This window comes from Vulpes vulpes, chromosome 9 (assembly GCF_048418805.1).
Source record: "Vulpes vulpes isolate BD-2025 chromosome 9, VulVul3, whole genome shotgun sequence".
In the NCBI taxonomy this organism is placed as follows: domain Eukaryota; kingdom Metazoa; phylum Chordata; class Mammalia; order Carnivora; family Canidae; genus Vulpes; species Vulpes vulpes.
In genome coordinates, this window is record NC_132788.1 from 57,440,220 (window position 1) to 57,583,936 (window position 143,717).

A 143,717-nucleotide genomic window follows, 5' to 3' on the forward strand; every position below is an offset into this window, starting at 1 on the left:
AGGGAGAAAAACCACGAGAGACTCATAACTATAGGAGACAAACTGAGGGTTCCTGGGGAGGAAGTATAGGGTAATTGGGTGATGAGCAAAGGAGGGCACATGGTGTGATGAGCGCTGGGTGTTGTACACAACCAATACATCTGCATCTGAAGGGTTCTTTGGCGCGAGGGTGTGATTAAAAATTAAATTTTATTTATAATTATGAGGCTATTAAAATTATCTATTTCATATTGCATGAGTTTTGATAGTTTTTGGTTTTTGAGGAATTGATTGTTTTCAACTAAGTTGTCAAATCTATGTGTATAATTCTACGAATATTCCCTTGTTATTCTTTTGAAAGAATGTTTGAAAAAATAATGGTCACATCCTTCCCACATTTGATGTAAGATATGATTATACATATTTAAGAAGTTCAACAAGCTCCAAGTATAATAAATACAAACATCTCCACAGTGAGATGCATTATACTCAAATGTAAATAAGCCCAAAATGAGAGAATCTAGAAAATAGCAAGAGAGAAGCAACTCATCACATACAAGGGATTTTCAATAAGATTAACAGTCATTTCTCTGATACTCTACATAGAAAACCCAAAAGACTCCACCCCAAGATTGCTAGAACTCATACAGAAATTTGGCAGTGTGGCAGGATACAAAATTAATGCCCAGAAATCAGTGGCATTTCTATACACTAACAATGAGACTGAAGAAAGAGAAATTAAGGAGTCGATCCCATTTACAACTGCACCCAAAAGCATAAGATACCTAGGAATAAACCTAACCAAAGAGGTAAAGGATCTATACCCTAAACACTACACAACACTTCTGAAAGAAATTGAGGAAGACACAAAGAGATGGAAAAATATTCCATGCTCATGGATTGGAAGAATTAATATTATGAAAATGTCAATGTTACCCAGGGCAATTTACACATTTAATACAATCCCTATCAAAATACTATGGACTTTCTTCAGAGAGTTGGAACAAGTAATCTTAAGATTTGTGTGGAATCAGAAAAGACCCCAAATAGCCAGGGGAATATTAAAAAGAAAACCATATCTGGGGGCATCACAATGCCAGATTTCAGGTTGTACTACAAAGCTGTGGTCATCAAGACAGTGTGGTACTGGCACAAAAACAGACACATAGATCAGTGGAACAGAATAGAAAATCCAGAAGTGGACCCTCAACTTTATGGTCAACTAATATTCAACAAAGGAGGAAAGACCATCCATGGAAGAAAGACAGTCTCTTCAATAAATGGTGCTGGGAAAATTGGACATCCACATGCAGAAGAATGAAACTGAACCACTCTCTTACACCATACACAAAGATAAACTCAAAATGGATGAAAGATCTAAATGTGAGACAAGATTCCATCAAAATCCTAGAGGAGAACACAGGCAACACCCTTTTTGAACTTGGCCACAGTAACTTCTTGCAAAATACATCCATGAAGGCAAGAGAAACAAAAGCAAAAATGAACTATTGGGACTTCATCAACATAAGAAGCTTTTGCACAGCAAAAGAAACAGTCAACAAAACTAAAAGACAACCTACAGAATGGGAGAAGAGATTTGCAAATGACGTATCAGATAAAGGGCTAGTATCCAAGATCTATAAAGAGCTTATTAAACTCCACAGCAAAGAAACAAACAATCCAATCATGAAATGGGCAAAAGACAGGAACAGAAATCTCACAACAGAAGACAGACATGGCCAACACGCACATGAGAAAATGCTCCGCATCACTTGCCATCAGGGAAATACAAATCAAAACCACAGTGAGATACACCTCACACCAGTGAGAATGGGGAAAATTAACAAGGCAGGAAACCAAAAATGTTGGAGAGGATGCAGAGAAAGGGGAACCCTCTTGCACTGTTGGTGGGAATGTGAACTGGTGCAGCCACTCTGGAAAACTGTGTGGAGGTTCCTCAAAGCGTTAAAAATAGACCTGCCCTACGACCCAGCAATTGCACTGCTGGGGATTGACCCCAAAGATACAGATGCAATGAAAGGCCGGGACACCTGCACCCCGATGTTTATAGCAGCAATGGCCACAATAGCCACACTGTGGAAGGAGCCTCGGTGTCCATCGAAAGATGAATGGATAAAGAAGATGTGGTCTATGTATACAATGGAATATTACTCAGCCATTAGAAACGACAAATACCCACCATTTACTTCAACATGGATGGAACTGGAGGGTATTATGCTGAGTGAAATAAGTCAATTGGAGAAGGACAAACATTATATGGTCTCATTCATTTGGGGAATATAAAAAATAGTGAAAGGGAATAAAGGGGAAAGGAGAAAAAATGAATGGGAAATATCAGAAAGGGAAACAGAACATGAGAGACTCCTAACTCTGGGAAACGAACTAGGGGTGGTGGAAGGGGAGGTGGGCGGATGGTGGGGGTGACTGGGTGACGGGCACTGAGGGGGGCACTTGACGGGATGAGCACTGGGTGTTATTCTATATGTTGGCAAATTGAACACTAATAAAAAATAAATTTATAAATTAAAAAAAAGATTAACAGTCATTTCTCATTGAAAATTTAAAAAATACCTTATGACTACTTAAAGGGAGCAAGAAACAAGGGTCAACCAAGAAATCTGTATCCTGTAAGCCACTCTTCAAAATGAAGACATTTGCAGATAAACAAAAATTGAGGAACTCTATTACTAATAGATTCACACCATAAGAAATGCTAAAGGGAGCCCTTCTATCTGAAACAAAAATACACTACATAATATCTCAAAGCCATTATGAACAAATAGAGACCTCCAATAAAAGTGATACATAGGGCAGCCCGGTGGCCCAGTGGTTTAGCCATCTTCAGCCCAGGGTGTGATCCTGGAGACCCTGGATGAGTCCCATGTCAGGCTCTCTGCATGGTGCCTGCTTCTCCCTCTGCCTGTGTGTCTGTCTCTCTCTCTCTGTGTCTCTATGAATAAATAAATAAATAATCTTTAAAAAAAAGTGATACATAAATATAAAAGCAAGTATTGCATATTTTGTCTTTTTATCTTCTACATGGCTTAAAGGTCAAATGCATAAAGATTCTCTCCCTCTACCCCTCCCCCCACTTGTCATCTTTCTTTTTCTCTCTCCCTCTCCCTCTCCCTCTCTCTCTCAATTAATAAATAGTAAATAAATAAATAAACAAACAAATAAATAAACGTTTTTTTTAAAAAAACAGTTCAAAGATACGTGAAGTAAACATTAACAGGAATGAAGGGACAGACATAATTTTACAATAAGAATTGGAAACTTTAATACGGCATTTTCAATAATGGATAAAACTTCAAGTTGATAAGAAAACCAAGGACTTGCTTTTAGGGGGTGGCACAGAGGTTTGGCGCCTGCCTTTGGCCGAGGGCACGATCCTGGAGACCCGGGATCGAGTCCCACGTCAGGCTCTCTGTGTGGAGCCTGCTTCTCCCTCTGCCTGTGTCTCTGCCTCTCTCTCTCTGTAACTATCATAAATAAATAAATTTAAAACAAAACAAAAAAAAGAAAACCAAGGACTTGAATAACACTAAAAACCACCTAGACGGGGCGCCTGGGTGGCTCAACGGTTGAGAGTCTGCCTTCGGTTCAGGTCATGATCCCAGGATCTGGGATCCAGTCCCACATCAGGCTCCAGGGAGGAGCCTACTTCTCCTTCTGCCTATGTCTCTGCTTCTCTCTCTCTGTGTGTCTCTCATGAATAAATAAATAATTCTTTTAAAAAAAACCAACTAGGTGTAACAGAAGACATACATGCAGTGCTCTACTCAACAACAGCAGATTATACATTCTTCTCAAGTATACATGGAAGATTCTCCAGCATGTATGAGACTCAATAAATTTTAAGAGATTAAAAATCATACAAAGTATCATCGTTTACTATAATGGAATGAAGCCGGAAATCGGTAACAGAAGGAAAACTAGAAAATTAACAAACGTGTGGAAATTAAACAAATTCTTAAATTGCCAGTGGGTCAAAGAAGAAATCACAAGGGATATTAGAAAATACTTTTAGGTGAATGAAAATGAAAAGACAAGAAAAAAAACTTATGGAATGTACAGAAAGCAGTGCACAGAAGGACATTTGCAGGTTTAAAAGACTACATTTAAAGGAAGATAGATCAAGGGGCCCCTGGGTGGCTCAGTAGGTTAAGCATCTGCCTTTGGCTCAGGTCATGATCCCAGGATCCTGGGATAAAGCCCCACATCAGGCTCTACAAATTCCTTCTGTGTCAGTACCCACAGAACTGTAAAACAGAGTGAACTTAATGGACTTTAAGTTAATAATGATAATTAATATTGGTTCATGGATTGTAACAAAGGTACCATGCTAATGCAAGATATAAATATTTGGGAAACATCATCCCAAATGATGTTTAGGGGATGTGTAGGGGGCAGGGGCAGGTATATGATAACTCTGTACTATCTGCTCAATTTTTCTCTAAGCCTAAGACTGTTTTAAAAAAAAAAAAAGACATCTCTGATGAAAATAGATGCAGGACTCCTGGGTGGCTCAGTGGTTGAGTGTCTGCTTGCAGCTCAGGGTGTGATCTCGGCTCCGGAGATTGAGTCCCACATTGGGCTCCCTGCATGGAGCCTGCTTCTCCCTCTGCCTGTGTCTCTGCCTCTCTCTCTGTGTCTCTCATGAATCTTAAAAAAGGACAAAAAGAGATGCAAGAATCCCCAACAAAATATTAGCAAGCCAAATTCCACAATATATTAAAAGAATCATACACCATGATCAAGTAGGATTTCTTCCAGGGATGCAAGATTAGTCAATATCTACAATCAAACAATATGATGTATCACATTAAAAAATGAAAATCATATGCTCATCTCAATAGATGCTTAAAAAGCATTTGACAAAATTCAACATCCATTTATGATAAAAAAAAAAACTCTCGATGAAATGTGCATTTATAGGGAATGTACCTCAATATAATAAAGGTCATATATGACAAGTTCACAACTAACATCACACTTAATGGTGAAAAGCTGAAAGCTTTCCAAGATCAGGAAAAAGACAAGGGTGCTCTCTCTCACCACCTTCATTCAACATAGTACCATAAATCCTAGCCCTGTGGCTAGGCAACAAAAAGAAAAGCATCCAAATTGGGAAAGAAGTAAAACTGTTCCTACTTGCAGATGATAGAAAAAACTATTAAAACTATTAACGATTTCAGTAAAGTTTCAGGACACAAAATCCTGCAACACAATCCTATTGTATTTCTATGCACTAATAATGAATTATCAGAAAGAAAAATTAAGAAAACAATCTCATTTATAATTGCATTAAAAATAAATTTAACCAAGAGGTAAAAGACTTGTACACTGAAAACTATAAGACATTGATGAAAGAAACTGAAGCAGACAGAAATAAATGGAAAGATATCCTGTGCTCGTGGATTGTAAGAATTAATATTGTGAAAATGTTCATACACCCAAAGCAATCTAAGACTCAATGCAATCTCTATTAAGATTCTAATGCTATTTTTTTCACAGAAATAGAACAAATGGTATAAAATTTGTATGGAGCCATGAATACCACAAATAACCAAAGCTAATTCTTTCATTAGGGATTGCTAAGTGGTTACTAGATGACACTGATTTTTAAGAGCTTTCTCTTAATAGCAATGTCTGGTTATCCTGAAGTACATTTCGCTCTGAAAAGATAAAATAAATGTATAATGTTTTCCTTTAACTACTAATTTTAAGTATAAAGGCTTGCTATTATATTCACATGTAATTATGGCCAATTAATTTCCTTATTTTCATGCCTTTTGTGGAAATTATTTCAATATGGACTTGGGAAAATATATATGTTTTTTTTTAAGAGATTCTTTTTTTTTTAATTTTTATTTATTTATGATAGTCACAGAGAGAGAGAGAGAGGCAGAGACACAGGCAGAGGGAGAAGCAGGCTCCATGCACCGGGAGCCCGACGTGGGATTCGATCCCGGCTCTCCAGGATCGCGCCCTGGGCGAAAGGCAGGCGCCAAACCGCTGCGCCACCCAGGGATCCCGAAAATATATATGTTGATTCAATAAACTATCGTCATTTTTCCTTAGGATACTTAAATTTCTCTAAATTGGGAAGTCTTGGTTTTTCAGATTTGGAAAATCTGGATGAAAGAGGAAGTCAGAGAAGAGGAGGAGGCTTCTAAGCATGGTATGGAAGAAGGGACTCTAAATTCTGACTTTCACTACATTGTAACCAGGATGCAGATATTTATTTCTAACATGCGACAGAACTCTGAATGTTCATAGCATTCTTATTTAATGAATCTTGGCTTAGATGATTGGTTTTCCTTGAAGAAAAAGACTCATGCAACAGAAATATTTTTTAAAAGCCCACAGTTCCTACACTTACATTCATTTCTAGGACTTAAAATTTTTCACATCATGTTTTGGTAATTCACAGACTCAAAGATACACCCAAAATACTAAAAATTCTGTTTAATATAATCTTATTTTTTGTGTTAATTTCAAATGGAATGCATAAATGTATTTACATGAAATTGACATTGCATTCTTTTAAAATGTTCTTCGTCAGAATGACTTAGTCTTTTTTCTCACTACAACACAGATTATTTTTAAAATTAGGCACACTTTATGCTTTTTAAAACATAGGGAGGGATGCCTGGGTGATTCAGTGGTTAAGCATTGGCCTTGGGGTCACGTCATGATCCTGGGGTCCTGGGATCGAGTTTCACATCAGGATCCCCACAAGGAGCCTGCTTCTCCCTCTGCTTGTGTCTCTGCCTTTCTCTCTGTGTATCTCTCATGAATAAATAAATAAAATATTTAAAAAACATTATAGGGATATAAAGAGATACTAAAATAGAATAAATTTAAATGTGTGATAAGACAAAACATGGAATTGTTCATGGTTTGGTATAGTAATACTATTATGGATAACTACAAGGGCCCATTTATCTGGCTACAATTTATATCTTATGTTAGAGAACATTTTTCTTTGATATCTGACATATGTCTAGAATTGTCATCTTATCCCAGCTGACTCTATTAACTTTAGTTATTCTTTCCTAATTTATAATCATGTAGGAGAGGATCTAGAATTTAATTCCAGATATTTGAAAATAATTTGTTTTATTGTATTAAATTTACTGAACCCCTCTAGAACTAAGACAAAAAATTTCCTTGTTGTAGTTTCACTAAGTTTTCTGTCATAAATAAGAAGGTCATAATAATTTAGAGAAAAATACAGTTGACCCTTGAACAACACAGGTTTGAACTGCATGGGCCCACCTGTATGCGGATTTTGTACAGTACAGTGTTGTAAGTGTACTTTCTCTTCCTTATGATTTTCTTAACAACATTATCTTTCCTCTAGCTTATTTTATTGTAAGAATATGGCACATAAAACATACAACATACAAAATATGTGCTAATGGACTGTTTATATTATCAGTCAACCATAGGCTATTAATAGTTAAGTTTTGGGGGGAGTCAAAAGTTAGACATGGATTTTTAACAGTGTTGGAGAAGGCTGCCCCTAACCCCTGTGTTGTTCAAGGGTCAACTGCATTTTATCTTTTTATCAATAATATTTCATCTTCCAAAGGATTTTTCACTGCTCCTTCATCCCAAATTTCAAATGATGATCTCATTGAGAACTTTCTTCCTCAAATAATCACCAGATTTTAATCCAGTTACCAAATTATCACAGATTTTGAATTTGGGGTGTTATAAGCAAATTAAGCATATTCTCCAGTAGTTGATTATGAAAGAGAAGAAAATGATAATGGAAGTTACTGTGGCTGAGTTCAAAAAGGGTGTTGCCTGTGTTCTCTTCTAGGATTGTGATGGATTCTTGTCTCAAATTTAGATCTTTCAACCATTTTGAGTTTACCTTTGTATGGTGTAAGAGAATGGCTTAGTTTCATTCTTCTGCATGTGGATGTCCAATTTTCCCAGCACCATTTATTGAAGAGACTGTCTTTCTTCCAGCAGATAGTCTTTCCTCCTTTATTGAATATTAGTTGACCATAAAGTTCAGGGTCCACTTCTGGGTTCTCTATTCTGTTCCATTAATCTATGTGTCTGTTTTTGTGCCAGTACCACACTGTCGTGATGAGCACAGCTTTGTAGTACAACCTGAAATCTGGCATTGTGATGCCCCCAGCTATGGTTTTCTTTTTTAAAATCCCCCTGGCTATTTGGGGTCTTTTCTGATTCCACACAAATCTTAAGATTACTTGTTCCAACTCTCTGAAGAAAGCCCATGGCATTTTGATAGGGATTGCATTAAATGTGTAAATTGCCCTGGGTAACATTGACATTTTCACAATATTAATTCTTCCAATCCATGAGCATGGAATATTTTTCCATCTTTTTGTGTCTTCCTCAATTTCTTTCAGAAGTGTTGTGTAGTGTTTAGGGTATAGATCCTTTACCTCTTTGGTTAGGTTTATTCCTAGGTATCTTATGCTTTTGGGTGCAGTTGTAAATGGGATCGACTCCTTAATTTCTCTTTCTTCAGTCTCATTGTTAGTGTATAGAAATGCCACTGATTTCTGGGCATTGATTTTGTATCCTGCCATGCTACCAAATTTCTGTATGAGTTCTAGCAATCTTGGGGTGGAGTCTTTTGGGTTTTCTATGTAGAGTATCATGTCATCGGCAAAGAGGGAGAGTTTGACTTCTCCTTTGCCAATTTGAATGCCTTTAATGTCTTTTTGTTGTCTGATTGCTGAGGCGAGGACTTCCAGTACTATGTTGAATAGCAGTGGTGAGAGTGGACATTCCTGTCTTGTTCCTAATCTTAGGGGAAAGGCTCCCAGTGCTTCCCCATTGAGAATGATATTTGCTGTGGGCTTTTCATAGATGGCTTTTAAGATGTTGAGGAATGTTCCCTCTATCCCTACACTCTGAAGAGTTGCACTGTTGGGGATTTACCCCAAGGATACAGATGCAATGAAAGGCCGGGACACCTGCACCCCAATGTTTATAGCAGCAATGTCCACAATAGCCAAACTGTGGAAGGAGCCTCGGTGTCCATCGAAAGATGAATGGATAAAGAAGATGTGGTCTATGTATACAATGGAATATTACTCAGCCATTAGAAACAACAAATACCCACCATTTACTTCAACATGGATGGAACTGGAGGGTATTATGCTGAGTGAAATAAGTCAATTGGAGAAGGACAAACATTATATGGTCTCATTCATTTGGGGAATATAAATAATAGTGAAAGGGAATATAAGGGAAGGGAGAAGAAATGTGTGGGAAATATCAGAAAGGGAGACAGAACATGAGAGACTCCTAACTCTGGGAAACGAACTAGGGATGGTGGAAGGGGAGGATGGCATGGGGTGGGGGTGACTGGGTGAAGGGCACTGAGGGGGGCACTTGATGGGATGAGCACTGGGTGTTATTCTGTATGTTGGTAAATTGAACACCAATAAAAAATAAATTTATTAGGGATCCCTGGGTGGCGCAGCGGTTTGGCACCTGCCTTTGGCCCAGGGCACGATCCTGGAGACCCGGGATCGAATCCCACGTCAGGCTCCCAGTGCATGGAGCCTGCTTCTCCCTCTGCCTGTGTCTCTGCCTCTTTCTCTCTCTTCTGTGACTATCATAAATAAATAAAAAAAAATTTAAAATAAAAAAATAAAAATAAAAATAAATTTATTATTAAAAAAATAAAATGATAATGGCTTCATCATAATGGAGGCTCTTCTCTTCCTGCATCCCAAATTTCTAATGATGTCATTTCAGGAACAGGACAGACTTATTGAAGGAGAGTCAAAGGCATGGATGGGTTCATACTACTGAGAATATAACTAACTTTCAGGGCGTGAGTAAATACAGTGTAGAAACAACTTAGGTGAAGAATGTCAGAAAGTCCTGTGTCATTCACATAGTGGCCAAGTACGGACCCATGCTGTTCCTCTGGGGGAGGGTCTCGCTATGCTTTTGTCATTTTCTGGCCAGTCCCAGGAAAGTAGTCTCACAACCACAGAGAAGTTTGCAGTTTATAGCAAAACAGAGCAAAAATCTGGTATCAAGACCTGCTGTTCTCAGCTGGCTTCCCCACTCCTACACCTGAGAGTAATGCAGCACTTAGTCACCACTGGTTCTTCCTGCAACCCAGAAGATCCTCAGACCCCCTGTCACTCTTGGGATTCCACCCCACTTTGTCACCTGAGCATCTTTAAGTTCCCCCACAGTGGTAGACTTCTAAAAGTTCAGATTTTGCACCCTGCTGCTTACTTTGTGGTAGCCCCCTAAAGCAGACTCCTTCCCGCTGCCTTACCCACAGCTATATCTCCCCCAGAAAACGCTCTATACATCTGACCTTCCTAAAGGTGGCCACGTTTCTATTGTATGCCTGCAGTCTTTGTTCTCTAGAGCTCTGATTGATTTCCTGGGTGTTTGAATTATTTGATAATTAGCTGTGTTCAAGGGATGAGACAAGCTCAGGGTCCCCCTACTCCTCTGCCATCTTACCCACCAGCATCTGGATTATAGATTTTAAATACTTGGTCTTCCTAGAAATTGACCCCTTCATTCCCTGGTTTTGAGAATGTGTGTGTAACCTATTCCCTTCCACTATTTGTGGAATAAATACATTTGAGATACAAAAGAATTGGCAGGCCGTGTGATGGAAGTTCCACTTTGTTCTTTGCTACAAAAACATCTCCAGGCTTGATGTTTGGGCTTCTAGCTAAATTTAGCATTGTATTTGTGACAGAGCTCCGCCTGTTTTCCCATCTCCTAATTCTGCAGTACCATATTCTGACCTCCTACTTCTTCACAGAATACATATCAGTGCCTTGGGGTAGTAAATTCCAGTAGCAAGGAAGACTATTTGCTCCACCTTTCATCAGAGTCAGCATCATTTGTTTAACCCAAATCTCTCTCTCCTTAATACAAAAATATATTCCATAGGAGAGTTTGACAGTCAAGAAAAGATTCACACTTCGTAAAGATATAGGCATTCTTCTCCCCCTAGTCACATGGCATTGGTATATTCCAGAGGGGATATTTGGCCTCCCTTTACTGTGCCAGTTGTTTCTCTGTATTTCTCTGTGTTTTTGGCATTAATTTCATGAGCATTATGTCAAGGGCAATGACTCCTATTACCTCTGGCTTCTATTAGAAATACATATTGATAAAATTATGGGGCGCCGGGGAGGCTCAATAAGTTAAGTGTCCACCTTTGCTTTGACTCAGGTCATGATCTCGGGGTTCTGGAATCCAGCTCCACATAGGCTCCCTGCTCAGCGAGGAGACTGCTTCTCCCTCTCCCTCTACCCCTTCCCCCTCTGCTTGTGCTCTCTCATTATAAATAAATAAATAAATAAATAAATAAATAAATAAATAAATTTTTAAAAGTATATTAATATAATTAGATGGTTATAATAGATTTTTAGAATCACTTATTCCATCGTTCTTACTATTCACCTGGAGATTCTGAGGGGAGATATGACTATATATATATATATATATAGATTATATATACATACACATATTATATGTATATGCAACTCTCAAGCCAAAGTTAAGTGGTAATAAATAGTAAATCAATTGTTAGCAATCCTATATGCTCCATATATGTCATGCATTTGCTAAATGCTTTTCATATATTTACTGATGCATTCCTCCAACAACGCTACAATGAAAGTACTATTATTATCCTCCTTTTACTCATGATAACTGAGACAAAATCAGTTAAGAGAGTAGACAATGCTCACCTAGATAGTGGAATCTGGATTTAAACAAAGGCTATCTTGATCTAGGTTACAAACTACTAAATCCTTCATAATTTTGCACTTCAATAAATAAACGGTGAGAATGGTCCTGCTGGGATTGCTTACCTGGAAGATTCTTATTTCCCCTTGTCCAAAATTTACATCAAAAGGCTTTAGTGAATATTTGTTAGTAAGCATCAGTGTTCCAGATGCTGTGGATCCAAAGACAAAAAAGTCAGAACCTCTGATCTTGGGGAATTTGCAGGGGAGATAGAAAAGTAAACAAGAGCTACCATTAAATAGGGTAATGTATGCTTTATTATTTTTTATTTTGTATATTTTTTATTGGAGTTCGTTTTGCCAACATATAGTGTAACACCCAGTGCTCATCCCATCAAGCCTATTGTACCTATTACTCTCTTTTAATATGTGCTTTAATGAAACGCCAGGACACCTGCACCCCGATGTTTATAGCAGCAATGTCCACAATAGCCAAACTGTGGAAGGAGCCTCGGTGTCCATCAAAAGATGATGGATAAAGACGAATACAATAGATAAATACATTGTATTCTATGTATACAATGGAATATTACTCAGCCATTAGAAACGACAAATACCCAGCATTTGCTTTGACGTGGATGGAACTGGAGGGTATCATGCTGAGTGAAATAAGCCAACCGGAGAAGGACAAACATTATATGGTCTCATTCATTTGGGGAATATAAATAATAATGAAAGGGAATAGAGGGGAAGGGAGAAGAAATGGGTAGGAAATAGCAGAAAGGGAGACAGAACATAAAGACTCCTAACTCTGGGAAACAAACTAGGGGTGGTGGAAGGGGAGGAGGATGGGGGGTGGGGGTGACTGGGTGATGGGCACGGAGGGGGGCACTTGACGGGATGAGCACTGGGTGTTATTCTGTATGTTGGCAAATTGAACACCAATAAAAAATAAATTTATTATTAAAAAAATAAAAAAATAATATGTGCTTTAAAAGAGAGTAATAGGTATGATAGGCTCATGGAGAAGGGTGTGTGATGTTAGTGCCACCATGAGGTGAAGGGAAGATACACAAAAATTATTTCCTTGAAGGCATGAGTATTTGAGTTGAAATTCAAATGCTGAATAAAGGCAAGTCGTATTTACATAGAATTATTGTGGTTAAAGTGATGATTCTAGAGATGAAAAGGGTGATGTGATGATTCATAGACTGAATGAAAACACCACTGCTATCAGAATTTCTTATTTTTCTTTCCAAAAATAATGTTGTTTGCTTTCTCATTCACATGAAGATGAACAAATGTTCCAGTTATGTTGCCATAAAAAAAAAAATGTCTTTTACCCTCAAGCTGGTATAGGGATCTCAGAAAACACCTTACTTATTTTCCTCCACATTTTAGTTTTCCTTGTGAGACCCAAGCTCAAGCTCACGGACCTGACCATTACCCACTTAGCTATAATCCATATAATGATGCTCTTCACCATGGGGTTCTTGGTGTCTGCAGACATTTGGAGACACAGGGTATCCAGTGACTTCAAATGTAAAGTTATTGTCCTCCTTAACAAGGTACTAAGGGGACTCTCTATTTGTACTACATGCTTGTTGAGTGTGCTTCAGGCTACCAGCAGCCCCGCAGCCCTGGGCGGCTAAATTCAAACTTAAATCCCATCCTGTGTTTATCTCTCTTCTTATGGGTCCTGACATATCCATCTGTAGCAACCTGTTCCTCTGTACTTTGGCCACATCCATTGAGACCCAGGCTAGTCTTTGGTTCCTCGCTGAGCACTGTTCCTTTTTGCCCATAATCTATATCCACAGGGACTTCTTTTTCACACTGAAGGCATTTAGAGATGTCTTCTTCATGGGTCTTATGGTCCTGTCAAGGGGATACACGATAATTCTCTTGTGCAGACATAAACAGCAGTCAGAGCATCTTCACAGCAAAAGTCTCCTTCCAAAAAGCTCCCCGGAAAAAAAGGGCTACTCAGACAATTCTGCTGCTGATAAGTTGTTTTGTGATCATATATTGTGTGGACTTCATCATTTCATTTTCCACGGGCATGACATAGACAAATGACCCAATCCTGGTATGTATCCGGATGCTCATGGTCAATGGCCATGACACAGTCCCTTGGTGCTAATCAGTGCTGAGAAACAAATAATAAAAATTATGCAAACCATGTGGGGGAGAAAAGGTCAGGGTTTAACAAAACAGCAATAGAAATATCTTAAGAAAAAATGTTTCCACTCTCATTAGAACAATCTTATGTTTCACAGAATTTTCTCTCTGAAAAAAATTGATTAAACATGGGGTTATAAATTTTCTGTTGTAACATGGTAATCTTAATATATATGGCTAAAAAGTAAATTGTAGATAATTTGGGCAGTCTTTTTTTTTAAAGATTTTATTTATTTATCCATGAGAAACACACACACACAGAGAGAGAGAGAGAGAGAGAGAGAGAGAGAGGCAGAGACACAGGCAGAGGGAGACGCAGTCTCCCTATTCAAAGAGCCTGACACAGGACTCGATCCCAGGGCTCCAGGATCACACCCTGGGTGGAAGGCAGGCACTAAACTGCTGAGCCACCCAGGGATCCCCTGGGCAGTCTTTTTTTCAGAATTATGTTGTCTTTATGAAAATTCTTTTTAGGAAAAAATAGTTTCTTTATCTTTATCTTTTAAGGAAAATTCCTTCCACTCTTGGTGGTTTTAATTTCTTGTATTAAAGTATCCCATATTTTCACTAAAATTTGTCTACATGTGGATATCCTTACTACATTTATATTGTTATGTGTGTCTTATCAAGGCTCAATCAATGTACTTCCTGAGAAGTTTTATATCTTTATCACCTCAAATACTTGTTTTCCTTTTCCTCACTATTTGTGAAGTTCCAATTCAGTGTGTTAAAACTTATTATTTTTTCTCTATTCCTTAATCTTTTTCATATTTTCCACCTCTATTTCTATGAACTACATCCTGAATAACCTCTTTAGTCTAATATTCTAGTTCACTAATTCTCTCTTCAACTGTGTTTAAACAGCTATTTCACATATCCATTACTAGTATATTATATTTATTTTATTTTTTTGTTCCTAAGAGTTAGTTTCATTTGTTGTTTTTTAATCCACCTGGTAGTATTTTAAAATTATGTATTTTCTTCATATTTCATTATTTTTTGTATGTTTGTATGTCTTTAAGCATTTAAAAATGTCTCACTCAAAAAAAATAAAAAATAAAAAATAAATAAAAATGTCTCACTCTACCTAATAACCAATACCTGATATCCATGGAAATATAATTCCACTCTAGTTTTTGAGGGATATTCTCAGCAATTTAAAATTATGGTTTCATATTTGGCAAATATTAATTCATAGGGAAACCCAACATACTAGTTGAGCCGTATTTATGCAGAGAGGATTTGAATTTTCTCCCTCCTCATATATGGCACAGAGGAATTTTCAGATTAATCTTTTGTTTTGATTTTTCTGGACTCTATACACATGGGGATAAATTTGAACTCTAAGCCAATATGAAAGCAAGATTTTGTTCCCCAAAAGAAGCCAACAAAGTGGCAGAATAATTTCATTGTTAAATTCCTTTATCAGATTTTCCTAGCTCACATTTTTGCTAAAGACTTCAATCCTTATAAACACAGGCTTTGTGTAGGAGTCCTCATCCCTCCTTTCTGCCTTATGTGGATTCATGACATTGTCTCCTGTCTGTGTATAACTGTTAAGATCCACATTTCCAGGTTCGGTAAATAACTCCAGAGGAGCCCCAGCTTCTCAGTTTTGGATCCCTCTTCATGTTTAACCCCCTGAGGATTTCCCACACTATTTTGTAAACTATTATGCATTTTTAAAGGTTGCTTTACACATGGCTTATAACACATTAGTGATGGAAAGTTCTTCCGTGTTTCTAGTCTGTTATAGTACCAGAATAACCACTACTTGTATATGAAAGAAAAACCTTTTAGACGAACTATATAATACTTTTTAGGCCATAGTGTCTCATGAGAAATACAAATTTTGTGATGTCCTTACAAATGCTTCAAAAAAAAGTTCCAAGGGTCTGTTTCCATTTTTACCTCTTAATTTGAGAAATAGTATGTTAAATTATTAATTATTATTATTTTAAACAGAATTAACCCTATTAAAACCACTTCTCAGCTTATAAAAAAAATGGGAGTCTATTCATATATTTGAAGCCCCTGTGCATCTTTCTCTAAATGCATTGAACCAAAACAACAAAAAATAAAAAGCTTCTCCCAAATGAATTGCTATCTTCATTATTATAATTATTTTCCTTTTCATTATTTTATTGTTGCCATATATGTCAATGAATATATCATTAAGATATGTAGTTTCTTTCACAGATTATTATATATGTAGATAATTCTTGATAAAGTCACAATAGTTTATTTTTGCTTTTGTTTCCCTTGCCTCAGGAGATATGTCTAGTACAAAGTTGCTGTGGCCAAGGTCAGAGGTTGCTCCCTGTGTTCTCCTCTAGGATTTCTTGTTTCACATTTAGGTCTTTCATCTATTTTGAATTTATTTTTGAGTATGATATAAGAAAGTGGTCCAAGTTCATTCTTTTTTTGTATGCTGCTGTCCAGTTTTCCCAACACCTTTTGTTGGAGAGACTGTCTTTTTCCATTGGATATTCTTTCCTGCTTTGTCAAAGATTAATTAACTATACAGTTGTGGGTCCATTTCTGGGTTTTCTATTCTGTTCCACTGATGTATATATCTGGTTTTGCCAGTACCATACTGTTTTGATCACTAGAGCTTTGTAATATAGCTTGAAGTCCAGAATGATGATGCTTCCAGCTTTGCTTTCTTTTTCAAAATTGCTGTAGAAATTCTATATTCATTCCTGGTGACTTGGTTCCTATGCTAAGCCTTGTGTTTTGAGAATATCCTTGATGCAGGAAGCTGTAGTTCATCAGCATTTCCATGGAATGGCATCACAAGAATATAACGAAATGTCTTTATCCAATCTTCTGGACTATGTGCAAGGCTCCTCTGAATATTACTCTGGGTGTTTCCTGGTCACATGTATAATATTTTCTCTAGGGTGCATTCCATTGAGACAATTTGCTTATTCCTAAATTATGTCTGTGTTCATTTGCATTAGTTTATACTAAAGTGCTTTCCAAGTGGTTCTATAAATTTACCTCCTATATCTGCAAGTGTGTAAGAGTTTTCATTCTAGCCAACACTATGATCAAAGTTTTAAAATTTCTCCAATCTGGTGAGTTTGAAATTATATCTTATTTTATTTTTGATTTTGTACTTCCTTAATAATGAGGATAAATATATTTTCAAATTCACATTAAACATTCTTGTTTCTTTTTCTCTGAATAGCCTGTTCATATGTTTTGCCCATTTTCCCACTGGGCTGTTTGTAGTTTTATTATTAGGAGTCCATTTGATATTCTGTTATCAATCATTTGCCAATTACATACACTACAAATATCTTCTCCTAGCTTGCAGCTTGTGTTTTACCCTGTTCATGGTATCTTTTTCCTTTTTTTAAAATTTTTATTTATTTATGATAGTCACACAGAGAGAGAGAGAGAGGCAGAGACATAGGCAGAGGGAGAAGCAGGCTCCATGCACCGGGGGCCTGACGTGGGATTCGATCCCGGGTCTCCAGGATCGCGCCCTGGGCCAAAGGCAGGCGCCAAACCGCTGCGCCACCCAGGGATCCCCCTAGTCAGTTTCTATAACTGACCCTTAGGCCATTTGCTTTTTCTCTTCCTGCACTTTAAATTCCCACTCTTACATTTTAAATTCACCAGTAAAAATGAACCCATGAAACCCTAGGCCCCACCCTCAACTCTGATAAAAGCAGAACCCTAGGCCTGCTTACTCCCTCTCTGACCTTCTCTCCCACTTTCCCCCCAACTTCACTGTGTGGCACATTATAATTTCAGGTTCCCTAAGTAATAAGCTTTTTGAAAAATTTTTCCAGTTTCCTGATGGTTACTGATGCAGGAGATCTTGCAAACATATAAGAAACATAAGGGCTGGTCCAGCCACAACTGTGGTTATTGATAAGATGCACTGAGCACCAAACAGCCCTACTATCTTCCTAATGCCCAATTTTGAGGAACTATGTGCTTTTTCTGCCCTCTCTGGCTGATAAGAGGAAAAAGTCTTTCTACTTACATCACACTAACAAGTGATTTCGACAAGTACAATTCTGGGCCTGTATCAGATCCTGAAAGTTATATGTGAAATTATCTAATGCATGTGACTTTTCTTTGGTTCTTCCTGGTGAATGAAAAGGCTTTTATTTTTATTTTTTAAAGATTTTATTTATTTATTCATAGAGACACACACACAGAGAGGCAGAGATACAAGCAGAGGGAGAAGCAGGCTCCACACAGAGAGCCTGACATGGGACTCGATCCAGGGTCTCCAGGATCACGCCCTGGGCTGCAGGTGGCGCTAAACCGCTGCACCACCGGGGCTGCCCAAGGCTTTTATTTTTATATAAGGGCTCCTTTCTAGTAGTTTGGGCTACTAAAATGTTATTATCTTAATAACATTTATGGGTTACCAAAATGTTAATATTTATAGTCATAGAAATTACTGAGAACAGAAACAATGCAAGCAGAACAATATTCTGCTAAGAAGCATGACTGATAAGCTGCACCAGCCTGCATCACAAAATAAGAAAACAGACAGAAAACACTGCATGTGTGGGTAGCTGGTGCCAATCACTGTGATTCTGAGTCACGGCTTCCATCTTACTTTCACTTGCTCTCACAGAAACTGCCTGCCATGTTATGAGCTGCCCTAAGCAGGGGCCTACATGGCCAGGAATTGAGGGAGGACTCTGGCAGACAGGCAGTGAGGAACTGAAGCCCTCAGCCCAACCACCCACAAGCAACCGAATTTTGCCCCAAACTACCTGAGTGATTTTGGAGGTCTGTCAAGCCTTGAGATGATCACAACCCTGCCTGACACCTCAATCACAGCCTCATGAGACTGAGCCATGGGACCCAGGTAAGCTGTGCCCAGACCCCTGACCAACAGAAGCTGTGAGATAATAAATGTTTGTTTCAAGCTGCTAAGTTTTAAAGTAATTTTTTACATGGCAATAGGTAACTAATACACCAGGGACAAATGAGGTATTGCTACATCCTGGCCTAAATTTGTCCTGCAGTTGCCTTGGGCTAGTTATCTAACCTCCAAGGGCTGCAGGTCCTTATCTTCAAGATGGGAAGAGCCTTCCCCACCTCACAAATTAACAGCAGTATCTGTATGAAGGATCTGCTCATTGCCAAACCAGCTGGCTTGCTAGGAATTCAACACAGAAAATTTTAACAGACTCAAACCAGCTTACCAGTATCTTCAAGGAAGAATTTCAGGGAGATTTCCATATTTCTATTTCCTTATCAAAAACATTTTTATTTTATTTTTTTTTTAATTTTTATTTATTTATGATAGTCACAGAGAGAGAGAGAGGCAGAGACATAGGCAGAGGGAGAAGCAGGCTCCATGTACCGGGAGCCCGATGTGGGATTCGATCCCGGGTCTCCAGGATCGCACCCTGGGCCAAAGGCAGGGGCCAAACCTCTGCGCCACCCAGGGATCCCCTCAAAAACATTTTTAATTAGTAAAAACAAAGGACACATTCAACATCAGGTAAAAATCATGTTTTCCTTTAATTGACTCTTTAATTCACACCGCTTCTCTTAGCTGCTACTTTGGTAACAATTAGGTCCCCACCTCTCAAGAACATTGCATCTGAACAGGCTGACACAGAACCAGTGTGAACACAGGCCCCAAACCAGGGCTTTTGGAATAACACAAACAGCAAAACCAGCCTTTCTCTTCACTCAGAAAGGGTTTATGAGTCAGAGGGTCTAAAGCTCCAATTTCCAAACACAGAAAACATGGGAGCTCAACGTAAAAATTAAAACCAAAATGTATCAGAAATGAAATATAGTACCTCCTCATATACTCAAGGTCAAGATGGTTCTTGAGAAATAAGTATCTGAGCATCTGGCCTCTTGTATTAGGAATGGCCCCAGTCCAGCATTTTTAAAGGAAGATGGTTTTGTTTCTATTTCATTTCCCAAAGGGGTATAAAAATCTACTAAAAGGGATATAATCAATCAGAATAAATCAGCTCACTCACAAGACACTCTCAGATAATGATTTTTGGTTGCTGAGTATAGTCAGCACATTATTTTCAAAGTGGCAAAATTCAGGGTAATCTGAGAATTCAAAAGTGACAGCTACATTTGCTGATAGGTTTATGTGAGACACACATACATTTTTTCCAGTGTATATGTCAAAGGACCAAGATCCCTGATCATCAATATAAGTTATTTTGTACATTATATAGTGCACAGAACAACAGAGGGAAAGACACTTTCTCGGAGAATGACCAAAAGGCATTTTGCAAAAGGTTCTTATCACTCTGAAGCAGTAGGACTGGAGCCCAGTGCCTTGTGGCCTTTATTAGCTTGACCCCTCCTCTTCTTTGGTTGTAGTGGCCTCAGTGGCAGCTGTCTCTTCTAAACGTTCTGCTGGCTTCTTCTCCTCTTCCTCCTCTTCGTCCTCCTGGGGATAGAGGTCGGGATATTTCTGCATGCATTCCTGCATGGCCCGGAACTGGTCTACACAGTCTGACCCCTTGACATCCTCTGTGCTATAGTGGAAGCAGGAAAAGGCTGACTTGAACTGTTCCCCACAGGGGCCACTGGCCATTCCCCCAAGGCACGGGCAGTTCCAGTTAATGTCTCCATTTGGCAGGATCAATCCTAGAACAGGAAGATGGGCAAGGAAAAGGTGAGACAGGCTCTTAAAGGTCTCTGAAAAAGCAAAACCAAGTCCAGTACTCAAAAGCTACTCGGGAGGTACAGAACAGTAGGAACTGCTGCCTGGTACACCCTTCCCTGTGAATCTACAATTCAATTTGGATTGGGTTCAAATGCTTGGTGCAAATGCAGCATCCTTTGGCTTGGCTGGAGAGAAGCCATCATTGGCAACTTTCTCCATGCACTATATATTCTCAGTAGCCTCCCAGTGCAATGGCTGTGGCTGTGCTCCAGAGCTAAACACTGGAAACCATTTAATCCAAAGAACAAGCCATCATTGGGTTGGTTAACAAGAAGCCTTTTCAAAGCCCCAACACTTTGAGCTAGGTATTGATCTTCTTTTGTTCTCTGCTCTGCTCCCGTTCAAATGATCAGGACCAGACCACCCCGTCAAGCCCCTCTGGCTCTACAACCATCCTCAGAAGCTCAGCTCAGTGTGAGGACTGGCAAAGAGGAGTCTAAGCCTTCTGCACCAACAGGAAGATGTCCAAGACATGTTGTGTAAGGACAAAGCTGGTGGCATACCAGATGATGTGGTTCTAGTCTCATAACAGTGAAAATCTAGAGGGATGTTAACCATATGAACCAAACTGCTAAACAGCACATGTGTATCAGGGTGGGGTGCACCTACAGACTGACTATCAGTTGCAATATTCTATAGGCCCCCCTACGTTTGAATTCTACCCTTTCTTGTCTTTGAACCTTATTCACATCTAAATAGTATTTCCTGGGGGCACCCCAGGTGGCTCAGCGGTTTAGCGCCTCCCTTCAGCCCAGGGCGTAATCCTGGAGACCTGGGATGGAGTCCCACGTCGGGCTCCCTGCATGGAGCCTGCTTCTCCCCCTGCCTATGTCTCTCTCTGTGTGTGTGTGTCTCTCATGCATAAATAACTGAAATCTTAAAAAAAAAAAAAGTATTTCCTGGTTTTCCAAAATGCTTTCAAGATGATGGCTTCATTTCCTTTTGTAATAGACAGGGAAATAGGATTCATATAGAAGTTTCTTACCTGCTTTTACAGGACCGAGGGCACTCTGTTAAGACTCTAAAATGCCCGGTGAAATTACACAGTTTTTCACTCCAACCAAGTACTAAGGCATGGCACTCTGAGTTAGTGTCCAAAGTCCTTGGCCTAAGCTGAACCCTGCCTCTTCATTCTAGCTCAGAAAACTTCAATGATCAACAGATCTGCGGCTGCAGTTCCTTACTTATAAAATGGGCTAACAGTGGGCATCTCAGTGGGTAGCACATCCCCAGCAGGCAATTCACCACTAGACCATCAGCAGCTGCAGGGCATGTACTCAAGTACCAAACTACCTGTGGTAAAACACAGTCTTTTTGACAACCTTCTTCAATATGTACTACAAATCACAGTTTGCACATGAAATTTTTGTCGTGCAATGGAGTCTAGTCAGGACTACAGCCAGGGCCCAAAGGATTCCCAGAGCCCAAGCTATCTCCCCCACATCTTACCACCTCTCCCTACGCAGGCCAGCATGGTACAGGTACATCTGTACACCTCAGAGATATTATGGGTTAGGTCACAGACACCACAATAAAGCCAGTATCACATAAAGCATATCAAATTACTTTCTTGGTTTCCTGGTGCATAGGAAAGCTATGTTTGTACCACAGTGTAGTGTATTCAGTGCATAATAGCATTATGTCTAAAAAACACTGTACATACATTAAATGAAAATACTTTATTGCTAAAGAATGCTAACCATAATCTGAGCTTTCAACGAATTGTAAATTTTTGCTCGTGGAAGTCTTGCCTGGATGTTGATGGCTGCTGACTGATCAGGGTGGTAGTTGCGGCAATTTCTTAAAATAAGACGACAATGAAATTTGCTGCATCGACGAACTCTTCCTTTCATGTAGCATGTGATGCTGTTTGATAGCATTTTACCCCCCAGCAGAACTTCTTTCAAACTGAAATCAATCTGCTTTATCAACTATTCTAAGTCTTTAGTTGTCATTTCAACCATCTACATAGCATCTCCACCAGATGTGGACACCTAAAGAAACCACTTTCTTTGTTAATCAGAAGCAACTTTTCACCTGATAAAGTTTCTTTTTTTTAAATTGAAATATAATGAACATACAGTGCTATATTTCTTTTCAGGTGTACAATATATATAATTCTATACCCTTCTCAATGTCATCAGGGTAAGTATACTCTTAATCCCTTTCACCTGTTTCACTCCATCCCCAGAAATCATCAGTTAAAGCATGATCATGAGATCGAAGCAGTTCAGTCATGCCTTCAGGCTCTACTTTTTTTTTTTAAGATTTTATTTATTTGAGAGAGAGAGTGTGAGAGAGAGCATGAGCAGGGGGGAGGGGTAGAGGGAGAAGCAGATTCCCTGCTGAGCAGGGAGCCTAATGTGGGACTCGATCCTGGGACTCTAGGACCATGACCTGAGCTGAAGGCATGGACTGAGCTCCCAGATTCCACTTCTAATCTCCAGTTCTCTTGCTATTTCCTCCACATCTGCAGTTACTTCTTCCCCTGAAGTGCTGAACCTCTTAAAGTCCTCCATGAGGCTTGGAATCTGCTTCTTCCAAGTTCCTGTTCATGTTGATATTTTGACCTCTTCCCATGCATGAATGACCAATGTTCTTAATGGCATCTAGGATGGTGAATCCTTTCCAAAAAGATTGACTTCGATTGATTTCACCCAGATCCATCAGAGGAATCACTATCTATGGCCCCTATAGCCTTATGAAATGTATTTCTTAAAACAGTAAGACTTGAAATCATGACTCTTTGACCCCTGGGCTGCAGAATGGATGTTGTGGTAGCAGGCATGAAAACAACATTCATCTTGTACATCTCCACCAATGTTCTTAGGTGACCAGGTGCATTGTCAGTGAGAAGTAATATTTTAAAAGGAATCTTTTTTTTCTGAGCAGTAAGTCTTAATACTGGGCTTAAAATTTTCAGCAAGCCACGTTGTAATAAAAGTCCTGTCATCCAGGGTTTGTTGTTCTATTTATAGAGCACAGGCAGAGGATTTTTAGCATAATTCTTAAGGGCCCTGGGATTTTTGGAATAGTGAGCACTGGCTTCAACTTCAAGTCTGCATTAGTCCCTAATAAGAGTGCCCATCCTTTGAAGCTTTGTTTTTTTTTTTTTTTCCTTTGAAGCTTTGAAGCCAGGCACTGACTTCTCTTCTGTAGCTATGAAAGCCCCAGATGGCATCTTCTTCCAACAGAAGGCTGTTTCATCTACGTTGAAAATCTGTTTAGTGAAGCCACCTTCATTAATGATCTCAGCTAGATCTTCTGGATGACTTGCTGCAGCTTCTGTATCAGCACCTGCTGCTTCACTTTGCACTTACATGTTACAGAGACGGTTTCTTCCTTAACCCTCAACAACCACCTCTGCTAGCTTCACATTTCTCTTCTGCAGCTTGCTCACCTGTCTCAGTCTTCATGGAATTAAAGAGTTAGGGCCTTGCCTCCATTAGGCTCTGGCTTAACAGAATGTTGTGGCTGGTGTGATCCTCCCTCCAGACCACTAAAACCTTCTTCCTATCAGCAATGAGGCTGTTTCACTTTCTTATCATGTGTTCACTGGAGTAGCACTTTTAATTTCTTTCACAAACTTTTCCTTTGCATTCAAGACTTGACTAACTGGTATAAGAGGCCGAACTTTCGGTCTATCCTGACTCCTGACATGCCTTCCTCACTAAGCTCAATCACTTCTAACTTTTGATGTGATGTGGCAAGCTGCACAACCTCCCCTCTCAAACACTTAGAGGCCACTATCGGTTATTAAGTGGCCTAATAATACTGCCATGTCAGGGAATGGGGAGACCCGAGGAGAGGGAGAGACAAGGAAGAGCCAGTTGGTAGAAAAGTCAGAACATATATTGATTAAATCATAACATTAATTGATTAAATTCCCCATCTTACACGGTTTGTGGCACCCAGAACTGCAATAGATCATCAATCACAGTTAGTCCATGGCTGGGAAGGACACCTGAGAGCCCAACATTGGCCAGGACAAAATGGGAAAGGAATTTTGGGCATTCTCCCCAGGAAGGGTCTGTGGGTCCCCAGGAGGCCTGTGTCACTTACCATGCTCTTCATACGGATCGTTGGGATCATCAGCCACCAGCTCTGCATTGCTCGGAGTTTCATGGTCCTCTTTGGTCACAAATATGATTCGATCCTTCCCTAGTATTTGGAGAATAGAGAAAGAAACATCTCACTCAAGAGCAGCCAAGCTGCCCCAAACCCAAAAAAAAAAAGCCACACAAACCAAGTTTTAAGACTGTCCTATGCAAAACCCCAAAGCGAGGGGACCATCAAACTGCCCTCCCTGAGCTGCATCACTGAGTCTGTATGATGGTCTAGCAGCCACTTCTACTCCGTGCCTGCAACCAAAACAGTAAATCCACCAGGTCATGGTGAGGAAGAAGATGCCATATGCACCCTCCAGGGAGGAGATGAAATGCCTGATCTAATGAAACGCAGCTGCTTCTAGTCCACAGATTTGATTACTCTGGTGCAACAACTTTTTCCCTCTTCCCATCAAGAAAGGGGCAGTCCCATCTCAGAACGCCCATGGCATTCCAACTGTCCCCATTATGTCCCATCAACCCATGAAGGCCGCATCAACCTATCGTGTCTCCTATCCTCCCCAGGCCCAGCAGGGAGCTGCAAGCTTGCCAGCCTTCAGACAACTCTAATGGAATGAAGATGACTTGTGAGGGCCTTCGCAGTACCTGCCACTGGGCACCCCACCCTGCTCCACTAGGGCTCGAATGAATGTGGGTGGAAGGTTTGGGAAAAATGTATGCAGGGAAAGACTTGTCTCTAGCCCCCCATGGGCTTACCCACACCATTCAGAATGCACACAAAGTCTGAAGAGAGAGAGCTTTGACAAGAGGAGACAGCAGTGATGTGGGTGACCGGCCAGCATCCCCTCGCAGCCCACTTGGCTGATGTAGTCACTGAAGTGTGTCCAAGAAGGTGCCGGGTGGGAGATTATAACCGGCCTCTGAAAGGCCCAGGACACAGGTAGCCCCACAATTAAGCACCCACAAGACTCCCTCTGGCCTCTTGGCCCCTAATCATGGCCAAAAAGAAGGGGTCACTATGGTGGAGAATGCTGTGGCCATTCCCCACGACCCATGAGGCCTGGGGCTGTTTCCCAACTCGTGGAATGACTGGGGGAGGAGAGATCATTTCATGAAGTGCTGATGTTAGCCACTTCTATGACAATCTGCAGTCTGTTATTTTTTAGAACAATCACCAAACCTAAACATAACAGGCTGAGCGGCAGGGTCAGCAGGAGGCCCTGCAAGGAGTAGCATCGCGAAGCCAGCGCTTCATGTGAACCCTGTGAACCGATCAGGCCAGAGCCCCCGGCCCTATGTGCCTGGCTGCTAGGGGGTCCTGAGCCTCCTGAGTGGTGGGAGCCAACTGCATGCTGTGTGAGGAGTGTCTCCTCATGGGAGGCTTTGTGGGCACAGGAACGGGAATCAGTGTTGACTGAACTGGGATGGGTGTGATCCATGGCTTTTTATACATCAGAAAACCAGCCCGGAGTGGTTACTCAAAATCAACCAGCCGGCAATGGCAAGGCAGGAACCCTCCGGCTCTCTCCCCTGCACCTTACAGCTGTCCACATTACTTTACCTTCCTAGAGCCAGTGGCCATCAGCTAACTACACAGCAGGAATCTGATATTCCTGTTGTGGTTGGGAGCACTTTGTCTTCAGCACCCTACACACTCTGCATGTCATCAGTTTTCCCTGTAGTCCCTGGAGGGCAGACTGGGGCCAGCATGTCAGCTAGCTCCTGCCGTCCCATCACTAGCCTGAGAGGAGCCAAGAGGAGCCCCATTTTATAGGGGTGAGCCTAAGGCCCTAGGAAATAATGTGCCTGAGCTCGCACCAGTCTGGAATTTGAACCCAGCTCTGTGTGTCTCCAAAGGCCATGCTGTGGGGATCCTTTACCTAGGCCCACCATGTCCCCTACCTCAAGACACACAAGCATAAAAACAACAGGTGACACAGGGTCCTGAACATGATTCAGACACTGTCCTGAAAGCTTTGTGTGTTTAGGGCAGGAATAAATGTTTTGTACAATAAAGCCCCAAGAAGCTTAGAATCAAGAGAATGTTTGCTGAGTGAATAAATGGGAGCTTTCTTCTAGGCTACTGGGTGCTCACCTGGGGAAAGGCAAGGACAAATTCAGTGACCCTATGACTACCCATTCTCATCCAAGAGATGTGGGACAACGGGACCTCATCTGGAATGGGATGGGAGACACCTGGCATTTAAGACTTCTCCAGGTCTCATCCAAACTGGCTGTTGGACAAGGCCTTTGTCAGTGGCCCAGAGTGATAGCTACAATGGGGGCAGATGCTGGGCCTGCAGAAGCATGGCTCTCAGAGCTGCTGGCATTTTCTCTCAGTATTGCAGCTGCTTTCCCTTCACATTTAGAAAAGTTCAGTCACATGTTTGTTAAGAGAGACCAAGGAAAAAGATGTGGGTCCACTCCACCGCACTGGGCTGGAATATTTAGGGAACAGGCGTGGGGAAAGTACTGGAGCTAAAGCCAGAGCCACACTTCCAGAGACAACTGTTCAGGGGACAGAGGGAAGGCACCCTTCTATGCCTCCACAGGGTCTCCCTCACAGGGTAACAGACAGTTAAGGATGGCCAACCCTTGGCACACTTGGCAACTGGGCCTCCAGCCCACCCGTGGTGCTGCCGTCCCATGAGCAGCTCCTGCCTGCGTGTCACATGGGAGCTCTCCCTCCATGCGCTCAGCTGCAGTCCTGTCCCTGACTGTGAACTCCTAGGATGGGTGCCTCAACTCCTCTACCCAGCCAAGGCCACACAACTGGGGAGTGCACGAGAGGAAGCAAGGGCCTGTCCACCTGCTGCTCGTGTGAGAGCACCATAGGGCCCCCGTGGGTCTTTGACTGATGTTTGGTGGCCTGTCGGCATTGTCATCACACAAGCAAAATGAGCTTCATCTGGAAATCCTTCAGATTCTAAGAGCCTCAAGAGCAAAGTACTGGGTCTTGCTGCTCCTCACCTCCTCCACCAGTCTTTTTACTTAGTGGATGTTTATTTAAACATTTTAAATAAAGTTGCAGTTTATGGATACCTTTAGTTGATTATGGTGGCTTCACCTAAGTCTTACAGGCTTCACGGACAGAAATGAAGTGTGGGGAGAATGGGCCCGCTGAGCTCTGTCTGGCAGAAAAAGCAAGGATTCTGGGGATCCCTTGATGGCTCAGTGGTTTAGTGCCTGCCTTCGGCCCAGGGCGCGGTCCTGGAGTCCCAGGATCGAGTCTCACATGGGGCTCCCTGCATGGAGCCTGCTTCTCTCTCTGCCTATGTCTCTGCCTCTCTTTCTCTGTGTCTCTCATGAATAAATAAATAAAATCTTAAAAAAAAAAAAAGAAAGGAAGAAAAAGTAAGGATTCTGAGCCTCGCTGAGCAGCACTTTTCCTACCCTGGATGGATCTCTTGGTCTGTTCGGGCTGCTAAACCAAAATACCACCACTGAGGTAGTTTATAAACAGAAAGTTATTGCTCACAGCTTTGGAGTCTGCAAGTCTAAAATCAAGGCCCCAGCCTGGTCACCTTCTGACAAGGGCCCCTTCCTGGGTCACAGCAGCTGCCTTCTTGTTGTGTCCTCACAGGGTGGAAGGGGCTAGAGGTCTCTCCAGAGCCTCTTTTATGAGGGTATTCATCCCATATATGAAAGCTCCATCCTCAGTCCCTAAGCACCTCTCAAAGGCCCCACCTACTATCACCCTTGGAGGTCTGAATTTCAACCTATGAAATTGGGGGGACACATTCATACCCTAAAACTGGGGGAAAGAAGGTCCCCCAGGTGATCTATGGTTTCTGGGCAGGGATTTATCTTTGCATCCCTAATCCTGGTATCCAGATGGTGCTGTTTGTTACATGGACAAATAATAAGGGCTAGAAACCATCTGTAGAAAGAACAGAAGCACAGCTCTGAGCCTGAGACAGAAGCCCAGTTTTGGGAGGTCTGGCTCAGTGGCATCAATACCACAGAGCTTTAGGCCTGGGGTTCAAATCTGGACGTAAGCACATAACAGGCTGTGATCTCAAGCACCTTCTTATGGCCTCAGGAAACAGGTCCCCCAGCAGCTCATCCTCTTCCTCCCATGGTCAGGGCAAGAACCACAAGACTTTGCTTAAACAAAAGAGGTGAAGTGAGTTTCTGCTCTCACCTGAAATTCCACTCAAAAGACAGTAATTTTTTAAATGGCATTAAATGACAAGGATAGAATGGCCACAAAAAGAGATAATCACAGACTAGAAAGGTCAGTAAAGTTTGAGAAGTGGGCAAGCTGAGTGCAGAGTGCTCTCTGATCTAACAAAGCTGAGCCCAAAGTCACATGGAGGGGAAGTCAGCTAGAAGAAAATCCATTGTCACCCCTGGACCCTGGTAAGGGTCAGGAATCAGGGGCCGAAGTGCCCACTCTGAAAGCAGGACTTAAGGGTAAGGCTGAAAATAGGAAGACTGGGATCCCTGGGTGGCGCAGCGGTTTGGTGCCTGCCTTTGGCCCAGGGCGCGATCCTGGAGACCCGGGATCGAATCCCACATCGGGCTCCCGGTGCATGGGGCCTGCTTCTCCCTCTGCCTGTGTCTCTGCCTCTCTCTCTCTCTCTCTCTGTGACTATCATAAATAAATAAAAATTAAAAAGAAAATAAATGTTTAAAAAAAAAAAAAGAAAAGAAAATAGGAAGACTGATTGAACAGCTAGATACCAAGACACCTCCAATTCAGTAGTTTTTTCCATCCTTGACTCCTTTCTCTCAACCTCCATCTTCCAATCTGGTTGGCACTCTACTTTCAAATACAGGCAGAAAAATCTGCATCCCTCACCTCTAAGAGGCCATCTCCCACCAATTACTCTCTCCATCCCCATGCCCGCTTGCTTTTACTAGACACATAGGTGCACACCCACCTCTAGGCCTGGGCCTAGGCTGTCCTCACTTCTGGAAGCACTCTCCAGATATCTTCACAACCACTCTCTCCCTGCCTTCATACCTCCTGCTCACATGCCGCCTTCTCTGACTGCTCTCCATCTCCCTTGGCCTGGTTTTTTCCTCCAGTGCTTTTCCTCACCTGATGTTTTACCATATATTTGCTTACCCCTGTCACCCCTATGGAAGTGTCAGCTCTTCCTGGGCATGGATTTGTCTATTCCATTCACTGAAGTATCCCCAGAGCTTAGAACAGTGCCCAGAACATGGTGGGTAATCAAAATGTGTCAAACAAATAAATGTAGAACGGAGAAACCAAACTGAAGACCTCAGCAAAGAACAGGAAGACAGAATCATTACTACCATTCAGTAGATTACAGCAAAACAACCTTGGATGGGTGGTCTCATTGCTCCCAGAAAGGGGAACGGAATACACAGAATCTTTACATGTCAAAATCTTCAGCAGATCCAACCCGGAAAGAGTGCCCATCTCTTCCCCAATGCTAAGAAGCAGATCATGTCATCTGTGCTCACCAGCACCTGCTCAGAGGCTGGCACATCACCGGGGCTCAATAAATGTTTGCTGAGGAACTGGAGAAAGCAGACAGCAACAGAAAAGAGGAAACAAAAAGAAGGACTGGTGTAGCACTGATACAGAAAAGTGTGGGTGGTCTCAGGCCAGGGAGAAAGGCTGAGTCCACACTATGGAACACCTTGGATGCCAAAACTTTTGACCCGAAAGCTGGAGGGTGGGGGGGACCCTTGAAGTAAATTTGCACAGGCAAGTGACTGATTCAGAACTCAGAATGAAGAGCCAGCTGTGGGAAGAGCTGAAGGACAGAGGTATCAGGCAAAGTACAACCAAGATGCAAGTGTGGCTCAGCAATGATGGGGTAGTTAGAAAGCAGGCTGGAGAGGCACCTGGGTGGTTCAGGCGGTTAAGCTTCTGCCTTGGCTCAGGTCATGATCCCGGGGTCCTGGGATGGAGACCATGCATTGGGCTTCCTGCTTAGTGGGGAATCTGCCTCTCCCTCTCCATCTGCCGTTCCCCCTGCTTGTGCTCTCTCCCCCTCTCAAATAAATAAATAAAATCTTAAAAGAAATCAATCAACCAACCAGTCAGGCTGGAGCCATATAAGGTAGGGGCTTTCAATTCTCATCCCCAAATTAGAGACAGATCTTTGACCCAGAAAAAGATAAAGATCCATGTTTTGGTGGCAGATGGAAACTACCTTTCCTTCCCAAAAAAACCTGACTCCTAGATATCCTTACAGGCAAGGAGAGATCTTATTCGTCTGCATAGCCACATTATATCTAAAAAGCTCAAAATTATTTGCTAAATGAAGTAAATCAGAAACCCAGAGGGAAAAAAAAAAAGAAAAAAAAACAAGAAACCCAGAGAAAGAAAATTTAAAAAAAAAAGAGGTCTACTAACAAAGTGGTAAGGGCAGAGAGAACTTTTGTTCATGGCACCACTATTTATCCCTAAAAATAGTACTCAGGAGAGACATCAGTGAGTATTAGAAAATCATAGTATTATGGCTTTATGACCCCAGAAAGGAGTGGGTCCAAAAGCAGAATGAGGTACTGGGGAAAAAGCTTGACATTTTAGACTGAGCTGTTCTAACAGGATGTATGAAAGACCTTGGGTAGGTCATCTCCTCTGGTCTTCAGATCCCCGAAACAAACTAAGGGAACCAGACTGACTATTCACCAAAGAATTTCTGGGTGAGTTCCAACTCTCTGGGTAGCTTTACTTTCTCATGTGTCCACCATCCCTATCAACAGGCACAGACAAGATGCCCGTGAGTGATCTAAATGAATGAAGACCAACTTCTCATCTTACAAGACTGGAAACTGGGGCCTGGTTAGATGGCAGCTCAGGGACAGAAAGCTAGTTAGTGGCGGTGTGTGGGGAGGCCCTGGGACTCCTGGGTTCTTCAGCAGAGGTAGGAACAGATGAAGGAAAGTGGAGAGAGGTGGGAAGAGATGGGCACTTTGCTGGAGAAGTGGAGGTGGTGGTGGAGGTGGAGGTGGAGGAGGAGGTGGAGCTGGAGGTGGAGGTGGAGGTGGTGGAGGTGGTGGTGGAAGTGGAGGTGGAGGTGGTGGAAGTGGAGGAGGTGGTGGTGGAAGTGGAGGTGGAGGTGGTGGAGGTGGTGGAGGTGGTGGAGGAGGTGGAGGAGGTGGAGGAGGAGGTGGTGGAGGTGGAGGTGGTGGAGGTGGAGGTGGAGGAGGAGGTGGTGGAGGTGGAGGTGGAGGTGGAGGTGGAGGTGGTGGTGGTGCTGTTCCAGCTGAGAGCTCCTGGAATCCCAGAGGAACGAGACTGGGCGGTGATCAGACTGCGGAAGCTCGAACCCCAGCTCCAGGACCGACGGGGTCCGGTGCCTCAGGCGTAGCCGGCGCCCGGTCAATGCACCCGTGGGTGGCACTTTTAGCACTCCTGTACAGCGCGTGCGAAGGAAAACGCGCGACGTGTGGTTAAAAGCGGTAGTAAAAACAATAAATCCCCAATTACAAGCCAGAGGAAGCGGCTCAGCACTTCCCGTGCCCCCCCCAGTTTACAATGCTCCCACGTGCCGATCCTACTGAGGTCCGGGTTCGAGGCTCGGAGTGACCTTGGACCAGCCTCATTCCTCCCGGTCTCCGTTCTCTCATTTGCAAGGCGGAGGTGGCGGCCCCACCGCCAGGCCCTCCCAAGGGTCCCGAAGAGGGGGCCCCGGGCCGCGCCTGGAGCCGCCCGCGCCCGCAACGGGGTCGCGGGACGCCGGGGCCTGCACGGCCGCGGGGGGGGGGGGGGGGGGGGGGCAGCCCCGCATGTCCCCTGCAGGCCCTCGTAGGCCGGTCTCCATGGCAGCCCGACCTCCCTACCTTCCTGCCGGCAGTAGGCCATGGCTGCAGCCCCGGGGCTCAGACCTGGCGGCGGTAGCGGTGGCGGCGGCACAGGCGGCAGCGGGCTCACGCGGTGACCTCTTCTTAGGCAGGGCGGGCGGCTCCGAGGCCCACGCGGACCCGCCCCCTCCAGGCCTGCCCGCCGCGCGCCTGCCTCCGCGCCCTCCCAGCCCCAGCCCGGCCCCTCTCAGCTGGGAACTACATTCCCCAGGGATCCGCGCGCGGCTCGGGGCTCTCCGAGGCAGTAGGAACTACATATCCCTTAATGACTTGCGGTGCGCAGGCGCATCAGTGAGGTCCGCGGCGCGTTGCAGCGTGGTGGCTACGGCGCCTGCCCCGGAACTACATATTCCAGGAGGCCTTGCGGCGCGCTGGAGCAGGAGGGCGGTGGCCCGCGGGGCGGTGACTGCTGCGCGTCCTCCCTGATTCTGGGGTTCACGCGAATTTTCGCAGCTCTCGAGCAGGCCGGAGGCCGCCGGGCTCTGCCCGCAGGCGGCCAGCCCCTTCCGTAGCCGAGCAGAGCGAGGGCGAGCGCCCAGCCGGGTCGCACGATGGCCGCGAACGTGAGTGTCTCCTGGTCCGCCGGACCCCACCCAGGCTTCCCCGCTCCTCGTAGCGGCCGCCTGGGTCCGACTTGCCGGCCTGACGCTCGTCGGCGCGCCCGGCCCCGGCGCCCCCTGCGCGGCCCTGTCGCGGCTGTCCGGGCCGCGCGTTTGCGGGGCGGGGGTCTCAGGAGGTCGGCGGGGGCCGGCGTCGGGGTCTGCGCGCGAGGCGCTCTCCCGCGGCCGCTGCTGTCGCTCTCGGCGCCCGCCCGGGCCCTTGCGCTCCTCCTGCAGGGGCTGCGAGAGCCGGCGCGGCCTCCGAGGAGCCAGGGAAGCCGGTACCGCGCGGGTGGGGCCGCACCTGCGGACGGACTGCAGGGTGCGGGCGGCGGGGATGCCGCAGGAGGGTGCGGGCGGGAGTGCGCGCGAGGGCCGGGAGCCAGCGCACCCACGGCCCGGCCCGCGCGTCCTCGGCTGTTTGGCTAGAGGGGCCCTGGCCGACGGTGGTTCCCTCGGAGGCCTGCTGGCCGTGTCTCCCGCAGCCAGCCTGCCTCGGGGACTTAGCGATTTCCGCCCAGCATTCATTCAACAAACCGAGCAGCGCCTCCCAGCAGGGTGCTGGGTGTGGGAAGGCTGGTGACTCACACTCCCCTCCTCTGTGAAAGTGCTTCTGGAGCCAGCGCTGGTGCCCTGCCAGCCCCAGGACACTCCCTCCCTCCTGCTTTGCTGGAGTGTCCTAGCCACTGTCCCCTGGCCTGTTACACCCTCTTTCCAGCCTCTCTCATGTCCCCGAGGGTCCTCCCTGCCCTCCACGCCCCTGGAGAGGCAGGGTTAGTGTCACCCACAGCCCTAGTACGCTCCACCTCAGCCAGAGTTGTCTGGGAGACCTAGAAGTCATGAATGCTGCGCCTAGGAAAGCCTCGGGGGTGGCCCAAGACCCAGGGGCTGCCAGGGGAGAGGACAGTCAGGAGACCAGCCTGCCCCCAGAGCTAGACCCCTGTCTGCCCTCATACAATATTTTAGAGATTGAGCATTTGCCCACTAGGCAGGCACTTGCCTGGGGTCTCACAGCCTGCGTGGCCAGCTACTGCATGGGAAGATGCTGAAGAGAGCAGGCCCTGGAGTCAGGCCGACCTGGGGGCAAATCCAGTTTCTTCCTCTGAGAAGCTGTGTGGCCTTAATCACTCTGGGCGGGTGTTTCTTCGTGGGACCTGTTAGTGTGAAGTTTAAGGGAGTCAGCCTGTGACTAGCACAGTGCCTGGTGCAGAGAGGGTGCTTACTTAATGCATGAAAAAAAAAAAAAAACATCTAGGTTCACAGTCTGCCGCAGATGGCCCTGGTGAGCAGAGACTCTCTTGGGTGTACTGCACCTGACCTTTGCCAAGGAATGTGTATGAATGTGGGTATCTTCTGCAGCCAAACCTTTGTTGAGTCATCCAGGGGCTGGCTGCACGTTTGCAGGAGCCACCAGGCCTGGTGAGGAAGAAAGATCTGAAGGTGGTGGGGTGGTGCAAGGAGGTGGCATGATTTCTTCATCGATGTAACAACAAAACTGCCCTGTGACAGAGGTTCTGTGAACCATCTCCATTTTATAAGTGAGCAAATAGGATCAGAAGGTTAGATAGCAAGTAATACAGGGTAATTTTCAGGGCCTGTGTGTAACCTCTGTTCCATCACTCATTGCTCTTGCTCAGGAGCCTAGAGTGCTCACTGAGGACAAGCATATGTATTCAGCACATATCAAGGAGCCAACATCAAGATAAGGGGCTCATAGGTGGCCTTGAAGGGGGAGAAGAGAGGCACTGGAGGGTGGCCCTCAGGCTAGGGAAATAGAGTGGGTAGTGAGCTGTGGGTGGAGGAAATCTCTATGATCCTCATCCCAAGACCATCCATGTCTACTGGATTTTGTTTTGGAATGTGGGCTGAGTGTGCCATGTCAGTGCCCACCTTGCCTGAGCTGCACCCTCCTGTGCCTCTCTTTCTTCCCTTCAAGGTCTTCCATGAGCCGCTGTCCTTGATGTGGCTCCTAGATGTATGCTGAGGGGAGGCCCAGAGTTCTGGAAGTCATGCCCTCTGGCTTCCCAGTTGGGGGCTGCACTGCTAAAAGCAGGATGGACTCCCTTTCCTGACACTCTCTGCTGCTGGCTCCCAGCATTCAGCTCTCCTTATAGCCCAAGAAGTGAGGAATGTGGCTTGGAGCACAGTGGTAGAAGAGTGGCCTCTGGTCTGTCCAGATATGAAACCTAATTCTCCCTCTTAGAGGCTGGGTGATCTGGGCTGGTGACTTAACTGATAAGCCTTGGTTTTCTCAGCTCGGAAATGGGATAGCGATAGCTTGCCAGTGACTGGCCTGTGATAGACTGGCGTGGTGCCTTCGTCATCATTATGATGGTGGATGGCCACCTACCTGCCTGCAGTGAACTGCTCTATTAACGTTTCCCAATGGAATTGGAAGTTAAACCATTTCTGAGTGTAATGAACATCTGGTCCCTGTGGGCCTGGGCTGGAGCACTGGGGGACAGACAGTCAGAGATTATGGCATCAGCCTTATTTGGGCAGAGGCTGACCTGAATCTCTCCTCTGGTCCCCTGTGCCAGGTGCTTGGCTCACTCCAAGTGCGCATCTCAGAACCACTGTCCACCTTTGTGACTTCTGTCAGCTTACCCCCAGCCGTGGCACCAGTCTCGGGTGCCCGTTACAGAGAAAGCTGGGAGCATTCCCACCAGCTAGCACCTGTACATTCCATCTTGTGTCCTAGGCACTGAGCTGCCTGATAATTAAGTCCTTTGGTTCTCACCACAACCCTGTGTACTGGATTTTCATCCCATTTTACTGCTGAGGAGATGGAGGGCATAAGAGGGATAATTGCTCACCCAAGGTCTCATAGCCTGAATACAGACCCAGCACTCTGGCTCCAGGATCCCTTGACGATGATACTCAGTCAGCAGTGGACACACCTCAAACCATGCTTCTGTTATCAGCTGGATAAAACCTGACCCACTGACTCTGGAGATTGAGGCCTACCACAAACCCACCTGGATGTGTCTGGCTGCCCTCATCTCCTTCCACCCTGTGCATCCCCAAACCCAGCCAGAGCTCTGCTCCCAGAACCACTTCCTGCTTCCTCACCATTGCTCAAACAGTTCCCCCTCCGAGGGATGCTTTACGCCAGGGTCTGCCTCTGAGACCCCAATCAAACGCCCCCTCCTCTGGGGAGCCTGCTGAGATCCCCAGCTGGAAGGGGTCACCCATTCAGCCCTGGATCTGCTCCTCACCAAACGCTCAGCATCGCCTAGTACCGTGCATGCCTGCAGCTCACTGGCCCTGCAGCCTATCTTCCCTTCCCTCACTCCTAGAAGACCCAGCACGGCCCTTGGGAAGCTGAGCCACCGTGTGTTGAATTGAATGAATAACACATGCCTAGTCACGGCTTTGTAAAATGGTTTGACAGTTTCATAAAAACACACCTCTTCCCTCTGATTCAGCAATCTCACCCCCTCTGTGGGTATTCCTTACCTAGTACCCAAGGAAATGAAAGCCCTATGTCTTCACAGAAACTTCTCTAAAAACGTTCATAGAAGCATTGTTCATGATAGCTAAGAACTGGAAGTAACCAAAATACCCACCCACTGGTGAATGAGTTGACAAACGTGGTATACTCAGAGGTGGAGCGCTACTCGGCCACATACCCGAGTGAGCTACTGATACACACCACAGGGTAGATGACCCTCCTCAGAATCTGGACAGAAAGAGTTTGTGGTGTGTGATGGCCCCATTTGTTCCATGAGAGGCCAACTCATCTATAATGATACAAATTCAAATCGTTGTTAACACTAGGGAGTGGGAGAGGAGAGTATTGGCAGGAAAGAGGCACAAAGTAACTTTCTGAGATGATAGGAACAATCCCTATCTTGATCTGGATGCTGGTCAAATGGAGTAAGTATTTGTCAAAGCCTATCAAACCAGATGCTTAATATCTGCATTTTTACTGTATGTAATCGAAACTCGAACAGTATAAACAAATAGCAAAATTCAGTTTATTTTTTAAAAAACTAATTTTCGTTTTGATTTTTTTTTTTAAATACTCTTTTTCTCAGTATTCCAGTACAAGTAACAGGAGAGAACATGTCAAAACTACGACCAAGCCCCAGCCAGGCTTCTTGGAGCGGCTCAGCGAGACCTCGGGTGGGATGTTTGTGGGGCTCATGACCTTCCTGCTCTCCTTCTACCTAATTTTCACCAATGAGGTAAAATGTCTAGTATCCCTCTGTGCAGAGTGAGGGTCCCTGGAGGATAGTCTTCCTAGCAAAGGGTGTGAATCCAGAGGTTGGATGTGGCCTAGATTTTACAACAGGTGGGATGGAGGAGGACAGTGATGGTGCTGAATTAATCAGAATCTCGTGTGACTAATCTCATAACTACTTAAGTAGGAAGATGAATGGATCAGTTCACAGGCCTGAAATCCTAAGGTAGGACTAGCTTCAGGCATGGCTGGATCCAGGTGCTCATGTTGAGTCACTAGGAATCTCCATTTTTCCATCTTTTGCCTCTGCTTCTCTGTTGTGGGCTTTTCTTTGATAGCCCACATGGTGGTTCTTCCTTTGTGGTGGTAAAGGTGGCTCAGCAACTCCAGGGTCACATGTAACCAGCTTAGCAGCCCCATCTCTTTCAAAATCAGTATAGCAAAAGTTGCAGAGAGAGGTCTCAGTGTCCTGGCTTGTCTCAGTCCTCTCTCTGAACTGATATTTGTGGACAGTGGACCCCTGTTTGATTGGCTCGGCCTAAGTCACATGATACAGAGCCCCCCCCCCCCCCCCCCCCAGTATAAACTACAAGAACTGAGAAGAAGGCAGGCAAGAGGGTGGAGGAAGACAGGGAGGGAGCACACAGCAGACAAAAGCACCAGCTGCTCCCAGCATGGGGTAGTGTTGAGAATTAGAGGGTGTGGGGTGGGTGGTGCAGCAGGAAGAGAGCTGCCTGGTAAAGCAGGAGCTTTGGCTCTAGTTCCAACCATGCCACTTGCTAGGCCTCAGTTTTCCAACTGTAAAATGGGGAGATAAGTCCTCATGCTTCCTGAGGCCCTCTCCTGCCAAGATACATTGCAGTGAGCACAACTGTGCTGAACCACACCTGAGTTGAAATCCTCACTCCCTTTTGCTCCTAGGGCCGCGCACTGAAGACAGCAACCTCCCTGGCCGAGGGGCTCTCGCTTGTTGTGTCCCCCGACAGCATCCATAGTGTGGCCCCGGAGAATGAGGGGAGGCTAGTGCACATCATCGGGGCCCTGCGGACGTCCAAGGTAGGTGTGGTGAAGGTTGCTGGCCCCACCGGACGCTCAGGGTACGTTGCTAGATGTTGTCTGGTTGAGGATTTTTGAGCGCCTGGGCTCTGGCGAGGGACACATGGGTGTGACTCCCGGCTGCACCACTCAGCAGCCACGTGGACCGATTGCTCCCGCATCTCAGCACCTTCATAAAATGCAAAGGATAACTGTAACAACTCGGGGGTGGGGACAGCTTTGAAGAGTCCATGGGATTAGATAGCTAATCTCCTTGCACGGTCCTGGGCACAGGGCAGGGGCCTTACAAGTGGGTGCTTCAGTGATGATGATAAGCCTGTGTGGCTGGTGTACGGCTGAAAGGTACTCTGGTTATCAGACCTCCTGTTTGAGCTCTAAATACACTGTCATTGGCACCATACCATTGGGCCGTGCAGCCCGAGCAGGACCGGGAGGCTCATGGTCCCGGGCATTGGGTGTCAAGGACTTAGGACAGGCAGCCTTACCTGATCTTCCTGCCCAAAGCAGCCATGGTGGCCTTCATTCTCTCCTTGTCCGCTGTAACCTCTTTCCTATCTAGTCCCACTTTCTCTGGCATCTTGGGCTCACGTGAGTCTTGTCCTGTATTTTATTTTTTTTTCTCTGTTTGATTCTCTCCGAAGCTCTTGTCTGATCCAAACTATGGGGTCCACCTCCCGGCTGTGAAGCTGCGGCGGCACGTAGAGATGTACCAGTGGGTAGAAACAGAGGAGTCCAGGTGAGGCCCCGAGGAGTGAACAGTCCATCAGGGATAAAGAAAGTGCAGGTGGCAGGATACGTTGCAGGTGGCTTTTTGTTTTGACACTTCCAAAGTTTAAAGTATGAAATCTTCCACTCAGAGAAATGTCAAATTATCCCAAAGTTCTTAGTCAATGATCTTTTGTGTAGAGGTGGCAGGAATCTAATGCAAGTGGCTCAAAGAAGGGAGGATGCTGCTTGTGGTAGAAAGTCACCCAGGGATGGGCAGGCTCGAGACATGCCTGGATCCAGGCTGCAAACGGTGCTTTCCTCTGTGTGGGCTCCATGGTCTCTCCCATGCCAGAGCAGAGGTGGCCCCGGGTTCCATCCTGTCTGTTCCGACACAAGCTGTCATTAGGCAAGGGTCACTTAGAGCTGAGCGGCCTGGACTGTGAGTAAGGGATAGGGGGGTGGCTCAGGGAACCAGGGCATCTGGAGAGGGGCTCCAGGGAACTGTGCTAGAGCACAGGGTGAAGCCAGGTTTCTGAGCCCAGAGGGTAGTCAAGTGGAGGCACATTTTAGCTCAGGATGAGAAAGTTCTTTTCTCCAGCGTGGGCCTCCAAAGGACGGAGCTGGCTGTGTGGCTGGGAGTGAGTACCTGGTCTCTGGGCTGCTGTAGACAAGGTCAGCTCCATTTGGGGATTTTGACCTGGCAGCCCCGTGTTGCTTCCAGCTGGAGATACTCAGAGACAGGAATGCCTCAGGGGTGATAGGCTGACTCTGGGGCTGCCTGTGCTTTCCCTGCAGGGAGTACACGGAAGACGGGCAGGTGAAGACAGAGACAAGGTATTCCTACAGTGAGTACCACCCCCACCCCCTGCACACACGTGGTCTCTGCCCTTAGCCAAGGCTGACAGCAGTAGGGAAGGCATGGAACCAGGCATTGGGAGCCCTGGGTGCCCATCCTGGGAGTCCTGCTCTTCCATCTGTCCAGTGAGGCTCTAGGAGCCACCCCTTCCGCCCTGGAGTGGCCACGGGCTTAGATAAAAGGACACAGAGCCAGTGGCCCTCAGACATATGGCCACTCTTACTATGGTTTCCATGTTATTCCCTCTCCCTGTCACAGACACTGAATGGAGGTCAGAAATCGTCAACAGCAGAAACTTCGACCGAGAGATCGGCCACAAGAACCCCAGGTGAGAGCTGGGTGCCCAGGCCTGAGCATAGTCTTGCCTGCCAGTGGCAGGCCCCCAGCCCCAGCTTCCCCATCTGAGTGATAGCGTGGAGCTGCTTCTGCCTCATGAGTTGATGAAAGTCGGGGACATGGTTCTGAGGCCGGCTCCTGCGCTGGGCACCAGGCACATGGAGGCGAGAGCTGACTTCCTGAGACCACACAGGCTCCCCTCAAGTCGTGAATGTGAGGCCTGGACTGAGTGCCTGAAGGGATTTGCACATCCAGTGCCAGGGAAGCATTTTGTTACCGGCTGTGGGAGTGGGAAGACAATCAGAGGGACTTTCAGGAGGCCATGGATTTGATGTAGGCCTTTGTAGGATGTTGGCAGAGGGCAGTTAGCTCAGAGACATGGGGGTGGTGAGATGGGCTTAGTGGTGGAGCCATGGGAGGGGCTTTGATTCTGCACCGTGGCTGGCACGGGAGCTCCCTGTGGCTGGGGAGGGCTTGGGAGGGTCTAAAGTCCATCTGACAATGGGTGGCTGGGGAGGGGAAGGCCGGTAGGGGCCCTAGGTGAGAAGGTATGAAGCTCTGGGAGACAGGAAGAGGGTGCTCCACCCAGGCGAGGGGGACAGGAGCCTCCAGGGGCAGGTCTGGTAAACACAAGATGTCCCCAGTGCCTGGGCTGGTCTGGACTGGCAGGAGCGCCTGGGTGGGAACCCTGCCTGGCACAACCCAGAGACCCAGAGGGCTCCTGGCCAGTACCCTGCTCTGCCAATAGCTCCTTCTGCCCCACAGCGCAATGGCGGTGGAGTCCTTCACGGCAACAGCCCCCTTCGTGCAGATTGGCAGGTTCTTCCTCTCAGCAGGTGAGTCTCTGGCCCCTTCAGATGACCCAGCAGCACCCAGAGGCCATGTGCTTCTACTTGGCCGCCTCGCAGGAGCTGGGGTCCCCGCTGCCCCGGGTGTGGGATCGGCCTGCGCTTTCCCGGCATCATACGTTGGGCTGGGGGCCAGAGGAAAGGCAGGTAGGTCCCCGGGAGGTGGGAGACTTGTGTAGAGCAGCACCATCCCAGCCAGGTTCCCCTGAACGCGGTTTCTTCCAAGTACTGCTGGTGCCTCGTCTGACCAGACAGAGCTGAGAGCCCTTCCTAAGCGGTCCCAGAGCCAGCTGTAGAGACAAGGCTGCCCCCCACGGGCTCCACCTCTGAGCCCCATCCAGCGCGCAGCAGTTCACAGCAGGCCCCTCCGAGTGACTCCAGACAGAGGCTTTCCAGGGACAAGGCAGCACTGCCGGCCACAGTGACTCCTGGGGTGGGAGAGAAAACACAGGCCCCAAATAGCCAGGGTAGGGAGGAGGGGTGGAGGCCCAGTGCAGTCAGGGCAAGGGAGGAGAGGTCGGGCCCTAGGGCCTGGCTCGTGTGGCTGTGTGGCTGCCGTGCTGCTGGCTGCTGTGCCTGGCAGCCCTGGCCTCAAGTGTCATGCAAGCAGCAGGGGAGCCAGGCTCAGACAGGGGCTCAGGCTTTTCTCAAAGCCGCAGCCAGGGAGGCTTTCTAGAGGGGGCAGCAGTAGGGAAGGAGGGATTGGAGATCCCCGCACTCCCCTTGGGAAGGAGGTCAGGCTGTGGGGTGTGCAGATGGTAGGGAGGTTGTTTGCACACCAGTGTTGTAACCGCTGCACACTCCTCAGGCCTCATCGACAAAGTAGACAACTTCAGACCGCTGAGCCTGGCCAAGCTGGATGATCCGCACGTGGACATCATTCGCAGGGGAGACTATTTCTACCACAGCGAAAACCCCAAGTACCCAGAGGTACGCAGGGCTTTGGGCTGTTCACGTAGCAGAGATCAGGACCTTGGAGTGCCCCTCCCCCCGTCTCCCTGCCCCACAACATAGAGGAAGCACATTCCTGTTTGGGACTCGGATTCGGTTCAGTTTAATCCACCTGGCCAAATGAAATTGGAGGGGGGCACCTGGGCCACGGTGTGGAGGCGGGAGAGCAGTGTGAGCCTTGGGGTTCGGCGGTGCTGGGGACATGGGCCCAGGCTGGCTGCCCCGGGCCTCACTCAGCCCCCCGCTCTTCACTCCCAGGTCGGAGACGTGCGCGTGTCCTTTTCCTACGCGGGGCTGAGCGGCGACGACCCGGACCTGGGCCCGGCTCATGTGGTAACCGGCTTCCCCCGCGCGGACCCAGGCAGAGCCACCTCACCTCCCGCTGTGCACGGGGCCCTGAGCGCATGGGACCCTTCCTGTGTGCGTGCACTCCCGCGGGCACACGGCGGGCGTGCCTTTGAGCGGCCTCAGCCCTATGTGCACCACAGCTATCCATGGACACCCGTGGGCCCCAGGATAAGGGGCCTTTCTCCTGCTGCTTTAGAGGGCCCTCCTGGGAGAGTTCCTCCAATCACACACTCCTTTTCTCCCTCCAGCCCCCAGGCTTTGCTCTGTAAATACTTGGTCTCCAGTCTGTGACCCTGTCACATGTCATATGCAGTTTCACCCCTGGCCCCGGCCCTGACACAGGCTTCTGTGCCAGGTCCTCCCTGGAGTTGTGAGTGGGCTGGATCTCCTCACTCTCCTTGCGGGCACATGGTGCGAGGGCTGCCGGGGCCTGGCAGCCTGATCCCCTCAGCTCTAACCCTGAGGTCTCTGACCAGGTCACTGTGATTGCCCGGCAACGGGGTGACCAGCTGGTCCCCTACTCCACCAAGTCGGGAGACACCTTGCTTCTCCTGCACCACGGGGACTTCTCGGCAGAGGTGAGCTGCTGCTGCCCATCTGTGTGATGGAGGGGCAGGCGTCTCCCCCTTCCCTCACCCCTCCCGTGGTTATTCAGCAAGCGCCCCCACTGGGGGCACAGCCAGCACACTGAATAGGGGAGAAGGTGGCAGGAGTACGTCTCCCCATGTGTGCAGCAGACCATGCATGGCACGGAGGACAGAAGGGGGGACACAGCAGACCCCTATTTCTCCAGCTTCCCGTTTCCTGGGGGGAGGGGACTTGCCAGGAGAACCAAGGAGTGAAGATGCCTTGCACTGAGTGTTGTGAAACGGAGGTGGGAGATGGACTCTGGGGAAGCCTCTCCCAGTGACAGTTTTGCTGGGTTACAAGTGACGAGAAAGGGGTCAGAGCCAGCAGCATTGGGGTCAGGCAGGAACAGGAGCAGCAGCTGTCACCCAGAGAGGACATGGGCCTGGGAGGCCCCCGTGACAGGTGGGGGCCTCTTTCCGAGCATTGGGGACCATGCAGGGATCAGAGCAGCTGAACCTGGCACTGGAAGGAGGGCTGGCACTGTTCCCCATCTGTAAACACCTTCTTTGTGCAGATGGTGACTAGTTCAGTTGCAGCCCTTAAAAGCTAGCCTCTCGTTTCTAGGCAAAACCCGTGTCTTTAAGTTCCACATTGTTGACCGCACAGCACAGCGGTCAACAGTGGGAAGTTCTGTTTCTGCCTGAAGGGCTGCGGGACTCTTCAACCCATAAAGTGGGCAGGGTTGGGATGGGGGGGGCCTCCTGACCCTGGTGTTAGGCGCTCAGCTGCCATCCTTCCCACCCCAGCCCCAGCCCCAGCCGGAGATGGGGCTCACCTTCCCCCTTATCCAGCCAGGACCAGGGTGTGGCAGGCAGCTCAAGCCGGTTACCAGCCTCAGGGTGGGGTTGCCACCTCCCAGTTGGGCAAGCTTGAGTCATCCTTTCCATCGGTGACTCTCTGGGAGTTGCTAAAATTAGGAGGCCCCGTTCAGGCCTCCTCTCCCTCCTGCAGCTCTGGCCCCTCCCCACACTTACCTCCTGCAGGTGGAGGCCCAGGTCTCAGAGCTGTCCCCCAGAGAGGCGTGCTCCCAGGAGGGAAGGCTCAGACCGTGCTGACCACCCAGGGCCTCTGGTGCAGGGTCTGGCATCTCTGCCAAGCAGGGAGAGAAGGCCCTGAGCTAAGGAGGTGGCGAGGGCCCTGCAAGTCAGGACGCCCAGATTCCAGTCCCAGAGGGAGGAGGGTTCAGTGTAGACAAGTGTGGACACTGGGGTGGCCCCAACTCAAGCCCCGCGCTGCCTTCCTCGGGCTATAGGGCCTTGAGCCAGCTGTTTATCCTTTTGGATGAGAAGAATTATGATTACCTGATTTGGTTGTTGTCAAGATTATTTGTTCATTTATTCAGAGTCTCAGTGTCCTTACCTGTAAACTGGAGGTAAGTGTGTCAAGCTTGTGAAGTTAGTTTGAGGACTAAGAAAGGCAGTACTTGTAAAGCACTGAGGACAGCAACTGATAGATGGCAGGCAGTAAGTGGTGGTATTGTTATTGTCCTAGGAAATGACAAGGGGACTCTAAAGAAATGGCATTAAGGCTGACACCAGAAGAATGTCAGTGGGCAAACTTGACTGTGGGTAAACTTGTTCCAGGTGGAGCAAGCACATGTGCAAAGGCCCCAGGGCAGGAGGACACTTGACCTGGTCCCCAGACAGGCAGCAGGGCCTAGGGGGTGGTAGAAGCAGGGAGGCCAGTAGGGAGGAGGCTCCTGCAGTGGTCCTGCTGGGAGAGGGTGACAGCGTGAGAGATCTGAGGAAACGTGGACACAGCATTCGCAGGACTTGCTGGGACCAGATGGGAGGTGGGCCCTGCAGGGAGGAGCAAGCCAAGTGTGACACCCCTGTTTTGGCTTGTGCAGGTGGTAAGTGGCTGTGGCGTTCACTGAGGTGGACATGACAGAGGGGAAAGGTTGGGAAGGAGGCTGCAGGGTCCTGTCAGATGGCACATGGGCAGCAGAATGCCCAGGGCTGCAGCTGGAAACCAGGGGCCCTGGCAGGGAAGCGCCAAGGAAGTGGATGGGGCTTGCAGGGAGGGCGGAGAGCAGCCAGAGGGGGTGCAGCTGTGGGCCCTGAGAAGTGGGGTGGGTGGGGGTAGTGGGGAAGCAGAGAGCGAGGGAAGGGTGTTGGGGGGTGAAGCAGCACACGGGACGCCCTCGTCCCCCAGGAGGGAGGAGGGCCCAGTTCATCCCAGATGAGGCAGTGGGCTAAGGACTCCGTGCTTGCCCCAGAGGCCCCTTCTGCCCCGGCCTGTGCTGTGCGCGACCGGCAGACACTTAGGCCAAGGTAGGGGATGTGCCCTCCCCTCCCCTGGTCTGCTCAGAAACAGCCAGTGGCTCCTGAGTTGTGGAATAGACCCCTCGGCACCTGCCCTGCCAAGGGGGAGGCCGGTGGCCCCTCAGAGACACAAGACCTGACACCCCTCCCCCACCTCATCCCACAGGAGGTGTTTCATAGAGAACGAAAGAGCAACTCCCTGAAGACATGGGGCCTGCGGGCGGCTGGCTGGCTGGCCATGTTTATGGGCCTCAACCTCATGACCCGGATCGTCTATACCCTGGGTAGGTGTGCAGAGACAGGTGGGGGGACCTTGCTCACCCTCATGCAGCCCGTGTGCCACCTCTGTGCCTCTCACCACCAGTGGGCCTTCTGGCTGCAGTGCTCCTCAGGGCGGAAACCAGGCATTTTGCTGGGGCTGTGTCCCACCCGCAACACTGAGATGAACAGCCTGAGGAAGGTAGACGGGGCTTCCAGGGAGGGGGATCAGCTCCTGGGGGGCTGGCGTAGCCCCTGTGATCTGTCCCCAGCCCACCTGCTCATTCCTTTAGCCCTTCATTCCACAAGTGAGCGGGCGAGGAGACGAGCCAGGCTTTGCAGCGAGCCAGACCTGAAGTCTGCACATCAGAGCTCTGGGGCGGAGTTTTGTGAATGTTTGGCAACTAGGAACCCCCCCTCGCCCCCCCCCCCAAAAAAACCATAACACTTCCCTCCTCACCTGAAGACCTGGGCTAGATTTGGGGCAGCCAGCACGTCGGAGCGCACGGCAGAGTGCTGGGCTGCTCATGGGGCCAGACTCAGTTGCTAGGTCCCCATGTGGCAGAAGGCTGAGGCCCCAGGTGACGGAGTCCGAGCTCACGCTGTTGAGCTGGGAGATGGTGCTCCCCAGGGGACTTGCGGCAAACCTTACCCCAGTGTGTTCCTACCCAGATGATCCCATCCAGCCCACACTGGGCCCCAGCAGAAACCTCTCCCCCAGTTACCCTCTCTAGCTGGCAAGAGGCCTGGCCACAGTCCCTCCCAGGCTAGGAGGGGAAAGGACACTGTCCCCCCTACCACCACAGCTGGCATCTTGCACACCATTTGGGAGAGATCAGAATCCAATCAGAATCCCCCAACTTCCCTTTGCACTGAGCCCCTCACGGTTGTGTGACCCCAGGCAGGCCATTTCCCCACTCGGAGCCTCCTTCCCCCACCGTCAAAGGACCCTGTGATTCTCCCCTCATCTGGAATGCTGATGCTCCAGACACGGCAGAGGTCAGGGCCTGGAGGGGCTAGAAGTGCAGGTGGAGGGCCTGGGGGAAGCTACAGAGCAGAAGCATTCCTTTGCTCTTGTTTGGTCCCTATGGACTTAGCACCTGCTGTGTGCACCATACTGCTGGAGGCCCTAGGGTGAGCAGTGAGCAGGACAGACAAGGTTCCTGTCCTCTCAAGGCTCAGAACCATAGCTAAGAGCTCAGGCTCTGGGCTCAGTCTTGGGTTTAGATCCTGGCTCTGGCACCTTCTAGCTGTAGGATGCTGGACAAGTTGAACTCCCTGGGCCTCGGTGACCTTGTTGGTAAAATGTGGGTAAGAACTGTACCTGCGTCCCTGGGCAGGCAGGAGGATTTGGGGAGATGATCCACAGACTTGAACAGACCAAGATGAGCCAGGAGGTGGCCTGCAGGGTCCTGGAGTCACGACAGGGCAGCAGGCCTTGCTCTGCAAACCCAGTGGCAATAGACCCCCAGGGCCTCCTGGAACCAAGTGAAGATTCCCCCCACAGACAGACGTCAGCTTCAGAATGCCAACCTGGAGGGGTCGACAGGCCAAGGACAGCTTAAGTCCAGGTGGATTAGCTGTATCCCAGACTTTCCCATGTTGGGCCAGCGGCCAGGGAGATCCTTGACCGGGAAGGGGGGGCAGCTTAGGCTAATTTGTTTCCCTCAGCCCTGCACAGAGCTGGGCACAGAGATAATTGGTAATGACTTGAATTAGAATTAACAGACTCCTCCAGGAATGGCTGAGGCACCCAAATAGGCACCCGTAGAAGGTTCTGTGCAGTCCCCTTTGTGCGTGTGCAGCAAACAGAATCTGCCACCATCATGGGCACATGTCTTCTCTTGGCCTCAGACTGACAGCCACATTCATAGTTGAGAGGTTACCAGGCATTTCCTCCTGCCTGCTCCCCTGGAGCGGTGCGTGGGTTGAGTTGTGCACCCCTCCTCTGGACCCGCCAGCTCTCACAGGAGGTTGTCTGCCTCCCACCACCACCCCTGTCCTGTCCTCACTGGGCATCAGGGACCCTTCCCCATCTGTAGACAGGAAGGATCCGCTCACCTCCTATGACATAGAGCATGGTGGCCTCGGAAACCTCATGGCTTTTCTCTTCCTCACAGTGGACTGGTTCCCCGTCTTCCGAGACCTGGTCGACATCGGCCTGAAAGCCTTTGCCTTCTGCGTGGCCACCTCACTGACCTTGCTGACTGTGGCTGCTGGCTGGCTCTTCTATCGGCCCCTGTGCGCCCTCTTCATCAGCTGCCTGGCCCTGGTGCCCATCATCATTGCTCGGACACGGGTGCCAGCCAAAAAGCTGGAGTGAAACAGGCCCTGGCCCCCGCCCAATACCCACATGGTCCTCAGGATCCAGCTCCCCCAGCCTCGCCCTCCCCTGCCCCTCACCCAAGCATGAGTCCACGACGGTGCTGCTCTGCTCCTCAAGGGGTCAGACTTGGCAGTGTGCATGGACGTCAGGTTTGGTGTTCAGCAGTTCATGTCTTCTTGCCTGTGGGCAACTCTGGTGAGCAGAAGGCGTTCTCCTTGCTTCCTCCTCTCTTGGGACTGTGCGTGGCCAGCTCACATGTTTGCTTAGCTGATGTCTGTAGACAGTGAGGTGGTGACACTACACAGACCTACCTACTGCCTTAGCACTCACTGCCCCTCATCCTTGGAGACAGGCACCAGGGCTCCAGCACGGCCACCTCCTGCTCCATGGTCCCGCAGGGCCAGCCTCATCAGGCACCTCCAAGCCGTGCTGGAGTGCCCGTCACACTGGCCTGCACCCCCTAACCCGGGTGCCACACACCCAGCCTGGGCATAGAATCTGCCTTGGTACTTAGAAACACCACTTGTGTCGTGGCGAGGAAAATTGGACGTCTGTTGGGCTTTACATGTTATCTTATGGTTTGGCCAGAAACTTCAAGGGTAGGATTTCCAAAGGTCCTGTTTGTTGTTTTCCTTTGTTACATACTTCCATGTATGTAACATATTCTCCTACCTGAAGAGGGATTTATTGCAAATCAGATTTAAAGAAACAAAACACTGCTTGAATGATGAGCAGTTCAGACTGTTACAGAAAAACTTTTAATCCATCTGTTGAAGTCGATTCAGGCTTGGAGGGTGTTAAACAGGAGTGTGACTCAGTGGTTTCACTTGGGGCCGTCTGCTTGGGGCCAGTGGGAGGCTTGAGGATACTTTTGAAGCCGGTGTCAGCCAAGGGATTACACTCAGGGAGGAGATGGGAGTTTGTATGAGGTGGAGGAGGCATTTGCTTTCATCCTCTGGCATCAGAAACTATTGATTTACTTGAAGATTAATTTTTTAGTCAGCCATTAAAGGAAAAGGCTGGAAGCTTTCTGATCCTAAGTGGGCTCCCTCGTAGTGACCCCCACCAACCCAAATCAGGAGTCGGAGGCCTGAGGCTTGTGTAGCTCTCAGGCCTCATTCCTTTCATGGCGGGGGTGGGGCTGGTGCCTGCCTCTGAGTGGCTTCTGTCACGCCCTGCGTCCACAGCTTCACTCCTACATACCATCTGCCCACACTGCACTCCGTTCGTCTCACACTCGATGAAAGATCAAGTATGTTGTCACCTTGATGGTTTCAAAGATCCTTCGTATACCCTTTATCTTGTTCCTTGGACTTGTTCTGCCTGGCTGGGAGTGGTGGCTTTAGCAAATTAGTTGGTGGTTGAGTAAGTGATTGGAACTCCTCAAACAAGCAGCCTCACAATCTGTTAGCCTGGGAGGTCTGTGATGTGACTGGAGACTGAAAACAGCCAGTCCCAGAGATGACTTGTCTGGATTTAAGAACTGAAATAGTATTCACTACTGCTTATTACACAGCAGTTGTCACTGAATCTCTCCACTCTTAAAGGATGCTTCTGGAAAACAGAACAACTAGGTAGTAGCTAAATACAAAATCTATGGGATTTGGTCTGTGTGACTTTTTCTAGTACAGATTTTAAGTTACTACGAATTTCAGTAGTGTTCTTCAAGAGCAAAGTCATGTTAAGAAATATTTGAAATCTTTGGGAAATCATGAAATTTGTATTATCTTTGTATTTTTTATAAAAATTCAAAATAAATTTCAAAATAGCTTTTATAAGACCTTGTCGTTACTTTTTTTGAAATTTTCTCTTAAATAATTAAGCCATAGAACTAATTTAAGAACTGGGTGAACTTTTAGAACTCCGTTCTAAGTAGGTTTCAATTTTTCTTAAATGGGCAACTTGATATTTTTAGCACTTAGGAGCCTTGCCTACCAAAGTCCTTTGTTTTGGATTGATTTAAAGGACTCAGACCTCCACCAGCTTCAGAACACATCAGAAGAGGTGGCTGGAACCAGAGTGACACTGTCTAATGGGCTCCCCCAAGGCTTTCTGTTGGCACAGACCCGAGCTCCAGCCCCAGGCCTGCTATGGCCTGGCGGTGCAATGGTGGCGAGCCTATCATCTCTTGGTCTCAGCTTCTCATCTAGAAAACGGCAGCAATGCCTTTCTCCCTATGGCACTGTGGTGAGGGCTCAGTGAGCTAAAGGCCATGAGGTGCCTGACATGTGCCACATTAGCTCTTCACTTTTTGCCTTGTGTTCTGAAGCAATGGGCAGCTGCTGGTTGTCCACTCTGGAGCTAACACTGTGTGCTTTTTGTGACAAGATTTGAAGTAGGTGATTTCCCAAAACCACCTATTTCTCAAATCTGAGGTTCAGTTCCACAATGCTTCCGAGGAATGGACATCTCCCCAGATAACCGGTGGCTTACCTCTAGGAGAGGGGGGGCTGTGGTGCCGGAAGCAGGAGGCTCTGCGGTTTCCAAGGCAACCTCTGTTTGTTTCTCACCAGTCCTCCAGCCAGACTCTTGCTACAGATGAGTCACACCGCAAGTGTTTTGTTTGTTTCCCTTGGATAGAACTAGCTCAAATTTTTAATGGCTTCCGTCAAAGGTTAAAGAACATCTTCCCTTGCTAACACAGAAAGAAAAAGTTCCCTGTGTGGAATGATGAGTTCCCGGTCTACCTGAGAACAAAAACCTGGTCTTTAGTCTTAACATGTGGACAGATCACCCCATCATGCAGGTGTTCTTAGCCGGCAGCAAATCTGGAAGAAAATGCAAAGCTATGTCTTTTTAGATAAAGGTTTTATTTTTTCTCAAAATGTTACAAAAGTTATTTCTCCTGAATATCGGCAATGCATAGAGCGTTTATAAACTTATCCAGCAATGAATAAAATCTAGTTTAACACTGATCCACTCTGACCAACAGTTCTTTAACTCTCAGTGTTCCTCCTTTTCTTTCCTGATTTTAGTTCTTTGTTCCATCTTCTGCCACCCTGAAGTGTTACCCTGAAAAGTAGACCCCAACATTGTAATGGAAGGTGTCCATACTTAGCACCTACCCGCTCTCCTACACCACAAGGAGGCAGCCTAAGGCAGTATTAGTAAACCCGGCTGAGGACAAAATGAATGGGCTGTGGGAAAAGGGTCCCAAGTCTGCAAGAGGCAAAAGCACGAGAGTCTGACAGATGAAGAATTCACCTGCAGTTTCTAAATCACCCAGTGGTTTCTGTAAGAGAACTAACTCAGGTTTCCCAAGAGGGGCTGAGTGCTGTGTAGGCTGCAGGGGAGTCTCCTGCGAAGGGCTCCGTAGCTCAAACCAAAGGGGCATGAGACAGCTCTGAAAGCCCTACTCTGGGTACATATGACAAAGCCTGGGCCAGACCAGACCCATGGCACCACCTCAGCGTCACCCCTCTGTCCCCGGGCCCTCATGGGCAGCGCATGCTGCTTCTGTGCTTTCTTAGAGGAGATGCCGCTGCCACCACCTGGGCCTGCGTGGCAAGAGTTTGATGGGTAGCCACCCCCATCACAGCTTCTCAAATGGGAACAGGTGGGAGGCCGCTGCCTTCTTTTCCCTTTTGGTCTTCTTAGAGCACTTTGGCTTCTGCTCTTCTTCAGCCTCTCGGTTTTGGGGCCAGGAGGCCGCCAGGATCCTGGATGCTTCTGCTTGAGAGCTAGTCCCCTCCTCTTCATCAGAAGAGAGTCCACCACCTGCATGTGCTTGGGGAGCTCCTGTACCACTCTGGAGAGAGGGGGACAATGGAGGGGAAGGGCAGGCCTCAACCAGATGGAAGGGAGCAATCGGGGCAGCAAAGCCCCCAGCAACAGCCCTTCCTGGAGTCAGTAACTCAGGGAAGGCAGGGCACCGTGTGGGGCTGGGGGAGAGCTTTCCTCACACTGGGGCCTCTTCCAAGCAGGTACTAGATATCTTGCTCTGGGCTCAGTGCTGCCAAATGCAAAGATGTTTATGCAGGAAACTGCTCTCAAGGAGCATACAACCAAATCTAGGAGATCGCCAGGCCGGGGCTTTGCACATATTACCTCACTTCCGCACAAAAGTGCACCAATGTCTTCAACTGCACAGACCACCTCTCAGTGCCAAATGCTCGGGGGGGGGGGGGGGGGGGGGGCTCCCTGACCGTGGGGCCAGCAGGGTTGGAGAGTGAGAAATGGAGGGTTTGGATGCAGAAGGTGAAAGCACATGAGTGGATGGAGTCAACACAAAGCCTGGTAAAGGTCACCAAAGGGATGTGAGGGAGAAGCATGACAAAAATATTTTTTAAAGGCAACCTGCAGCATGTGGGGTTGGAGATAGGGAGAAAGCAGGTGTGGTTATAGCTATAACCAGCGCACATCTCTGCGTCTGCCCAATGCTGACTTCACCACAGAACTGTGCGGAGGGGCCTCTGCCCCTATGGGAGCCCTATAAGGGCTGCCCATCAACTTTGCACCTGCGCCCACAGGCTGGCCCAGGCCAGCAGGTGCCATGAGACGGGAATTGAATGAGCAACCCCAGGATGGGAGGATGGCCACAGGGAGCAGTGCAAGGCTATGGGTGGCGGGTCAAACTGAGAAACGCGGGACAAGGCTCATCCCTCCCTGGATGGGTTTAGCCCCAGATCAGACCCATGGCAGGTACACTGTGGTGTCAAAACATAAGCCATTTACGGGCAGACTCTGGGGCCGCGGTTCTGAGACCCCCTCTCCTGCCTGGGCTTCTTTCCAAGCAAGCCCCACTGACCTCGTCCCCGTAACGAAGCTTCAGCCTCTCCCTGATGAGCAGTCCCCTGGCCAGCAGCTTCCAGTTCCCTAGGGCCCGCTTCTCTCTTTTCTGCAGGCAACATGAAATGGATCACAAAATGTTAGGTACCTCCATTTTCAGGAAAAATGTAAAGATGGAACCTTTGAACATATAAAGGTGCAAAAGAAGACTTTTTAGTTAAGAAAGTTTCTCAACTATGCCAAGGTCATTTTACAATGACTGTCATTTATAAAGTGATGCACATAAAAGGCAGCAAGTCCGAAGCCTCTTTTTAGCTGTTAGCGACTTATACCATCTTCAAGGAGGAGGCCACACAGACTTGGGACCATGGGCAATTCCTTTCAGCAGAGGCAGGTGTGTGCCACAGGTGCAGCAGCCCCCAGAGCCAGGATCCAGGGACACAGTGGCCAGAGATGGTGGGCTCTGAGGTGCAGACAGGACCCTGTTTATCAGGGGCTAGCTCCACAGGGTGCCTTCCACAAAGTCCGAGAGCTGGAAATAGCTCTGGAGCACACGGCCTCTCCTTTTAACCACTCTGCAAGTGCAGTACCTGCCCCACCTGGGGGCTTGTGTGCCCCTGCCAATCTGCTTTTGCACGCACCTCAGCCCACACCCACACCCACCCTGGCCAGACTGCTCACCTCCTTCTCCCTCTTTTCAATGAGTGCCTGCTCATTTTCCCAGGCGGCCAGGAGCACGTCTTTGTATTCCTCGCAGACAATGTACCCATCAGTTCTGTAAGGATGCAACACGGATGGTCTTACCTGATCCTGCTGCCTGCTCTGGCCTCTCCCCTCTCCGTTGCGGAGGCCAGCAGGTGGCTCCTAAGCGCCCAGAGCCCTGATGGATTCCCTGCATCAGCCGTCCATAATCCCAGCCACAGCTACTGACAGACGCCACCCATGCAGAAGGCAGGCCTGTGGACTCCGACACCTTGTCTTCTTCCCCAGGCCTGCCTAAGGGAGCTGGGATAAGGGCTGCCCAACCCCACAGGAGGACAGAAGCCACCTGACCAGGAAGCATGCTGACACTGCTGGCTCACCCGTCACCACCCCCAGGAAATGGTTTTCACCTAGCATCACTAGCATGCTGTTTCATTAGTTCTGATGCCCTAGCATGGAGGCAGAGTAAAAGTGTGAAGGTAAAAGGTAAAGTGTTAAGGTTGACTTTGCAAATCCAGAGTAAAACCCAGATCATGGCCTCAGCCCCCACATCGACTTCTTGCCCCTTCTCCAGGATGTCTCACCCCACCTCCAGCCCCCAGGAAGGCCCCTCACGCACATGGGATGGGAGTAGCCTTTATGGAAGTCGAAGCCAGTGATGGCCTGCACACAGTCAATGTCCAGCTTACGGGCCACGCGGTGCAGGTTGGGCAGGTTCAGTTGGACACAGCCGACAGGCATCATGCTGGGCAGGAAGAGGTACACATTCCCAAATTCATTCCGGGGGACCTGCAGGGAGTGGCATACTGGGTCTAGACGGCTGCAGGATGAAGCAGGCTGGTCCTGACCCCACCAGGCGCTGCTGCCCTTACCTTGCCGTCCACAGCCACGGGTGGCTGGTACTCCTCTGTCTGCCACTTGCCAAACAGGCCCAGGTCATTTTGGTCCTGCAGCTGGGGCTCGGCGAGGCGGGCTTTCCGGGCCCGGTTGGAATAGCCCTTCACCATCTAGGCCAGAGGGAACAGCCAGTTTTCAAAAAGACTCCCACTTCCTAAGCACTTACTGTGTACTGGGCACTATGCTGAGTGCTTTACAACTGTGGCCTCATTTAACTGCCACAATGAACCCAAGACAATGTGCTTCTTATCCCCTGTACAACTCCTAGTACCACCAGCAACTCAAGTACTGCTACCACTAGCCAACCCCTCAGAGTGCTCCCTGCCCTAGGCACTGTGCCCAGAGCTTCTGTGTGTTAACTCAGATAACTTGTCAACAAACCCAGCAGGTAGGTTCTAACACTGTCTCCACTGGACAGATGAGCAGCCTGGGAGGTGTAAACCATCTCCTACGGCATGGTCCTGAGGACCAAAGTCATGCTTTTACTGGCCATACCATGTCCTACACTTTCATCACTGATAGGGTAACTGGGACTCAGAGATGAAGTCACTTAAGTCCCATGGCCAGGTAAATGACAAGGCCAGGATTTAAATTAGTAACCACCCGGGTCATGCACCCTGGAAGGCACTGACACTTTGGAACCCCTCAGACATTCCCTGGTGATGTCTAACAGCCACAATTGTCACTGAGGAGGACTAGCAAGCAGGCTTCGTAACTGCTACAAAGAGGAGTGGTCTGGGTGGGGCAGAAGATGGGCACTGGGCACACCAGCTGCCTGGAGGGTAGGGGTTAACAGGCTTCTCGTAAGGGATCACATACAGCCTCTATTCTATAACTTTTAAAAAACGTAAAATTTCTTGCATGATCTGAAAGATCCAACTTCCAAATTCCTCATTAAAGTAAGACATATTTATATGCTTTTCTCTTCCTCCAGTCTTTCTCAAGCCAGAAAGGTCTACCCAGGATGCCTTTCCTGGGTGTGCACTCAGCAGCCCTTTGTGCCCATGCCTCTGCCCCCAGCGCGCCCCCCAGTGGTTACCTTGTAGGGCACTTCTCCCAGCCTCACCACACGGGCTTGTTTCAGCCAGGTATCCCGGGAATGCAAGGTGTGCACACAATCCCTGTGGGGGCCAACAGGAGGAGACACATGGCAAAGTTCACAGCTGGCTGAAGGGGCACCAAGTGCATGGATGTACACCTTACACCACCTCCCAGAAGGGCCTCCCAGAAGGCTCAGCCCTTGATTCTCTCCTCAAGCCCTGCTCCTGAGGGAACCGTGGGACCTGCCTTCCCTGCTGAGCCAGGGAGCACTCATCTCTTCCTCAGTTTGCAGCCTGAACTCTGACCAGAGAGCAGGGTTCAGTGAGCAAGGGCACCAATTTCCCTTCCAGTGTGGCCCTCCAGCACCTGCCCCATCTGAGGCTGATTTTCAGCACAGTACTGTGCGCATGGGGTGCGTGCCTCCTCTGTGCCACAGCCTAGCAGGGTGATCATGCACAAGGCACTTTCCCTTCCTGACCCTCAGCATTGTCCTCTATTGAGGGATAATGAGCTGGGTCCTCTCTGCTTTGCCAGGCTGTGGGAGGACCACTTTCCAGGCACCGGAGCAGTGCTGCTCTGCCCACAGCATCCCTGTCCAGGCAGGGACCTCCACCCGTACTCCCTCAGCAGGCTGCACAGCTCTGATTGCCCAAAGGAGCAATTATGTCCTGGTCATGGTCTTCACACAGGAGAGGAGGGGCAGGTGGACACTGTCTGGACACGACAAGCAGAACAGCAGGGAAGTGGACACAGCCCTGTCAGAATAAATCTCAGCTTCTATCCACTTCGCACCTGTTAGGATGGCTATTATCAAAAAACCAGAAAATATGTGTTGGTGAGGGTGTGGAAAAATTGGAATCCTTGTACTCTGCTGGTAGGACTGCAAAACAATGCAGCCATTGTGGCATATAGTAGGTTGGATCTTCAAAAAGTAAACGCAGAATTATCATATGATCCAGCAGTTCTACTTCTGGGCATATACCCAACAGAAATGAAAGCAGAATCTCAGATATTTATACACCCATGTTCACAGAAGCATTATTCACAGCGGTCAAAAGAGGAAGCTACACAGGTGGCCATCCACAAACACCGGTCACAACACGACAAATACTGTTTAATCTCACTTTTATGGGGTCCCTAAAAGAGTTGAATGCAGAAGACACAGAGCAGCATGGTGACTGCCAAGGGCTGGGGGAGGGATGGGGAGTTACTTTTTGATGGGGACAAAGGTTCATTTTGGGAAGATGAAAAACTTTTGGAGACAGCTGATGGGTTGGTTGTACAGTATGATCAACATACCTAACACCACTGAGCGGTATGCTTACAGATGGTTAAGTGGTAGACTTTATGTTACTACCCAACAAAAACTGTCTACCTCTAATGCTTTCTCCTAGGACTGACATGGTGGTCCCTATGGAGGGCTGCTCTTTCTTTCCACCAGACCGGCTGCCCCTCAACCATCTGAGGAAGCCTCTGCCTTATGACTGCTACCTGGGCGGCCTCTACCCAGGCAGCTGGGCACGGGGAGCCTCTGAGGCCTCAGACTGTCCGTAACTGAGGCCCTGACCAGCACGACGCTTCCTGACATGGAACACAAGGCCCTGCCACAGCCCCTGCACAGAGGGTGTAGGGTGAGTCCATGCAGGACGTCCCCACTAAGAGGACTCATATCACCTACCCAAGTGATTGCCTTGTTTTCTCTTTCTTCTCCAATTTATTAAAAACATCTACTCTATTTTTTGGCCTTTCATTCCAATGTTTCAAAAAATCACTTCTTTTAGTTCTTTCTTTCTGTGGTTTTCTATCTTAAAAGTTCTGCTTCTAGGAGAACTGGTTGGCTTAGTTGGTTGAGCATCTGCCTTCAGTGCAGGTCATGATCCCGAGGTCTTGGGACCAAGCCCTACATCAAGCCCCACATCAAGTTCCCCCCTGAACAGGGAGACTGCTTCATCCTCCCTCTCTGCCCCTCCCCCTGCTCGTGCTCTCTCTTTCAAATAAAATCTTAAAAAGAAAGTTCTTCTTCTTTATTTTTCCCCCTCACCCTAAACTGACATTATTAAAATATTTTGTTTTAGGGGCAAGTAGGTGGTACAATCAGTTAAGCATCTCTTGATCTCAGAATCCTGAGATGGAGCTGGGCGTTGGGCTTTGTGCTCGGACAGGGAATCTGCTTGCAACTCTTTCCCTCTGCTCCACCTGTTCACATGCCCACATTCTCTAAATAAATAAATAAAACCTTAAAAAATTTTGTTTTAATTTTGTATATATTTTACATTCTTTTTCTAACTCTTATTCCCTTCCCCAGTTCTTTGGAATTTTTTTTTTTTTTTTAGTGTGGACAAAATATCCACAAAATATATCATCTTAACCATTTCTAAGTGTGCAATTCAGAAGCATTAAGTGTATTCACACTAAGTAACCGTCCCCATCATCTACCTCCAGAACTTCTCCATCTTCCCAAACAGAAGCTCCGTCGCCATTAAAACATCAATCACTTTAATTTTCCTGATCATATCTTGTATTCCCTCCTTTTGTGTATTTGTAACTTACGTATTAGGGGTGTATTTTTTATTGCCCCATGTAAACTTTGTTGTACTTTTAATTCTTCCCCCATAACTTTTTTGTACCTGGTCTTTTTTAAAAGATTTTATTTATCTATTCATGAAAGACCCAGAGAGGGGCAGAGACTTAGGCAGGAGAAGCAGGCTCCCTGTGGGGAGCCTGATATGGAACTCAATCCCAGGATCCCAGGATCATGACTTGAGCCAAAGGCAGACACTCAACCAAAGACCCAGGTGCTCCACATCTGCTGGTCTTTTAATCCTTGTTGTTTTCATCTTCAAGCTATAATACCTTCTACACACACACCACACAGGATGGCAGGCACACACCATAAAGCTCATCACATTTGACTAAAGGGCTGACGTAAGCAGCCCCTTGCCCCAGAAGGTTGCCAGTCCTGGGCCATCGGGAAGCCCACAAAGCCACTGGGCAGCCTCACGCACCTGGAGTAGACAGCTTCTCCACGACAGTACCCAAGGATGGCAGCTGTTTCAGGGTAGATGGCCTCGTATTTCAGGAGATGCCTCTTCAGGGCATACAGAGGGTGGTTCTTGTATGTGCCAATGACCGTAGGCAAAGGTTGGCCCAGGTGTTTTGCCTGGAACTGCAAAGGCCAGAGAGACCATGCTGAGCATGGTTGGAAGAGGAGGTGAGGTCTGAGGCAGGCGACCCCTACACCACCATGTCAGGAAACAGTGGAGCAGGTTTCATGAGCAACAATGACCATAACATTGCGTCTGCCGTATGGTACTAAGTAGGTTTTAGACACACTGAAAGCTACAGGAGCATAGAATCCTGTGGCTTGTGGCAACTCTGAAGAGTTACCTAACCTAGTCGTTCTCAGTGCTCAGACACCCTGACCAGCCCTGGCAGGTCACTGCCCACTCTAGTCCTCAGGGAAGACATGCAGCTTTCTTCTGGAAGAGGCCTCACCTCTCAGTGAGGCCATTGCTCTGCAACTTGGATCTAGCTGATCCTGGTCTCCCAGGAAACTCAAACGGGCACCATGTAACTCTTCATTTGCATCATGTAACTCTTCTGAGTCCACTGTCCCTAATACTTGTCTCAGCAGTTCTCTACGGATTCGGATTTCTCAGTGGGCAATTCCACTGTGGAATTCACATCCTGTTCACCAAGTTCTCCTGACCTTCCCCTGGCAGCTCTTCCAATACCCCCAGAAAATTAGCAAGCACTGGCCAGGTGAGGTGGCAGGGGGCGGAGCATGAACAGCCTCCACTGCCAATACTTTTGTTAGTCAATTTTGACACCATCTGCATGATCCCCACTCACCCTGTCACTTCTAAGTAAAATGGACCAGGAACACTCCTGGAGGAGATTCTCAATGCAGAATGAACTGCCCCACCACAGGGAATGCTGAAAAAACCCAAGCTTCACCTGTCCTCACAAAGTGGGACTAATTCGTTGTTGAATCCGGGCAAATGCCGAGCTCCACTGAACACGACTGTCAGGCACACGGAGCATGGGTCGGGGTGGGGGTGGGGGTGGGGGGTGGTGTCCCAGACACAAAGTACTGCTGTAGCAGCCTGCTTTCCAGGATACCTTCCCCAATCCCTTTCTTTCCAGATGACTCTTCTAGATCCAGGAAGGGATGTCTGTGTGTGTGCTTCTGTGAGTGTGCACGCAGGGGTGGGGTAGGGATACAGATGACCATTGCATTAATGACTTTTTCTTTCTTCCACTCAGTGCAATTTATGTGACTGCATAAAGTATTTAAAGTTCCAAATTTACAACTAGGAAACAACCTAAAAGTATACTGTATATAGCTTCGAAGCCAGATAGACATGGGTTCAAATACCAGGGCAGTTAATCTCTCAGGCCTCCATTTTTAACTGGCAAATTAAGACAACAGTCATCCCAGGTTTATAGTGCTGTGATAATTACATAAGATCACACAGAAAGATGCCCTCACACAGGGCCAGGCATATACAAGGTGTGCCAAGATGGGCCTTCAAGCCCATGGCAGCCGAGGCCTTACCTCTGAATCTTCCTTCTTCTCCCTCTCCACCAACAGGCTCTGGTATGGTCTCAAGGTCTCAGCCCACCACTTGGCATCAACCCGGCACTTGCGGGTCGCAGTCATCCAGGCTGGGTCGTACCTCTGGGTGACATCCCGGACCGAGCCATCACCGTCGATGCCCACCACGTAGGTCATGGGCTTGGTAGCATACTTGTAACAGGCCAGAGCCTGGCCCACCACACCATGCACACAGTCCACACACACCCACTTTTCCTCCTGCTCACAGAACACCTCTAGCCACTGGTCTACACCAGATGCTTTCCTTCTTTCTGCCCCCTCACCATCACTGGAGATTTTCTTGCCTTGCTTACTCTTACTGCTTGAAGAGCTTGTGGATGCTGCTGGAAAACCGGGATGCTTAGAGGGTCTTCCACTTTGGGTCCTGGAGTCAGTCCTGGACCCTACCTTTGTCCTCTGGGGGCCTGGGGCTCTTCTCTGCCTGGGAAGGACAGGTTCAGAATCCTCATCAGATGAATGATGTGCTTCCCCACTGGAAAGCTCGAAGTCAGAGCCACTGCTGCCTTTGTCACTTGCGCTCTCTTCTTTATAAGACACCCTGGAGGCCACCTGCCGCTCCCGGCCATACCGACGTCTCTGGGTTTCCTCCTCTTGTCCTCCTGCCTTGCGCTCTTCTTCCCCACTAGAGGAGGGCTCTCTCCGTCTCTTCCCAACTGCAGCTGCCTTGCCCTTCTTCCCTTTGGCACTTGTACTGCCACGGCTTTTAGAAGATGTGTCCTCTTGTCTGGTTCCTTTGCTGGTCTTAGGTTTGGTTTGGCCTTCTGCAACTGGGCTGGAAGTTTCCAAGGAGCTGCCAGGATCCTCTGCAGATCTCTCCGTGGTAGCTTTCTTTCCCTTAAACAATAGGAAATTTATCATGGTATGATAGAAAGCCTATAATCTGCCAGGGCTAAGTCACTGGCTACAGAACCAGCATCCACAGATGTCAGAGAGGGTCAGCTGGCAATCCTTTAGAAATATAAGAATGTATTCACGAAAATCTATAGCATCTTAGATAAGTCACAGTGTAACTCTTTCCACTCTAGAGATTGGCCCAAGAAAAGAGCACCAGAAACAGACAAGCCTGGGTTTCAACTCCAGTTCTGCTTCAAATTCATTAGGTGGTTTCAATTATACATTTACTTTACATTTTCTTAAATATTTATTATGTATATATAAACCTCTGAGTCTTAGTTTCCTCAGCAATAATACCCACCTTGCACACAATGTGTCTTGTGAACAAATATCAATACACTTAATAAACTTGCTTCATTAATAGAATGAAATCCACTTCTGGACCACTAAGTTTCAGAGTGCTAAGCCTCCTGCTTAGATGATGGCAGAACCCAGAGTCCTTCACCCACTACTACTCCACATGGCCAAGGAGGAGGAGGATGCGGCCATTCTGCTGTCATACAGCACTAAACCATGGGGGACCCGGGACCTCTCTCCAGACCAGGTTTAGGCTGCTGGAGGCCCACAGGTGTCCTGTCTTCCCAACACAGGGTTGAGCATGACAGGCTCCCAGGGGCCCACACTCCATGAATATCAGCCCTTAAAAATAGTTTAATGACCAATTTTTTTTTGTTGGAAGTCTGATAATTTCTCCCTCCCCACCAAGCCAACCGCTGTCCATGAGAACCCCACCTTTGCTGTAGGTAGCTTCAGAGGAAGTGGCTGCAAAGACAGCACCAGTCGGGTCGGGAGCTGCAGGGCCCGCAGGATCAATAAAAATATCTGCAGTGAAAAAGAATGACACATTTATCCTAAGGAAAAAACTGAGGATTTCACTAATTCCATGTTGTTTGTCATGGTAGTTTTTTCTAACAGAGAAAAGTTAGAAAGGACCAAACAATAGGAGCCCAGAACCCTGCATACTATTAAAAATGATGCCAAAGAGATTTATCTTTAGAGAAAAAAAAAAGAGAAGATGTTTGCTACATGGTAAAGGAAAAGAGAAGTTTGGTTTTTAGTGTGTAATGTTAATTTTTGTTAAAAAAAAAAAAAAAAGTATATAAACATATACGTGTATTTGGAAAAGGACCTGTTTTGGGGTTATAGGTGTTCACAGGTAATTTTTTTTTTTTTCAGCTTACCTAACTCTTGTATTCAACAGGTGTTTGTACTTGTGGTTAAATAAAAAATAAACGAAAGACCACTTTGAGAAGAAAAAGTAGAAAACATCACCACCAGATCTCCAAAGTCTATTCCGTTTACCATTTTCCCCACAAGGCTTTCTCCTGGAGGCTGCAGTTCTAAAAATTCTGTTAACCTGTAAGGAGTGGAGCCTCCTCAGGGGAACAAATGTCCAAAACAGGGACAGTGATAAAGCACATGATCAAGATCTTCCCATGCAGACCTCAGAGTCTCAGGAATTACTGCAATGCCCAAACAAGAGCGCAAGAAACAAGAGGGCAGGTTTTCTGCAAAACACCATGCTCTATCAAAAAAAATAATAATAATTAATTTTGCCTATTTCTTCTGGAGTTGAAAGCAGCAGGGGATGAAAAAACATCAAAGAAGCCCAAATTGAGGGACACTCTACAAAATTCCTAAGCAGTATACTGAAAAGTGTCAAGATAGGAAGGACGAGGAAAAACCCAGAAACTGCCAGACTGAAAGAGTTGAAGGAGTCATGATGGCTAAACAAAATTAGAAGTAACTCATGTCAACAGCCAACTGATTTTTAACAATGGTGCAAAGGCCATGCAATCCCCACTGAAAAACTGGTCTCTCCAACCAGTAGTGAAGATAACGACAACAAACAGCTGGAAGAATAGTCTCCTCAACATAGGGTGCCAGGACAACAGGATATCCTCATGCAAAAAGGATAGAGTTGAATATCGACCTCATGTCATATATAAACATTCACTCAAAATGGATGAAAGACCTACCAGTAAGAACTAAAACTGTAAAACTCTTAGAAGGAAACATACGGAAGATATGCTTCATGACCTTAGATTTGGCAATGAATTCTTAGATGAGACACCAAAAGTATAAGGAATAAAAGAAAAATAGAAAAAGCAGGCTTTACCAAAAGTAAAACTTGTGTGCATCAACAGACTTTCTCCAGAAAGGGAAAAGACAACCTCTGCAATAGGAGAAAATATGTGCACATCTGACAGGGGTGTAGCATCTAAAATATAGAAAGAATTCTCACAACTAAATAACAAAAAGATAAAGAAACCAATTAAAAAATGGGGATACGGGCAGCCCAGGTGGCTTAGCAGTTTAGTGCCACCTTCAGCTCAGGGTGTGATCCCTGAGTCCCGGGACTGAGTCCCACGTTGGGCTCCCTGGGTAAAGCCTGCTTTTCCCTCTGCCTGTGTCTCTGCCTCTCTCTCTCTCTCTCTGTGTCTCTCATGAATAAATAAATAAAATCTTTTAAAATAAAATAAAATAAAAAATTAAAAATGGGGATAGGATTTGAATAGGCATTTCTCCGAAGAAGAAATGGTCAATATGCACACAAGCACGATAACCATCATGAGCCACTAGGGAAATGTAAATCAAAGCCACCATGAACTACCACTTCATATCTATTAGGATGGCTGTAAGAAAAAAAAAAAAGGAAAACACAGTGTTAGTGAAGATCTGGAAAAACTGGAGCCCATGTCCATTGCTGGTGGGAATGTAAAATGGTACAGTTGCTGTGGAAAAGTCTGACAACTCTTCAAAAAGTTACACATAAAATGACTTAGCACTCCACTCCTGGGCATATACCCAAAAGAACTGAAAACAAGTACTCAAATAAATACACGTACACATATTTATGGGAGTACTCTTTACAACAGCCAACAGGTGGAAAGAACCAAAATGTCCATCAACTAATGGATGCAAATTGTGGTTTATCCCTACAACAGACCATAAAAGGGAACAAAGTGCTCACATGCTACAACATGGTTGTATCTTGAAAACACTACGCTAAATGAAAGAAGCCAGACACAAAAGATCACATATGATACTTCGTCCTCATGAAACATCCAGAATACATGAATCCACAGGGACAGAACGCAGACTGGTGGGTGCCGGGTGCTTGAGGGAGCGGAGGATGGAGTGGAATGGGCAGTAACTATTTAATGGGCACATGGTATCCTTTTAGGGTGGGTAAAATATTTTGGAAATACACACAGGAACAAAGTTTAGAGGATAACACTCAACTATCAGTGCTTTTCTCTGGGTGGTAGTATTATGGCAAAATTACTGGCCATGTCAGGTCTCTTAGACTTTTCAGAAAGAGGTAAGGGTGCCAATCATCTGGGCTTTTCAGGGCCAAGAAGTCTGGTCTCTTTCCCTAAACAAATAGAAAAGCTGGGTCTCAGATAGGAGTATATATAATTAATAAGAATCTTTCAGGGATACAGCTATATTTCTACCTCTATTTCTGGTAGACAGTACTCTCCCCACTGCCCAGCTGCCGGCCAGTGTCCCTTCTCAAATTAGAAGGTAAGGATATACGCTTTCTGATGACTTTCAGCAGTCAATGTTCAAAAAAGCATTTCCCTGGGACCTCTGAACATAATTTTTGAATAGTTAATGGAAACAATTCTAGAGCACCTGACCAAAAATTAAGTGCTTAATACTCCAGGACACCAACCAGTAGAAACAATGCAGGCTTTCCACCCACATACTGGTCCTGGACCTGACTCCAGTGCTTACCAGCGGAATGACCCTACGAAAGTTCTTTGGCCTCTCTGAGCATCAGAACCTATTTTTTATTTTATGAGGACTGAATAAAGAAGAACACATAGAACACTGGAATGGTATCTTGCACTTGACTGCCATGGTCATTACCTACTAAAAAATAGTGCTGCCAGGGGGAATCACTTACATGGACCAACTCTTCATCATCTCGAGCAGAGTAAATAGCAAACCTCCTTTCCAACGTAGTCTGTAGGCCATCTTGCTCGTTGGTTGAGAGGTCTGCATTAACTGTAAATGTACCAACAAACCTGGAGAGAAACCAGGTGTTCCCTCAGGGCAAAGAGGAATGCCCATTATTCTTTCACAGCCAAGAAAATCAGAAGGGAGAGTCTTGGAAGGGAATAGTGAGCCTCACCACCTCTGCTCTAATCTTCCCAAGTCTGTGTGGCTGACCCCGGCTCACCACTGAAGATCCCCGCAGACTTCACATCCCTAGGAGCCTTCCAGACCCCAGCTGCTACGTGCACTTACAGTCCCCAGCAGACCCTTTCCTAAGCACTCCTCATGCTACCCTGATAATCTGGGGCGGAGCTGTCTCCCGGCCAATCTGGGAGGTCTTCCAGGGCAGAGATCGTGCCTGACGTTTCTCTATCCGCAATGCTGTGCCCAAGGCCCGACATATAGGATCCCCTCAGGGAAGGTCTGTGTAATTGACATGCCCCCAGCCTCTGAGAGTCGTTAAGTCCTACAGTAGGGCTCTGCAGGAGGGGCCAGAGGACCATACCATTTCACCAGGTTTGACAGGTAGCCGGCATCCACGTCTTGAGGTGGCACTCTGGTAAAGCGAGTTGGGACAATAGACAGGCCGATAGCAAGCAGATCTGGCTGGTTGCAGATGTTACTTCGATAGAAACCATTCGCCAGCAGGCACAACAGGTGAACCTGGGAAGAAGGGGAAGATGGTAGGCCAAGAACTAGAGGAGTTTTTGCTGCCAAACTGAGAGACATTTTATGGGCAGGAATTATTTGCTGTTATTTCAACACACAAGGAAGTAAAAATCCCAATGTTACCCATTTCCTAAGACTTTGTCTTTCACCCTATCTTCTCCCGAGATATAACCCTCAAAGATACAACCAAATCTCAAAATTGCAGAACACAAACTTTTTTTTTCTAAGAGGACTTGTCTTTTAGATACATGCTGCAGACTTATGGATGACAGTCTACAATGTCTGAGATTTGCTCCAAAAAGATTGGGAGGAAAAGTAAGTAGGGGGAGAGAAGGGAGATGTGCAAACGCCAGTGATCGTCCAAGCTGGGGGAGGGTGCGGGTTCACCAGACCACTCTCCACCCTTCCCAGGGTGCCAGAACCCAGCCTCCTCCTCTCCAGACCCAACGGCCATCCCCCCACATGAGCTCCAACCACTCTCCAACCTCCAGAGATGGTCACGTGACTCCCCCTCCACCCCATCTTCTCCAACTTTACATCCTTTTCCCTTCAAAACAGTCTGCCTTCCTCCCTACCTATGGCCTCTCCATTTCAGTCAACAGCTCTGCTCTTCTTGCCTCATCTTGGAGTCAAATGAATTCTTCCCTTCCTCTCATTTCTACCGAGAGGTACAAGCAGCTATGTCAGGTGTTCCTCAAGGGCTCAGGGAGGCAGGTATCTCATCTCCTCATTGTCCTGTGCTCATCTCACCTCCAGGTTTCTGCGGCTGCTGCAGACACCATCTCTTTCCCTGCCTGCCAACTCTACCCACTCTGGCTGCCCACTGCCAGTCAGAGGGACATCAAAGTGCCCTTCCCTCACTTAGCACAGGCCTCTACCACACATCCCTCCAAGACGCAGACACACAGCTCGTCCTGCCATGCCCTCTGAAGTAAGCGAGGGTAGCCTCCCCACCACCAATCCCTGTTGGACTTTGTTGTAAATAAAGCCACCTTCCTCAGCCACTAGACCCACACTGATCCTTTTCCTGGTCCTGAGTCTTGAATTTCCTGTTTTGAAATCTGTCTTGTTCCATATGGGAGATCAGACGCTCCCTAATGGCAGGAAATGAGTTTTATATGAGTCTCTATCCCCACAAGGCCAAGTACCCTGCAAGGTCCATAATACAGTTCGGTAACTACCGGATGAAGTCAAAGCCGTGGTCTCTTCAGTGGAGATGGGAACTGAGGTTATGAAACAGGTGGAAGAAGAGATGGAGGGAGTGCACCACACCACCCTTCCTCGACAGTGAGGACACTATCCCCTCGCCCCCCTGCCCTTACCTTGTGGGTGTCCTCACGGACTTCTTTACTGAAACGTTTCATCATCCTCCGGAGATAGGTCTCAAACTCCACTTTTATCCTTTCGCTGCAAGGCATATTGAAAAAATCAGGAGAATGAAGAGAATGAAGTGGGAGACTGACACCTGACCCCAGCTTCCAATTACCTTCTTTCATGTGTAACAGCTCGGGAATCACTATCCTTGTTCTCCTGCACAGGGCCAATCTGCAAGCTGGCTATTCTCTGCAGACTTTTCTGGTCCTTCTCACCTGAACACGGTGGCTTGGGACATTCTCTACCCATCATGCCTCACGGACATGCTTTGAAGTGCACATCCGCCAAGGAGTCTTGCCTGCCTGTCTGACCTCTCAATTCCTGATTCCCTCCTTAGCACCAGTACTTTTGGGTTAAACTGGCACACATTCACTGGTATGCGCTGTTCTGCTGTAAAATCTCTTCCATGCCTGTGTCCCATGCACCTGTAAGAAAACTTGATGCTTCCTGAATGACTTCTATCAACTCCTTCGTTCATGTCTAATAACATGCCCATCAAAGAGTGGTACTCTTTAGCCAATTAACCACCAGACATTGTGTTCCACATTCCCAAGCCACCAGAAGTGGCAGTGGTCCTGGGATGGAATGGGGGCTCCCTCCCATAGTGGGGCACTGCCTCAAATCGTGCAGTGTGACATAGTGCAAAAGCAGGAGTGTCGAGTTGGCAGGAGAGAATTTAGATCTTGGCTCATCCACTTCCTGGCTGAGTGACTCCTGAAATGTTATTTAATTTCTCTGAGCCTCCAGGTCCTCATTCACACACTAAAGTTTATGTAAGATAATGGAAAACTTGCAGAGCCCTCAGCACTTAACAGATACCCAATAGGTAAGAGTTTCCTCTTCCTATGTCCTCCCCTGCCAGAGAACAAACCAAGATTCTCGTTCAAGTCCAAAAAGTGAACCCAGGACTCTCACTGAAGGCTCCTGACCACTTTGATACTCAGCCCTAGTCTCCTCCGTGTTTCTCAAAAGCTTTCATTAAGTAGCAGCCCTTGCTGATTATTTGTGACTGGAATCTAGAGACAAGTGCCTAATCTTACCTTCTTTCTCTTGCTTTCGCCTGCTGGGGTGTTTCAATCTCTATCTCCACTGGTTTCACAGGCAGAACAGATTTAGAGAAGGCTGCATTCTCTCCCACATCACCTGGCACAGGCTCACCAAGTTCTAGTGATAATAATAATTTTTATTTAAAGATTTTATTTATTCAAGAGAGACACAGAGAGAGAGGCAGAGACATAGGCAGAGGGAGGATCAGGCTCCCTGCAGGGAGCCTAATGCAGAACTCGATCCCAGGACCCCAGGAACACAACCTGAGTCAAAGATGGATGCTCAACCACTGAGCCACCCAAGTGCCCCAATAATAATAATTTTTAAAAATCATGGGTGCCTGTGTGGCTCAGTCAGTTAAGCATCTGTCTTTTGATATTGGTTTGGGTTATGGTCTCAGGTCTTAGGATTGAGCCCCACATTGGGCTCTGCACTCAGTGGGGAGTCTGCCTGGGAGTCTCTCTCTCCCTCTCCCCTTCCCCTCCCCCCTAAAATAAATAAATCTTTAAAAAAAAATAAATGAAATTTTAAAATCAGTAATAATGGGGATCCCTGGGTGGCGCAGCGGTTTGGCGCCTGCCTTTGGCCCAGGGCGCAATCCTGGAGACCCGGGATCGAATCCCACATCGGGCTCCCGGTGCATGGAGCCTGCTTCTTCCTCTGCCTATGTCTCTGCCTCTCTCTCTCTCTCTCTCTCTCTCTCTCTCTCTGTGACTATCATAAATAAATAAAAAAAACTTTAAAAAAAAAAAAATCAGTAATAATAGGGGCACCTGGGTGACTCAGTTGGTCAAATGTCTAACTCTTGGTTTTGGCTCAGGTCATGATCTCAGGGTTGTGGGATCAAGCCCCACATCAGGCTCTGTGCTCAGCATGGAGTCGGCTTGAGATTCTCTCTCCCTCTCCTTGTCCACACACACACATGTGCACACACTCTCTCTCAAAATATATAAAATCTTTAAAAAAAAATAGTAATAATTATTACATTAGCTTTCAAATTAAACAAAATGGAGGTTCTGATGGGATGGAGTTAGGAACAGATCCAAGGTAGAAGACCCATATTCATACCATGCTTTGAGTACCTCAAAAATGTCACAGACTAAGCTGTTTTACCTTTCTTATCTAACTTGAATAGCAACCCAGAGAAACAGCCCTTAGAGCAGGAAACTGAGGCACAGGGATATTGAACTGAGTTAGATCCAGACCTCTGGTATCAAGGAGCTGATGCTCATGAGTGTTTTAGTAGAGACTTAGGCTTTCTCCAAGAAAAAAAAAAAAAAGCCAAATAAGAACAATTTCCTATTCTCTGTATTACTACAATAACACGTATCATAATTAGCTTTGTATACAGGCATGACTCAGGGGCCTTCCAGCCCCAATCACAAACTTATAATAAGGAACACATCTTTTTTTTAATCTCTTTACCTTCTATATCACTTGTAAAGCATAGTTAAAATAAACTGAATTCAGAGCTGGATTTGTGAACTTCGTAAGCAAAGACCCTTTTAAAGAGTCTCTGGGCCCAGAAGCAGTGACACCCCATTGGCAATGAACACACCTAATGTCAAGATCTGGTTTACTACATACCAGTCCTTACTAAAATGAGCCAGGGATTTCTGGAGAAACAAAAGCTGTTACACATCTAGAGCAAGAAGAGTATAGGGTGGACCTGTAACACCTTGTGCCAGAAAACCAGAATGTTCTCAAAAACAAATGAGACCATGTCAAATAGTAGGGTAGTTGGCTTAAAGGGGCTCCCACTGGGACAACTTGAAGATCAGAAAGCATAGTGATAATAACTGATAACATGTGAATTTTTAAATATCTTTAAGTGATACTCAAAATAAATACAATTCTTAAAAGAGAGAGCTCTTCTTTACACATCAAAGTCAACTGATAAATGCATATGAGATGAGAGAATTGGTATATTCCATTCTGGAATGCTCAATGTAATAATCTCTGATTCAGTAAAGATCCATGCATAATAAAAACCATTAAGTAAAAAGTTGTTTAGAATAAATAAGATGTTCACACAGAATCAGAGTACCACCTAAGAAGGTTAATTACAGCGGGAAAACATGCCTTTATATTGTCACAATCTGGCAGTACCACATGACGTGCTCAAACTTAGCAACACTAGTAGAGCAACCTGATGTGAGGTGCCTCTTAATGGATGCAGTATAAAGTACAAAGCTGTGAAGTATTCTTGCCCCAAAAGTTTAGGGGCACCTGGGTGATTCAGTCGGTTAAGTGGCTATTGGCTCAGGTCATGAGGTCGTGATCCCAGGGTTCTGGGATCAAGCCCTGTTTTGGGTTCCCTGCTCATCAGGAAACCTGCTTCCCCCCTCTCCAACGCTTGTGCTCTCCTGCTCCCTCTCTCAAATAAATAAATAAAATCTTAAACAAAAAAAAAAGTTTAACCTAAGTTCAATCAAATTTGAACTTACGGTTTGTAAGAAACCAGGGGATACTAAAACATCCTCAGATGCCTGTTTATCAGACAAAACTAGAGTATGAGACATCCTACAAAGGAAAAGGCCAAAACTTCAAAAACAGCAGTGCTACAAAAAGCAAAAAAAGATGCTGGATGGGGTGCACTGTTCTAGACTATAGGAGACTAAAGAGGTGTAACACACTTTGATTAGATCCTGGATTAGAAACAAACAGCTATGAAGCATATTTTTGTAACAATTAGAGACTTTTCATTTTTTTTAAGTGTGAAAATATCATGCAGGAGAAGGTCTTATTCTCAGGAAATGCATGAAAAGTGCCAGGATGTCTGCCATCTTACTTTCACACTGTGCACAATGTGTATTTGAAGAAAGATACATTCACTATGGCAAATGTTAAAATTACTGAATCTAGGTGAAGAGTCACTGTGCTACATTTTAAATTGGTTTGTAGGTTTTCAAAATCAAAAGCTGGGATGAAGTCAAGCTAGACAGAAGGAATCAGAGATGATAACATTAGCTGCCATTTACTGTAAGTACAGGATGCTTTAGGCAGATTACATGGCAAACCTTTCCCCCCCACTATAATCCTGGTAGGCTACCCTGTGAACAGCTCACGGTGAGCCTTCAGCGCTTACTGTTGTGCTTACTGTTATTGTGAAATAACAGCTCTGACAGGTGGATTTTCTTGTTCACAGCTATACAAATACTAAGAGGGGGCTCTGAACCCAAATCTCACTACTCTTAAAACCTGTGTGCTTCCTACGAAATGATGCTGCCTCCATCTCATGATCTAACCACTGACAGCCAAAAGGGGAAGAAAATATACACCCTTCTTTGGTAACCTGGTCATGAATTTTTCCTTGCATGGAAAGCAAGTCCCTACCACAACCTTATTTGGTGGTACTTAGTTTCAAAAGGAAACAAGATTGCAACTTAGTGACATGACTCCCAGCGGACTCAAATGGAAAAACAGGATCACACAGCTCTTGTACCTTCTACCTCTTCCCATTCGTCTTCACTCTCTTCCTCATCATCTCCTTCACAGCTGCCTTTGTCCACAGCAGCCTCTCTCTGTGAAGGGTGTGCCTTCTTCCGAACACTGGCGAAGTCCCTGTGTAAAGATGATAGCAGGGAAGGTGAAGAAGGCTCACACGTCCTAGTGCATTCAAGCTAAGTGGAATTCTAAGGACTCCTTCTTCAACTGAGAACCTATGGCAATTATTTAAAGATAATATGTGAGCTCTGAGCCTCATTCCCTCCATCACTGGAGCGTCTCAAGGGCTCAAGACATGCTCTGATCATCAGTCTGACACTACACGTGCCTTTAACAGAAGGAAGGCAATGAACCCACAGCCTAGAGCTGTGTGAGGGAAAACACAGCTGTGTCTGGAAGTGTGGTACAGGAAAACTTAGAAGAAACCATAATAACATGAGTTTCAGAAGTAAAAGCTGTGGGGTGCCTGGATGGCCAGTGGTTGAGCATCTGCCTTTGGCTCGGGGCATGATCCCAGGGTCCTGGGACCAAGTCCCACGTCGGGCTCCCTACAGGGAGCCTGCTTCTTCCTCTGCCTGTGTCTCTGCCTCTCTGTGTCTCTCATGAATAAATAAAATCTTAAAAAAAAAAAAAAAGTAAAAGCTATGAAATCTATGTGTATACACAAGCAGGTAGACACCACAGTGAAAAGGGAATCTGGGGCCTGGCTGGCTCAGTGGGTTAAGTGCTTGCCTTCAGCTCAGGTCATAATCCCGGGGTCCTGGGATGGAGCCCTGCATCAGGCTCCCTGCTCAGCAGGGAGTCTGCTTCTCCTTCTCCCTCTGTGCTTGCTCTCTCTCAAATAAATAAAATAAAACCTTTATAAAGAAAAAAAAAAGTAGAAGGAATTCACATTTGCCGATGGTCACATGACTATTTCCTCCCACCTCCATGATGTAAGTAGACAGAAGCTGGTAGAAATTTAACCTTACAGTATGTGGGGATGTGTCCATACACGAGTACATCACAAATAATACCAAAAGTACTGATACCTAGCTAGTTAAGTAGGTCATTACACAGATAAACAGCTAGCTGAATATTGGCTGAAGATGAAGTGGTTACTGATATGTAATCTATTTTTGCTATTTCATATGCAAAATGTGTTTAGAGCAGTTACTTTAAGCTTCTGTGAGGTCTGATGTGTATTCTCAGTGAGACCATCACCTAAAATTTCAGCTCAGACAAGTAAAATCCTGTCTTTAGCTCTAAAAATACACGCACTCCCCTTCAGCAGACCACTTTCAGCACCACAGAAACAAAAATTTCTCCTTAGGATAAATGTAGTGGAAATGTCCACGGCTACAGGTTTGTCTGCAAGTCGACTCTCAATGGAGAGTAAAGGGAGGGCCGCAGAGCTTTAAGTAGCAGAATCCTGGTCTATGTGTGTGGATTTCTCTGGAGAAAGAACTCAACTGGTAGGGAGGAGCAACTGGGCAGGAGGAAGCTCTGAGGTATGCATTCTCAGGAAAATAAAGGAAAAGAGATGACCTGAGTGCAAAATTTCCACGCTTCCTCATGTTCCTGCATACTGCTGCCCCCTCCTGGGCTCCTTTCCTCTGTGAGGACTGCAGAAAAGCCCGGACTAAGATGGCAGATTGGTTTCTGAAGGCACTACTACCTCTTTGTTCTTCCTTTCTTGACCACTCCCGCACACACAACCTTCCTAGGAGATGGACGATCAAGTGTTCACTCAGCTCATATTCACTGTTCACCCTGTATTACTATGCATGTTCATTCAACTGCAAAAATCCTTGTTTCGTTTCTGCCAAATAAAAGGCCCTGCCCTAGATGCCACAGGGCATACAAAAATGAACCAGGCATGGTTCCAGGCCTCAGACAGCTTGCAGGGCAGTAAGCAGGGGGCGTGGCAAGATACAAGTAAGTGCAAGAACTCAGAGGAGGCAAAGGGGAAAGATCAATGAAGGCTGTCAAGTGGATGGACGGTGATCCACATCTTCAAGGTGGAAGAAAGCATTCCAAGTAGAAGAAAGAATGAGCACAACTCATTCTTGATGTGGCCCGTATTAGCATGTGGCAAGTGAGTGACCAGAAGTCTAGCCTGGGGGGAGCAGAGTGAACCTGAGGAGAGCAGTCCAAAAGAAAGCTGGAACGGCCAGCCAACAGTTTATGTTTGTGGTACCTTTGTGCAGTAGAAAGAGCACTGGACCAGGAGTCAGAAGGCCTAAATCTCAACTGGTTTTTGCCACCATCTTGCTGTGTAACCACAAACAAATCACTTTCTGCAAGCTGTCACGATCATCTGAAAAGTTTGGGAGGTAAACTGTAAAACAGCTGACCTTTGAATAATGTGGGGTTGGGGCACCAACCGCTTGCACAGTCAAAATTCCGCACAGAACTTTCGAATCCCCAAAACTGCTAACTACTACTAGGCTACTATTGATTGGAAGCCATACCAGTAACATACAGGCGATTAACACATATTTTATATACTATATGTATTATATACCGCATCCTTACAATAAAGTAAGCAAGAGAAATGGATGTTATTTTTAAAAATCACAAGAAAAACTATACCTACAGTGCTTACTGTATTTATCCAAAAAAAAAAAAAAAAATCCACATATAAGTGGACCTATGCAGTGCAAACCTGGTTATTCAAGGGGCTACTTTAATTGCTAAGAAGAATCTTACTAGTGGTCTGAGCTCCAGCTGGAAGAGTTTAAAGACCCCATCTTTAGCACAGACCACAGTGAGGAGAAAGAGCAGGTGTTAGGACTCACTTCCCTGAGGGCAGCAATCCAGACCTGGCTGGAAGCTTGTCAGCCATCTCACCTGAACTCCTCCCCGTCGCTGAGGGCTTCATCCTTCACAATTTTGGGGTTTTCAGATTTAACAGACACCTTGGCCACTTTCATTTTGGCTGGACTGTGGGCAGGGCCCCCAGGACCACTGCAGCCTCTCTTCCGCTTTGCTCGTGAGACTTTGGAGAGAAGGCTCCTCTTTAGAGGTTTCTCATCTTCTGAGATATCTAGATGACCACACAGAACACAAGATTAAGTGACACAAGAAAGGTGGAGGCAGTGTGCTTTCACGGGCAGGTGATGAAAAGCCCCCTTCTGTCACCTCCCTCCAGATCACATCCCCATGACCGGGTCACTGTCCCCATTTGTTCAACAACTAGCTTATAGCCTCCTCATGTCTCTAACCCAGTTTACACCCTGTGCTCACAGTAAAAACCGGCTTCTTTTATCAGTGTCGTATTCTACTCCTCCTGGGATTACACAGACTGCCACATGACTCCAGTAAAATCTAGCTTCCAAATCTCAAATTTCAGCTAATAGCCGGGAAGGAAAAATACATCAATCTGCTAATTAACACCCTGCTTATTTATTACCCGCTGAGACTAGTTATTTTAGGAATAACCCACTATTAAGTGAAATGTTGAGTTCATAAGCATGTCCAAGTTTTCCACAACCTTACTACTACTAATCCATGTTTCTGCCATCTTTCAAAACCAAACCTTGCTCAAAACATACTTCACGAAACCTTTCCATTCTAACCCAAAAAAGTATACTTTTGGGGTTATCTCAGCAAGTTTAGGGTTGGAATAAGACAGTAGTAATTTCAAAATACCTTTATTTTCTTAGAATAATTATTCTTGGTTTTTGTTAAAGGGAAATTTTTAAAGTGCACAAGCTGCTGGCTTTAGTTAAATTAGGGCATCTGAAGATATGGTCTGTTCCTTGGAAGGTTAATAAATCAATTAACAGCAGGGGAAGGTATCTTCTATTTTGCAAATATATCCATAAGAATAATCCTGAATCTAAAATAACGCATCTTCCTTTGCCTTTGCATGACTCTGCTTCAGTTAATTTTGGAAAAACAAAAATACTTTAGATTTTAAGGTTCCAAAAGGAACAGCAGTATTAACCTAATATGAGATTGATTCCTTTCTTTTTTTTTCATTCATTCATTCATTCATTCATTCATTTTAAAGATTTTATTCACTTACTCATTAGAGACACAGAAAAAGCAGAGACACAGGCAGAGGGAGAAGCAGGCTCCCCACAAGGACCCTGAAGCAGGACTCAATCCCAGGACCATGCCATGAGCCGAAGGCAGGCGCTCAACCACTGAGCCACCCAGGCGTCCCTGATTCCTTTCATTTATGGTTTGTCCTACTAACTATGGATAAATACTTATATTCCCCATGAATATACTTTTGCATGGAGAAACGCTCTCCCTTTTGATCTAAATAAAATAAAAATTTTAATAAATTTCTCATAATAGAGGGACATTTGTTCTAACACTAGTTAAAATCACTGATTTAGTTAAGTTTCCTTAGAATATTTTACAAAATGTATGCATCCTCATGTTTTAAACATTTTAATGGAAACACAAAAAATTTCAAAATTCTTTAGAATCTGGAGACACTTATTCCAAGGCCAGATGCTGCCTACGGGTTTATGACTTGACAGATTGAGTAGGATGGCCTTGAAATCAGGATTTTTGGGTTACTTTTAACGCTTTTTAGCCTTCTATGAATAGATGTGAAACAAAGACATGTAACACTTCATTTTTGCTAATCTAAAAACACAGGTGGGAGGATACTTCAAAAGCACCGTGTCTTCCTCACCAAACTTATTTGGTTGGTTCAAAAGGACAACCGTGTATTTTTGTGCTATGAAGAGAGGGTTAGAAGAGTTAAAAGGGGGATAAGAATGGAAACAAAAAAATTTCCATAGTATCATTTTCATACAGTAATTCCCCATCATCTGTGGTTTCAGTTACCTGTGGTCAACTGGTATGTGGAAGCAGGTAATCCTCCTTCTGACAAACTCCTGAATGTCAACAGTAGCCTAAGGCTATGTCACAAAGCCTAAATCATTCACCTCAACACTAGGCATTTTATCACCTCACATCACCATTAGAATTAGAAGGCTGAGTACAGAACAGAAACATATTTTGAGAAAGTGAACATATTCATTCATTTTACTACAGTATATTGCTTTAACTGTTCTATTTTACTGTTGTCGTCATTAATCTCTCATTGTGCCTAATTTATCAATTAAACTTTATCATAGATATGTATATAGAAAAAAGAAAAAAAAAAAAAGAAAAAAGGCATAGTACATGTGGGATTCAGTACTACTTGCATTTCAGACATCCACTGAGGGTGGGGGAGGTCTTGGAATGTATCCCTGAGGATAAGGAGGAGGCCACTGCAATACCCTCAAATTTTAAAAATCTGAATGCCCAACCATGACATAATCATTATGTATACATACTGGAATATAATTCAGTCATCTTTTAAGACAAAGGAAAGTGACATATGATAAAACGCTAAGCATGCAACATTGTTTTTACTGTAGGATTTCTACTTAGAAAAACAAACTAGAATTAAATAAAACATTATTTCTGGATAGTAGAAATATAGGTTACTTTTTTAAAATTATTATTATTCTTTACTTTTTTGGTTACCAGAGAATCCAGAGGCTATTTTCTAGGTCTCTCCAAGATCTAGAGCCACCTAAACAGTCTCCTTATGCTCAATATGATAATTTCAGAAGGGTAGGAATTATCACTTTGGACTGCTTGGCCTTCTACTGAGATTTTAAAATACCTGCTTAAAATGGCCAGTGGCATCTCATAGCAATTAGAATAAAATACAAACTCCTTAACTTGGTCTCCAAACTAATAGTCCTGCCTACCTTTCCCACCTTAATTCCTACCATTCTCCCCTCACTCACTGAGGCCAGCCAACCTGCCAAGCTCATTTCATTTCTCCCTAAGTCTTCAAACGTAATGATTCCTCTGCTTAGAACTCTTCCCTCAGAACCTCCTTTGAATAGCTCCTTCAGGGATCCCTGGGTGGCGCAGCGGTTTAGCGCCTGCCTTTGGCCCAGGGCGCGATCCTGGAGATCCGGGATCGAATCCCACGTTGGGCTCCCGGTGCATGGAGCCTGCTTCTCCCTCTGCCTGTGTCTCTGCCTCTCTCTCTCTCTCTCTCTCTCTCTCTCTCTCGACTATCATAAATAAAAAAAAAAAAAATAAAGGTATGAGTTTGTGATACTTAAAAAAAAATGAATAGCTCCTTCAGGACATTCAGTTATTCGTTCAAAATATCACCTCCTTAAAAAGGCCTTGACCACCAATTCTGACTTAGCCACTTCTTCCCCACCCCCACGTCAGTGTTTCTACCTCTTTTACTCTTTTCATAAAACCCTCATCACTGTGTGAATTTACTTAACGTATTATTGTCTTATCCTACCAACCCCTCCCCACAGACATCATGAGAGCAGGGACCTTGACTGTCCTGTTCACTACTAGAATTTTAGCACCTAGAACAGTCCCTGGAAATAGCAGGTGCTCAGTAAATACTGGCTGAAGGAATGAATGATTCATTTCAATGAAAGCATTAACACAAAGAAGAAACATGAGGAAATTAGAGATGCCCTAACAGAAACAAGGAAATAATGTAGAAAACTGTTTTCTTTGTCCCAAAATGCTGAATGCAGCCAAGTGTCACCTTCTTTAGCATGCACAGAGGTGCTGTCAGAAACAACACTGAGAGTCACTGAATCAGTGTCAACTGTAGCCCAAACCACAACCAGATTTTTCCTCCCTCCAACCACAAGAAAGATTGTAACTCTTCCTGGGAAGCTCCTTGGGAACTTACTGGTAGCTCCTGTAGCTGAGTTTGAGTGAAGCCTGAGTAAGTTTGCATCCTTACCTACACCTAGGGTGAACTGCTATTGGCTAGCCCATCTGGTTACCTGACATGGACCATGGCAGGAGCAGTTATCTCACTGAAAATTCACAACCACCCTGAAAAACAGTATTATGTTTCAGAGATGATGTTCAGAGAGGCTAAATTATTTGTGCAAGATAATTTATGCAACTGCATATTAACAGCTAAGTATTGAAGCTGCACCAACCTGGCATCCACATAAAGTGTTCAGCTACAAGGAATGGTACCCAGGCAGGTGGAATTTCCCATCAGATTACAACTATTAATTTTTGAACTGCCACATATTCAGAATACATTCCTTCTGACTGAAATAAAAGCCCCTTTCACAGCCAGTTGCTGAAATGTTACTCACTGTTAAAGTCGCAGATCAGACGTAACTCCTTCAGAGAGCACTTCCCAATCTCTCCAAACTTGATTATTCCTTCAAAAGCCACAAAGCCTGCTACCTTCTTCCAAGATATTACACTCTGTCTTGAATATTTTTTGTAAATGTCAACACTATGGCACTCTATGCTCCTCCAAGTAATCTCTATCTCCCCCGTCATCTAACTCGTGCAGGTACTTGTGTGGTACATATCAAAAAATGTTATGTGAATGAATAAATGAATAAAATGCAACTTTATAAAAGGAATAAAATGGAGCATCAATTGTGGGGCAAATCACCTTCTCAGTTTAAAAAGGACTTCCATCTAACTATTTACTAATGGATGATGAACTTATATAGATAATCACAGGACTATTGAATTTAGTGTCATAGGAGCCGTTGCTGGTTACCTTATCTATCCAGATTATTTTAGAAGCCCAGAAATCCCTTCTACAGCATGCATAATGCAATTATTTAAAATATTTATTCAGCACTGAATTAAATGCAAGAAAGGAGAAAACAATATAGGACCTAACAAAAAATAAAAAACATTTTCATAAACTTAAATCGTGGGAAGATAGGCCATCAAAAAAAGAAGCAAATTAACAAGATCATTACATAATATGACAGAGGCTGGCTGTGAGGGCCTGTGATAAGGAGTACCTGGCAAAGAACACCTTACATAAGGCACTCAAGGTGCTGGGAATTCTGAAGGAACAGACGAAATCTGCTACCCTAGAGCCATTGAAGAAGGAAGATCAAAGGCAAAAGCTCAAGGTAACAAATAACATGGCATGTTTAGGGAACAGAAAGGAAGCCAACAAGGGAGGCATCTGGCAAAGAAAGGAGTCCTAAGAGACAACAAGAGAAGTAGCAGCAGCCAAATCATGTAAGGTCTTGCAGGCCACGGTGAGGAATTCGGATTTTAGGCCAAGAGCAATGGGAAGCAACAGGTCTGAATTAGGAACACGGCACGATCTGATTTTTTTTTTTTTTTTAAATCACATGTGGGGCTGGGTGGGGAAACCATTGCAGGGGGATAAAGTAGGGAGACCAGTAAAGAGGCACCTGCAACGGTTCGACTGAATAGGGACGGGGACCATGGAAATAAAGACAGCGCCGAGGTCCAACTGCTTGAAGCTGCCGACGGACTGGACGTGTACGCGTCGGGCAAAGGAGGGCTTTACCCTAACAAGGTGGGAGGAGGGCGCACTCACTGGATGGGAAAAGGCGAGGGAAGGAGCAGGTTAAGAGGGGAAACTCAAGAGCTTTGCTTTGCCCTCGGCCAATGTAAGAAGCCTGGTGGGGCGTACGGGCGGAGGAGTCAGGGTGAACCCGAACGTGGAACTCCGGCTGGGACAACTGCAGGGGTCGCTCTGGGGGCCCGCGCACCGCCGCGCGTCCCTCCGTCTCCCGCGGCCCGCGGCCCGCGTCCACGGCAACGCCTGTGCCCACTCGGCCCTCGGCCCCTGCAGGAGGCTGGGCAGCTTGGGCTCCGCGGCCCCCGCCCCCCACCTCCAGGAGCTCGGCCTCCCCGCTCCCCGCACCTGGCCTCCGGCCCTCCCCCAGGGCTCGCTCTCACCCGCCGCCGCCGCCGCCGCCGCCGCCGCCGCCGCCGCCGCCGCCTCACGCGCGGCCGTGCTCTTGCCCTTAGCCTTCCGGCCGCACGGCCCGCGTCCCTGCGGCTCCCTGCCGGCCGCGCGCTTCCGAACCATGCTGCCCGGGCAAGACTCCCCTCGACCGTGACGCACCGAACCGCGGGATGCTGAGTAGGACCCCGCCCCAAGAGGGCGTGGGGGGCGAGGCACGGCCACGCCCCTTCCCTGCGCGCCTCGTCTACGCCCACGAAGCTCCGCCCCAGCCCCAAAGGACCAATAAGAACTGTACGAAGCCGAACTGACGTAGCCGATTTCTTTCTCCTTCCGGCGCATCGCATTTTCGCGTTTCCGTAGACGACAGCGAGGAGTTCGCGTAGTCTCGCGAGAGGCGGGAAAGGCGCAGGGTTTGAAAGATGGCGGACGACGTGGACCAGGTGAGTGAGTTTTGAGGGGCTCGCTTCAGAGAGCCTTTCTGCACTCCCAGCCCTGGTCCTGCTCGGCTTTGCGTACCTGCTTCAGGGTGGACTGCTTTCTTCACACTCACCGGAAGGTGGTCTTTCGTGCCGCCTGTTTCTGGGTTATCACGGAGTTAAGCTGCCTCTCGGTAACCGCGCCCCCTTCGAATTTTGTCTCGGGCCCTGAGAGGTTTTCCTCCTCGAAGCCCGCCCGAAAAGTAGTTCCCTTTCGCGCTGGCCACTTCATTTTCTTGCATCTGGTCTTCTGCAGGATGGGAATGGTTCTCCCTACCTGCCTCACGGATTCTGATAGGAAGCGTGATAATAAAGTTTAGCGGCTATTATTGCTGAGCGGAGCCGTTGTCGTTCCTTCAACAAAATGTAGCAAACGTCAGCTTTGTGTGGTTAGACCCCGTTCTCAGCAGCAGGGACGCTGGCACTGACAAACGTGGTCCCTGTCCCCACTTGGAACTTCTGTTCTGGGGAAGGGCAGATACGTAAGTACAGACAGGTGCTATGCGTGGGAACTGTGGTGTGGTAGGACGACAACCAGCAAGGAGCCGGCCTGTGGAGTGATTTGATGATCCTACGGGCTTTCTTTTCTGCGCTGCTTTCCCCCCAGAATGCTCTCCCTCAGCTATATTTGTGGATCGAGCCACAATTTCAGCTTTCTCCTGAAATCTCACCTGATCAGCAAGGACTCGTCTGGCTGCCTGCGTAAAATAGCGCCCTTTGTCAACCTGCTTGATTTTTCACGTTATTCGTATTAAACATACCCTTCGTCGTTCAGTGCCTCTCTCTCCCCACTAGAATGTGAGTATCATAAGGGCAGGAGTTGTGGTCACCATCCTGACCATTCTGTTTACAGCAGTGCTGGAAACCCTGGGCAAATAATGTATTGAGCAAATACATTGGTTAATCTAGGAGGCTTCTTTGAAAAGGCAGTATTTAAAACTACAGGATGAAAAGTATGGATAGTGGGCATTCTAGACTAAGGCTGGAGGAGCCCTAGGGCCCTGTGGTGTATATATTCTCATAGTATTGCTGAACGTTTGTTTACATGACTCTCCCCACTAGAATGAACTCTTTGAGGGCGGGGACTGACCACTCTATGGTAATCTAGTGCTTGGTTGGCCGGTCCTTAACAAACACCTGTTTAATCGGGGATAAGGACCAGGTCGAAGCAGATTTGTTTGTTTTTCCCAATCTAGCTTTTTAAGGCTATAGAACCTGTAACATTCAGTCACGTACCTCCAGTAGTCGAACGTACTCACTGAAGAAGCTCTTCTTGAGTAATCTCATCAACTCCTGGCTTCAACCATCCCTTGCATTCGGATGACTCCAAGTCATCTTAGCCCTGATCTCTCACAGTTCTTTAATTGATAATAACAAGGGCCATTTCTAAGTACTCTCAGGTTGCCAAGTACTATCTTAAATACATTAAATATGTTAGTTTAATACATTAGCTCATCTGAGCCTCACAATCATGAAGGGACGATAAGGCTTCCTCATTTTCCAAACAGAGAAGCTGATAACAAGAGATGGTGTTATGTTTAATCTGAATTCATAAGTATCACGGGGTGCCTGGGTGATTCTGTTGGTTAAGCATCTGATTCGTGAGTTCGGCTCAGGGTGGTGATGTTCTCTCCCGAATGGGGCTCTGCCCTGGGCGGGAAGCCTGCTTAAGACTCTCTCTCCCTCTGCCCCTCCCCCCTCGCTCTTTTCACACGCACTGTCTCATAAATAAATAAGGCTTGAATTCATAAGTATCAGAATCAGGAATGGAACCCATACTGCCTGACTTCAAAGCTAGTGCTTTCAACCAGTGTTCTATATTGCCTGCTAAATATATTCACCTTGCTGGCTAGGTGGCACCCTAAACTCAACCTGCGCCAAACTGAATTCATAATCGTCCTTCAAGCTTTCATCTTTACCTAGCATTCTGATTAGTGTGTGGTTATCATTATGGGAATTTTTTCAGGTCACTAAATGACATATGGAATATGGTTAAAGTCCCAGAGAGTGACTTCCTATAACTGAAATTGGGCCAGGCAGTGTGGATTTTGAGGGAACAAAGTGGCGTCACAGTTATTTTTCTGTGTAACTCCTTCCTGTGTATGTATGTTTCAGCCTTCATTTATATAGCACTTACTACGATCCAGGCTCTGTTCAAAGTCTTCATATATGTCATTTAAGCCTCACGGCTGCAGTATTAAGTAGGCACTCTAGTTATCCACATTTTATGAAGTCAGACTGAGGCATAGAGGGGTTAAGTAACTTGCCCACAGTCACACAGTATAGCAGTGATTTGAACACTGCACTCTTCTGGTACTATATTACTAAGCCTGTTTCTTTTATCAGCAACAAACTACCAACACCGTAGAAGAGCCCCTGGATCTCATCAGGCTCAGCCTGGATGAGCGAATTTATGTGAAAATGAGAAATGACCGAGAGCTTCGAGGCAGATTACATGTAAGTAAATTTATTAAATTACCGTGAAATCAGATTATTTCCTTGTCATTTCTTCCTACCCCCTACCTTTTGAAATATAAACACTGTCCAATGCAGAATAATATTTTGGATGTAGGTAAGAAGAGGACAGAAGGTTACACGTGTTTGTACAAGCCAATTATAGCTGCCTTGCATTCGTATTTTTAACATGTTTTCTCTTAACAGAAAAAGATGTGTTTATTAAAGAACATTTTCATTTCTTTCATTTTTTCTCTTTATTTGTAAATAGCATCTACTCTCCATTCTAATTTCAGTGCTCTTTCAGTTACTGATACATACATAAATTTTTGTTTCCTTGTGAGAAAAGTTAAATAGCACAGAAGTTCATACAGTAAAAGATGAAATCCCATTTTTTTGCTAACCACTGAAAAACTGGGTCTGTGGTCTTTCAGATCTATTCTGTATATTTGCACATATATCTATATATGTTTACATGCATGTATTTGCACTGTATACACTACCTTAATAAAAATGAATCTTAGTATACATATTTTTGAGCACCTTTCTTTTTCACTTTCTTGAAAATTATTGATCATGAGTGTGTATAAGTCTTTATTTTTAATGACTATAGAATTCTGTATATGGTAATAGTGGTTTTTAAGTTGTTTTCTATTTCTTGCTATTGTAAATAATGCTGCAGTATGCAATTTTATACATATTTCTATGTGTATATCTGCAAATATTTCTATAGGGTTGGTCCCTTGAAGTGGTCTTATTTATTCATAAAGAGAGTATACTGAATGTTTTGCCTGTTCTTGACAACTTGTCACTTCCCTGAGTATATTTATTACTGCCATTCTACCTTAAAGTGATCTATAAAATAGCTGATATTTATTTATTGGGCATTAATTACATGCCAGGTGCTTTTATTAGAAGTGTTTTTTTTGGCGGTACCTGAGTGGCTTAGTCGGTTAAGCATGCAACTCTTGATGTCGGTTCAGCTCAGGTTGTGATCTCCAGGTCATGGGGTTGAGCCCCACGTCAGGCTCTACACGCAGCACAGAATCCACTTGTTCTTCTCCCTCTGCTCAAGTGTTTTGTATGTGATACCCCATTTAACCTTTATAACAACCCTATGAGGGGTAGGTAACATTAGTCCTGTTTTGCAGGTGAAGCAGCTCAGGCTTATTAGAAAGGTGAAGTTAACTTGCTTAAGGTAACACACCCAGTAAATGGAGAGCCAGAATATGAACCTAGACAGTATGACTGCAGCCCCACTCCTAAGTACTCTGTACCTTCCACAAAAACAAAAGGTAAAGAACCTCCTGTATTTGGAAAGGAAGTAGGGACCTAGGGAGACAGTGATCTTAATACACAGCTAGCTTTACGAGAGGCAGAATCCCAGGAAATGGAATAGTGGCAACTTTGCCAAGAAAAATAGAATTTTGCTTAATCACATGGGCCAGTGGCACATGGAGAAACACCCTAAGACAAATATGTTGTCTAAGCTCTGGGAGTCTTCTTCAGTTTCCTGCTAGACTTGATTGCCTCTACTAAATGACCCATGTCCTTTTGTGTGTTTTCTGGCCCTCATCTATAGATTTTTGCTCTTAGTGTGTTTTGCTAGCAGTTCCCCACATGGCTGACTGGCTACTTCTGTTTAGATGTAAGCTGGTAAACCATTCTAAACTTTGTTCGAAGTAAGCCTAAGTGGGTTCTGAACAAGGCCTCTGGAGTTTGACCTTTGTAAAATACATGAGCTTTGGAGTTTGGATTGGGGACATCCCTGAATATCAGAATTGCAACATTTATTGATTGAGCCCACGCAGTTTATTTGGCTAGGTTGTTTGGTTTTTTAAGATTTATTTATCTATTTATTCATGAGAGACACTGAGAGAGAGGCAGAGACACAGGCAGAAGGAGAAGCAGGCTCCCCCCGTAGGAAGCCGGATGCGGGACTCGATCCTGTCCTGATCCTGTCCTACAAGATCATGCCCTGAGATAAAGGCAGATGCTCAACCGCTGAGCCACCCAGGCCTCCTAATTTTGGCTAGGTTTTAAATGGGCAGGGTGTTGCCCTACTTACTTTACATGATGATGCCTACTGTGGGACAGGGAGAGTTGATGAATGGCAGTGTCTTGTGCCTTTGGGAGACTGCAGTGCTTTCATCTTAGCAGTTAAAGAATTTTATTGCCTTCATTGAATTTTTCGTATTATACAGGGCATTAAAAGAAGTGCTATTTTATAGGGAATTAAAAGAAGTCTGCTGAAAAGTGATAAATTTGCTTTTTTTTCATAGTTAAATATTATAAATGATATAACTGCCTTGGATGACCAGTAGGGTGGATGCTTTTAAAAAACTAAAACTTTTAAGTTCTTTTGAGTAAATTCATTTTGGGTCATATAAACAGTTTTGCATTTTTATCAGGTCAATTAAATTATCGCTGGAGATAATTTGTGAAGAAAAAGTGTATTAGTACAGCAGAATTATTTTTTACTTACATATAAATGTTTGTGGTGTAAGTATTGTGCATGAGCCCTGTTCATTGTTTCTTGATTATTAAATATCTTGGCCCCTTCCCTTTCCACTTCAGGCATATGATCAGCATTTAAATATGATATTGGGAGATGTGGAAGAAACTGTGACTACTATAGAAATTGATGAAGAAACATATGAAGAGATATATAAAGTAAGTCATGCAGTTCTGTTTCTCACTTTTAAAATGTCGATCGTTCTTAATATCCAGCAGCTTCACACTTATGGGAAGCCTGTCATGATTTGGTACCTAATTGGATTCAGTAAATAAGCATAACAACCAAGAGCAAACACTTTGAGGTCAGACAGACCTGGTTTCCAGTACTGGTCTAACCACATCCTACCTGGGGTATGTCGGGCCAGGGAATTAACTTGGCAGATTTAATTTCCTCATTTTTAAGCAGGAATACTACCATTTACCTCATAGGGTTGCCAGGATTCACTGATAAATGACAATATAAGATGCGTATTTGTGCTAGTATATAAGTATGTAAATACTGGACAGTATTCTTTTGTTTGATATGGCTTTGAGTATCAATAATAAAAACTAAAACTGAGAAATTCTAAAAATATTTGTTAAAAGTAACTAAGCTTATTACCTGTTAACGGAAATAACATTAACAGTAACTACAGAAATAAAATTATAAGAAGCGTCTTTATTTTACCTTTTGCAGATTTTTTCAATGTAACCTTGATGACATCTAGAGTCTCCCGTCTTGCTGTGCATTTAATCTGTTATGATATATTATAGTTGAAGAAAATCCAGCCTCACAGAGATGTAGCGACGAGTAAAGACACCTAGGTGGCTCAGTGGTTGAGCATCTGCCTTTAGCCTAGGGCATGATCCCGGAGTTCCAGGATCGAGTCCCAAATTGGGCTCCCTGTGCGGAGCCTGCTTCTCTCTCTTCCCTCTGCCTGTGTCTCTGCCTCTCTCTCTGTGTCTCTCATGAATAATAAATCTTTTTTTAAAAAGTATTTTTTGTGGATATTTGCCTTTGATGCTATGTTAAAAATCTTAAGACGCAGTAGTTTCTTAAAGGTTAGTTGCAATATGGAATCTGAGACCATAGCAGTGATTTTTTTTTTTTTTAAGATTTTATTTATTTATTCATGAGAGATAGAGAGGCAGAGACATAGGCAGAGGGAGAAGCAGGCTCCTTGTGAGGAGCCTGATGCAGGACTCAATCCCAGGATCTCAACCTGAGCCAAAGGCAAACGCTCCACCACTGAGCCACCCAGGTGTCCCCCATATCAGTAATCTTTTCATACTCTTGTTATATGCAAACTCGTTGGTCTATTTTGTCCTTTCAGTGTATCTTTTACAATGCAGGATTCTGTAACATCAAGCACTGGTCATTTGGAAAATATTAGTTCTTGGAGTTATGCAGATCTTCTGAATGTTGGTAAATTTCATTGTTCAATATAAAAAAAAGAAAATCACACTTAAGTCTTTTAAGTATTAGGAAGCCAGTCTCTGAACCCTCCTAGAGCATAGTGGTTTAAAATGTAGACTCGGATGGCAGGACTGGATTTAAATCTTTACTCCTTTACGTACCAGCTATTTAATTGTACCACACTATCCAACCTGTCTGACAAGTGTCCTTGTCTATAAAATGGGGACAGTAACAGGACCTACTTTATACAGCTATTGAGGATTCATTGAGAGGATACAAGAAAAACCTTTAAATTAGCACAGGCACATAGTAAGTGTTCAAATGTTAGGCTTTTGGGTTTTGTTGTTCTGCTTTATTCTGGCTTTCCCTCTGTCTTCAACCACTGCTGACTCCTTTGCAAATTTTCTTTCTTTCTCCCTGTGAACATGGGCTTTTAAGTTTTTAATCTACATTTTTTCCCCTCAGACATGTCATGTAGTAACTGTCGTATGTGATAAGGCATGAGTCCATACCAGTAATCAGTACAGCACCAAAGCTTGAGCTCTTCACAGATCTGGGCTCAAATTTTCCTGCTGGTGATTAGTTTCATGACCTTGGGCAAGTTATAGAAACTTCCTAAGCCTCAGGGACTTCTGTAAAATGACAAATGTGCCCACCTCCCAGGATTGTAGCAAGATGTGCTAAATCGGTATGTGTAAAGCTCTGGCATGTGATTGGTGGCCATTATGATTGTGGATAAATCTGTGTCTCCAGTTTCTTTCCTTTTCTCAGCTTTACTCTTTCATATCCAGTATTCTAATTAAAAATATTTTCACTTTGGATGTTATCTTGAACTCAGTGGCACATAAAGCTAAATTGCTAGTGTTCTTCACCTTCAAAACAAGGTCATTCTCAATTCCCTACTTCTGTTCATGATTTTCTGTTATTTAGAGCATAAATTTCAGAATTTTCTTGGACTTCCCTCTTTCAGTCACATTAGTCAATAACTGATTGAGTTGATTTCTTCCTTCATGTTGAGTGAAATGTGTCATTTTCTTTCCTGTTGCCATGACTCTAGCTGAGGTACTTCCCTTATGTCCACCTCCATTTCAGCCCATGCACAGGTGACTGCCAAAATAATTGTCCTCAAATAATGCTTTCATTTGCTATAGTCATGCTTAGAGACATTTATGGCTTTCTGTGGCTTATAGAGAGCAAAGCACAGATTCGGGCTAGGTTAAGACCCTCCACTGTGGGATTGACACTTTCTAGTGTCTTCTCTCATGACTACTCTGGCCAAGTTGGCCCACTTGCTGTCTTCAGAGTGTCCTTTCTAGTCCTGCTTCTATGTCTTTTCCCATAGTGTGTGCCCTAACTGGAACCATCATCCTTGTCTCTTTCCTGCAAAGCCTGTTTCAAGAACTGCCTCAGTCCTAACTCTTCAGTGACTCCTTCTCTGACCATCTGGACCTTCTTTCTTCCTTTGGTCAATTTGCTCCTTCGGTTGGACCTTCTAACCTTTGGCATTCTCAGCTGACACTGATCTTGCTGACTCTTCATTTCTTTTTTTTTTTTTTCTTTTTTCTTTTTTTTTTAAAGATTTTATTTATTCGTGAAAGACACACAGAGAGGCAGAGACATAGGCAGAAAGAGAAGCAGTCTCACCATAGGCAGCCTGATTCGAGACTCGATCCTAGGACCCCAGTATCATGACTTGAGCAAAGGCAGATGCTCAACCACTGAGCCATCCAGGTGCCTGACTCTTCATTTCTGTATTCCTTTTCATCTTGTGAGCTGTTTTGTAGCAGAGCCCAGGACATTGTTCATTCTTTTCCCCATATTTGCCATGTTAGCTACAGGTGATGAGTACTTTTGCAGGTTGTTAGAGGAATGTGAGGCAGGGAAGGGAGTAAAGATAACAGAGGATAGATCTTCCTCAACTTACTGTAGTTACAGCCTGACAAACCCACTGTAAGTTGAAAATACATGTATTACATCTACCAAACATCATAGCCTAGCGTAATCTACCTTAAAAGTCTCAGACCACTTGTAATAGCCTAGGGTTGCCCCAAATCATCTACCACAAAGCCTATTTTATAATAATAAAGTGTTGCATGATCCATGTAGTTTATTGAAGACGGTACTGAAAGTGAAAAACAGGATGGTTGTATGTGTATAGAATGATGATGAGTGTATTGGTTATTGACCCTTGTGGTCACATGGCTGACCGGGAGCTGTGGCTACTGCCGCTGTTGCTGTTGTACTGCAATTACTAAGCTCAGGAACAGATCAAAATTCAGATATCGAACTACAGTTACTTGTGAATGCTTTTTGCTTTCACACCACAGTAAAGTAAAAAAAATAACTCAAACAGAAAAAGAAATAAAAAGTAGAAAATGTCCAGGATTGGAATAGAGAACTGAAACTAATATGTTGAACAACTGCTGTGTACTGAAGATTTCCAAGTTTTATTACATTTAATCTGGTTAACACTGAGGCCAGTGGTGTTATTCCCACTTTCTAGCTGAGGAAACCCAGGTTCAGCCAGGAAAAGATAGGGTAAGGATTTTCAACACCAGCCTAACTGGCTTCAAAGCCTGGAGAGTTCATTTCTCTGTGTTAAGGCCTGGTGCTCCAAGTAGTTGATGGAATTGATGGACAGTGAAATCTTGAAATTAGCAGGCAGCACTAGTTCTTCTGGAGAGCTCAGCAGTGGCTGAGCTAACATGGATAGACTTCCTGTCCTGTAAATCTCCAGGATCTGGAAGATCATGCTCGGTCCCTGCCATCCTGGGCTTTAACATCTAATTTAAAAAGTGGGAAAATTGTGGGTGCCTTGAATGTGAACAAATAGGCAGAATAGCTTGAGAGAGGGAACACTAGATATGAAAAAGTGCTCTAATGGAAATGGGGAGGTTGAGGAACTCAGCTTTGCTGAATGCCTGCTATATGTTAAGCACTGTGCTATCCATTCAACATAATCATATTTCATTCTAACAGCTCAGTAAAATAGGTGTAGGTTGAAGCTAATTGGTATTACTCTCTCCAGAAGAGTGTATAGTATGCAGTGCTTTCAAAATGTATATAACCAGGATGCATGGATGGCTCAGCGGTTGAGTATCTGCTTTCGGCTCAGGGCGTGATCCTGGAGTCCTGGGATTGAGTCCCGCGTTGGGCTCCCTGCGTGGAGCCTGCTCCTCCCTTTGCCTGTGTCTCTGCGCACCCCCTCCCCCCCAATCTAGCTCTCTCTGTATCTCTCATGAAGAAATAAATTTTCAAAAAAAAAATATATATATATAACCACAGTACTTTCTTTCTTAAGAATATATATTGTTACATAACAAATTACCCCAAAACTTAGAGACTTAAAAGCACATACATTTATTACCCCACCATTTCTGTAGGTCAGGTATCCAGTCACAGCTGGGTCTTCTGTTTCAGGGTCTTCAATGAGGTTACACGAGGGTTGGAGTCTCCTCTGAAAGCTTAGCCACAGAAGAATCTGCTTCTAATCTCACTTACATGGTTGTTGGCAGGATTCATTTCCTTGAGCATTGCTGGACCGAAAGCCTCAGTTCCTTGCCACATGGGTCTCCACTGCTTAGCAGCTTGCTTCATCAAACCTAGCAGGCAGGAGAGTTGGCTAGCAAGATGGAAGTCACTTTCTTATGTAATGTAATCATGATAGTGACATCCCATTACCTTTGCAGTATCCTCTTGGTTAGAAGCAAGGCATAGGTTTCACCCATACTCAAAAGGGGATTTCACAAGGGTGTGAACACCAGGAGGCACAGGGATCATTAAGGGCCACTTGTCTTGGAAAATGCTGCCCTGTTCGTTTCTGTTCACTGAATCTCCAGGAAACTAATTGAATTAATGGAAAATCATTACAGATGAAGTGGATTCCATAAGAAGGGAAGGAACTTTTTAGTTCAGAAATAGGACCACCGAGTAAGGAATTTGAGTAAAATAAATACATCAGTTATTTTGTTGAGCGCAGACTTTCACTGAACTTGCTGTCCTAGAACTAGATGCACCTTTTCCAACTCAAAGGAAACCAGAAGGAAGTACTGCTTCATAACAGACAAGAGTCCTATGACACTTGTTTCTTGAGACTGATTCTCACAGTATGCTCGTTAAAACAGGAGTATTGGCATCACCCTTGACTGTGTTTGAAATGTAAACTCATGGGCCACACTCTGACCTAGTAAATGAGACTGGGCTTGGAACCTAGAAAACCATCATAAGGAGCTGTTAAAGAGGTGATTCTTTATGCACATTAATATTTGAGAGCTACTGCCCTGAGAGAGTGTTCTAGGGAAACGTGAGAGCACGTCGTTGGTGACAGTGACCAGTAAGTGTATTTGAGCTTGGTCTACTAAACTTGCAAGTATTACTTGAATTTAGTGTAAGGAGTTCTCCTATTTATGTAGGTTCTAGTACCCAAGAAGCTCATAAAACATAGTTTTTACATCTTAAAATCAGTTATAAAAACAGCCATCATGAGCACACTATGACGGTGCACACTGAAGACACAAGTTGGTTCTTCCCAGTGTCAACTTTATGCAGTCATGAAGCAGGGTGAACATAATTATAAAGCCGGTTCAGGTTTCTAAACTGAGTGACATTTCACCACGTGATTAACTTGGCTTCTGACACAGCACATGAAGCAGAACACAAGACAAGTCACACAATGAACAAGATAACATGGAGGGCAGGAAGTGAACAGACCAAACGCCAAGTCAGTGGACACGCAGTTGAGATAAGGCCTCGGTCCGGTCCAGGTCAGCTCTCAGCACTCGCTGCTGCTTCTGTTCAGTGAAGAATCTCTGTTCTTTGTGGAGATGAGTTGGGCAGAGAGCCTTCAGCAGCAGCTGCCTTTTTGGAGGGGTCAGTGTCTGAGGAGAGTGACGGCTTACTGCAAAAATCCTCTCGTTTTAAAGGGATTTCAGTGGTCTTGGGCCCCTGCAGACCTCCTCTGCCCGTGCTCGCCGTCAGTTCCCAGGTGTCGCCAGCTGGTGCTGGTCTTGGTCATATCTGGTAGCTGCCATCCACTTAGCTGCTCATGTCATTGCTTGACACAGGCCCCTACGTGACATGAGTCGCTCCATCTTGCTCTCTACAACAGCTGTTACTAATATTTTCTGCCTGGCAGAGAGGCAGTTCTGTCTGTCAGATCTACTTGTGGTACAGATTTCTAGAACCTAAAAAGGATGAATTAGTTACCATTGCCCTTCCCACATCCTCTGCTGCAAAGCAGGGACAGGATAGTTGCCAAAAAAACTCCCTTTAGGAGAGCAAAGAATGGAAACAGCAGAATGCCCTGGGGAGGTGTGAAATGTTCCCTGTTCTGGTAGTAGAAGTAAAGTCTTAGGTCAAGTGTGTCTCATGTGATATTTGGGATGTACTTACACCAAGAAAATTCTTTTCTGTGTATCTAGAATTCAGATTTAAGTGAGCAGTCTGTGTTTTTATTTGCTAAATCTGGCAACCCTAAATGGGAGCTGCAGAGTTTTCACAGCCAAGTTCTTGCTTGTGGAAGACTGAAATAGTCAAAGGATTTTTTTAGCCAGGTATGCTTTCTTTGAATGCAGTTTTTAAAAAAGCTTAGGATTTCACCTGTGTCTGACCTGTTCATTTCCAATCAATTCGATGGGCCAGTAACCTCGGTGAGAGTTCTTACCTACACATAACCTTTGGATGCCTCTAGATTTTTCCCTCTGTTCCTGTTCCTCTCCATGTAAGTAATGTTGATCCTAAGGCCATTTGCTAAAGTAAATTTGGGTGAGAAAGCACCACCCTTAACCTGATCCTTGCCTCAGGGCTGAGTTGTTTAATTTAGGAGGTTTACTGGGCTTGGTCCTTAAAGCTTTTGTTCTTGCTTGTTTATTGTTTGGGATCCAAAAACTTCGAACCCTGTGAATCCTATTTCTTTGTAATCTCTGCTTGAAAACCAGCTCATTCTTGCCTGGGCTCATCTCTTATACTGCCTTGCTGAAAGCATCAGCAACTAACATTTGGATTTTTCCAACCTCTTCCCCTGGAATGTATAGGTTTGGGAGGCCCTTGGATTACTTTCCAAGTTATTGCAGGCAACAATTTTACCTAATGTTTTGCCAGGGCATAAAAGGATTTCAGAATATTGTTTCCCTTGTGCCCAAGGCTCAACCTGTAGGCGAGTGCCCCAAGGTATTCATTCCACATAGGCAGGTGCTGTAACACACAGATGCAGCATTGAATGGCTCAGCACAGCAGAATTTATCTCTTACCCACATAACAGTCCTGAGTGGAATTTTAGTTCAGCACAATAGCTTTCCTCCAGGTACTCAGTCAAGGACCCAGGCTTCCTCTGTCTTATGGCTCTGACATCTCCAGAGTTCATTATATCTGAGTCCCATCCAGTTGCATGGGGAAGACCACAGAGAGGTGGTCATGGAAGGTTAATGAGTCATTACTTCATTACTTCTGTTTACTTCCCATTGGTTGAAACCCAATCCCATGGCTGTACCTGGTTGCAGGGGAACATGAGTAAGGTAGTCTAGCTATGTGCCAGGAAGAGGAGGAGAATGGATTTAGGTGAATAGTTCCAATCTTTGCCCCAATTATAGACATCCAGGAAAAGTAAACAGTTAATAAAGTGGTTCTTTGTGCTATAAAGGTAAGTAAGTGGTCAGGTTTTTTAAGTCAATTTGTGTTATGATGAATCTATGTTATTTTTTTTTGCTTTCAAATTTCTCAAAAAAATAAATTATACTACTGTGTATTTATATAAATGTGTTCTGTTTTTGTTTTCCTCTTCCAGTCAACAAAACGGAATATTCCAATGCTTTTTGTCCGGGGAGATGGTGTTGTACTAGTTGCTCCTCCATTAAGAGTCGGCTGAAACAAAAAATTTATCATGTATGGAATATAGGAGATTTTGTATGATTGCCTCTTTAAATGTAGAAGACATCCAAAAGAGAAACCTGCGTTCATTTTGATATTAAGAAATGACCAAGGATTCTTCCACTCCTGAATTGAGTTGATTTGCAGATAACTCAAAAATTCTTAAGCTAAAGGGCATTTTAATTTTTTTCTAACTCTTTCAATAAATGTGATCACCAGGATGCAGAACTCTTTGTTCAGGAATTCATTTGCTCTGTTGTTTTCTCAGACAATTTCTGATATTTTTTTCCTTTAAATTAAATTTCATGTTTCCTTTTTTAATTTTTTTTTTAATGCAGTCTCCTGTCTTGTGAATTCTTTGAGCACACATTTTGTACTGATTGTACACGTTTATCTGTGCATCTGCTAGGTTGGAGGCACCAAGTAGAGTACTGAAAACCACATGTTGGCCTATGTCCGTCCTCTCTAAGTCTTCTGGGGAGGCAGTTCTTTAAACCAACAGTTGCAGGAAATGGAGATTAGTGTGGATAGAATAGCGCATCTATAGGATCTCATAACAGCACAGAAGAGTGACCAAATAATAGGTTGAGCAGGTGGGGTGGCGGTGGCAGTGGCAGTATCGTGCCATTGTATGTATGTGTTAACATTGCCGGGAAATACAAAGCATGATTTCTATTCTACTTGGTCTGATTTATCTCTAAGGTTAGGCTTTGGTGGTTATATACCTGTGTGGTTCAGCTTGGTCATATATCCAATGCTGCCCATATTTTATGACCCACTCTTGGATCACAGACCATTAATGACAGGTCTCCAACAACATATCTCAGTGGCACAATAAAACAAAGTGGCTAAAAAGCCAAGCTCTTTTTATTTCTAGCTTCAGTCAGTCAGCCCTTAATGCTTGAAAGGGAAAGAGGAAAGAGTTTGTGTATGTTGCAGTCTCTAAAACTTTATACAAGACTTAGGTAGGACCTGACATCCTCTACTAAGTAGGTTGTACCATTTTGAAATGTAAAAAATCTGATATGTGAATGATTGCCTGTAAATACACTGAATATGTTTGTTAATCCATTATGCAGTATGATATGTGAACAGATGCACAATATTTTAAGCCTTGTGCAGGAAAGATGCTTTCAGTAAGCATTGTGTGAAAAGGTTTCGTTTTCATTGTTTATTGTACTTAGCCCTGCAGGTTAAAGGAGAAGGGGAAGACAAGTGTGACAGAGGTTTTACCTTTTGTGAGTAAATAGGAGAGAACCTTCCTTTGCTTCTGCTTGCCTCCACACTGTGTCTTTAGGTTTCATTAGTCCAGGAGGTAACCTGTTTACATCAGCATGTTCAATATTGAAAAAATAGGACCCGTGGTTCTGGTGGTAGCAAGTGGCCAATCCTTTGGATCATCCAACAACAGCTCTCCTACAGAATGTTATAAGACACTGAAGCCTAAAGGGCTTGCTTGGGTTGCTTGCCTGTGGTCCCACAGCTAGCATGAGGCAGTAGGATGTGAATCTGCTGGACTCCTACTGGGACAGGGCAGTGGTGGGGCCCTGGATCTGGGTAGTACACTGCTCCTAATGCCTGCCACAGCCGTGACACAACTGACCATCTGGCCCTCTTGCTCTACCACACCCTCCAGTTCTTTCCAGGGTTTTATTCATTTTTAGTGGCTTCTGATATCCATGATTGGACCCTGGATACTTCTACTCCATTCTTGGTCATCTTTCTCCTAGAAGTGATAGTTAACACTAGAGCTTTTGGCAGTGAGGGTTGTTGTTCACACAAAGGTTTCTAAAAACCATGGGCTTTGGATCTGACACAGCTACCATCATGTGCCAGTAAGACTCAGCTGCAACACATAAACATCCTCCTGGCTGCTAAGATACAGGGAAAGGGACAATAAAAAACGAACTGCAAGATAACCGTTTGTGTGTTCCCAGACAGGAGAAGAAAGCAGTATAGGTTTGGGGAGCCCTTTGGTTCAGGCTACCTACCTGGTTGGTACTGGGACTCAGTCTGCAACAGGGGCGGCTGAAGCCTGACACAGCCCCACACATCAAGGCTTCCTTTATAGGGTTGCACAGTGCTGCCCTTTGAGGGCTTATGCAGTAACAGGACATCCTGGAGCCATGCCTTGGACTCCCAGGTTGCACAGCACTCTGAGCTCCAGCCAGTTGGATGTCCCGTGTTCATTAGAGCTGGTGATAAGGTTTCTGCAACATGGTGTCACATAGCTCAAGAGGAACTTTCTGATTTTCTCCTTTGGACATCTCAAGCAGACACCATCCCCAGATCCCTGTCTTATTGGTTTCCTGAAGGAGATTGTTACGAATTGTCATTGCTTCCCACAGAGGAAGATGGATTAACAAAATGTAGGACCATGCATTTATCTTTGAGATGAAATGTGCCCAAATTGAAACCCAAGTAACTTGAGTATCTCAAGTTAGACAAAAATTGTTAGCTACAAGCGGACAATTTCACACATTTCAAATAGTGATTTTTTTTTTAAAGATCTGCATAAACTCAAGTGATCATCTTTCTGTATACCATGATAGAAACTGGTTTCATACACCCTTTTATTAAAAATAATTCCTATTGCCTACAGTGCTTTTAATCTATAGTCAGGAGGGGAATGTTCTAACGTGAGCAGTTGCCAGCTGTGGAGCAATGCTCACCTGTGTTGCACCAGGGAAGGAACTGAAAATTTTGGAAGTCCTCCTGGCAAATTCAAGAGGCTTGGTGTTTCTGTCACTCATTTCCAGTGAACTATGTTGGGAAGCCCTACCCTGCAGCATGTCAGGCTTGCAACCTACCTGCCAGTGGCAGTGGTCTCACTCAGTTGGTTCGTGTGCTGGCTCACCCCCCAGTCATTATGGTCATGAGAATGTAGGGCTCTGATTGGTGAGGCTTGAGCCATATGGTTTGCATGTGGAGGATAGTTTTCTAAAGGAAACCATGGAGAGGAGCTGGAGACAAAAAATACCTGTTAGATTGAAATGACTTGTAGTATTCTGATTTACAGACAAAAATTCCTTTGATTTACTTGATAATTGGTAAAGAAAAATTTCGTGGAACACACCTTAGAATGGAGATACTGATTTGAAGCCATTGCTCTGGAATCTAGGAGGAGACCCTGGAGCATCCTGAGGGGGAGTCAGTGTGGGTGGAGCTTAGACTTGTTCCATGACTGGTCCTGATGGTAGCTGGAGTCTCCTTGGGTAGTTCGGTGCGGGCCCTGCCACACAGGAGGGTACTAGGCTGAGAGGAGTTACTGGGGTCCTTGGAGCTCTGAGGAGAGTGAGTTACTTGTAGGATGTGAATGAAGAACACTGAGCTCCACCAGACAGGTTGGTGCTTAAGAGCAGAAATTTGTGTACTCACAACCCCGGCCTGGGGCCTGGCCATGAGTCTGTCTTCAGTAAATGCTAAATGAGTCATTGAACCACAAGAAAACCAGTGACAACACTATCATTGGAAGAGGCAAGTGGTACTTTTCCCCCTAGCTTTATGTTTAGGTATAACTGAAAAAATTTTACAAGATTTGTAAAGTGTGCACAATGGGCATTTGATAGACATTGTGAAAGGACTATCACTGTCTAGTTGAGTGACACATCCATCACCTCACATGTTTCTGGTTTTGTTTTTTTTTTTTTTTTTTTTTTAGTGAGAACATTTAAGTTCTCTCTGAGCAAGTTTCAATTATGCAATATAGTGTTATGATCTCTATTCACCATGTCTTACTCTAGGTTCTCAGGCTTTACCTTATAGCTGAAAGTTTGTACCCTTTACCAACCTCTTCCTATTTCCCTGGCAACCAGCCCCTGACAACCACTTTTCTATTCTCTAAGGGTTTGACTATTTTTCTTTTAGGTTCCACATATAAGTAGTGCCATGTAGTATTTGTCTTTGGCTTATTTCACTTAGCCTAACTTCCCTCAAGGTCCACCCATGTTGCAAATGACAGGATTTCCTTCTTAAGGCTGAATAATACACACACATATACATATACACCACACTCCTTTATCCATTCATGGCAAAGCTCACCTTGGCACACTTTTCCAGATACTTGTGAAGTCCTCCCTATAACTGGACAATGCTTCCCACTTTTTTGCCCTAGCCATCTTGTTTCCATTACCATTTACCCGAGATTAAGCAGTATGTGCCAGCTGTAGATACCTAACTAGTTATCAACTTACATGGGAAACTAACACTAAGAAATGAGGAAGCTGAGGCCAAGTGTTTTAAATTCCTTTTAGATCCATTGCTCACTTTTAATACCCAGAGCATGTAGATTCTTATTTTCTTGGCTGCTTCCAGAAGCTTGCTGGATGTGGAAGCAACATGCCCCATTGCAGTTCCTGATATTGATTACTCTAGAGGAATTGTTTTATTGGCTCCCATCCCACCCACCTACAAGGCTGTGGGGATCTGGGCTCTGGGTATTGACAGGACCTCCACAGAGTTGCCCTTGGTGGGTTGGAAAACTGACCATTGAATCTGGAAGTGTGATAGAGTCATAAATCTGGCTTTAAATCCAGCCATGCCATGTGCCAGCTGCACAATTTACATATGCCCGAAGGCCAGCTGTAATGACTGGAAAGCATTTATATAAACAGCCTAGGATAGTGCCTGGAATGCCCCCTGTCACTTCACAGGGACCAATTGCAGAAACCACGGAAGTAGAGGCCGTATTGGAGGCCAGTTGTGTTTTCTATAGTCACTCCCTCATCTTATTCCAACTGTCCCCACTCTTTTTCTCCCTAGATAGTTTGCAAGAGAATCATGAATGTGAAATAATTCAATCAATTCAAAATTGTGATCAAAGTCTACAGAGTGCCAGGCTCTGCCAATAGAGGACTAAACAAAACAAAATGAGTACACAGTGCTGAGTGCTGTGAAGGACATAGAGGGCAAGGTGATGGGGCACAAGAGCAGCAGGAGGGAAGGCAGACCATTGGAGGGGCTCAGAGAAAGTTTGTCCGACAAGGTGACATTTGAGCAGACATATTCAGAGCTGGAAGAAGCCGGCCCTGCTAGGACCTGGCAAAACAGCATTCATCCAGAGAACTGGAACCTGTGCAGAGGCTCTGAGACTAGAACAGTTTCACCTAGTCGAGGGTCAGCAAGGAGGCCAGTAGGGTGGAGGAGAGTGAGCTGAGGAGATGAGTTCAGAGAGGGACCAGATCCCGGGCCAGGTATAATTCGGCACCTCCATTGTACACATGGGGAGGAAGAGGCCAAGGCTGTGAAAGAGCCCTGCCCATGGCCACAAGCAAATCCAAGCTAATCTGGTTCGAAAACCTCAGCTGGGGCCGCTGTGTGACTCACTCCCACAAGCTCTGCTCATATGGTAGTCCTTGGAGTTCTGCAAGGTGTAATTGGTGCAGCAACACAGTCCCCTAACTTCTGCTCGCCTGCAATGTCACTTACCTTTTTCTTTTTTTCTTAGCCAAAATGTGTTTATTGGGATGGTTTCACACTCATGGGTTCAGAGCGCTGCCTCTGTCTGAAGCAACACCTATGGGCTGCCCGAGGAGAGCACAGCAGCTGCTCTTTGTGCCTGGCTATGGATGGAGGTGCTCTTATAGCATGCTGGCCACTTCACATCCAGCGGGTGTAGGACCTAGGGCTGGCGCTTGTGTTTCTCTTCTGTTCTGGAGAGGAGATGAAGGAGATCTTCGCAAGAGTCATGTTCTTATGGGAGGTTGTCACCACCAGAAAGGTGACTCTCCTGTTCAGAGGAAGGGGTCTTCCTTCTGAGTACAAGCTGCCATTCAGACCCAGTACGAGCTAGTATCCCATGCTTACCAGGGGCAAAACGACTGTGCTCTTTTCCCTGAGGTTGGGCCCAGTGGAAAAGACACAGAGCTGGGAACCAAACAGTCAGGACTCGTCTCTCTCATCTCATGTTTTGTGAACTTTGGCAAGCCTCACAGCCTTTTGGGCCTCAGTTCCTCACACGAAGGGAAATGCAGGGGAGAGTTTTACTCCTGAGGGGCTTGTGCTAGTCAAGTGGCTTCTAGCTGAGCCAAGGGCACCTAAAGGGACTTGTCTTGATTGCCAACACTAGGTGGCGCTGTGCTCTATGCTTTTCAACTTGCAACTTTTCTTGGTTTGCAGCGTGTGTTAATATTGGCCAGCAAAGTCTGTGATTTATTTTCCTAAATCTAAATAGTTTGTGGAAATCCAGCCCAACAGTATCTACTGCTGCCAGGAGCAAAGAAGTAAAGAAAACAACATGATGCTTAAGCCGCAGGGATCACATTGTAAGGTAGAATGCCCTTCTGATTGTGCCCACATCCTGTCCAGCTAAAATGAGGTTGTCAACAAGGCCACATCCCAGACAAGATGGCTTTGTCAGCACTCTGTCCTTTGCATGTAGTTTGGTGGCTGGAAAGCGCTTTTGTCAGGGCTTGAGGCCGGATGCCGCCACTTCGTAGAGCAGGTTCTTTTACCTGCTCGAAGCCTCAGTGTCTTCATCTATCCAGTGTCCTTTCAGTTCAAACACTGTGTGTTGGGGGAAGGCCTGGGAGAGTTCTGTCACTGATGAAAAGAGCCCAAGTGTGGAGTTCCTGATAAAGTCTCAGCAATGATATCTGAAAGCCAACAATTGTGTGTGCTAGGTAAAGAACACAGATTTGGAGTCAAGAAACTTTCTGTTCGTATTCCAGCACCACTACTTACTAGTTGAATACCAATTCAGCCTCTCTGATTCTCTTTCCTCCTCCATGACATGAGGATCGTGGCAGTGCCCACCTCATGAAGAGGGGCTGTGGCTTAAGTGATGTCCTAGCTCAGGGCCTGGCATGCAGTAGGAGTTCAGTATATTATTGTTTCCTTTTATTAAACCAGCAGCTCCACATCATGTGCTTCCTTTCTCCTCCTACCTTTCAGGCCTCTGTGGTTGGCCCATGGTGCAAAAAGATCACTCATAAATACTTCTCTGTCTTTATAACAAGGATCAAAGTCATTTTTATGAGGCCATAGTTCCTGCCTTGCTGAGTCCACTACATTTAAAAACTAATCTCATTGATCTCTTCTCACATTGTTTTTCCTTTATGGCTCTTCCAAGCTGAGGATTGCTAGAAACTGGGTCAGATAAAAGTTAATCACAATAAGTGTTTGGAAATCAGGTGAGAAGGACCAACCGGGTGGGGGGGGGGGTCCCTTTTTGCAGAGTCTAAAGCCTCCCTGTCCTTGGTTCTCAGTAGCGTTTTTCACAGTTCAACTTTAGGATGAAAGAGAAATGAGTGGAACCAGTTCGGTGAACAAGGTCACCCAACAACATCACGAGATGATGACATCACTGTCAGCTCCTGCCCAGGAAAAACCCAGGGCTCAAATGACGGAGGGAAAGGGCAGGTCATCTTTGTGGCAGATTGACAGAGCTAGTTGCAGGCCACCATCAAATATCAGGCCTGGGAGTGTTGCTAAAAATTACCCAGGGGCCACACCTGCCTCTGCTCAGTTTGCCCTGGGCAGCCTTGCTGCCCTCACATGTTCAGGACAACAGAATATCACCAACAGGTTTTTTTCCATTTCCTAGAAGAAAGGTTACCAACTGCCAGAATCAAAATAGAATGTGAATCGTGTCACAGGAATCCTGTCCAATCCAAGCACACTCATATTGTGCAATGCCTTGAGGGGATAGAACAGATAAGCAAAATCTCAAAGTTATTATCACTTTGTTGGACTTGACATCTCAGAAGGCCTTTTGCCATCCTCTCTCTCCAGGCTAGTTATGTTTCTGCAATGTTACGTGTCAAGTGAATCATGTTTTTAGTGCCCTAGAGGGACACTATTACTTAGGTCAACCTAATGCAAAAACCCTCACATGAAGAATCTTTGTGTTAAAGTGAGTCATTTTCCCCAACTCTGTCCATTTCCCAAGTTCATGGTTTTATACATTTTCTTTTTTTCTCTCTCTTTTTTTTTTTTTTTTGTCATTCTTGGCTTAAATTCTTATTCTCAAATTGGCTTAAATTCTTATTATTCTTAATGATATGATATAGTCTTCCACCTGGTAGTGAAATACCCATGGTAAGTTTCCTGAAGAACAAATAAAAATTTAACAAATTATAGAGTTCAGTGCTTTGCACATTTGTCTTTCACATATATGATGAGTACTACTCTTCTTTTAAAAATCGTGGTAAAAAACACAACAAAATTTACCATCTTAACCATTTTTAAGCAGTGGTGTTAGGTATATTCCCATTGTTGTGCAATATATATTAGTTTTCTTAAAGCAAAGCACTCCTAGATGTCTTTATCAATAATTAGAGACATCCTCTACCCACCAAGTTTTTCTCCCATGACATAATACTTTATAACTGTGCCTAAACTTACCTTTCAAGGATTTCAAAACATTGGACAGTAATTCTAAATAAAATCCATGGGCAATACTTAAAATGTGTGTGGGGGGGGGGGGGCGGTGCTTTGAGAAGGCTGTGAAGAAGCCATTTCATACTTTGTCACAGTTCAAACTGACTTGAGTAGAAAAGCCTGGCAGGAGAACTGGCCTCAAGACTGTTAGATGAAGGTCATGATTAAGGCATTCAGTTCATGTCATCCTTGCTTAAAGCCTCCAGTGGCTTGACACTCTCATCCCCTCTGATCCCATCCCTGTCTACCTCTGACCTCCTCATCCCCCTGACCCATCTCATCCCCTCTGATCCCATCCCTGTCTACCTCTGACCTCCCCACCTAATGTTCAGCCACACTGGCGTCCTTGATAGCCCTTGAAAATGTCAAGCTAATTCCTTCTTAAAGGCTTTGTTAAAAAAAAAAAAAAAAGGCTTTGTATTTACTCCTACCCCTTCTAGAACAATCTTCTCAACTTGTGCTAAACAATAGAACCACTTATAACATGGGGCTCATAACATTCTTGATGCCCAGGCCATATCCTATACCAATTAAATCATATCTCTGGGGCCTTCAGGATCAGTTTTTAAAACAAAAGAACAAAAACAAAACAAAACAACCCAGGAATTCCAATGTGTAGCCACGTTTGAGAACCAGTGTCTGAGATTAGTAGTTCTCAAAGAACTAGTTATCAGCAATAACAGCATCACCTGGGAACTTGTTAGAAATGCAAATTCTCAGTTCTCACATAGGGAATCAGAAACTTTGAGAGTAGAGCCCAGGAATGTGTATTTTAACAAACCCTCCAGGTGATTCCAATGCATACCTCGGTTTGAGGACCATTGCCCAATATCCTTCTTGGTGCTCAAGTTGTGGCTTATGGATCAGCTGTGTCAGCATCACCTGGAAGCTTTGTAGAAAAGCTCTGATACCAGCCCAGCTCATAACCCAACCAACTGAATCAGAATCTGTACTTTTAACATTATCCCCAATGACTCTTAAGCAACATTAAAGTTTGAGAAGCTGTCTACCTCTATTCCCTGAGAGAGACTAGAAGCAATGACACACTGATAGCAGGAGCCCACCTGGTACCTAGATCTCAGATTCTAAACACCTTTTAACATCAGAGGAAACTGGGCTCATTGGAGAAGAGGGTGATCCCAGACCTAGTGCCAGGAAGGTGCAATATGAACCTGAAATATTTTGTGCCAGAAAGCAAGGAACTTCTTGAAGGATGATGGAACATGTCAGAAAGATGTAGGGGCAGTTGCAAAGGGCTCTCACTGGCCAAATCTGAGAAGAATCTGAGAGTAGTGAATTGAATAAATATTGAATTGAATTGAATTTATTGAATAAAATAAAAAGTGATGAGTTTGTAGTGTTATTTAAAAAATAGATGATCATATAAGTAAATGAGGCAGAAGGAAATACTTCCTTGCAATAGAATGTTAACTAATAGGTATAGAAGGAAAGATGGAGTAAGAAAATCATTTGTGAATGCTAAAACTAATGGGTGAAAGTTTGAGGAACAGAATGTTTATGTTCTAAAATACCTCCCCACAAATGACTTAGTTACAGAGGGGAAAACAGTAACTTGATATGGAGAAACCTGGGAGAGACCACCTTCACCCAAGAGTCAAAGTTAACATCACTCATATTGGGATGGACCAACACAATATACCTGCTGCTACAATACCCTGAAGAGAACATAACATTACTTCTGTGGCATTCCTGCCAAAAAGGCATTAACTGAATCTACTTCTCAAAAATTATCAGGAAACCCAAGGGAAACATTCCACAGAATAACTGGCCTGCACTCTTAAGAAATGTCAAGGGCGAGAGAGACAGCCACTGAGGAATTGTTCCAGATTAAAGGAGACTAAAGAGACATGAGAAGTATATGCAGTATGTGATTCTGGACCTGAAAAAATGTATGTAATTTCAAAAGGTTATTGTTGGAGCAACCAACAAAATTTAAAAACAGATGGTGGTTATGTAAGAGAATGTTTTTATTTTACGAAATACATCCTGAAGTATAGGGTAACGGGGCCGTATGTTTGCATTATGAACTCTCAAACAGTTTTGAAAAAGTATGTGTGTGTGTGTAAAAGTATGTGTATATATTATAGATTTATACAGAGGAAGAGAGGAGAGAGAGTGGGACAAACATAAACAGTTGGTGAATCTAGATGAGAATTCCTTGTACTGTTTTGGAACTTTTCTGTAAGTTTGGAATTATATCAAAATAAAAGTCACATTCCCCCCCTTGAAAAAAGACCTATGGGAACAAACACCAAAAGAAACCAAGAAAAAGCAGTGTGCCAGGACACTTGCTTCCAAATTTTATATGACTCTGTCCTTGCAGTCATTCAGGCCTCTGTTGTCCATTAACTCATCACGGAGGCCCTGGATAGTCACCACTTCTAACAGAGCACCCCCACCCCCACCACTGTCAGACCCTGTCTATCACAATACCTGCTTTCTTATTCTCGTAGCACTTTGTTAGCATGTAAAATTACCCTTGTTTATGTATTTGTCCACTCCTTTACTATCTCCTTCCACTAGAATGTAAACTTTGTAAGTATAAAGGGTTTTTTTTCTGTCTTGATACATCCCCTGTACAGTGCCTGACATGTAAGAGGCATTTTGGTAGTTTATGTCAAATGAATGAACAAGCAAACAGAATATATATCTGAGTCTCAGTTTTCTCACCTGCAGGACAAGGGGGCTCTCTAATTCAACACCCAGACTCCTGCCTAGCCCGGACACTGACAAAATCTGGCAACATAAGAGCTGTTTATTTTTTATTATTATTTTTAAAAGATGTTATTTCTTTATTCATGAGAGACACAGAGAGAGAGAGAGGCAGAGACACAGGCAGAGGGAGAAGCAGGCTCCATGCAGGGAGCCTGATATGGGACTCGATCCCAGGTCTCCAGGATCACACCCCAGGCTGCAGGCATCACTAAACCACTGCGCCACCAGGGCTGCCCAAGAGCTACTGTTTAATGAGCATCAAAAAGGTCCTGGGCTTTTACTTTTTAATTTTTATTCTTTTTAAGATTTTTTTAATTTTGTTTATTATTTTTTTTCTTTTTAAGACTTTTTTTTAGAAGTAATCTCTGCAGACCCAATGCGGGGCTCAAACTCCAACCCCAAGATAATGAGTCGCATTTCTACTGATTGAGCCAAACAGGTGCCGTGAAAATGCCCTAGGCTTTTATTTATAATTTAATCTCTCATTTAATCTCCACAATGATCCTGCTGCACTGGTGATGGTACCCTTTTTCCACTGATTCATTTGGCAGATACAGTCTGAGTGCCAGTTGTCTATAGGCACAAAGAAAACACTGATTAACACAATAATCACCTGCCCTACTCACAGTCGTGGTGTATCAGCAAGAGCTGACAGAGAAAATCCAGGCTCAGAAAGGTTGCCCAAGTTGCTGTAGTCACATGGCCAGCACAGGGACAGCTAGAAAGGTGACCAACGTCTCAGTCCAAAGCCCAAGCTCTCCCACTGCTGCTGACAAGCCACCTCAAGGGAGGGAAGCTTCTGTGAGTCAGTCAACTCCTCAGTGGCTCCCTCAGAGCTGTCACACCACCTGTGTCCCATGACCTCGACACTAATTCTCACTGTGCCCCTTTCATGGGTGCAGAAACAGAGCGTGCTATATCTCAGCCATTTCTGATACATTTTTGATTATTCCATGGCCTCTTGGTCCCATTTACTTCAGATAAGCAAGAGCTTGTTCTGCTTCACTGGACAAAGGTCAAGATAAATTCAGCCTGAGAAATCATCTAAGTTGGAGATGTGATCAAATAACCTTGTCAGAAAAATAACCCAAAAAGCAAAAACTAAGAAACAAAATAAAAACCCACTTCAAAAAATGTTTAATGAAGAGACTGAGCATGAAGAATTAAAACAATGTAAGGGAGTGGGAAAACTTCCTGAAGGGTGTTTAATTTTTCTTCAGCTCATTGATCCTTTCCCTCCTTGAAAGCTTTCTTTGCCAATTAATCACTCAACTCATTACCAGGCCCTATTTCCCTGTTTATAATTTTGAGCCTCAAGAATCCCTCTGTAAGGACCACAGTAAATTTCCCTGGTTAGCAAGACAAACATTTATCTTAGAGGATCAATTACTATGCTGGGAGGTCTCAGATTCCTGGGATTTAGTGCATGCTTTTGCCCTTGGTTTGTTGGGTGACCTTCGCTTCTCTGCCTTGGTTTCTGAAGCTACACAAGGAAAACAATGTTACCCCTTGAGTCGTGTCCTGAAATTGCTCTGGGTTCCCTGTTGGAAAGTAGAAGAGGTTATTTGGCCCAGGATATGATTTATCTATGCCCATAAATGCTCTTCTTCTCCTTCTGGAAATTAACTAATGAGGTTTAGAATTGAAAATGCATTCTCTGTGGGCATCTAAAGTAGATTCCTTATGGGAATGTCTAGCAGTGGGTGAATAGAAGAGACACATTAACAGAGTTTTGTTATTCCAAAGGAAAATGTCACATCTCCATTTTTTGTGGCCACAAAGTTCAGAGTTGGGGAGATGGGTAGATAAGAAAACAGCATTGTTTTTTGGAACTACGATTCACAATTGGCTACCCATGAGAAGCTTTTTTGTTGCTGTAGGGTGACCTTTTTTCAAGTGAGCTGGGCAGCTAACTGACCACTGAGTGGATGATGAAATGATCCACCTTTGCATTTAGTAAGTTCTCCATCATTGGAGGTAAGAATAGGCGGGATGTGCTCTCAGCAGAGGGTGGGGAAGAGAAAGTTCAAGCCTCAGGAGAGAGCTTCAACTAAGTAACATTCATTCCCCTCCAACCCTGAGACTCAGGGGTTTTGGTCCCTTTCAGTGTCACAGACTCTTCTGAATAGATGGAGCTGTGTGTGCCACAACACATGCAGATGAAGGTGGTGTCAGGTGAGATCATAGGTAAATTTGAGATTCATATTATGCAAAGAAAGGATGGCTTTATATCTGCTACAAAGCATGAACCAGAATTAGGATTCTAGGAGAAGAGTCTAAGTAGGGTATTGTGCATTTGAGGACACACCTTTCAATAGAGAATGCTGCATGGACCATGGACTCCAGCCTAAAAGGAATTTGGTGTGGCCACTGAGCTCCCGCTGGATGTAGCTTTCAAGCCATAGAAGCCCCATCACTTATTAAAGGAGGAGTCCCACCGTCAAAGATCTAGAGAGGGTGAGCACAGTGGTAGACATTGGAGCAGTATCAGCTTTTAATCAGGCACTTATTTTTAGAACAAATAATAACCACAGTAACAATAAGCATTACAAGTTATTGATCATCTGCTATGTTTTGGTTTCCTCCACTTGCACAGTTCTGCAAACTAGGTGCTATCTGCCTGACAGATGGGGAAACGGAGGCATGAAGCTAGAGGAAGTGCCTCGTCCTGCCAATGGCAGTGCCAGTATTCAAACTCGAGCCTGTCCAACTTAAGATTCATGTTCTTTCCATTGTGTCCCCAGCTTTGATTTAAAGGTAGGAATTTAAATTTAAAAAAATAAAATAAAGATAGGCATTATTAATTCCATTTTTGCTGATAGAAAAACAACTGAGAAGGTGGAGGTAATACCAGACAAACTGAAGCTTGATGGGCTCCAAATCTCTGCCAGATGGCCTGTGAGAGGAATAGTTGTACTTTGTAGAATGCCAAAACTGGGGGACTGCCTCTGGGGTTGGCTTATGGCATCCCTTCAGTCTATGAAGGACATCCTGACTCAGAGGTAGGAAGTGAGCAGCTCAGGGGCACAAGGCAAAGCAAGGGCAGGCAGGACAAAGAACCCCTGTCTTTAGATTCCCAGGATGTGCTGAGTGAATTGCTTTCAGGTAGATTTGTGCTGAGCCCCCTCTGGATGTCTTTGGGCTTGGTAGGGATGCCCTGCTCTGAGGTTGGGGATGGAGGCATGTCTGTTATCTCAGAAGATATCCAAGAGGCTAGGGTAGTAGGGCCTGAATGTCTAACAGGGAAGCAGATTCCCTGTGTGAGGACGTGGTCCAGCAGGTAGGGCCCTGGGATCAAGGTCACCAGCCCAGCAGCTGCCCACTCTGGTGAACCTGGGAAAGCTGAAGGGAATCAGATGAGGGTCAGACAACAAAAGTAGCACTTTATTTGGGGAGATAAGCCATTATTCTCAGATGCCCCTGCATCTTCACGAAAGGCTCTGCTTGTAGCGAGTGTGAAGCCTCCTTGAATTTATCTGAACTCCTTTCTCCTCTTCTGGCTGCAAGAACCATAATACTGACTGCTGTTTCTAGAAGCCACTTAAATGCCAGGCCCTAGGCTTGACACTCTACCTGTAAAGTCTGACATTTATTTTCCAGCAATTCTTGAATCGGGTGCAGTCCTGTGATGGTTTTGTAACGAGGTTAAGTGACTTGCCTAAGCTCTCGCAGCTGATAAGTAACAGAACAGGATGGCAGCTCTATTAGGATAGGGACTTTAGATTCCTTTGTTTGCTACTGTATTCCCAGCACTTGGCACATAGTGGTCACCCAATACACATTCATTAATACAATGTCTGACTCCAATGCCACATACCTCACTCCCTCCTGAAAACTCCTATGATGGGAAAGTTCAGATTTGAGTGAAAATACACTTGGAGGACTTCAGTCAACAATGAATACATGAAGTCCATTTCTTTTTTTTTTTAAGATTTTATTTATTTATTCATGAGAGACAGAGAGATAGAGAGAGAGAGAGAGAGAGGCAGAGACACGGGCAGAGGGAGAAGCAGGCTTCATGCCGGGAGCCCAATGTGGGACTTGATCCCGGGTCCCAGGATCACACCCTGGGGCTGAAGGTGGCGCTAAACCGCTGAGCCACCTGGGCCGCCTCTATGAAGTCCATTTCTATAGGTACTTTTCATACTCACCAAAATATGAAAATAAAGAAAGCTCCCTGAAGAGAATGCCATTTTCATTGTGCACAGTTTTACAATGAGTAATAAGGGCCGCTATGGAATTAATTTCTTCCCCAGCCAGATTCAGTGAGGTGCTTTTTAGTTCTTTTTTGCTTGTTTGCTTTACTACAGACAACATGCACACCACCAGGCATTTGTTTTTCCTTTCAATGCCATTATGATTTTACAACCCAGAATCTCTAAGTCACTGTCCTCCAGTCATGAATTTGTGACTTTATATTCAACCCAGATTCTTGTGGTACAGAATAGGTAATCTGTGCATCCTGGAATTTTCATAAAGGAAACTCATAGCAGGTTCAGTTTTCAATATAGCTCCCTCTGTTGCCCAGGATGGTCCAAGTTCATGAGTATTCTGTTTATTGGATCATTATCATCCATTCCACTCACAAACTCTCATTTTCAGCAACTGGAATTCTACAAATTACAACAGAACTCCATCTAAACTTTACTGACTGTAATTGGTTTTTTTGCTTTCATGATTCAGGATGTAGTTTAGCATCTCACAGAGCCCTAAGTCAAAATAATGAATTTTGAATTAAGACTTCCCAAAGCTGACAGGGATCCTATGGATCCCCTAGTCTAACTTTTCCTAAATTCTGTTGCACAAAACAACTCACCCACAAGACAGCGCACCCAGAAGGAGTTCCTGTGTCAAGTCAATTTGGGAACTCTGGTCTCTACCTCCCTGTTTGGAAGAGTTGTAAGGCACAAGGGCAGACTGAAGCTTCCAAGAAGTCCGGTGGTAAATATACTTTTGTTTAACAATATCCTACCCAGTGTTCCCCTAAATTACTGGACCAGGGTAGGATGGGGAGTGGTAACTCCTTTTTTCAAACTTCTGGCAAATGCCTGCTGGAAAACACTTTGGGAAATATCACTCTAGTCAAAACCCCCCATAGCACACCGACCAATTTTGTAGATGCAGAGGTGAGGTTCAAAGAGGAGAAAATAGTGACCTGCAGTTGTACATAGTTAATGGCAGAGCTAGGTAGGCCTGGAGCCCCTATGTTTCTTCATTCCTAGGCTCACAATTCTTAGCCACAGGGCCCAAGTTAGATTGGCAAATGGCTGGAACAGAGAGCCAGGTAAAAAGGTCCACATTGACCAGCTTCTACTGTAACAAATAAACTGGTTCTGGAGCTTATTGTATTGAACAAGATAAGGATGAAACAAGACAGCTTTGAGTTCATCCTAAGCAACTCTCTCCATTTGGAAGTATAGGGCTACTAACATGGTTACTTTAACCTCTCATCCAGCTATAGATGACTTTTTATAAGGTAAATTTGGAGTAGTTGGAAGATGAGGCAGGGCCAGTGATCAGGACAAGAAAGCCATCACGTCATCAGCCTTGTTGGAGTGACTGATTATTACTGTTTGTAATAGCAATCTTAGCCACTTACTGAACGGGGGCAGTCTACTTACCCAGTCACATGCCATGGGTTTGAATCCATCATGGATTAACAGTGTGATCTTGGACAAGAAACTTTATCTTTCAGGGTCCCTATTTCGCACTGTGAAAAGGAAATAGTAATAGACCTATATTTTCCTGGCACTGCACTCAGGATTTGATGCCATGATTTCTTCACAGGGAGGATGGGGTAACAAACATAACAGTTCCTGTCTTAGATAAAGAGTTTTTCCAAAAGACACACAGAGGTTCACCTAGCAACTATCTCTCATAAACCCTGGAGGAGTTTGAGCAGATAGCCCAGGAAGCGCCTATAGGTAGGCATGCAGTAGTCATAGTAGGGAAGGGGATAAATAAATTAGGGCAAAGATAAGAGATGCTTAGTCTACACAGAATATTAAGGGCATATTTTTTTAGTGATAATTGAGGCAAAGAATAGTCATAGAAGACAAATGGATTGTATTAAACATGATTTTTTTCATTGGCAAAAACCAGCTCCAGCTGGCTTAGGGGGAAAAAATGAGCAGGGGCAGCAGATTGTTGATATGGCTGCATACAGGAGCTCAAGCAAGACCACCAGGAATCTACCCTGCTCCATCCCTGGCTCTGCTTTACCTGCTGTTGACTCTGTTCTCAGCCAGGTGCTTCCTTCATGGTGGCAAAATGGCCATAGCAGGACCAGGTGGACATTCCACAGTTTAGCCATTGTGCCTCTTGCCCAAAATTCCAACCCAACTCCCTGGATTCATGATGAGTCTGGACCAGGTCATGTGCCCCTTTCAATTACTGGGCCTAATTGGCCAGGGCTGAGTCACTTGCTTCTTCCTGGAAATAAAGCAGATGTGAGGCTGAGACCCTAGGCACATGCCTTTAGTTCCTTCTATTTCTTTCAGTTTCCTGATCTTTGTCTCCATCTTCAGTTCAGGACCTCTTTATATATTCTAGACCTCTTATCAGATATGTGGTTTGCAAATATTTTCTCCCATTCTATAGGTTGCTCTTTCAACTTTCTTGATTGTACTCTTTGATACACAGAAGTTTCCACTTTGATGAAGTTCAATTTATCTGTTTTCTCTTGTTACTCATGCTTTCATGCCATGTCTAAGAATTTATTGCCAAATCTGAAGTCATGAAGATTAACCCCTGTGTTTCCTTCTAAGAATTTTATAGTTTTAGCTCTTATATTTAGGTCTGGGATCCATTTTGAGTCAATTTTTGAATATTGTGTGAGGTAAGGATCTAACTTCATTCTTTGCATGTGGTTATCTATTTGTTCCATTACCACTTGTTGAAAAGACTATTCTTCCTTGGAATAGGGTCTTAGAATGTTGAAAATCAGTTGACCATGGATGTATAGATTTATTTCTAGATTCTCAATTCTATTGCACTGATTGTTAGGTCTATCTTTATGCTGGTTGAATACTGTTTTGATTACTGTGCATTGTAGTAAGTTTTAAAAATTGAGAAGTGTGAATTCTCCAACTTTGTAGCTTTTTCAAGATTGTTTTGACTATTCTGAGTCCCTTGTAATTACATATGAGTTTTAGGGTCATCGCATCAATTTCTACAAATCAGGCCATTGGAATTTGGGCAGAGATAGCATTGAATCTGTTGAGTATTGCCATGTTTGGGTGCCTTTTTTTCTTGACTGATTTCCCTGGGTAGAACTTCTAATACAATGTTGAATAGAAGTACTGAGTAGACATGTGTTGTTTATGATTTTAGGGAAAAAGCATTCAGTTTTTCCCCATGAAGTATGAAGCTAGTTGTGGGTTTTTATAAATGCCCTTAATTTTTCCTTTATTATGTTGAGGAACTTTCCTTCTCTTCCTAAGTTTGTTGAGCATTTTTTATCATGAAAGTGTGCTGGGATTTTTTTTAAGACTTTATTTATTTGAGAGAGAGAGAGCACGCACAAGCAGGAGGAGCAGCAGGCAGAGAGAGAGGCAGGCAGAAAGAGAGGGAGAAGAAGGCTCTCTGATGAGCAAGGAGCCTGATGCTGGGCTCAATCCTAGGGTCCTGGGATCATGACCAGAGCTGAAGGCAGAAGCTTAACCAGCTGAGCCACCCAGGTGCTCTAGTATGCTGGGTTTTATCAAATTCTTTCTCTGAATCAACTGAGATGATCACTGTTTTATGTTTGTTTGTTTCATTCTATTAATATGGTATATTACATTGATTAATTTTTGTATGTGGAACTACTCTCTCATTCTTGGGATAAATTCAACTTGGTTATGGTATATAATCCTCCGTATATGCTGCTAAAATCTGTTTATTAGTATTTTATTGAGTATTTTTTTGCAATTATGTTCATAGGGATATTGGTCTTTAGTTTTCTTTGATGTCTGTGTCAGGCTTTGCTATCAGAGTAATGCTGGCTTCATAGAATGAGTTAAGAAGTTTTTCCTCTTCGATTATTTGGAAGAGTTGAGAAGGATTGGTATTAATTCTAAAAACATTGGTAGAATTCACCAATGAAGCCATCTGGTCCTGAGATTTTCTTTGTTAGAAGTTTTAAATTACAGACTTAATCTTTTAATTTTTTATGGATCTGTTGAGAGTTTCTGTTTTTTCTTGAGTCAGTTTTGGTAATCTGTGTATTTCTAGGAGTATGTCCATTTTATTTAGATGATCTACTTTGTTTGCAAATGCAAATGTTCCTAGTTTTCTCTTATCATCCTTTTTTATTTCTATAAAGTTGTTTGTAATGTCCCTACTGCCTCCACAGTCCAGACTCTTAATCTTAACCACCATCCTACGTTTGTTGTTTCCACCTGCTTTTGGTAATTTGAGTCTCTCTCTCTTTCTTTCTCTTTCTCTCTCTCTCTCTCTCCTTCCTTAGTCTTCCTAAAGGTTTGTCAATTTAAAAAAAAATTTTAAGAAACCAACTTTTGATTTCATTAATTCTCTTTTTCTATTCTCGATTTCATTAATCTCTGCTCTTCATTATTTTCTTCTTTCTGTTTGCCTTCTTTTTCTAGATGGCTCTGTTGTTCAAATCTATTTCTTTTTTATCTTTTCTCTAGTTGTTCTATTCATTATGGAAAGTGAAGTATTGAAATCTCCAATTATTGTAGAACAGTCTACTTCTCCCCTTAATTCTGTCAGTTTCTGCTTCATATATTTTGGAGTTCTGTTGTTAGGTGCATATATGTTTATAATTGTTATATCTTTAATATATTGACTAATCATTATATAATGATATATATCTTTGTCTCTAGTTACAATTTGTGTCTTAAAGTCTATTTTGTCTGATATTAGTATAGCCATTCCAACTCTCTTTTGGTTACTATTTACATAGAATATTTTTTCCCATTCTTTCACTTGATTTGCCTCAACTGGCAGCAGGTTATATATTTTTGCCTTTAAATATTTTTGACAAATGCCCCCTGGATGGTCACTTCAGTCTTGAGAGTTTAATGGTAGGTGAAATAAAAACAAGTTCTTTGGATTGGTCTCTCAGGTAGCAACAAGAAAGATAATACAACCAGGGTTCTTTGAGAATTAGATCCATTCTGCTCCCTTATGTACTCAACACCTATACCAGAAATGTAGGTTGTTGTCTTCCAGGCCACTGTTGAGTCAGGGCAGTCAACATACCCCAAAGCTCTACTATCAAGATTCTGATGTGTTTTTTTCTCCTCAATTAAGCATTCTCCTGGTTGCTGTAAACTTTTCATTAGTTTCTCAAGTCCCAATAAAGTTGATTCTCAAAACTTTTGCCAGTTTATTTGCTCCTTTTATGGAAGAATGAGATTTTATAGTTTCTTACTCTGGCATTTTCACTCTGGGGTGCTGTCTTTTAAGATTCAATCTGTACTTTAAGGGGCTCCTGGGTAGCTCAGCCAGTTAATCATCTGACTCTTGGTTTCAGCTCAGGTCATGATCTCAGGGCCATGAGACAGCCCTGTGTTGGGGTCTTCCTGCTCAGTGGTAAGTCTGCTTCCATCTCCCCACTAATTCTCTCTCTCTCTTTCTCAAATAAATAAACAAATCTTTTTTTAAAAAAAGATTCAATGTATACTTCAAAATAGCAGTCATTATATGATGCTGGGGCCCCATCAAGTAGAGTACATAGGAACCAAGGAGTGGAAGTAGAAGGGTCCTTATCACCATCATGCCCAATGACTCACTTCAGGAATCTCTAACTTTTGGCTCTGCTAGACTAGTAGTCTTGTTCCTGGCCATGGCTTGGTAGTGAATGAGGTGGAGGTACTTATCCCAAGTACCACCTAAAGCTATGGCTACCCCATGTCACTTTAGACTCCCCATGCCAACAGAGCAGTAGGCCAAGAAAGGAGTTCCTATACTGGAAGGGATATTAGATCTTGATTATCATGAAAAGATAGGGCTGCTGGTAGATAATAGGATCAGGGAAAAATATGCCTAGAACTCAGGGGATTCATTAGGGCTCATCTTGGTGTTTGCGCAGAGACTAACAGTATGGGCAATTGTAGCAATTATAGTTTGACTAGTGCATAGTGACCAGGAGCTCAGACCTCCCAGGGATGTGGGCCCAGTTACCCAACCAGAGAAGCAACCTCAATATGCAGTGAGTGCTGTTCAAGGGTGAGGGTGTCTGGAATGAGACAAGGAGATGATGAACACCAATCATGACCTTGGAAACAATTGGAGAAGTGGGGCCTTTATCTTGTCCCACAAACTCTTTTGTGTTCTTTGTAGAAAGTATAACTGGCAACCACCTAGAAGAATCAGTATCAACAAGGATAATGTAGAGCATCAGTGCCCCACTCATATCTCTTTAAGTCTTAGAATTTTAGAGCAAGCTGCCCTGACTTCTATCTGTCAGCACTTGCATCTCTACCTGGGAGCTTTCTCTGGCTGCTGGAGCCTGCTCTATCCACAAGCATGGCAGTCTAAAAGTATCAGAGTATTAATAATACCCTACCCCTAATAGTAGCCCTCAGCTGCTCCCCCTTCCTGGGTAGGATATCACTAAAGATACCAGGATATCACTGTACTCTATGCTGGCTCCCAGGGTTCCCAGTGAAATTAAGCTCTAGTTGCCCACAGTGGTAACTTGTGTGATACCATCTATTTTATTGACTCCCTTCCTCTTTATTTCAGTTCCTACTCCCCTACAGGTGCTTCTTGGCATGAAATAAACTACTTGCACTCAAATCCTTGGCTCAAGATCTGCTTCTTGGGGAACCCAGGCTAAGACACACCATGTCTGTCCTCCTTCCCTCAAGAAAGCTTTGTCTCTTCCTTCTGATGGTTTTCCTTCCCTTTCAAGCATAAAAATATCACTATCCCTATCCTGAGCCTCCTCTCTGGGCTCCATACTCCCTGTTCAACTGCCTGCTTACCATCTACATTTAGATAATTGTAGATTTTGTCAACTTTAATATGCCCAAACCAAACTCCCAATTCTCTCCTCACTCCAGCCTGCTCTTCCTGTATTTTCTCCACTTCAGCAAATGGAAGCCTCATCTTTCTACTAGCTCAGGCCAAAAATCTTGGGGTCCCCCTTGACTCCTCCCTACATCCAGTCCATCAGCACTGTGAGAGTTTCTTCTGCTCTTGCCTTCCTATAGTCCTTTTCAACCCTGCAGCCTGAATGACCTTTAAAAAGGTGAGTCCAGTCATGTCAGTTCTTGGTTCACAAAACTCCAGCTACTCTTATCTACTCATAATAAATCTGAAGTCCTACCAACAGTGCACATGGCCCTGCTTGATCTGCCCTCATCTCTCTCCCCTCGCTCCTACCCCTCTTCACTTCTCTCCCTTGACTCCAGCCCCACTGCTTTCCCTGATGGACCTTAAATATACCTAGGTCACTTCTGCCTCAGGGTTCTTGGACTGTTTCTTTCCTACCTGCAATACTCCCCACAGATACCTCCAAGACTTGCTCCTTTATTTCTTCAGATTTCTACCCAAATACCAGTTTTCCTATAACACCTTCCTTGACAACCCCATATTCTTAGAACTTCCTATGCCTTTAATCTGCTTTATTTTTTCAAAAACACTTATCACCATCGAATATTCTTTATATTTAATATTCTATTTTCTCTATATTAATTAAGTTCTATATTCCCTGCCTTTTATATTCTGATTTGTTTATTATCCATTCTCCTCTGCCAGGACTAGAATGTGAGTTCCATGAAAATGGAAGCTAAATGTCTGGTTCACCTCCATAGCCCTCTGGAGCAGGGCCTGCTAAAGGAATCAAGGAGGCTGCACTCAATAAATATAGCGTAAATCAATGAGTAAGTGGATTTATTGTCGTTCTCATGTAGACCTCAGGAATATGTTAAGGAGCTCATCTAGTAACCAGAGTTGTGACCTGGGATTCTTTTTTTTTTTTTTTTAAGATTTTATTTATTTATTCATGAGAGACACAGAAAGAGAGAGAGGCAGAGACACAGGGAGAGGGAGAAGCGGGCTCCATGCAGGGAGCCTGACACGGGACTTGATCCTGGGTCTCCAGAATCAGGCCCTGGGCTAAAGACAGTGCTAAACCGCTGAGCCACCGGGGCTACCCTGGGATTCTTTTTTTCTTAATCATGTGTTTGTCATGAAAATATTTTGTATTTCATACGTAGCACTGCAATTTATTAATCTATTGAAAGCATGTGACACAAAGGTTTTGTAAAACAAAAGGAGGAGGAGGAGGAGGAGGAGGAGGAGGAGGAGGAGGAAGGAGAAGGAGAAGAAGAAAAGAAAAGGAAAGGAAAAAAGAAAGAGAAAGAAAGAATTCTTTTTAGTTCTGTTATTCTAACTATGGGGATGTACAAACTTGTGTATTTAATATTGCAGCTTATTTTGGAGACAAATATGAAGTATGTGTGTACCACAATTAATTCTAAGTACACTTCCCCTTAGGCTTTTTAAAAAAAGATTTTATTTATTTATTTGAGAGAGAGAGGGAGAGCACAAGCAGGGAGAGGAGCAGAGGGAGAAGCAGACTGCCCACTGAGCAGGGAGCCCAATGCAGGGCTCGATCCTAGGACCCCAGGATCATGACCTGAGCCAAAGGCAGATGCTTAACCAACTGAGCCACCCAGGCACCCCTTCTGTAGGCTCTTTATTTTGCTTATTTTTATTTAGTAAAAAACCTTGTTTTATCATGATGCTATGCTCCAATTGAACTTTTGTATTATCATCTGAAAAATAAATGACATTTTCTTTAGATTTGAACTTGAAACTGAAATTACAATGGCCCTCACAATGTCAGACATAGTACCTTTGGCTGAACGAAACAATGAATTAGATTTTTAAAAGCCAACAACATTGGAACCAAGCACTTTTCTATCTGAATCATGTAATGCCATTGACATAAAACTATGATCATTTGGAGCACCTGGGTGGCTCAGTAAGTTGAGCGTCCCACTCTTTATTTCAGCTCAGATTGTGATCTCAGGGTTGTGAGATTGAACCCTCATTGACTCTGTACTGAGCATGGAGTCTGCTGGAGAGATCCTCTCTCCCTCTCCCTCTGCCCCTACACTCCTCCCCACCCCCTACACTCCCCCCCAACTCCACCCACCGCTCATGCTCTATCTCTAAAAATAAACAATTTTTAAAGATTTTATTTATTTATTCATGAGAGACACAGAGAGAGAGGCAGAGAAACAGGCAGAGGGAGAAGCAGGCTCCATGCAGGGAGCCCAATGTAGGACTTGATCCCAGGTCTCCAGGATCACACCCTGGGCTGAAGGTGGCGCTAAACCACTGAGCCACCCAGGCTGCCCAAAATAAACAATCTTTTTAAAAAACTATGATCATTAAAAAACAAAAAATCTATGAACATTCACAATGTTTTTTTTTTTTCAAGATTTTATTTTTTTTAAATACCTCTACACCCAACATGGGGCTCAAACTCACAACCGCAAGATCAAGAGTTGCATGCTCCACCAAATGGGCCAGCCAGATTTTCCACAATGTTCTTTATCTAATGGAACTAATAGATATCATTGTCATATTCTTTTTCATGTGTACATACACACACAAAAAAACCCTGAAACTGAAAATGAGTGAAATTATTTTTAAAATACAGACATTTGATATAAACAAAAAAGTCATGTCTCAACTGAGATTCTACAGAAATAGCTCATCCCTGACTCCCTGCTCACTCCTTTATATGTTAAGGCAGAAAGGCAAAACATTCACATCCTCAAAGATTTTGCTCTCCTTTAAAGCCTGGTCTCGTTTGCAGAGGGCAAAGGGGCTCTTGTTTTTCTTATAAACCTGAGTCTCTGACACCATCTCCCTGTAGGAGCTTGGACAAGTCCTGTCCCCCTGCTGGGTCTCATTTTCTCCCTCTACAAAGCCTCCAAGTTCTGGTGTTCTATGGTTTATTTCCGCCTGGGAAGATGGCCATGGCACTGATATTTGACCTCACTGGGAAAATATGTCAGATAAGGAGGCCTTGCTATCTCTGCAACCTTCATCTTCACCTCCATTCCCTCACATGAAACCCAATGCCAGAGTTTTGGGACAACCTCCCTCATTGATAAAGTGTCCCGTAACTTCTCAATGAGCCCACACACTGTAACTGCGATGATAATGGGCTATATCTGGCTCGCCCGGAATCATGCCCATGTTCCACAGAGTGTTATGGCTATCGGTTATCTGCTGAGCATGAATGACCAGAGGCAGAAAAAGCACAAGGAGCCTGTGCTGTTGAGAAGTGGAAGTGATTAATTTATGTCGCATGCTCCAGTGCTGGTCTTAGCAAGTGATAGGCAGAATGTATGTTGACAGCTGCCTTGGAGTTCACACCACACCGTCAGCACTCTGCAGGAAACAGATGACTTCAGGGCAGCTCTCAAGCTTGTTGACAGCTTGAGCTTTCTGATAAGGTTGTCAGAAAATGAAAAGGACAGTCCTAGGAAGTTGAGAGCTTCCTGGCCATGGATAGGATGTAGAAGAGGTTCCAGATGCACCCAGTAGAGAGACAATGTCCGTCTTGTTCTCCATGATGTCATCATAACCTCGTGCAGCACCTGTCCCCCCTGCTCAGAGGTTTGGGACCAAGGCTTATCTACTAGGCATCATCAGTTAGGAACATGGGAGGCAGTGGAACAAAAGGGAGGTAGGAGAGCATACTAGGATAATCCTTAGAAGGAGTGCTAGGACCCAAGTGTCAAGAAGGAGCCAAATCCAGAGATCATCAGAAAGAGAGAGAATTCAGGGCAGGAAAAGAAGAATTCACAACAGGGGAGATGAGATAAAGTGAAAACAAGTCAAGATCAAATAAGATTAGAGGACAGAAATATTAACTGGTCACTTTTATAAGCCTGACTGGATGTGATGTCTGGTGTGTTCGCCTGGCTTTAAAAATGCCCAGTAGTGGAGTGTTTGTTGTGTCTTGTCGTTAACACCATACTCTGGAGCACCAGGGAGCACCTGTTCAGGAAGGCCAGTTTAGAAAAATGGAGATGCTTAAGAGTCATTCCCCCTACCGCCCCCTCTACACACATACCTAAAATAAAAATACCGCTGTTAACTCCCATACAACATCAGCTGGAGAATCCGGACTACTTTTAACCACTTCAATGTTACTCTCTAGGCCCATTGAAGAAGAAGCCATAAAGTGGCAGCTCTCCAATCTTTCATCTCAATATAGCCCAAGCAATAAACTGTATTAGGCCCATGTGGGCCATCCACGTGATCTTATCTTTCCTGTAGAATTTCAGCTAGTTGAACTGCAGCAGTGGAGAAAGCTATGTAAACTGTATGGTTGTGTAAGGAGCCCACAAATCTAATCCTACCCACTCAGCTTGCATATTCTCTTGATGGCCCCATCCCTAACCTTGTTCACTTTGATTCGAATGTAGCTTTCAGTCAGGCCAGAAGGAGCACTAAAAGCTCTATGTTCTGTAGTCTTCCCCCACCCCAGCCAATAGGTCAAGGCCCATTGGGCTTTGGCATCAGTCTGAAAAGATTGTGTTCTCTCTTTCTACCCAGAGCATGTCACAGGAGAGAGCCTGACCTGGGTGGGGTGATTTGAGGAAACTGGATGCCTTCCCAGCCTCTCATGAGTCAGGTGTTCATGGCCTCATTCTTTTGTTCAAAGTGAATTCCTGGAACATAACCCGTTTTCTGATATCAATGTAAAAACACCTTCAGCGCCAAGTGGTGTCCTTTGGGGTCACATCAATGGACCCTCTGGGCAGCCTGCTCTTCACAAGGGAAGAGGTAGACAAGCAGAGGCAGGCAGGAGTCCATTTTTGTGGGGCCTCCAGGGCAATGGTGAGGAGTTTTAATTTTGAGCAATGGGAAGTTATTAGCGAGTTTAGAGCGGTGACAGGCCATGATCAGAAATTCATTTTTAAAAGATGCTTCTGTCAGCAGAGTGGCTAAGGGACTGTAGGAACAAGTGGATGCAAGAAACTGGTCTGTGCTGTACTCCAGTTCTACAGGCAGAAAGCACTGGGAATAAGGCTCCCTACCCTCCTAAAGCGGAAGGGGAGAAAGAAAACAAAATCTAGTAGTCAAAGAAAAGAGATAAGTTCAAACTGGGATAAATGCTCTGCAGAAAATAAAACATGTGCTAAGATAAAGAGTGATTAAGGCAGGAGGCAATAGTCACGTTAGAGAGTTGAAGGGATGGCCCTTCTGAGGAAGTGACATTCTTGCTGAGACCTAAATAATGGGAATGAGTGAGTCATGTGACAGTGTGGAGTGGGGATGGGTGTGGGCTGTTCTAGGCAGAGGAAACAGCCAGTGCAAAGGCCCCCATGCGAGTGGGGGCTGGTGAGTGAGGCCTGGGTCCCAAATAAGAGTGAAGGGGTTGGTACGGGACTAGGTAGCTCTTTGACACCCCCAGTTAGGAGGTTGGGCTTTATAGGGAGCCTGGAAAGCTCAGTAGGTTAAGCATCTGACTTTGGTCTCAGATCAGGTCTTGATCTCAGAATCTTGATCTCAGGGTCTTTATTTCAGGGTTGTAAGTTCAAGCCTCATGTTGGACTCCACACTGGGTGTGTAGCCTAGTTAAAAACAAACAAACAAACAAACAAACAAACAAACAAACAAAAAACAGGACTTTGGGCTTTATTCAGTGGAGATGAGAAGCCTATACAGGATTTAAAACAGAGGCACCAGTGAGTGACAAGCTCCAGCCCCTGGGCCAAATCCAGTCTGCTGCCTTTTTTTTTTTTTTTTTATAAATAAAGTTTTATTAGAACCCAGCCTCACCCATTCATTTCCATATTGTCCATGGTTGCTTTCATGCTATAGAGACAGAGCTTGTTTGGGACAGAGACCACTTGACCTGCAAAGTCTAAGATACTTATTCTCTGGCCCTTTACAGAGTAGTATGCTGACTCCTCATCTGACTAACATTTTCAGAAGGTTAGCCTGGCCATATATAAGCCATATATAGGCCTATATATAGGCCATATATGAGGCTACAAGGTACTACAGGACACAGAGGAAGGTGAGACCTTTTTTTTTTTTTTTTTTTAAAGATTCTTTTCTATTTATTTGAGAGAGAGAGCAAGGCAGAGGAGAAACAGAGTAAGAGGAGAGAGAGAGAGAGAGTCTCAAGCAGACTCCCCATGGAGTACAAAGCCCAATGCAGGGCTCCATCCCAGAAGAGGTCATGATCTGAGCTGAAGTCAGCCACTTAACTGACTGAGCCACCCAGGCACCCCAGGTGAGGCTTTTTCTTTGCATCAGTTCTTATTGGCTGATGTTCTCTCCAACATCAGAGAGAGGGAGGATATGTGGACTCTTCTGAGTGCACACTGCTCTAAAGACAGAGATGATATCTGTGAAGGGACTGGTGCCTGGTGTACTGTGGCCAGCTGAGCAGACTCTGCTTCGCCTGGTGAACTTGGCAAGAGGAGTTAATCGCTGCTCATGGGGCCTCCACCCAAACCATAACTGCCTGTCTTTTGTCTGCGGCACCTCGTCACTAGTTTGGGGCTTAGAGACAGTGCAGGCCAAGCAGCTGTTTCCCATTACCTGCTTGTCCCATTTCAGCAGCCTGTTGTGACTGCCAAGCATGCCCACACCACTCCCAACAGAGAGCAAGAGACACTGTGAGAAAGGGATCTCATTTCCAAATTTTAGGGCAGATTGGTTTTGTTTTGCTTCTTGAGAAAAACATCAAATAAGTGAAATAGTTGTGCATTGTGTTAAAAAAAAAAAAAACTAACCCCGAACATCTGGGTTCTTTGTACCATGAGAGCTTATTTTCATTCCTTTGGTTGTAACTGATAAATATTCACAGAATAATTGAGTTAGTGCATTTTTCAGGAAGAAAACCATTCGTGTTATATAAAAAAATGGTGAAGATGAGGGCAGGGACAAGAGGAGATTCTGGGTGACAGAACAGCTGTCCCTAAGTAGCTCACTATAGATGGGAGGGCAGGATGTACTTCAAATTTATTTTGACAAGCATTTATTGAGCAACTACTCTTCGCCAAACACGGCTGAATGCTGGGGAATCTGAATTGAATAAAACGAGGTCCCTGCTCTCTGGGGCCTCACAATCTGGTAATAAAACAGCAGCAATATGACAAGATAACAAAAACAAAGCACTTGTAATAGCTCTTTTATTCCTACAACATCCTTCTCACATAGGTATCATCATTCCAATTTTAAATTGAGATTTGAAGAATAAGTGCTGGAATTGGGATTTGAAACCATGAGAGTCTTTTGCTGCCCCTCAGATTGGTAGACCAATCAGTTTAAGTTTCAGCAAGGTAGGTTTCAGCTTAGGACCAAAAGGAACTACTTTGGAAAGTGAAGAGCTGTGTGTGAAGTGCATTGTGTACGTAGGAACATATAGAGGCATGGCTGGATCCAGAGCCATAAAGGATTGTCAGAAATTAGTCTCTCTCCATGTCTTGGCTCCCTTGCCCCCAGTTTGGCTTCCATATCAGGTAGACCCTTCCTGATGGAGTGGCCAGGGTGCCCCCAGCAGCTCCAGGCTAACGTTGTATGTGCTTGGTCGCCTCAACAGAAGGAAGGCAATTTTTCCCAATAGTTCCAGCAAAAGTCCCAGGATTAACTCTGGTCCAAGTGAGTCAGCCCTGCAGCCATGAGTGTAGGACTTACTTACTTACTTTCTTTCTTTCTTTCTTTCTTTTTTTTTTTTTTTAAGATTTTATTTATTTATTCATGAGAGACTAAGAGAGAGAGGCAGAAACACAGGCAGAGGGAAAAGCAGGCTCCATGCAGGGAACCCGACGCGGGACTCAATCCTGGTTCTCCAGGATCAGGCCCTGGGCTGAAGGTGGCACTAAACTGCTGGGCTAAAAAAAAAATTAAAAAATAAATAAATAAATAAAAAACTGCTGGGCTACCAGGGCTGCCCAGTAGGACTTTTACTGAATAAACTCACCCAACCACATGGACCGAGAGTGGTCCTCATCCCCATTTTCTGAGATCCCCCAGCACAGCTCCTCTTGATGATATGAAGGCACTGGCTCTTTGGGATCTTTGGATGTGAGGGCATGGTAGTTCAGTGGGCTTGGCTGGTCACTCACTGTGTGACTTTGAGTAAATACTGTCCTCTCACTGAGCCTCATCCATAAGCTGGGTATTCATCATACCTTCCTTGTTGGCTATAGGCATGATTAAATTGGTGCTCACCACAGTGCCTGGCCCAGGAAATGATACCTGACATCCCCCCATGGGGATGTGAGACTTATGTGAGAAGAGACGAGGGGGCCCAGGCTGATATTCAGAACCAGGATGCGGGGATGGGTAAGGTGTAGATGAGTGGCCAGTGATTTGGCCAGGTTGATAGTCATTAGGCCAGATCTGAATGCACAACGGATGCTGGGTTTCCATATTGGGCTCCTGGAATAGAAGCTATTCAGACAAGGGTTGTTTGTAAAGGCCCAGTCAAGCCTATTTCCCTCTTCAGCTTCTCAAGCTCCAGCCAGATCACCAGAAAGCAACATTCCCAGAATGAATTGGCTCAACTCCTTGCAGAAATGCTGCCAGAAAAGAACAACTAGCTATGGGCCCTTGGCTTTTATAGGGATCTTGCATTAGACAAAACTGAGTGGGAGGAAAGACATATTCAGGGTCTTCCTTGTGGCACCATTAGGGAAAAGTGGGGCAGAGTGACAGAGCAAACATGAGACTGCAGCCAGGCTCCCTGCACTGAGTCCCGGCTCTGCCACTCACAAGCCCTGTGACCCTTGGCAGGATCTCACTTTTCTTATCTGTAGAACAGGGGAGATGGTGATAAAAATTATATCTGCCTGAAAGATTTGTTGTAAGGATCACACATATTAGCTCAAGCCATTGTTACAGGTCAGAACATATTGCCATCAGCAATTTTGTATAGTTTAACCTAAAGTTCCTAAGTATGTGTTAACTATTGATATACATATCTGTGGTCCTCACAATAATCTTACAAAGAGGGTACTGTCAGGCCTGTGTTACAGACAAGAGAGTAGAAGGGCAGTACAGCTGCCTTCATGAAGTGTGCACGCTGTGCCAGCCAGTAGGAAAACCGAAAGTCAGAGAGGCAGAACTCCCTCCCTGGGGTCACACAGACACAGAGCTGGGCATACGACATGGGTCTGACAATTTTTCTTTGCTTACATGTTGCTGGCTTCTGCAGCAGGATTGTTTCTAGAAGACATGATACCTTATCCTGATCCAAGTCCCTTATACAAGGATCTAGGTGATAAATTTCTCTTAGAAGTCAATGCCAAGAAAAACAAATTTGTCCCTTCTAGTGAACTGGTACATTTCCTTCTATCATAGAAACCTCTGAGGACAAGGAACATACTTGGTCTGGGTTTCCAGAGACGGGTGAATTTTATTATTATCTTAACGATACCTACCATCATGGGACATTTATTATGTACTAAGACATCGCACTAAGTACATTCCAATGCTATTTGCTCTCAAATCTCCTTGCTACTCAAAGTGTGGTCCCTGGACCAGCAGCAATGGCCATCACCTGGAGACATATCAGATGTAGTATCTCCAGCTCCTCTTGAGACCTGCTGAATCCAAATCTGCATTTTAATAAAATGGCCAGATAACTTGTAGGCACATTTCATATTGAGGCATCCTGCACTGTGGCATTTAATCCACACCACATCCAATGAGGTAAAGACAATTAAGCCCATTTGACAGATAAGTAGTTGATTTAGTGAGGTGAAGCTACCTGGCTCAAGCCAAACAACTAGGATTTTGACTGCACTGTTACCACTGCCCAGCCCTTGGAAAGTCGGAGGAAACATTGTGAGCAAAGGCAAGATTGAGAACAGACAGTTTATCAACAGTGTTTCTTGGCCAACTGAAAGCTTTGGGCACCTTTCCCAGAGATTCAAGGAACTTAAAGCTGGCAGCTAGGTGCCCAAGTTCAGGTGATAGTCAGCAGTCCTGGAACCAAATCCTATAATAGAGGTGAAGAGGTCAGACTTTGGGGTCAAGTCAAAATCCACCAGCTGAGTATCCTCAGGCCTGTTGATATAACCTTGCTAAGCCTCAGTTTCCTCACTTGTAAATAGGGCCAAGAGTATCCACTGTGTCAAATTACAGGGAAGATAAAACAATCTCATGACATGAAATTCCTTCATCCAGTGCATGACAAGCTTAGCATAAGTGTTAACTAGAATGAATGAATGAACACATACAAACTCACAAAAAGGAGTCCTCTTATTCATAGCATGGAGTTCCCAAACTAGTCACACGTAATTTGAAACTGACACAATGTGCTAAATTTTCCCCTATGAAATAGAAGCTGGGCAGCCAAATGTTCAGGTGAAAAATATGACCCTGCTCTTGAGGCCGCTTAGTGGGTGGAGTCCAACCCCATGGCGCTCCTGCTCTTCCCAGGACGTTTTTGTACTCTCTTTGCCTGGTTTGGTATCAGGGTCATACTCACTTTAAAGATGAATTGGGAAGAGTTCCCTCTTTGTGACGATCAGTTTTATGTATCAGTTTGGCTAGGCTGCAGTCCCTAGTTATTTGATCAAACATGTTGCCATGAAAGTATTTTGTAGATCTGATTAACATTCATAATCAGATCACTTTAGTACAGGGTATTATCTTAATCTATTACATCCTGCCTCAATCAGTTGAGAGGCCTTAAAAGCAGAACCGAGGTTTCTTTGAAGGAGAAGAAATTCTGCCTGTAGACTACAGTCTTGGTTTGTGCCCAAATCCTGACAGCCTGCCCTTCGGATTCCAAACTTCCACAGATGTGTAAGCCAATTCCTTCAATAAATACAGAGACAGACAGACAGACTGAGACATATGGTTCTGTTTCTCTGGTCAAACCCTAACTGATACAGACTTCAGAACCAAAAGTGGTTCTGGGGGAATACAATCTCAAGGAAGTTTTTGAATTGGTTCTGGGTTTTCCAAAAATGGTTCTCTAATGTGATTATATTTAAAAACACTAATGACTCTATTTCCAGTGGTAGACCATTGTTTGATGTGGCAATACCGATGTGCAAAGTATGACCATTGCATAATACAAGGAAAAGTATGTCCGGAATACAAGAGATCCATGAAGGCATCTCTTAGGGCTACCATATCCTGTGATGAAAGTAAATGTAAAACGGCAACAATCCAATTCAGGCAGAACTGCTTGTGGCCCAGATGGTTCAGGAGTGAAGGTTTGGGTCACCCAACCTGATAAAGAGTCATGACCAGCTGAAGGCAAATGGAATATGGAATGGGTAGTAGAAGTAGGTCGTTAGAAACACCAGCTGCAATCACCTGACCAGTTACAGAAACAAAGACTGTTATAGTTATGAGTATTTCTTCCCTATTTTGTTATGAATATGTTTGGTGTAGATCTATTAGGCAAATATTTTGTTTTGGTTATGGGTCCATGTCTACCTATCATGTAACATAAGATGTACTAATAATATTTAACTTTACATCATAGTATTTAAGTTATCAAGGGGGATAAAATACAATTGGCCACAATAGTGCAGGCCAATTCCTTGCAATAAATCCATCTATTTGTTGGATTCTTTTTCACTGATTGAATTCTGACTGATACACACCAGTATTTTCAGGAAAAGATTGTGTAAAATTGGAGTTGATTTCTATTTGAATGTTTGGTAGATTCACCAGTAAAATGATCTGAGCCTGAAGGTTTCTGAGAGTTTTTTAAATTATATATTGTATTTCCTTAATAGTTATAGTGCTGTTGAAATTATTTCATATTGAGTGAGCTGTGATAGTTTGTGTTTTTCAAGAAATTGGTCCATTGCCTAATTTACATAGGTAGATTGTTTGTACTATTCCTTTATTCTTTTGACAAGTGCAAGGAATGTAATTATATCCTCTATTTCACTCTGAATGTTGATAATTTATGTCTTTTTTTCCCTGCCAGTCTTGTTAGAGGCTTGACAATTTATTTATCTTGTTCAAAGAATCAGATCATTGTTTCATTGATTTTTCTCTATTTTAAAATACATCCTCCCCATTTCATTGAGATATAACTGATGGGCAGCCCAGGTGGCTCAGTGGTTTAGCACCGTCTTCAGCTCAGGGTGTGATCCTGGAGACTGGGATCGAGTCCCATGTGGGGCTTCGTGTATGAAGCCTGCTTCTCACTCTGCCTGTGTCTCTGCCTCTCTCTCTCTGTCTCTCATGAATAAATAAATAAAATTTTAAAAAAGAGATAATTGACATATAACATTATATTAGTTTAAGGTATACAACATGATTTGATGTATGGATATATGCTGAAGCGTAAGTCTGGTTAACATCCATCAACTCACATAGTTACAATTTTTTTCTTGTGATGAAAATTTTAAGATTTACTCCCTTAGCAACTTTCAAATAAACAATACAGTATTGTTAACCATAGTCACCATGCTGTACATTACATGCCCAGAACTTACTGATCTTGGAACTGGAAGTTTGTACCTTTTGATCTTCTTAACCCATTTCCCTACCCCCTACAGGAACAACTACCAATGTGTCCTCTGTTTCTATGAGATTTTTTAAAAAGATTTTATTTATTCATTCGTGAGAGACATGCAGAGAGAGGCAGAGACATAGGCAGAGGGAGAAGCAGGCTCCCTTTGGAGAGCCTGATGCAGAACTCGATCTCATGACTCCTGAGATCACAACCTGAGCCAAAGCAGATGTTCAACCACTGAGTCACCCAAGCGTCCTGAGATTTTTTTTTTTAAGATTCTGGATTCCACATATGAGTGAAATCATGTATTTTTCTTTCTCTGACTCACTTCACATGGTATAATGCCCTCAAAGTCCATCTATGTTGTTGTTCTTTCTTTTCTATAGCTAAACAATGTTTCATTGTATGTGGGTATATATCACATTTTATACATTTATACACCTGTGTGTGTGTGTGTGTGTGTGTGTGTAAATCACATGTTCTTTATCCATTCGTCCATTGACGGACACTTAGGTTGTTTCTGTGTCTTGGCTGTTGCAAATAATACTGTAATAAACATGGGAGTGCATATATCTCTGAGAGTGGTTTCACTTCCTTCAGATATATACTCAGAAGTGGAATTGCTGAATCATATGGCAGTTCTATTTTAAATGTTTTGAGGAAACTCCATACTGTTTTCCACCGTGGCTGCACCAATTTACATTCCCACCCATAGTGCACAAGGGTTCCTTTTTCTCCATGTCCTTGCCAACATTCGTTATTTCTTGTCTTTTTGATATTAGCCATTCTGACTGGTGTGAGGTGCTATCTCGTGGCTTTGATTTGTATTTCCTTGATCATTGGTGCTGTCGAGCACCTTTTTATGTACCTGTTGGTCATTGTAGGTCTTCTTTTTTTATCTTATTTTACTTAAAATCAATTAATTAACAGAGAGTGTATTATTAGTTTCAGAGATAGAGTTTAATGATTCATCAGTTGCATATAATACCCAGTGCTCATTACATCAAGTGCTCTCCTTAATGCTTACTCCCTGTGGGGTTTTTTTTTCTATGAGTTTTATAGTTTTAGGTCTTACATTTGAGTCTTTAGTTCATTTTGAGTTGACTTTTGTGTATGATGTAAAATAAGGGTCCAGTTTCATTCTTTTGCATGTGGTTGTCCAGTTTTCCCAACCTTTTGTTAAAGAGAGTATCTTTTCTCCATTGTATATTCTTGGCTCTCTTATCATAAATTAATTGACCATATACATGGGCTTACCTGGGCTCTGTATTCTGTTCCATTGACATATGTGTCTGTTTTTATGCTTATACCATACTGTGTTGACCCTATAATTCTGTAATATAGTTCGAAATCAAGAAGTGTAACATAGATTTTCTCTATTTTCAATCTCTTTGATGTCTGCTACTTATTCTTTCCATTTTTGCTTTGGGTTTATTTTGCTCTTTTTTTTTATAAGTTCTTGATAAGGAAACTTAGATTATTGATTTGAGACTTTTCCTCTTTTATAACAACACACTTAATTCTACGAATCTCCTTCTTAGCACTGCATTAGCTCTTTTCCATAACTTTTGATATATTGTGGGGTTTTGTTCAGTTCAATGTACTTTTTATTTTCTTTGAGACTTTCTCTTTAACCCATGGATTGGTTGGAAATGTGTTTTCTAGTTCCCAAGTTGTTGGAAATTTTCATGTTATTTTTCTGTTATGATTTGCAGCTGATTCCATTGTAGTCAGGGAACATACCTGTATGATTTCAATTCTTTTAAATTTGTTGAGATTTTCTTATGGCACAGGATAGAGTCTATCTTGATATATGTTCCATGGGCACTTGAAAATAATATGTATTCTGCTGGTGGTGGCAGAGTGTTGGTTGGTGGTGTTGCATTCATTTACATCCTTGCTGATTTTCTGCTTAGTTGTACTAGTCATTGTTGAAAGAGGAATATTGGGGCAACCTGGGTGGCTCAGCAGTTTAGCACCTCCCTCAGCCCAGGGCATAATCCTGGAGACCTGGGATAGAGTCCCACATCAGGCTCCCTGCATGGAGCCTGCTTCTCCCTCTGCCTCTCTCTGTGTCTCTCATGAATAAATAAATAAAATATTTTTAAAAAAAAAAAAAGAAAGAGGAGTATTGAAGTCTCCAACTATAATTATGGATTTGTCTGTTTCTCTTTTTGGTTCAGTAATTTTTGCAGCTTTCATTTGGTATCCACACATTTAGGATTGCTCTGCCTTCTAGGTGGATTGTTCTCTTATCACTATATAATGTCCCACTCTGTCTCTGGTAATTTTCTTTCTCCTGGTGTCTACTTTTACTGGACATTAGTTTTAAGGAATGTTTTCATGTTTATCTTTTTCCAAACTTTTGCTTTCAACCTGTCTCTATTATTATATTTGGGTTTTTTAGTTATTCTTATTTGAGTATACTTGACACACAATGTTACAGAAATTTCCGGTGTACAACATAGAGATTTCATATCTCTACTTGGAGAGTAGAATAAGAAATGTGTTGTTAATTTTTTTCTCAAACTCTGTTATTGACATTTTCTGGGCTAATAAAAAATTTTAACTACCAGTTTTAGCAATCCATATTAAGTTATAGTTACATCCTAGTCTCTGCCCATTTCTGCTTTCTTTTAAAAATTTTTTATTTAAATTCAATTTAATTAACATGTAGCATATTATTAGTTTCGGAAGTAGAATTTAGAGATTCATCAGTTGCCTACAACACCCAGTGTTCATTCCATCAAGTGCCCTCCATAATGCCCATCACCCAGTTACCCCATCACCCACCCACCACCCCTCCAGTAGTTTGTTTCCTATAGTTAAGGGTATCTTATGGTTTGTCTTCCTCTCTGTTTCCATCTTATTTTATTTTTGTTCCCTTCCCCTATATTCATCAGTTTTGTTTCTTAAATTCCACATATGAAGGCAGCCCTGGTGGCGCAGTGGTTTAGCGCCGCCTGCAGCCCAGGGTGTGATCCTGGAAACCTGGGATCGAGTCCCATGTCGGGCTCCCTGCATGGAGCCTGCTTCTCCCTCTGCCTGTGTCGCTGCCTTTCTCTCTCTCTCTCTCTCTCTCTCTGTGTGTGTGTCTCTCATGAATAAATAAAATCTTTTTTAAAAATTCCACATATGAGTGAAATCATAGGATATTTATCTTTCTCTGACTGACTTATTTGGCTTAGCATAATATCCTCTAGTTCCATCCACATTGTTGCAAATAGCAAGATTTCATTCTTTTTGAAAGTCGAGTAATATCCCATTCCATTCCAATATTCCAGTATACACACACACACACACACACACACACACACATACACACAATAGAGTATACATTGTATATATACAATTGAATATACAATGAAATGCCACATCTACTTTATTCATTCATCTGTTGATAGACATCTGGGCTCTTTCCATATTTTGGCTATTGTAGACATTGCTGCTATGAACATTGGGGTGCAGGTGCTCCTTCAAATCACTATGTTTGTATCCTTTGGATAAATACCTAGTAGTGCAATTGCTGGGATGTAGGGTAGCTCTATTTTTAACTTTTTGAGGAACCTCAATACTGGTTTCCAGAGTAGCTGCACCAGTTTCCAATCCTACCAACAGGATAAGAGGGTTCCCCTTTCTCCACATATTCACCAATATGTGTCATTTCCTAACTTGTTAAATTTAGCCATTCTGAATTTAGCCATTCTGACTCGTGTGAGGTGGTACCTCATTATGGTTTTGATTTGTATTTCCCTAATGCTGAGTGATGTTGAGCATTTTTTCATGTGTCAGCCATTTGTATGTCTTCTTTGGAGAAATATCTGTTCATGTCTTCTACTCATTTCTTGACTGAATTTTTTTGGGTTTTTTGTTTTTGTTTTTGTTTTTTGGGTGTTGAGTTTCATAAGTGATAGATTGTGGATATACTATCCCTTTATTCAATAAGACTTTGTGATCCTGTATCTTCTCCCATTCTGTAGGTTGTCTTTTGGTTTTGTCGACTGCTTCCTTTGCTGTGCAAAAGCTTTTTATCTTGATGAAGTCCCAATAACTCATTTTTGCCTTTGTTTCCCTTGCCTTTGAAGATGTGTCTAGTAAGAAGTTGCTGTAGCCAAGGTCAGAGAGGTTGCTGCCTGTATTCTTCTCTAGGATTTTGAAGGATTCCTGTCTCACATTTAGGTCTTTCATCCATTTTGAGTTTGTTTTTGTATATGATGTAAGAAAGTGGTCCAGTTTCATTCTTCTGCATTTGGCTGTCCAATTTTCCCAACACATTTGTTGAATAGATTGTCTTTTTTCCATTGGATATTCTTTCCTGCTTTGTGGAAGACTAGTTGACCATAGAGTTGAGGGTCCATTTCTGGGTTCTCTATTCTGTTCCATTGATCTATATGCCTGTTTTTGTGCCAGACCATACTGTCTTAATGATTGCCACTTTGTAATAGAGCTTGAAATCCGGAATTATGATTTGATTTTCTTTTTTCAATATTCAGCTTTGATTTTCTTTTTTCAATATTCCTTTGGCTACTTGGGGTCTTTTCTGGTTACAAATTTTAGAATTGTTTGTTCCAGCTCTGTGAAAAATATTGATGGTATTTTCATAAGGATCACATTGAATGTGTAGATTGCTTTGGGTAACATACATTTTAACAATATTTGTTCTTCCAATCCATGAACATGGAATATTTTTCCATTTCTTTGTGTCTTCCTTGATTTCTTTTTTTTAAAGATTTTATTTATTTACTCATGAGACACAGAGAGCGAGTCAGAGACATAGGCAGAGGGAGAAGCAGCCTGATGTGGGACTTGATCCCAGGAACTTGGAATCACGCCCTGAGCTGAAGGCAGATGGTCAACCACTGAGCCACCCAGGCGTCCCTCCAACTCGGTTTCTTTCATAAATGTCCTATAGTTTTCATAGTACAGATCCTTTACCTCTTTGGCCAGGTTTATTCATAGGTATCTTATGGTTTTGGGTGCAATTGTAAATGGGATGGATTCCTTGATTTCTCTTTCTTCAATTTCATTGTTAGCGTATAGAAATGCAGCTGACTTCTGTGCATTGATTTTATATCCTACGACTTTGCTGAATTCCTGTATCAACTCTAGCAATTTGTGGGTGGAGTCTTTTGGATCTTCTACATAGAGTATCCTTTCATCTGCAAAGAGTGAAAGTTTGACTTCTTTTTTGCCAATTTGGATGCCTTATATTTCTTTTTGTTGTCTAACTGCTGAGGCTAGAACTTCCAGGACTATGTGAACAACAGTGGTGAGAGTGGTCATCCCTGTTGTATTCCTGACCTTAGGAGAAAAGGTCTCAGTTTTCCCCTTTGAGGATGATATTTGCTGTGGGTTTTTCACATATGGCTTTTACGTATATCATTGTATTTGAAGTGAGTTTCTTGTAGACACATAGAGTTGGCTTCTGTTTTTTAATCCATTCTGCCAGTCTGTCTATTAAATTGGTATAGTTATTTAAATTTAATGTAAATGATATTATAGGGCTTAGTTCTGCCATTTTATTTTGCTTGTTTATTTATTTTGTTTTCAATTTATTTGTTTGCTTTTTCTTACCTGCTGGTATGTTACTTGAGCATTTTTTAAGAACTCCATTTTGATTTATCAATAGTGTTTCTGAGTGTATCCCTGTATAGACTTTTTATTGGTTGTTCTACGTAATGAATTGTACCTACATAATGTGTCAATCTATTGATGTCATCATTTTACTAGTTTTTTTGTTGAAAAAGAAAACTTTTTGTTGAAAAAGAAAACTATACTTCTATATGAAGTATAGAAACCTTAGAGCCCTTCATGTCTCTTTACCCTCACCTATTTATAATGTTTCTTCTTCATACATGTAGAACCATAGCAACCAGTGTTGTAATTTCTGTTTCACCTACCAGACAAAATTTGGGAAAGTCAAGAGAAGAAGGAAAGTCTGTTTTATTTACCCATATTTTTGCTTACTGTGTTCTTTCTTGTTTTCTCCTGATGTTTCAAAGTTTTCAACTATTATGATGCTGCTGCTGCTGCTGATGATGATGATGATGATTACCTTTCTGTTTAGAGAACTTCCTTTAGACATTCTTTCAGAGTAAATATATACTGGTGACAAATTCTCTTAGTTTCACTTCATCTGAAAATGACTTGATATCCTCTTCATTCCTAAAGAATATATTTACTGGTTATAGGATTCTGGATTGACAGTTGTTTTCTTTCAGCTCTGGAAAAATACTACACTCCTTGTCTGGCTTCCATTATCTCTGATGAAAAATCTGCTGTCATTCAAATTCCTTTTTCTTTATAGGTAAAGCATAGTTTTTCTCTGACTGCTTTTAAGATGTTTTCCTTTGTTTTTAGTTTTCATAAATTTGATCATGATGTGTCTTATTTTGGATTTCTTTGGATTTATCTTACTTGAGACTCACCAAGCTTCTTAAATCCATATGCTTACTTCTGTTGCCAAACTTGTGAAATTTTCAGCTGTTATTGCCTTTCTTTCCTTCCCACTTTATTTAGGTATAACTGATCTACAAAAAAAAAAAACTACACTTAATTAATGTATATAACTTGGCGAATTTGGATTATCATTACCACAATCAAGGTAATAAACATAGTGATCACTTCTAAAATTTTCCTTGTGATTCTTTTTTTGTTGATTTATTTGTTTACTTGTCTATTTTGTGGTAAGAACACTTAAAACAAGGGACACCTAGGTGGCTCAATGGTTGACCATATGCCTTCCGCTCAGGTCATGATCCCTAGGTCCTGGAATCGAGTCCCACATCCAGCTCCCTGCAAGAAGCCTACTTCTCCCTCTGCCTATGTCTCTGCCTCTCTCTGTGTGTCTCTCATGAATAAATAAATAAAATCTTAAAAAAAAACACTTAATATGAGATCTACCCTCTTAACAAATTTTTAAGTGCATAATGCCCTTCATTTCTTCTAGTGCTTTTTCAGTTCCATGCCCTTGCTCCTCCTCTTTTGGAACTCTGATGACACAAATGATAGATCTTTTGTTATAGTCCCACAGACCCCGATGCTCTCTCCTTTTTATTTTCTCTCTGTTGTTCAAATCGGCTAATTTCTTTTGTTCTGTCTTCCAATTCACTGATTCTTTCCTCTGTCCCCTCTATTCTCTGCTGAGTCCATCTTCTGAGCTTTTTATTTAGGTTATTTTATTGTATTTGAAATTAAATCTACAAAATTTCCATTTAGTTCTCTTTTATGTTCTCTATTGCTTTGTCAAGGTTTTCTATTTATTTCAATTATTTTGAATTTATTCATAACTGTTGAAGCATTTTTAATGATAGCTCTTTTAGGATCTTTGTCCGATAATTCTAACATCTCTATCATCTTGGTGTTGGCATCTACCAATTGTTTTTTTTATTTATTCAATTTGAAATCATCCTGGTTCTTGGTGTAATCAGTGATTTTCTGTTGAAATCTGGATACTTTTGTATTATTTAAACCTCTGTTTAGCTTTGACACCATTTCCACAGGACAAGGTGGGGGTGCACATCCTCATTACTGACATTAGGAGCTAGAAGTCCAGGTTACCTGCTCAGCCTCCATTGAAACTGAAGGAGGGAGGCTCCTCATTACTGCCAGGTTGAGATGAGAGGCCTGGCTCCCCATGTGGTCTCTACTGGCACTTTGTGAAGATAGCTTCATTACTGCTGGGAGATGGTGAAAGCCTTGACTCTCCACTAGATCTCCTCTGACACCACCCCGGTGGAGACTGGGAGAAATACCTAATTAGTCCCAGATGGAGGTAGAATTCCAGGCTCCCTACTGAAGTGGCAGCAGGGAGGTATTAATGGCCAGCAGAGATGAAAGTCCCAGATCCCTGCTTGGCCTTCTCTGACACTCCCCAGCAGGGATGTTGGGATGCCTTGTTACAGCCTCACACATGTCAAAATCTAGCTCCCTTTTACCTTTCTGGTGTGGTTGCAGTGATGTCTAATTAGGGTAGAACAGTTATTGTCTAAAAATTTTCTATCTTGCTATGCTGCCCTTTTCCTGGCCATTGGGCTAGAGAGACCAGGCTTTCGTTGGGGCTTTTTTCCTTGTCCCCATTGATGTTCCCAAGTTGCCAGCTTATTCTGTTCCAAGTCTCTTTCTAGGACATTTTGGTTTCTGTCTGAGCATGGGATATCTGTGCCCACATTGCATGGAGCTGTTGTAGCAGCACTGTGAGGCCCCTGAGAAGACCACATGGTACTGTCTGCCCCAAGGGGACTCATGAATATGGACAGAGATGACCGTGGTTTATAGACAGCAATACAACATAGATAATGGAGGGGCTGATTGGGGGGGGGGGGGGATGAGTCATTTGTACCTTCTTCTGGTGTGTTTTTGGTGTTTAAAGAGTGATTTTCTTCATTGTGTGTAACTTTTATTATTTCTTTTGTTGTTGTTATTATGAAGAGTTCACAGCCATAATAGGAAAAATGAGAAAATAATGTTGAGGAAAAGTAAAAAGTGAACCTAAATCCCACCACCAGAGAGAAGGACTATTAAATTTTTGGTGCCTGTCCTTGCTGTCTTTTATTTTGCATATATATATATATACACACATGCATAAATATACGTACATCTGTTTTTAAAATCAAATAGAACAACATAAAATATATATTTCATTTTTGGTTTTATATTATAAAGTAATTTCAAACTAACAAAAAGTTGTAAGAATAATACAAGGAACTCCCATATCCCCTTTACCCAGATGCAAGAAGTGTCTTCATGTTGCCCCATTTCTTCATTTCAATAATCTATTCTACATGTATTAGTTGGCATTGTATTATAAGGATGTGGCTTCCCCGTATGCATTTTTTTTCACTAAGAAATTTTAATGCCTATTGCAATATCACAATGCAGTTCTGGTACTAACCACCTAGAGTTATCACAGACTGGTTAAGGGTACAGCCTCCAGTAAGACTATCCTCACTTCAGATGCCAGCCACACTATGGCAGTCCCCAAGTCACTCACTATTTTGACCAGTGACCTGGAAATTTGGGAGATTCATATGACCACCTCAGGTTTGAGCGTTTGCCAGGATGACTCACAGAACTTAGGAAAGTGTTATACTTGTGATTATAGTTGTATTATGAAGGGTATAGATTAGGACCAGAAAAACAAAGAGACACACATAGAGTGAGATCTGGGCGTGTCTCTTCCCCACAAATCTTTGATGTTATTTGCCTGATGGCAGGTGTTACACTGAGTTAGGTGATGGAGGCTCAAGTCAGACCCAGGGAGCAGACCTGCTGCCTGCTGATAAGAGGGAGGGAAGACTGCTCAGGCAGGAGGAATGGCATTGCAAAGATGCAGAGACATGAACCATGTGGTGTCCTTTAGCACGATTAGAACACTGGGCAGAATATTATATATAACATTAGTTGACAGCGTTGTGGAGAATGAGGCTGTGCACTGAAGTTTGTACCTCGTCCTGTGGGCCACAAGGGAGCAGAGTCTGTGGAAAGAAGTGAGTGGGCAGTGACAGGATCACAGCTATGTGATGTAATTAGATTTCTACACATCATGGAAGATGGATTGCAAGGAGAAGAGGCTCAGAGACTGCCAGAGGGTTTTGGAGAAAAGACAGGAGATGATGAAGAGTACAATCTAAGGTGGGAGCCATGGGCATGCATAGTGGGTCAAGATGAGGAGAGGTCTTCTAGGAGAGGCATCAAGGAGGCCACACTGGGGTGTGTGAACTCTCTTGCCTGGCCCTGTACCCCTCTGGTGAGAAGTCTTCTCTTAGAGGCCAATGTGTCTTAGAGGCCAATGTGCCTCCTCTTCCCTTTTTACCTGGTTGCTAATTTCTCCAAGCAGGTTAAATCCAAAGAAATCTGTTCAAAGACACGTTGTAATTAAACTTCTGAAAACCAAAGACAAAAATCTGGAAACTAGGTCAGATGAAGTATAGCTAATTTACAGAGTTAATAATAACTCCACAAGTGTGCACAGAGCAGCAAACTCTTCATTAATGTGCTATTTTTGTCAGATTTTTGGTATCAAAGTTATGCTGGTTTCATAAAAGGAACTTGGAAGCTTTCCTTTTTTCCCTGTGCACTGAAATGCTTTAAATAGCATTGAAGTTATAGTTTCTCTAAGGATTTGGTTGAGCTCACTGATGGACCTGGTGATTTCTTTCTTTCTTTCTTTCTTTCTTTCTTTCTTTCTTTCTTTCTTTCTTTCTTTCTTTCTTCTTTCTTTCCTTTCTTTTTTTCATCTTTATTAAGATATTCTCATGAAACTGTCACCACAATCAACATGGCCTTAAGTCTTACCCAAGCGATCACTCCTGGATTGTATATTAAGTGGGTGACATGCCCCCCAAATTTTCTTGTGCCCCTTTGCAATCCACCCCTCCTCCACTCTTGTCCCCAGCAACCCTGATCTGCTTTCTTCTATTATAATTAGTTTGTATGTTCTAGAATTTATATAAACGGAATCAAGCAGTATAGACTCTTTGGCTTCCTTCACTCAGCCTACTTATTTTGAAATACATCCATGTTGTGTGTATGTATCACCAGTTCATTCATTTTTTATTGCTGAATAGAATTCCATTGTATGAATATACCATCTGTCTATACATTCACTAGTTGAATGACAGTTGAGTTGTTTCTGGTTGGGGGCTATTATAAATACAGGTGCTCTAAACATTCATATACAAGTCTTTGTGTGGATATATTGTTACTTAGGAGTGGAAACATTGGGCTACATGATAGGTGTATATTTAACTTTTTTAGAAATTGCCAAAGTGTTCCCAAGTGGCTGTTCCAGTTTACATTCTCACCAGCAGTGTACGAGAGTTGCCATCACTCTTTATTATCACCAATACTTAGTACAGCCAGTCCTCCTATGAGTCCCTGAGTGGTTGCAATTTGACAACTTTCTCAATTTCTTCTCTTTATCTTAGGCTTGAGTTGTCTATATAAGAGAGGTGAAGGCGTAACTTAGGTACTGATGTTTCATTGCAGGTTAGGGGAGGGGAGTACAGATTGAGGGAAAACTGGAAAGGAAACAGGGAAGGAGAGAAAGTGAACACAAGGTGGTACACTGCTGAGCTAATCACAGGTACACAAGAAAACACAGCTATGAGATGTCTCTAGACATCATTACTCAGCTATGAGATGTCTCTAGAGAAGCCATGTGGAACTAGACATCTTAGAAGAGTATATGGTTAAGGAAGGAAGAGGACTTTATCCACTGATGGTTTTCTATCTCCTGTCTTTCTTGGGTTAGATTTGCCCCATGGGAGCCTTAACTCCCCTGAAAGTGTTATATGGCCCCTTTGGACAGCTGCTAGGGAAATCAGACAAGACACCCCATAGTGTGGACGCCCCAGAACACAGTGCTTCATCTGAGTCTAGAAATAAGAGACTGTGGGCATTTAGTTTGGTTGGACTGGGACATTGAGGCCATGTGCTTCTTGCGAGTAGAGGGTAAGGAGAGGCCAAGCTAAAGCCCAGATAGGACTGTGTGGGAGGCTGAGCCCACAGCAGTTAGGAGATGAACTGGTGGTGGGCCAGGGCTCCACTGAACAAACAAATGAGGTTGGGTTGGTGGCACAGCCAATGGAGTGGGGCAAACCTGGAGAGGACCATAAGTTGAATTTGGTACAATCTTTTGAGACAGTTTCCATCATGCCTCTGATCTTTGACATTGCCCTGGGATGTAGGCAGAGATTTATAGTCCTACATTTCAGATGAAGAAAGTTGGGTCTTACTTAAGTGGCTTCCACAGGACCATACATCAGTTGGGTGACACACTTGGGCCTTTCTCTGAACCTAGTGCTCTTACCATGTGCTATACAGGTACCAGATATTCTCAGATGTACATTGTAGAGACTGAGTCTGGTTTGGGGCACCTTCCAGAAGTCAAAGAAGCACATCTCAAATCTTCTGTTTGTTCTTTTTTTGCCCAGCTTGGGGAATTTAGTAAAGCAGCAGGAAGCCAGGTAATGAGGGTGCCAGGGGAAGGAAGCTGGTGAATTTAGAGGTCTAGTCCTACTTTGTGTGACCTTGGGCTAATAATGATTATTCCCCCTTGGACCTCTGTTCACTCAATCAGCAAATATTTGGTGAGAGTGTATGCACTGTGTGCCATCCATTGTGCTAATTGTGGTGAATATCAAAATGAGTACAGTGGTCTCTGTCCTAATGAAATTTCTAATCCTGACTCTCCCCTATATTCATGTCACCTGTCAAGCTGTAGAGTCTCTTTCTCCTTTTCCTTGAATATGAAATGAATAGAGAAATATTGATCTGGCCAATGAATATAACTTCTTACTCTGGGACCTTGACACCATCATATGAAGAAGCTCTAAGTGAACCCGAATAATAATAAGAGGTATAGGATTGGCCATCCCTATTGACCTAGCTGACAGTCAATCAGTCCCCAAAAGCAGAGTCAGCCTATTGGCCTGCAGTTAACCACAGCCATGCTAGAGATCCAGTCAATACCGGAACTGCCTAACTGAGCCCAGCCTATATTATCAACCCACAGAATTCTAAGCCAAATAAATTATTGTGGTATAAGTCACTAATTTTAAGTGTTTTGTTATACAGCAAAAGCTAACCAATACACCATGTAAAATGCTTAGCACAGTAATCAGTTGAATTAATGGAAATGATGATGATGATAATAGTGGTGATAATAACAGTATCCATGCTTGGGCCACTGTTGGGAACAGAAGAAAAGGTAGTTTCATGACTTCTGCCTGAAAGGAGCTCATAGCAGGACATTATTCACAAGAAAAAAAAAGGCAACAAATAATGACTTCCAATGAACTCCCACTCATTTATTCTTCAAAGTCTTGACCAATTATGAAGACCTCAAGCCCCTACTAAGGAGATTTGACTTCATGTCCACTGTGAAGAACCACCAATAGATTTGGAAAGATCCTACAGTAAGCAGGAAGGGTCAGGGAAAAAGAATGGCTAAGGGAGGGAAAAGGCCAATGTCAACCTCCTCTTTACATCTTTCATAGCACCCATGACCTTAAGAATAACTCTGACTCATAGCACCCATGACCCTTAGAGTAACTCTATAGGGTCTTCTTGAATCCTTCCATCTTCTTGAATCTTTCTCCCTTATTCTCACTCTGCTCCACCCATGGGTTTCTCTTAGTCTCTTAGACATGCCTTGACTTGTCTCCCCTCAGTGCCTTTGCACATGCTGTTCTATCATCTTCTTTTCTTTCCTGTGTCACTTGTGCTCACCCTTCAAATTTCTGTAATTCAGATGTCTCTGAATCCTTAATCTAAACCACAGACCCTGAAATATCTACCAAAAACCCTATGCTTTTCTTCTATGGCAGCTGCTATGGTTCATATTTTTGCATTTGTAATATAAGAGTGATGATTTGATGGGTATCTATCTTCTCCACCAGACTGTGAGCTCCGCTACGTCTATCTTGCTCATATATATGCCCAAAGCCTGGCCCACTGGCTGATGTGTAGCAGACATGAACAAAATGAATGTAAAATGAATGGATGCCCTTGAGCGAAAACCCTTTGGGGCAGAATATCCATGTTCACTTAGAATCTCTCTGTCCTGAAATGACAAGAGAGAAAGAGAGGAGAAAGAAGCCACAATCTTTAGAGTTCTTCCTTAGGGACAAATTGGCCTTACCCTAGAAGTGTCACTCAGGACTCTGGCTCCAGTTTTATAGCCAGAGGACGCATTTAATCCAGACAATAAATAATCCATCCCACCAGCCTCGGTGGCTGAGGGGAAGGTCCTTAAGGAGAGACTAACACTGATGTGGAACATTGAGTTCCCCAATGTCAAGGACACAGAATTCTCCTGCAGGGTTTTAATCATCTATTTGAATAAGGAATGCTTCCCCAAGCCTTCCTTCATAAACAACTCTGTGATCAGAGGCAAACAAACAGCCCCTGTGTGGACATCTGATGTCTGGAAGATTTCATCTGGATAGCAGAGAGACTTCACAGAGAAACACACAGAGCTAAAAGCAAGGAAAACCTGTGTGGCCTTAGTCTATTGTTCCCAAATAGGATAGTCACTGACATCTCTTCCCTTCCTTTTCCAGAATTCCTCTTTGCCATTGGAAGTCCTGGCTTACATATAAATTTTTTGTGGGTTTGTGTATCCCTATCTTTCCATTTCTCCCACTAGACCATTGGTTGCATGAGGGCAAAGGGCAAGGATAGATCTCACTCATCTGTTGTTTTCTCACTCATAACTCAGTGCTTGGCAAGCACTGATTCCATAAATGTCTGCTGATTGGATAAGCAACAGTGAAAGGTTGAGTTACAAGTGGGATGAAGAGAGGGCAAACAGTCTGAGAAAGGGCCACGTATACGGAAAGGTAAAGTTAGGAGCCTAGCAGAGAAATGGAATGGAGGCTAATGAGATTAGGAGTCTTTGGATCCAGCCATGCCATGCCTGAAGCCTTGACCATCACTTGAGTTTTCAGTTATGTGCCCTTTGTTGATTAACATGTGTCTACACAAAGATTTTTTGTAAGCACTCAAAACATCTGTATTCGTAATAGTGAAAAACAGCTTAAATGTCTATCAGCAGGTGAATGGACCAGCCAATTGAGATGTAGCCGTACAACAAATTCCTATAAGAGAATACTACTTAGCATCCCAACAATAAAAGGAGTGAACTATTGATATGTACAACAAAATAAGTGAATCTCATAGCATATAAGATTCAAAGGACTACATACTGTGTGATTCTATTTAAAGGAATTTCTGGGATGACTTAACGGAACTGTGGTGAAATGATTCAGATTAGTGGTCAATTGCCTTTGGTGAAGAGGGAATTGACTGGAAAGGGAAGTGAAGGAATTCTGAGGAGCTGGAAATATTTTATATTTGACCTGGGTGGCAGTTACATGCATGTACACATATGTTAAAACTGTACATTTAAAATGTATGCATTTTACTGCATGCAAATTACACCTTAATTTTTTTTTTTAAAGCACTGGATTAGATTCTCTTTAAAATCCTTCTAATTCTCTCGAGTTTAGGATTCTGGGGTAATTGTTCCCCTTTTCTGAGTTCCTGTGGTGTCATAGCTAGAAGGGCACTAGGATAGGAATCCAGAGGTCTGGGCACTGGCCAGGCAGAGTTGTAGGGGAGTAGAGACTGAATAAAAGCAGAGGAAGCCAGCTGGTGGCAAGAAGAAGAAGCAGAGACACAAAGAGAATGGAGAGAGGGAGGAAAAGAGAAATGAGAGACAGACAAAGGAAGATCAAAAGAGACTGGGAGAAAGATAAAGAGCCAGAGGGGGGAGGGGGAAGGGAGAGGAAGAGAGAGAGATAAGGGAAGGATCTTAGATTACTGTATGTGGCCCTAGCGAAGTAGCCATTTTGCTGTTTTGCAGGATTTCACCACTCACTGTCACATCTCTGTAGGTACCACTGGATGCCATACTTGTCCTTGAATCTCTCCAACCTCCAGCTGTGCCTGCTTCCAGTAAAGACCTGCTTCCTTTGTGCTGACTTCCTT

The 143,717-nt window shown here is 44.4% G+C and overlaps 4 protein-coding genes across 4 annotated transcripts; 2 read left to right on the plus strand and 2 right to left on the minus strand.

Annotated features, from left to right (window-relative positions):
• Positions 1 to 19,397: 19,397 nt before the first annotated feature.
• CHCHD4 (coiled-coil-helix-coiled-coil-helix domain containing 4) lies at positions 19,398 to 32,647 on the minus strand. Its single transcript, XM_025991550.2, has 3 exons — positions 32,445 to 32,647; positions 24,667 to 24,765; positions 19,398 to 20,525 (listed from the first exon to the last, which is right to left on the minus strand). Exons 1-3 carry the CDS (start codon positions 32,464 to 32,466, stop codon positions 20,224 to 20,226), a joined length of 423 nt encoding a protein of 140 aa, XP_025847335.1. The 5' UTR covers positions 32,467 to 32,647; the 3' UTR covers positions 19,398 to 20,223.
• A 100-nt stretch (positions 32,648 to 32,747) lies between these two features.
• Positions 32,748 to 49,606, plus strand: TMEM43 (transmembrane protein 43). Its single transcript, XM_025991549.2, has 12 exons — positions 32,748 to 33,028; positions 37,105 to 37,254; positions 38,172 to 38,306; positions 38,948 to 39,042; positions 39,810 to 39,859; positions 40,129 to 40,198; positions 40,972 to 41,042; positions 41,863 to 41,984; positions 42,264 to 42,338; positions 42,830 to 42,931; positions 45,414 to 45,531; positions 47,626 to 49,606. Exons 1-12 carry the CDS (start codon positions 33,017 to 33,019, stop codon positions 47,826 to 47,828), a joined length of 1,203 nt encoding a protein of 400 aa, XP_025847334.1. The 5' UTR covers positions 32,748 to 33,016; the 3' UTR covers positions 47,829 to 49,606.
• Positions 49,607 to 50,622: 1,016 nt separating this feature from the next.
• XPC (XPC complex subunit, DNA damage recognition and repair factor) lies at positions 50,623 to 80,173 on the minus strand. The gene is made up of 16 exons (XM_072720210.1): positions 79,954 to 80,173; positions 74,089 to 74,284; positions 71,255 to 71,373; positions 67,803 to 67,926; positions 66,711 to 66,795; positions 65,225 to 65,382; positions 64,628 to 64,748; positions 61,444 to 61,533; positions 59,758 to 60,651; positions 58,205 to 58,365; positions 55,198 to 55,279; positions 54,134 to 54,268; positions 53,881 to 54,050; positions 53,241 to 53,334; positions 52,579 to 52,668; positions 50,623 to 51,579 (listed from the first exon to the last, which is right to left on the minus strand). Exons 1-16 carry the CDS (start codon positions 80,084 to 80,086, stop codon positions 51,364 to 51,366), a joined length of 2,868 nt encoding a protein of 955 aa, XP_072576311.1. The 5' UTR covers positions 80,087 to 80,173; the 3' UTR covers positions 50,623 to 51,363.
• Positions 80,174 to 80,290: 117 nt separating this feature from the next.
• Positions 80,291 to 93,898, plus strand: LSM3 (LSM3 homolog, U6 small nuclear RNA and mRNA degradation associated). The gene is made up of 4 exons (XM_025991551.2): positions 80,291 to 80,403; positions 82,786 to 82,896; positions 85,471 to 85,566; positions 93,588 to 93,898. Exons 1-4 carry the CDS (start codon positions 80,383 to 80,385, stop codon positions 93,666 to 93,668), a joined length of 309 nt encoding a protein of 102 aa, XP_025847336.1. The 5' UTR covers positions 80,291 to 80,382; the 3' UTR covers positions 93,669 to 93,898.
• Positions 93,899 to 143,717: the final 49,819 nt, after the last annotated feature.

Bases quoted from the DNA above. Each gene is read 5' to 3' on its own strand.
- LSM3 (XM_025991551.2), top strand. From the start codon at position 80,383: ATGGCGGACGACGTGGACCAG. The intron at 82,897-85,470 runs GTAAGTAAATTT...TTTCCACTTCAG, and splicing joins AGCTTCGAGGCAGATTACAT to GCATATGATCAGCATTTAAA. The intron at 85,567-93,587 runs GTAAGTCATGCA...TTCCTCTTCCAG, and splicing joins CATATGAAGAGATATATAAA to TCAACAAAACGGAATATTCC.
- TMEM43 (XM_025991549.2), top strand. The intron at 37,255-38,171 runs GTAAAATGTCTA...TTTTGCTCCTAG, and splicing joins ACCTAATTTTCACCAATGAG to GGCCGCGCACTGAAGACAGC. The intron at 45,532-47,625 runs GTAGGTGTGCAG...TCTTCCTCACAG, and splicing joins CCGGATCGTCTATACCCTGG to TGGACTGGTTCCCCGTCTTC.
- XPC (XM_072720210.1), bottom strand. From the start codon at position 80,086: ATGGTTCGGAAGCGCGCGGCCGGCAGGGAGCCGCAGGGACGCGGGCCG. The intron at 61,534-64,627 runs GTAAGTGATTCC...TTTTCACTGCAG, and splicing joins ATGATGAAGAGTTGGTCCAT to ATATTTTTATTGATCCTGCG. The intron at 54,051-54,133 runs GTAAGGGCAGCA...CACTCCCTGCAG, and splicing joins CCGTGGCTGTGGACGGCAAG to GTCCCCCGGAATGAATTTGG.
- CHCHD4 (XM_025991550.2), bottom strand. From the start codon at position 32,466: ATGGCCTACTGCCGGCAGGAAG. The intron at 24,766-32,444 runs GTAGGGAGGTCG...TCCAAATACTAG, and splicing joins GGCCTACTGCCGGCAGGAAG to GGAAGGATCGAATCATATTT. The intron at 20,526-24,666 runs GTAAGTGACACA...TTCCTGTTCTAG, and splicing joins CGATCCGTATGAAGAGCATG to GATTGATCCTGCCAAATGGA.